Source organism: Nerophis ophidion, linkage group LG08, assembly GCF_033978795.1.
Source record: "Nerophis ophidion isolate RoL-2023_Sa linkage group LG08, RoL_Noph_v1.0, whole genome shotgun sequence".
NCBI classification, from domain to species: domain Eukaryota; kingdom Metazoa; phylum Chordata; class Actinopteri; order Syngnathiformes; family Syngnathidae; genus Nerophis; species Nerophis ophidion.
Window position 1 is genome coordinate 77,221,602 of NC_084618.1, and position 144,179 is coordinate 77,365,780.

The 144,179-nt window shown below is 41.1% G+C and overlaps 3 protein-coding genes and 1 long non-coding RNA gene across 6 annotated transcripts in view; 2 read left to right on the forward strand and 2 right to left on the reverse strand.

Annotated features, from left to right (window-relative positions):
• Positions 1–6,015: 6,015 nt before the first annotated feature.
• On the forward strand, positions 6,016–72,815 carry polr3a (polymerase (RNA) III (DNA directed) polypeptide A). Of its 2 annotated transcripts, XM_061909770.1 has the most exons (32): positions 6,016–6,230; positions 7,271–7,406; positions 10,233–10,370; positions 12,730–12,901; positions 12,969–13,123; positions 13,194–13,433; positions 13,499–13,661; positions 14,932–15,068; positions 15,146–15,249; positions 15,317–15,458; positions 17,085–17,225; positions 17,299–17,368; positions 17,431–17,558; positions 17,626–17,764; positions 17,828–17,992; positions 21,236–21,408; positions 31,550–31,661; positions 37,045–37,163; positions 37,295–37,432; positions 42,837–43,007; positions 43,402–43,515; positions 50,665–50,700; positions 50,950–51,036; positions 51,104–51,186; positions 55,090–55,260; positions 55,355–55,448; positions 55,537–55,629; positions 56,560–56,724; positions 59,538–59,702; positions 59,792–59,923; positions 59,998–60,130; positions 72,448–72,815. In XM_061909770.1, exons 1-32 carry the CDS (start codon positions 6,187–6,189, stop codon positions 72,594–72,596), a joined length of 4,209 nt encoding a protein of 1,402 aa, XP_061765754.1. In that variant the 5' UTR covers positions 6,016–6,186; the 3' UTR covers positions 72,597–72,815. The 2 variants fall into 2 exon arrangements, with proteins under 2 accessions (XP_061765754.1, XP_061765755.1); XM_061909771.1 differs by lacking the exon at positions 50,665–50,700.
• qrfprb (pyroglutamylated RFamide peptide receptor b) lies at positions 71,616–109,924 on the reverse strand. Its single transcript, XM_061909772.1, has 6 exons — positions 109,462–109,924; positions 97,899–98,057; positions 95,355–95,416; positions 94,966–95,201; positions 80,583–80,680; positions 71,616–73,480 (listed from the first exon to the last, which is right to left on the reverse strand). The coding sequence occupies exons 1-6, from the start codon at positions 109,811–109,813 to the stop codon at positions 73,068–73,070; spliced, it is 1,320 nt and encodes a 439-aa protein (XP_061765756.1). The 5' UTR covers positions 109,814–109,924; the 3' UTR covers positions 71,616–73,067.
• A 29,601-nt stretch (positions 109,925–139,525) lies between these two features.
• tbata (thymus, brain and testes associated) overlaps positions 139,526–144,179 on the forward strand; it is a 23,779-nt gene continuing 19,125 nt past the window's right edge. For both annotated transcript variants that reach the window (XM_061909774.1, XM_061909773.1), the window contains exons 1-2: positions 139,526–140,809; positions 140,884–140,972. In XM_061909774.1, coding sequence (XP_061765758.1) covers positions 140,437–140,809; positions 140,884–140,972 — 462 coding nt within the window. In that variant the 5' untranslated portion in view covers positions 139,526–140,436. The remainder of the gene's footprint in view (positions 140,810–140,883; positions 140,973–144,179) is intronic.
• Positions 140,499–144,179, reverse strand: part of LOC133558408 (uncharacterized) — a 48,054-nt gene continuing 44,373 nt past the window's right edge. The window contains exons 4-5 of the long non-coding RNA XR_009807946.1: positions 140,640–140,806; positions 140,499–140,551 (exon numbers count right to left, since the gene is read on the reverse strand). This is a non-coding gene — a long non-coding RNA (uncharacterized LOC133558408). The remainder of the gene's footprint in view (positions 140,552–140,639; positions 140,807–144,179) is intronic.

Genomic DNA, 144,179 nt, shown 5'->3' on the forward strand with positions numbered 1-144,179 from the left:
TAATTGTCGGTGTTAATAGATTGATGAGTTAACTCGTAATTAACGCATTAATTTGCCCACCCCTATTTATAATATATAATAATAATAATAATAAAATATTAATAACAATAATACTAATTTTTAACCAACAATAGTAACAATATTAATAACAATATAATAATCCATCCATCCATCCATTTGCTACCGCTTATTCCCTTTTGGGGTCGCGGGGGGCGCTGGCGCCTATCTCAGCTACAATCGGGCGGAAGGCAGGGTACACCCTGGACAAGTCGCCACCTCATCGCAGGGCCAACACAGATAGACAGACAACATTCACACACTAGGGCCAATTTAGTGTTGCCAATCAACCTATCCCCAGGTGCATGTCTTTGGAAGTGGGAGGAAGCCGGAGTACCCGGAGGGAACCCACGCAGTCACGGGGAGAACATGCAAACTCCACACAGAAAGATCCCGAGCCTGGATTTGAACCCAGGACTGCAGGAACTTCGTATTGTGAGGCAGACGCACTAACCCCTCTGGCACCGTGAAGCCCAACAATATAATAATAAAGCATACTAATAATAATAATACATATAATAATAGTATTCATAGTGATAATAATGATAATAAAAAATTATACTACTAATAATAACAATAATATTCATAAAAATAATTCTTATCATTATTATTAGTATGTATGTATGATCAACAGAAGTAAGTATCTGGTTCCCTAACAAAAAGTTTATTTTTATTTATTTATTTTTTGCTGGCAAGTTTGGATAAATACTGTAGAGGTATGTTGATATAAATAATTGTTAATATTATTTAAAAAGATATATGGTTTATCAATTGATGCTTTTACTGAATCGTTGAGGGAATTTTTTGTATAGTAATATAGTTACAAAATGAAATATGTAATTGAATTCTATATTTTATTTAATACAATTTAATACAATACAAGGTTTATCCTAAATATTAACGTAATTTTTACGTAATTATTACATTAAATATTAACGTTATCATTATTATTATTATTATTATTATTATTATGTATACATTATCTAATAAAGACTATGGTTCCGTAAAAAAGTACTCATCTCTGCGCTGCTGATCCGCCTCCGCTTGGGATGGTTTCCTGCTGGCTCCGCTGTGAACGGGACTCCCGCTGCTGTGTTGGATCCGCTTTGGACTGGACTCTCGCGACTGTGTTGGATCCATTATGGATTGAACTTTCACAGTATCATGTTAGACCCGCTCGACATCCATTGCTTTCCTCCTCTCCAAGGTTCTCATAGTCATCATTGTCACCGACGTCCCACTGGGTGTGAGTTTTCCTTGCCCTTATGTGGGCCTACCGAGGATGTCGTAGTGGTTTGTGCAGCCCTTTGAGACACTAGTGATTTAGGGCTATATAAGTAAACATTGATTGATTGATTGATTGAATTGTTTTTTTGGGGGTTTTTTTTGCTGGCAATTTTGGAGAAATGACTCAATGGTGGAAATAAATATTTATTAATATTATAAAACTATGGTTTATCAATCAATATCCTTACTGACTTGTTGAGGGCAAGCCCTAAAGTGTAGTTACCAAATGCAAGATGTAATTTAATTGTGTTTTCATTTGTGTCACATTTTGAAAATGACAGTAACTGACAATTTTAAGCATATCATTATAGTAGATATTGTTTCTTTAGTTGACTTGTCAAGGGACATTTCAGAGTGGGTTCCAGTGACCAAATATGGTTTCTTCTCCTTTCCCCCCATTATAAACAAAATTATTTTCACTACTACTACAATAAAAGATATTCAAATGGCGCTTCTGGAGGAAATGAGTTTAAAAAGTGGGTAATTACACGTGTACCCCCAGGCCGTGTGAATTAAATATAATTCCACACAATTCATCAGAGAATAAATCTAAAACAATATCACCAAATCTAGCAGCAATAGTCCTGAGAGAAAGACCCAGATTCCAAACTCTCCACAGGGAAATCCCTTTGTGTCTTTTCATGATTAAACTCTTCTTGCACTTGAAGTAGCTGCTGCAGCTAATGTGGACAAACATTGTCCCTCAAGTGTCTTTAATGCTTTCATTGCTATTTACAAATATGTGCAATACATCTGCGTATGCTTGACATGCTTGTTCCCACGAGGACACTTTTTGCAGCTATATGTGACTCTGGGGGGACACTAGGTAGCACCGCACACACCGATGACAAGTCCACTAAAAAGAAGAAAAAAAACATCTAAATATCAATTATTTAGAAGGCCAGTTTTCATTATTGGTGGCTGTAATTGCACACTAGAGTTTATCAGACGTCACAATAAGCCACTAGAGTGCATGATGCGTTGCAAGACGGGTCTTTGGCACCATCTTGTGGCACAATTGAATATGACAAGTGTCATTTTATTAAATAGGGTTGCCGTACATAGAAAATGGCATCTGTAAATATATCAAAATGTGTCGGAATTCAAATATTAAGCATGCTATAATTTAGATTCTAGGTAACCCGTAAGGACCAGATGAGTCGCCCGCTGGCCTGTTCTAAAAATAGCTCAAATAGCAGCACTTACCAGTGGGCTGCCTCCATTTTCAAAATTGTATTTATTTACTAGCAAGCAGGTCTCGCTTAGCTCGACATTTTTAATTCTAAGAGAGACAAAACTCAAAATGAATTTGAAAATCCAAGAAAATATTTTAAAGACTTGGTCTTCACTTGTTTAAATAAATTCATTTAATTGTTTAAATGAATTAATTTATTTCAGAAAGACAATTTTAGAGAGAAAATACAACCTTAAAAATGATTTTAGGATTTTTAAACACACATACATTTTTACCTTTTAAATTCCTTCCCTTTCTTTCCTGACAATTTAAATCAATATTCAAGTAAATTTCTTTTTTTTATTGTATCCATCCATCCATCCATCCATCCATTTTCTACCGCTTATTCCCTTTTGGGGTCGCGGGGGGCGCTGGCGCCTATCTCAGCTACAATCGGGCAGAAGGCGGGGTACACCCTGGACAAGTCGCCACTTCACCGCAGGGCCAACACATTTATTGTAAAGAATAATAAATACATTTTAATTTAATTCTTCATTTTAGCTTCCGTTTTTTCGACGAAGAATATTAGTGAAATATTCCTTCAAACTTATTATGATTAAAATTAAAAAAAATATATTCTGGCAAATCTAGAAAATCTGTAGAATCAAATTTAAATCTTATTTCAAAGTCTTTTGAATTTCTTTTGAAAAGGGCTTCACGGTGGAAGAGGGGTTAGTGCGTCTGCCTCACAATACGAAGTTCCTGCAGTCCTAGGTTCAAATCCAGGCTCAGGATCTTTCTGTGTGGAGTTTGCATGTTCTCCCCGTGACTGCGTGGGTTCCCTCCGGGTACTCCGGCTTCCTCCCACTTCCAAAGACATGCACCTGGGGATAGGTTGATTGGCAACACTAAATTGGCCCTAGTGTGTGAATGTTGTCTGTCTATATGTGTTGGCCCTGCGATGAGGTGGCGACTTGTCCAGGGTGTACCCCGCCTTCCGCCCGATTGTAGCTGAGATAGGCGCCAGCGCCCCCCGCGACCCCAAAAGGGAATAAGCGGTAGAAATGGATGGATGGATGGATGCTAGACCCGCTCAACATCCATTGCTTTCCTCCTCTCCAAGGTTCTCATAGTCATCATTGTCACCGATGTCCCACTGGGTGTGAGTTTTCCTTGCCCTTATGTGGGCCTACCGAGGATGTTGTGGTGGTTTGTACAGCCCTTTGAGACACTAGTGATTTAGGGCTATATAAGTAAACATTGATTGATTGATTGATTGAAAACAATAAGCAGATAAGGGATCTTCCAGAATTATCCTAGTAAATGTGTCTAATTACATCTCAAACGGTCCCACTGCCGCCGCCTGGAGCCGTCGCTTTTTTTTTTCTTTTTTTCTTTGTGCTTCACTCTAACTTTCCTTATCCACAAATCTTTCATCCTCGCTCAAATTAATGGAGAAATCGTCGCTTTCTCGGTCCGAATAGCTCTTGCTTCTGGAGGCTCACATTATAAACAATGTGAGGATGTAAGGAGCTGTCACGCCAAATTTCTTCCCCCCTACAAAAACTTACCCCCCCCCACCCATTTACTTCCGGGGTCATGAATAATACAGACGTTTTGTTAACGCTATATTATAAAAAATATAACGCTATATTATAAAAAATATAACGCTATATTATAAAATAAAGACGTTTTGTTAACGCTAAATCATAAAAAAAAAAAAAAATGTAAAAATCAATTTACAAACAAAAGCTATGAGGATGACGTAAGAGAAACCCTGAGGAAACGTGACCCCATAAGTAAATGCGTCATCCCATAGATTGTGTTTGTAAATTGTTTTTTTAATTATTTTTTTATTTTTTATAATATAGCATTAACAAAACGTCCCTATTTTTATAATATAGCATTATATTTTTATAATATAGCGTTACCAAAATGTCTGTATTAATCATGACCCCGGATGTAAATGGGGGGGGGGGAGGTTTTTGTGGGGGGGGAAGAAATTTGGCGTGACAGAGCCCTACAACCCGTGACGTCACGCGCACATCGTCTGCTACTTCCGATACAGGCAAGGCTTTTTTATAAGCAACCAAAAGTTGCGAACTTTATCGTGGATGTTCTCTACTAAATCCTTTCAGCAAAAATATGGCAATATCGCGAAATGACCAAGTATGACACATAGAATGGACCTGCTATCCCTGTTTGAATAAGAAAATCTCATTTCAGTAGGCCTTTAAATCAATCAATCAATCAATCAATCAATCAATGTTTACTTATATAGCCCTAAATCACTAGTGTCTCAAAGGGCTGCACAAACCACTACGACATCCTCGGTAGGCCCACATAAGGGCAAGGAAAACTCACACCCAGTGGGACGTCGGTGACAATGATGACTATGAGAACCTTGGAGAGGAGGAAAGCAATGGATGTCGAGCGGGTCTAACATGATACTGTGAAAGTTCAATCCATAATGGATCCAACACAGTCGCGAGAGTCCAGTCCAAAGCGGATCCAACACAGCAGCGAGAGTCCCGTTCACAGCGGAGCCAGCAGGAAACCATCCCAAGCGTAGGCGGACCAGCAGCGCAGAGATGTCCCCAGCCGATACACAGGCGAGCAGTACATGGCCACCGGATCGGACCGGACCCCCTCCACACGGGAGAGTGGGACATAGAAGAAAAAGAAAAGAAACGGCAGATCAACTGGTCTAAAAAGGGAGTCTAAAATAGGATTGCTGTACAAAATGTGACGGAATTCAATTATTAAGAATGCTATCATTTAAAATAATGTATTTTTTCAATGGTTTTGTTATATGCTTCCAATAACAAAGACAAAATAAAGTTAATTTTAAAAAATGGATAGTGCTGCATTCTTAACCATCAATAAAGTGGGATTTTTCCCGCTCATCTTTCATTTCACGGGTACAAGCGGCCGAAATGAGTTTCCTCCGCCGTGTGGCGGGGCTCTCCCTTAGAGATAGGGTGAGAAGCTCTGCCATCCGGGAGGAACTCAAAGTAAAGCCGCTGCTCCTTCACATCGAGAGGAGCCAGATGAGGTGGTTCGGGCATCTGGTCAGGATGCCACCCGAACGCCTCCCTAGGGAGGTGTTTAGGGCACGTCCAACCGGTAGGAGGCCACGGGGAAGACCCAGGACACGTTGGGAAGACTATGTCTCCCGGCTGGCCTGGGAACGCCTCGGGATCCCCCGGGAAGAGCTAGACGAAGTGGCTGGGGAGAGGGAAGTCTGGGTTTCCCTGCTTAGGCTGTTGCCCCCGCGACCCGACCTCGGATAAGCGGAAGATGATGGATGGATGGATGGATCTTTCATTTGCCTGTGTAGCGTTTCACAGCTGCTGTATGACTAGTGTCACTTTTTGTGGTGTTTTTGAATGTTGTCAACGCACAATAAATCCGTAATAGAATACATTTTTAAAAAAGAACAGCTCACATATATATTCCACTCTAAACGATTGCGTTTAGAAAACCCTGATTGACCCTGAACTCACCACGTCCCACGTGATCAACTCCTGCGTGCCCCACAACAACATGGACAAGTAAACCAGTCTGCCTTCGGTTCCACGTGTCGAGTCTAAGCTGGCTGGAACGCAAACAGACACAACTTTTTTTTATGTTCTTCGTTCATTTAAGGAGACAAACGCCGTTGAAAAATGGTGAAGGAGCAGTTCCGGGAGACGGATGTGGCGAAAAAGATGTGAGTAGCTTAGCCACATGAGCTAGCCGGCTAACGTCAGTTAGCTCCGTTGCTAATGCTAATGACAGATTATTTGAATATTTACTAATAAAGTGTGACATTAATTAATACTCAAGTTTGGTGCGTACTAGTTGCATGTTACGTGGTTGAACATGAGTACCTGACGTCGGGCCTCATTATGACTTATATGTACAATGGTCTGAAGGGACAAGCGGTAGAAAATGGATGAAGTGGATGGGTCTGTGTTGGCCTTGCGATGATGTGGCGACTTGTCCGGGGTGTACCCTGATTTCCCCTGCAAGTGCACCTCGGAGGGGCTCCAGCTAACCCCGCTACCCCAACAGGGACAAACTGTAGCAAATCAATCAATCAATGTTTATACAGCCCTAAATCACTAGTGTCTCAAAGAGCTGCACAAACCACAACAACATCCTCGGTAGAGCCCACATAAGGGCAAGGACAACTCATCCCAGTGGGACGTCGGTGACAGTGACTATGATGAGAAACCTTGGAGAGGACACTCAATTTTTTACTGCATGCCATTGGTAAGCGCAGGGGTGAGAAGAGGTCTTAAAATTATTAGCGCCTGCTTACTTTTACCGCATGCCTTTGGTAAGCGCAGGAGTGAGAAGAGGTTTTAAATTAATTAGCGCCCCGGCGGCTATTCAAGGAAATACGGTAATTGCAAAGGTGCAATAAACTTTTTAGGAGGACCAGAAAGCAGGGTGTTACAATAATCTGTGCAATTTGTAATAAAAGCATGCATTAACGTCTCCGTGTTGCCCTGAGAGAGAATTGGGCAAACTCTGGCTATATTGTTAAGATGATAAAAATCAATTTTTGATACATGGTATAAAACTAAGGTCAGAGTCAAAAACGACGGCCAGATTTTTCACTTGTACTGATGGAGTTAAATACAATGATTGTAGTTTGGATATGTGTTTATTTCTCCGGGTCTCAGGGCCGATGACTAAGACGTAAGTCTTGTCCTGGTTAACAGACTATTTGTTGAATTTCTCTCTTTCTTCCTAATCCTCCAGAAGCCACATCTGTTTTGGAATGAAATCGGCAGAACAAATGCGTCAACAGGCGCATATTCAGGTGGTCAGCAAGAACCTGTACAGCCAGGACACCAACCGCACTCCTCTGCCTTATGGAGTCCTGGACCACCGCATGGTAGATACACAGCACATAAGGGCTGGACAATTAATGACATTTCAATCACAATTTTGATTTTGGTTTCTCGTGATCATTAAAATATTACAGTCGATAAAAACGGGCCGCTCACTGCAGTTTTCCTGGCGTGAAACAAGTTGAGTGAGTGGGGGGAAAAATAAGGAGTATGCCAATGGTCAATATGACATGGCATCATTTTTATTTGTAATGATGTATATATATATATTTTTTAATAGGCTAAACAAATGTTTTATGTATATCTAAAAACAAATGTACCATATTTTTTGGACTATAAGGCACACTTAAAATCCTTTAATTTTTTCCAAAAATCGACAGTGCGCCCTATAAGCCGGTGCACCTAATGCACGGAATAATTCTGGTTGTGCTTTCCGACCTCGAAGCTTTTTTATTTGGTACTTTGTGAAATGATAAGTTTGACCAGGAGATGGTAGTCACACATCAATCAATCAATCAATGTTTACTTATATAGCCCTAAATCACTAGTGTCTCAAAGGGCTGCACAAACCACCACGACATCCTCGGTAGGCCCACATAAGGGCAAGGAAAACTCACACCCAGTGGGACGTCGGTGACAATGATGACTATGAGAACCTTGGAGAGGAGGAAAGCAATGGATGTCGAGCGGGTCTAACATGATACTGTGAAAGTTCAATCCACAATGGATCCAACACAGTCGCGAGAGTCCAGTCCAAAGCGGATCCAACACAGCAGCGAGAGTCCCGTTCACAGCGGAGCCAGCAGGAAACCATCCCAAGCGGAGGCGGATCAGCATCGCAGAGATGTCCCCAGCCGATACACAGGCGAGCAGTACATGGCCACCGGATCGGACCGGACCCCCTCCACAAGGGAGAGTGGGACATAGAAGAAAAAGAAAAGAAACGGCAGATCAACTGGTCTAAAAAGGGAGTCTATTTAAAGGCTAGAGTATACAAATGAGTTTTAAGGTGAGACTTAAATGCTTCTACTGAGGTGGCATCTCGAACTGTTACCGGGAGGGCATTCCAGAGTACTGGAGCCCGAACGGAAAACGCTCTATAGCCCGCAGACTTTTTTTGGGCTTTGGGAATCACTAACAAGCCGGAGTCCTTTGAACGCAGATTTCATGCCGGGACATATGGTACAATACAATCGGCAAGATAGGATGGAGCTAGACCGTGTAGTATTTTATACGTAAGTAGTAAAACCTTAAAGTCACATCTTAAGTGCACAGGAAGCCAGTGCAGGTGAGCCAGTACAGGTATATATGTATGTATATATGTATATAAAGGTATATACAGTATAGGTATATATGTATGTATATATGTATATAAAGGTATATACAGTATAGGTATATATGTATGTATATAAAGGTATATACAGTATAGGTATATATGTATGTATATATGTATATAAAGGTATATACAGTACAGGCGTAATATGATCAAACTTTCTTGTTCTTGTCAAAAGTCTAGCAGCCGCATTTTGTACCAACTGTAATCTTTTAATGCTAGACATAAGAGATACATGTATATTGCAACATGACGCCAGGAAACAACACCAAAACTTTAAATGTTCCGTTGAAAATTCACCATCTACCATCTAATATAAAGTAGTGTAAAGTTCTAACTTATATCTCGCTATGGAAGCATTAAAAAACTACCAGTCGTTTCTAAACTCGTCAAGCTCAAAGTAGCACACTTCCCCCACCCTTTCACAATAACCGCCGTGTGCAACATCCAGTCTGACTCCGCTACGAAAATAAAGGTTTTGCAAAGTGGCATACACAAGCATAATGTACTAAAGAATACATTTACAAAATGATTATTATGCTTTGACCTAAGATACTGGTAAATATTGTCCAAAGATGCGAATTTGAGGATTTTTGCATCTATTTTAACTAACATTTACTAAATAAATAAAAAAAATCACACTATCTGGTGGTAAAATAAGTGTTAAATAAATCAGAATTTAAACAACGGAATTTTATTTTTCCGTATTGCTGTTTTTAATTTATTGTTGTTACTATTATTATTCTACTTGTTTATTTGTTACTAATTTATACCCAGTTGTTCTTTAACATCTTATTTAAAGTTGAGTTTTGGTGGTGCTATAAATACTCATGTTTTCAATTCGATGAATAATTGTGTTATTCTTTTTGATTACAATATGAATCTAAATAGTGATGATTAGTTTTGCCGTATAAAAAATATTCTAAAAATAGCAACAATTCAAAAATCCTTTAGAAATATATTTATTGAATAATACTTCAACAAAAATATGAATGTAAGTTCATAAACTGTGAAAAGAAATGCAACAATGCAATATTCAGTGTTGACAGCTAGATTTTTTTGTGGACATGTTCCATAAATATTGATGTTAAAGATTTCTTTTTTTTGTGAAGAAATGTTTAGAATTAAGTTCATGAATCCAAATGGATCTCTATTACAATCCCCAAAGAGAGTACTTTAGGTTGATGATTATGTAGAACATTTTATTAATAATTGAATCACTTGTTTATTTTTCAACACGTTTTTAGTTATTTTTATATCTTTTTTTCCAAATAGTAAGACCACTACAAATGAGCAATATTTTGCACTGTTATACAATTTAATGAATCAGAAACTGATGACATAGTGCTGTATTTTACTTCTTTATCTCTTTTTTTCAACCAAAAATGCTTGTTCTGATTAGGGGGTACTTGAATTAAAAACATGTTCACTGAAAAAAGGTTGAGAACCACTGCCCTAGAGTATATGCTTCTGTTTGTGCTACATCAGCATGAACTCCCCTGTCATTTTAATAAATTGGACTATTCTTGTCACACAGGGCACCAGCGAGAAAGACAGACCATGTTTGACGTGCGGGAAGGTTTTGGCCGACTGTTTGGGACATTATGGCTATTTAGATCTGGAGCTGCCGTGTTTTCATGTTGGTTATTTTAAGGCAATCATTGGAATCTTGCAGGTAAATGCACTTTATATACATAAGTACAAAATAAACACATTTAATAACAATATCCAAATGATTATTTGATAATGTAGGCTGATATGGTTCGTGTTTAACATCAGTCATGCTTTTAAGGCCAAAGTAGCTGAAAATTTGGGGGGAAAAATCAGTTAAAATTAGAAAAAAAATAGTTGTTTTTAAAATAACAAAATTAATAAATATATATTTTTACAATGTTCACGGTGGCAGAGGGGTTAGTGCGTCTGCCTCACAATACGAAGGTCCTGCAGTCGTGGGTTCAAATTCAGGTTTGGGATCTGTCTGTGTGGAGTTTGCATGTTCTCCCCGTGAATGCGTGGGTTCCCTCCGTGAATGCGTGGGTTCCCTCCGGGTACTCCGGCTTCCTCCCACTTCCCAAAAAATGCACCTGGGGATAGGTTGATTGGCAACACTAAATTGGCCCTAGTGTGTGAATGTGAGTGTGAATGTTGTCTGTCTATCTGTGTTGGCCCTGCGATGAGGTGGCGACTTATCCAGGGTGTACCCCGCCTTCCCCCCAATTGTAGCTGAGATAGGCGCCAGCGCCCCCCGCGACCCCGAAAGGGAATAAGCGGTAGAAAATGGATGGATGGATGATACTTTTCATGTTTACTTTTTCTTTTAAATAATTAAAAACATGTTTTAAATTTTTCACCTTGCATTTTTATAATTGAACTGGAGTGCAGTGAGTACATTTTTCCTTTAGAGGGCGCTACAAAGTTTAATATGGAATTAAAGTTATGACGACATTTTTGACAAAGCAGGATTATTAATTTAGTTCATTTGATACAAAAAGGCAGTTCAATGTGCTGGAATGATTAAAAAAAACAGTCAACAAATGTAAAAATATACCAATCATTCAAAGTAAAAAGACAAAACTTTTTTTTTAATTTGTGAATATATTTTCAAAATGTTTAATACTTTTAATATTTTCTGTATACTTTCTTTTAATAATAACAATAAAAAATGTATAATTATATTTTCCATATGTATTGTATCAGAATTTATTGGAATTGAAATTGAAAAAAAAACTTTTTGGAAATTATGTTAGAACAATTGTATTACATTTTTTTGATGTAATGCAGCTTGTACATTTTTCCTTTAGAGAGCATTAGATGGTGTAAGGAAATACAATTTATGATGACATTTGTGAATAAACAAGGTTGTTAACTTAGTTCATTTAATACACAAAGGCAGTTCAACATGCTGGAATATAGAAATAAACAGCCAACTAAATAAAAGAATATACTTCTTATTAAAACAAAAACATCAATCAATCAATCAATGTTTATTTATATAGCCCCAAATCACAAATGTCTCAAAGGGCTGCACAAACCACTACGACTAAGATATCCTCGGAAGAACCCACATATGGGCAAGGAAAACTCACACCAACAAATATTAAAAAAAATATTTTTAGTGAACATATTTTTTAAATGTTTGATACTTTTCATATTTACTCTACACTTTGTTGTGGTTAACAATAAAAAAAAGTTATTATATTTTCCGTATCTATTCTACTTGTATTGGAGCTAAAACATTATATTTTTATTTTTAACAGTATATTTTTTTTAGTAAAAAGTGATTTGACGTAATGCAGCTTGTACGTTTTTATTTTAGAATGCGCTGGAGGTTGTAATAAAATACAATGTATACTGACGTGTGTGACTAAGCATTTATATATTTAATACACAAATTAAATATATAAAATATTGAAAAAAATAATATATCCATCCATCTACCGCTTATTCCCTTTAGGGGTAGCGGGGGGCGATGGCGCCTATCTCAGCTACAATCGGGCGGATAATAATATATTGTTTATAAAATAATTAAAATGAAAGGGCAATATTTTTAAACTTTTTTTGAAATCATTACACGGATCAAAACAAATGTTGGATTTAGCATTATTGAAGAAACAGGAAATTGCATAAAAATGTAAAGGTTCAGTCATAAATACCTAGATTTTGTAATGTTTTGTTTATTTACAATAATCTTGTTTAGTCTGGATTATTTGCTATATTAGTCAATCCTAATCAACTAATTTTAAAGTGGATGTTCAAATATCAATTAGATTAAACTGGTTGGTGTGTTGGCCCTGCGATGAGGTGGCGACTTGTCCAGGGTGTACCCCGCCTTCCGCCCGATTGTAGCTGAGATAGGCGCCAGCGCCCCCCCGCGACCCCAAAAGGGAATAAGCGGTAGAAAATGGATGGATGGATGGTTGGTAGGAGGCAGTCATTTGTTGACCTGTTGCGCTTTTTTACATTTTATTGGGACCAATTTGTCTATAGACCTTTTGACATTCTCTAACTTCTAATGTGTATTTTTTTGCCTCCAGATGATTTGTAAGACATGCTCAAGCATTATGCTAACCAAAGAAGACAAGCTTCAGTTCATGGACATGTTGAAACGTCCCAACCTGGCCTACCTCCAGAAACGAGGCCTCAAGAAGAAGATCTCTGACAAATGCCGCAAAAGAACAATTTGCCTTAATTGTGCTGCGTTCAATGGTGAATAACCTCTCAAAATAGTGGATTATATTAAAAAGGGAAAGCTGAGACTTGTTGTTATCCTCAGGAACTGTGAAGAAGTGCGGCCTGCTAAAGATCATCCACGAGAAGTACAAAACCAACAAGAAGGTGGTGGAGTCTTTTGTGTCCGAGTTCCTGCAGTCCTTTGACACGGCCCTTGAGCACAACAAACTGATGGAGCCTCTGCTGCCGAGAGCACAGGTGAAATCACTTACTTTGTTTGTTTTTATGTTACTTCTTGTAACTGATTTTGCTGCTATCTCCGCTGCAGGAGAACCTTAACCCTCTGGTGGTGCTCAACATCTTCAGAAGGATCCCCCAGGAGGACATCGCCCTCCTGCTGATGAACCCGGAGGCAGGCAAACCTGCTGACCTCATCCTCACCCGCCTCCTGGTGCCTCCGCTCTGCATTCGGCCCTCTGTGGTCAGCGACCTCAAGTCGGGCACCAACGAAGACGACCTCACCATGAAGCTGACGGAGATTATCTTCCTAAATGATGTCATCAAAAAGGTGCCTATAAAAATGTTTTGAGTCAGTCGCCCGCAGACTTCATTTACACCGCTCGTGTCGTCCAGCATCGCATGACGGGCGCCAAGACGCAGATGATCATGGAGGACTGGGACTTCCTCCAGCTGCAGTGTGCGCTCTACATCAACAGCGAGCTCTCTGGAATCCCCCTCAACATGGCGCCAAAGAAGTGGACGAGAGGCTTCGTGCAGAGACTCAAGGGGAAGCAAGGTAGGATGGCGTCTATACAGCTGACAACCCGGGATGCGCAATATGGCCTAAAATCTATAAAATATGAAAATAGAACCATTTCAAAATGGGTTACAAAGGATACTTATTTGGCTGCTGATTTCTGTGGTAACATTGCATCATTTGCAATTAGGGATGGGTACTGTTCATATTTCAAACGAGACTGGGCCCTGTAAATCGATACTGGTACTTAATACCAGTTTTTGGTACTTTTGTGTGTGTTGATAAAAAATAAAATATTTGGCTAATTGCAATATTTACAAATGAGCTGATTATAACTCTTGTTTAGTTGTTCAATTGTTTCATTATTATTTCATTATTATTATTAAGGGACGGCGTGGCGCAGTGGGAGAGTGGCCCTGGTTCAAATCCCACCAAGTACCAACCTCGTCACGTCCGTTGTGTCCTGAGCAAGACACTTCACCCTTGCTCCTGATGGGTGCTGGTTGGCGCCTTGCATGGCAGCTCCCTCCATCAGTGTGTGAATGTGTGTGTGAATGGGTAAATGTGGAAGTAGTGTCAAAGCGCTTTGAGTACCTTGAAGGTAGAAAAGCGCTATACAAGTACAACCCATTTATCATTTATCATTTATTATCACATTTCCATCCATCCATCCAATCCTACAGCTTATTCCCTGGAGCCTATCTCAGCTACAATCAGGCGGAAGGCAGTGTAAACCCTGGACAAGTTGCGACCTCATCCTTTATTTCTAAGCCTCAATTATTTGCAAGAATGACATTAAATTGCAGTTGCAAGTCCAAGACGTTAGATGGCAGTAGTGTGTATTTATTTATTTATTTTTGGTGGATTTTTGGTTGCGCCCCAAAAAGTGTTAATACTGTAAGTACTATACCTATTACGAAGCAGGTGTTTGATTGTAATTTACATCATAGTTGTGAAGTGTGTGAATTATAATTATATAGCGCTTTTTCTCTAGTGACTCAAAGCACTTTACATAGTGAAACCCAATATCTAAGATACATTTAAACCAGTGTGGGTGGCACTGGGAGCGAGTGGGTAAAGTGTCTTGCCCAAGGGCACAACGGCAGTGACTAGGATGGCGGAAGTGGGGATCGAACCTGCAACCCTCAAGTTGCTGGCACGGCCACTCTAACAACCGAACTATACCTGAACCCCACTTTAGGCATCCTCACAGAAAAGGAAGGTGGCTGGAGGAGCACGAGATGTCTGACATCCATCAGAAAAATCTTTGACAGTTTGTGTTAATTTCTACTCTTCTGTGATCGTTTAGGTCGATTCAGAGGCAACCTCTCAGGCAAGAGAGTGGACTTCTCGGGCAGAACCGTCATTTCCCCCGACCCCAACCTGAGAATCGACGAAGTAGCCGTGCCCGTACACGTGGCCAAAATCCTCACCTACCCAGAGAGGGTAAACCCCGCGTCTTGAGCTGCGATAGTTGCACCTTTTCTGTCTTGAATCCTGAGTTTGTCACGCTCTCTGAAAAGGTCAACAAAGCCAACATTGAGCTGATGAGGAAGCTTGTTCGCAACGGCCCTGATGTTCACCCCGGCGCCAACTTCCTCCAGGCGGTTAACAGCCAAATAAAGAGGTGCGCAGTACAGTCTTGCTACCTCGTCATGAGCCGTTCACCCCCAATATTGTTCACTTTCCGTCAGGTTCTTGAAATATGGAAACCGGGAGAAGATTTCCCAGGAGTTGCGCTTCGGCGACCTGGTGGAAAGGCACATGATCGACGGAGACATCGTCCTGTTCAATCGACAGCCCTCGCTGCACAAACTCAGCATCATGGCGCACATTGTAAGTTTTCACCTTGGGCTCTTATTAATGCTGGGTCAAATAGACTAGTGGCTGTAGGCAACATCCCTATTATATTCATACTATAATGCCTAGTTAGCATTGAACATTTCGACCTGCGCATGAGCTTTAAAATGTTGCTAAACCAAGTGAAAACTCATTACTTGTTTCAATTCACAGCATCGCTAATATCAATGCTGAAAGACCAGTTTTCCAACGTTAGTTTTGTTGCTGCTGCACTCATCCACTCCAAATCATTTGTTTTTAAACCAATCATTGCTTGCATCCGATCTAAATTGTGGTTTGAAAATTTATGACACACAATTAATATGGCACCAGTTAACATATTTTTACACTACTGACCATCCTGAATATGCCTGTGCTGTTAATAAAGTTTTTAAGGGGGACAGTTTTTACTCTGAAACAAGGGGCATCCCGATCCAATATTGATTTTGGTCCCATATCTGCGAAACAAATAAAAAAAAAAACAAGAATCAGGATGATATCTGCTTGCATCTGTAAAGCTCTGATATAAACACTTCGATACAAGCAATCCTGCAGCGGGTTTACTTGTGCAAAGCTCGACAGCCAACATCTAAATGTTTAGAAAGTTTGATCAGTCATTTCAAAAGTTAAACATGGTAGACTACAGGATAATATGAGCTAGCAGCTACACAACAGCTAAGCACACAAGCTAAAACTATGTAATGAGTGTTCTTAATTGAACAATATTGCCGTCTAAAACATATTAACCAATCCAATCCGCTTTATTTATATAGCACATTTAAACAACAAGAACGTTTCCAAAGTCCTGCACAGCCATGTTAAAAACAATATTAAAAAGCAATATTATGCTCCACCAATGACTGAATAAAAACAAAAAATAAATAAATATAAAAGCAATATAAAATAAATATGATTAAAAACAATTTTAAAGGGTAAAATCAATTAAAACAGTAAAATAGAAATCAAACTGTATAAAAAACAGAGCAGCACACTCACGTAGTGTTAAAAGCCAAAGAATAAAAGTGGGTCTTAAGGCGAGACTTAAAACACTCCACTGTGGAAGCAGTTTGAAGATGGAGTCAATATAAACAAGTTTATTATTTACACATAAGAAGTCTCCAGGGCAGAAGCGTACTAGAAAGTATCTAGTAAAAAACGATTCCGCATAATTCAACTTCCTGCATCATGCCCTTAATTTATTGAATGATTATGACCACTAGATGTCGCCAAAACACTAGTTATCAGTCCATTTCCAAAGCATCTGTCATAAGGTTAGTCCATCCATCCATTTTCTACCGCTTATTCCCTTTCGGGGTTGCGGGGGGCGCTGGCGCCTATCTCAGCTACAATCGGTGTTTTCACAAATTAGTGTTCTTGAAGTAATTTCACTTGATTAAACCTTTTCTAACATTTCACACAACAAAATAATTAAAGTATGTACCAATATTACTACTGCTATTGTTACTGATTAATATCAGTATTGCCCAACACTCAGGCTCCAATATCGGTATCGTATCGTATCGGAAGTGAAATTGTTACTATATCCGTAACAAAGGAATTACTATTTTCTATTGTTTCCACTTAAGATATAAAAAGCGCACTTTGTTTTCATCTTTCTGGCAGGCCAGAATCAAACCTCACAGGACGTTCCGCTTCAACGAGTGTGTTTGCACGCCGTACAACGCTGACTTCGACGGAGACGAAATGAATCTCCACCTGCCTCAGACGGAGGAGGCCAAAGCCGAAGCACTGGTCCTAATGGGGGTATGTCTGTATATGTTTCCCCATTGTGCTCGTCCTCAAGTCTTTTGTCCAATGCTGCACCATTATGTTCCAGACCAAAGCCAATCTGGTAACTCCAAGGAACGGCGAACCCCTGATTGCTGCTATTCAGGACTTTCTGACAGGTATTGATTATGTCCTGGAAGAAAACTGCAACAAACTTTAATGGCATGTTTCTACCTCCTAGCCGGCTACCTCTTGACTTTAAAGGACACTTTCTTTGACCGAGCCAAAACTTGCCAGATAGTCGCCTCAATCCTAGTGGGCAAAGACGAAAAAATAAAGATCTCTCTCCCCCGCCCGGCTATAGTGAAGGTACACGGCATATGTGTGCAGTTCAGGACTTGGGACTGTGAAGCTAATGCTCCATTGTGTCCTCCAGCCCATGTCTCTGTGGACCGGCAAGCAGATATTCAGCCTCATCCTGAAGCCGAGCAAGGATTGCCCCGTCAAGGCCAACCTGCGCACCAAGGGCAAGCAGTATTGCGGCAAGGGGGAGGACCTCTGCTACAACGACTCATGTGAGCATAAAATGTGTCCTACATTCACTCTCTTGTTGCGTTCTAACTGTCAATCATCTCCAGTCGTGGTCATCCACAACAGCGAGCTGATGTGCGGCAGCATGGACAAGAGCACCTTGGGCTCGGGCTCCAAGAACAACATCTTCTACATCCTGCTGAGAGACTGGGGTCAGCTGGAGGCCGCAGACGCCATGTCCCGCCTCGCAAGACTCGCCCCCGTCTATCTTTGTACGTCACATTTCCTTCCCTACAATGTTTGATGGGGAAATATGATGATTTTACTCGACATTTAAACAAAAAACTTTTAAGGGCGGTTACCGATTATTAGTAGTCAAGGAGTCTGATAACCGATATTTAGAGCCGATATTCATTTGCTAAACATGTCAGTCAGTAGGGCTGGACCAGGGTTTGGAAACCTTTTGCATTAAAAGAGCCATTCGGGCCCGTTTCTACCCGATCAAACCCTCTTGGAGCCACAAAATCTATTTGATCACACTAATAACATTAATGCTGCATATGCAGTTTCCTTTAAAGGCCTAATGAAACCCAGTACTACCGACCACGCAGTCTGATAGTTTATATATCAATGATGAAATATTAACATTGCAACACATGCCAATACGGCCTTTTTAGTTTACTAAATTGCAATTATAAATTTCCCGCAAGTTTCTTGTTGAAAACGTCGCGGAATGATGTCGCGTACGGGTGATGTCACGTGTTGGAGGGGACCTATCAGCGCAGCACTAAACACGGCTAAAAGTCGTCTCTGTTTATGGCGTAATTACACAGTATTTTGGACATCTGTGTTGCTGAATCTTTTGCAATTTGTTCAATTAATAATGGAGACTGTAAAGAAAAATGCTGTTGGTGGAAAGCGGTGGATTGCAGCTGTCTTTAGCACCGAGACACAGCCGGTGTTTCTTTGTTTTTTGTGAAGCAGAGCTGTCAAGCGAACATGTTTTCTCTACGTCAACCAGCATGTTTTTGGATGGGGAAATTGTGATATATATCTAATCGGAGACATCAGTGGATTATTCGTCGTCCTGCAGCAGCTGTCAAAAAAGGCAGCTGTGAGTTTGGCTCCTCGGCTTCTCTCTGAGACACTCTGCGTTTTCACCGCAGCCATCCGACCTCAAGGTATGCCTTTACAATCTTTAAAATCTCACTAAAACACTATTAAAACAATAAGCAGATAAGGGATCTTCCAGAATTATCCTAGTAAATGTGTCTAATTACATTTGAAATGCTCACACTGCAGCCGCCCGGAGCCGTCGCTTTTTTTTCTTCTTTCTAGTCCTTCACTATCAATATCCTAATTCACAAATCTTTCATCCTCGCTCAAATTAATGGGGAAATTCTCGCTTTCTCGGTCCGAATTGCTCTTACTGCTTGGTGGCTCCCATTATAAACAATGTGAATATGTGTGGAGCCCTGCAACTCGTGACGTCACGCGCACATACTTCCGGTAAAGGCAGGGCTTTTCTATAAGCGACCAAAAGTTGCGAACTTTATCGTCGATGTTCTCTACTAAATCCTTTCAGCAAAAATAAGGCAATATCGCGAAATGATCAAGTATGACACATAGAATGGACCTGCTATTCCCGTTTAAATAAGAAAATCTCATTTCAGTAGGCCTTTAAGGTATTGTCACGTTAGGTACTTATATTTTTCTCCCCACCACCTGACAATTAGTCAAATGAAAGTTGTTGTGGTATTTAATCATATCACAAAACATGAAACTCACCGCGCTCCTTTATTGAACCAATGCTCCGAGTGTTGCGGACAGACGCTTGTTGAACAGACGACATCGCTGCAGTCGTGAAAACAAACAAGACAGACGCCGGGGAAAAAAAGACAAAAAAATGGATTTCCCATCAAAGAATCTAGGTTTTAATAGGTGAACAGAGATAGGGTGAGAAGCTCTGCCATCCGGGAGAAGCTCAAAGTAAAGCCGCTGCTCCTCCCCATCGAGAGGAGCCAGATTAGTTGGTTCGGGCATCTGGTCTGGATGCCACCCGAACGCCTCCCTAGGGAGGTGTTTAGGGCACGTCCAACCGGTAGGAGGCCACGGGGAAGACCCAGGACACGTTGGGAAGACTGTCTCCCGGCTGGCCTGGGAACGCCTCGGGATCCCCCAGGAAGAGCTGGACGTGGCTGGGGAGAGGGAAGTCTGGGCTACCCTGCTTAGGCTGCTGCCCCCGCGACCCGACCTCGGATAAGCGGAAGAAGATGGATGGATGGATGGAAGGTGAGCAGAGTAGACGTACTGTATAAGTGACCAGCGCTGCAGTAGGGAGAATAAGGGGAGGTGGGTGGGCGTAGCTGCGTGAGAGCTACCGTAAATAAATAAAAAAGGGAACTTTTCTCATTCAGGGCATAAAGGATCGCGATGCAGCAGTGATTATTATCTACTTCACAAATATACATTGTTCTATATTAGATAATGGTATCATGTGTATATATCATATCTGCTGATGTAGTTCTGTTGTAGCTGGGGGAAAAAAGCAGATAATATCTGTTAAAATGGCAAATATCGTCAACAATAATCAGTCGTACTCTTATATAAACCACTTATTTGTGGTCCAGATAATATGTATTGGATATGCTTTTGAGTAAATTCTGCTCTACCGTCACTTTTATGACTCATTATCCGAGTTTATTTGCGCAATTCTGGAGGCATTCCAAGAATTGCAAATGAAACCACGGCCCACCCTCTCCAGTATCATAATTCATGTTATGAAAATGTACACTTTTTAAATATATATTGAAGTCGTCCATGCAATTTTTTGTCCCCAGACATGGTCGAAATTAAACTATATTAACATTAGATTTACCCGGTCACAACATTAGGTACACCTGCACACTTGCCGGTCGATTCAGACTCGACATTAAAATTGTTGTCTTTACCAGCATTTATGTCCATCCATCCATCCATCTTCTTCGCTTATCCGAGGTCGGGTCGTGGGGCAAACAACCTAAGCAGGGAAACCCAGACTTCCCTCTCCCCAGACTTCCCTCTCGATCCCGAGGCGTTCCCAGGCCAGCCGGGAGACATAGTCTTACCGTGTCCTGGGTCTTCCCCGTGGCCTCCTACCGGTTGGACGTGCCCTAAACACCTCCCTAGGGAGGCGTTCGGGTGGCATCCTGACCAGATGCCCGAATCACCCCATCTGGCATTTATGTCGCACTTTGTTATTATGCACAAGCCATGATTAGATAAAAATATTTAAAACATTTTTTTCTTTTTCCCTCCAAACAGACCAGAGTCCTCCAAAACTGCATGCAAGCTCATAGCCAAATGCATGAACTTTATGATTTGAGGCTTTGGCATTGTTTAACATGAGTATTTAACAATTAAACAACAATAATCAGGCAGAAAGACATTATTTATCATAGGTCTCTTTTAAGGAACATATATTCCCTGCAATTTTCCTTGGTCTTCATTTTCTTTTTTAAATCTCTGATTTCCAGCTAATCGTGGCTTTTCCATCGGTATTGGGGATGTGACACCTGGTCAGGGCCTGCTAAAGGCCAAGCAGGACCTCCTGGATGACGGCTATCACAAGTGTGATGAATACATCGAAGCACTGAAGACGGGCAAACTTCAGCAACAGCCGGGCTGTACAGCTGAGGAGACCTTGGAGGTAAATAAACATATTTGCATGCAACATTATTCATCATTCAGCTGTATGGAAGGTATTCTATAGCAAGTAGCAATGCATAGCAAATTGTCGCTTCTTTTCAAGGACTTCACAATAGGGCTGGGCGATATATATCGATATACGGGATATATCGCGGGTTTGTCTCTGTGCGATATAGAAAATGACTATCGTAATATTCGAGTAGACGTTCTCACGCAGTTGTTTTTAGCTGCGGGCATTACACTACAGGCTCTCCTCGCTCTTTCCTGTGTCTCCTTCTCACAGACAAGCAGGCGCACATTCTTACATACGTCACATACTGTCACGTCATACGTCACATACGTATACGCCCTCGCCCAGCAGAGAGGTAGCGGCGTGGCTAACGTTAGCTGTGATGCTAGCGGATTGTTGAGAGAGAAAGAAGGTGCGGATCTCGTAACAAATGAAGGAAGAATTCATTCCCAAGAAAAACAGCACGGGGTCCGTCGTCTGGCGGTGGTTCGGCTTCAAGCAGGAATATGTCGAATAGACAAGTTTAATTTGTCATGTGTGGGGCACAAGCATTGCTACCAAAAGTAACATTACTGCTAATATGTAGCATCATTTGAAAAGTCACCTGCTAATAACTTTAATAAATACAGTTTTGGTCAATTCAGGTATGGGAATTTTCCGCGGATCCGCGGAATTTTGCCGATTTTGGCGCCGCCAGGGTCATTTATATAATATAATGCCAATGTGTGAAGGCACCAGTTTGGCTACCTCTACTGTCAGCTGACGACATCAACCAATGACATTGCCCGTTATAGGCGTCTGCACCAATGACATTGCCCGTTATAGGCGTCTGCACCAATGACATTGCCCGTTATAGGCGTCTGCACCAATGACATTGCCCGTTATAGGCGCCAATGACATTGCCCGTTATAGGCGCCAATGACATTGCCCGTTATAGGCGTCTGCACCAATGACATTGCCCGTTATAGGCGTCTGCACCAATGACATTGCCCGTTATAGGCGCCAATGACATTGCCCGTTATAGGTGCCAATGACATTGCCCGTTATAGGCGTCTGCACCAATGACATTGCCCGTTATAGGCGTCTGCACCAATGACATTGCCCGTTATAGGCGCCAATGACATTGCCTGATATAGGCGCCAATGACATTGCCCGTTATAGGCGTCTGCACCAATGACATTGCCCGTTATAGGCGTCTGCACCAATGACCTTGCCCGTTATAGGCGTCTGCACCAATGACATTGCCCGTTATAGGCGTCTGCACCAATGACATTGCCCGTTATAGGCGCCAATGACATTGCCCGTTATAGGCGCCAATGACATTGCCCGTTATAGGCGTCTGCACCAATGACATTGCCCGTTATAGGCGTCTGCACCAATGACATTGCCCGTTATAGGCGTCTGCACCAATGACATTGCCCGTTATAGGCGCCAATGACATTGCCCGTTATAGGCGTCTGCACCAATGACATTGCCCGTTATAGGCGTCTGCACCAATGACATTGCCCGTTATAGGCGTCTGCACCAATGACATTGCCCGTTATAGGCGTCTGCACCAATGACATTGCCCGTTATAGGCGTCTGCACCAATGACATTGCCCGTTATAGGCATCTGCACCAATGACATTGCCCGTTATAGGCGCCAATGACATTGCTCGTTACAGGCGTCTGCACCAATGACATTGCCCGTTATAGGTGCCAATGACATTGCCCGTTATAGGCGTCTGCACCAATGACATTGCCCGTTATAGGCGCCAATGACATTGCCCGTTATAGGCGTCTGCACCAATGACATTGCCCGTTATAGGCGTCTGCACCAATGACATTGCCCGTTATAGGCGTCTGCACCAATGACATTGCCCGTTATAGGCGTCTGCACCAATGACATTGCCCGTTATAGGCGTCTGCACCAATGACCTTGCCCGTTATAGGCGTCTGCACCAATGACATTGCCCGTTATAGGCGTCTGCACCAATGACATTGCCCGTTATAGGCGCCAATGACATTGCCCGTTATAGGCGCCAATGACATTGCCCGTTATAGGCGTCTGCACCAATGACATTGCCCGTTATAGGCGTCTGCACCAATGACCTTGCCCGTTATAGGCGTCTGCACCAATGACGTTGCCCGTTATAGGCGTCTGCACCAATGACATTGCCCGTTATAGGCGTCTGCACCAATGACATTGCCCGTTATAGGCGTCTGCACCAATGACATTGCCCGTTATAGGCGTCTGCACCAATGACATTGCCCGTTATAGGCGTCTGCACCAATGACATTGCCCGTTATAGGCGTCTGCACCAATGACATTGCCCGTTATAGGCGTCTGCACCAATGACATTGCCCGTTATAGGCGTCTGCACCAATGACATTGCCCGTTATAGGCGTCTGCACCAATGACATTGCCCGTTATAGGCGTCTGCACCAATTACATTGCCCGTTATAGGCGTCTGCACCAATGACATTGCCCGTTATAGGCGCCAATGACATTGCCCGTTATAGGCGTCTGCACCAATGACATTGCCCGTTATAGGCGTCTGCACCAATGACCTTGCCCGTTATAGGCGTCTGCACCAATGACATTGCCCGTTATAGGCGTCTGCACCAATGACATTGCCCTTTATAGGCGTCTGCACCAATGACATTGCCCTTTATAGGCGTCTGCACCAATGACATTGCCCGTTATAGGCGTCTGCACCAATGACATTGCCCGTTATAGGCGTCTGCACCAATGACATTGCCCGTTATAGGCGTCTGCACCAATGACATTGCCCGTTATAGGCGTCTGCACCAATGACATTGCCCGTTATAGGCGTCTGCACCAATTACATTGCCCGTTATAGGCGCCAATGACATTGCCCGTTATAGGCGCCAATGACATTGCCCGTTATAGGCGTCTGCACCAATGACATTGCCCGTTATAGGCGTCTGCACCAATGACCTTGCCCGTTATAGGCGTCTGCACCAATGACCTTGCCCGTTATAGGCGTCTGCACCAATGACATTGCCCGTTATAGGCGTCTGCACCAATGACATTGCCCGTTATAGGCGTCTGCACCAATGACATTGCCCGTTATAGGCGTCTGCACCAATGACATTGCCCGTTATAGGCGTCTGCACCAATGACATTGCCCGTTATAGGCGTCTGCACCAATGACATTGCCCGTTATAGGCGTCTGCACCAATGACATTGCCCGTTATAGGCGTCTGCACCAATGACATTGCCCGTTATAGGCGTCTGCACCAATGACATTGCCCGATATAGGCGTCTGCACCAATGACATTGCCCGTTATAGGCGTCTGCACCAATGACATTGCCCGTTATAGGCGTCTGCACCAATGACATTGCCCGTTATAGGCGCCAATGACATTGCCCGTTATAGGCGCCAATGACATTGCCCGTTATAGGCGCCAATGACATTGCCCGTTATAGGCGTCTGCACCAATGACATTGCCCGTTATAGGCGTTTGCACGCGTCATTTGCCGACAATATCTAGTCCCTGATCCTCAATTATTGTGAGCGTTTCTGAACTCGTATTCTGTTTATATTGGTTGTGTTTATCGGCGACTAATCTGAAAAGAAAACACCGTAGCTCTCAATTAACACGTTTCTTTATTGACAAAACATTTGCAGACATGGTTAAGCTTATTCAAGATAGGAATGCTTCATTAGCGAAAGATATGGATAAGGGCGTGAGAAACAAGTGGAACTGGGCATGGCTCGATATATCTGTCAAACTGAAGGTGAAGATTAACAATAATATCGTAGAAGTAGACAAACTGATCAGCGATTTCATTGCAAAGTGCGATGAATCGGGACGTGCTCAGTGCTTATATTGCAAGGACATTGTTGTGAACTATGGATCTCGGGGAAAGGTGGCACTCTTTGACCACGCGAAATCGGCAAGGCATCTAAGTAAAGTGAGTTTACGGAGAAGTAATTTTTCACTGGGATCTGCCTTCAAGCTGAAGTCAAACATAGTCACAAATGCAGCCTCAAATCAACTATCAAAGCCCCCCACCTCCGACACGGCTCCTCTCATCACAATCGACGACAGACAAGTCCATTCAGAGGTACAATACACGATCTTAAGAATTTCAAAATTTTAATATTTTGAATTCTGGTTAATCCACTTGTAGGCCTATTTTTGTCTATAATCCAAAAGTGTGCAAGAATTTGATATATGTGTAAACTTGTATACATAAATTTCATTACGATACATTTTTCTAAAAATATTTGCTAATAAATGTGAAATTTTGGTCAGGAGAATATTGTTAGATTTTGACTCAAAGTAGCAGGAGATGCATCCTAAGCTAACATAGAATTAAAAATTTTTACTTGGGTCGCATACCCCCAGACTCCCCTAACAGGCGAGTGCACAACGTGCGGCCTTCCGCAAAGCGAGTTTTAGGATTGAAACATTTTCAGCTGATGTTGTAAATCTTCATTCCCATCCCTGTCGATTGACTTAGTTGTGATTTCCCTCTCTGCATGAAAAGTTTAAAAGTAGCATATATTAGTGCAGTATGAAGAAGAATGTTTTAATGTAGACACATAGAATCATCATACTGCTGTGATTATATGTATGCAGTGTTAATTCAAGGCTAAGGAGAAATACTGAGAAATATATCGTATATCGCGATATGGCCTAAAAATATCACGGTATTAAAAAAAGGCACTATCGCCCAGCCCTACTTCACAACATTAAAGACGTTTACTTGTCAGGTGCCTGCGGTTTTGGCACTGCTCACCACCTGCAAATCTTGATGCGGGTTTAGATCAGGGGATGTTGTGAGTTTGTGAAGCCCTTTCTGATTAAGGTTTATGTAATTAAACTTTGATAATTGAACCCGAGCAAATGTTCTTTTGTTTCTGGAGTACTACCAGAATGATTGCCTGAGTTACCGTGAATGAAAAATTTGCTTTTTGGGGCTCAGAGGGGTTTTAGCATTGAGAAGCCGGTTAGTGATGCTGGGACATTATCATCTTTAGGGTTAGGTACCCAATTTGTTTTTTGTTTTTTTTTATATAGTTACAGACAAAATTTTGTAGTTACGAATTTATGTAACATCAAAGGGTACCATATTTTCATAATTGTGTTTCTTGTTAAAGTTAAAGTACCAATGATCGTCACACACACACTAGGTGTAGCGAAATTATTCTCTGCATTTGACCCGTCACCCTTGATCACCACCTGGGAGGTGAGGTGAGGAGAGCAGTGAGCAGAAGCAGTGGCCGCACTCGGGAATAATTTTTGGTGATTTTAACCCCCAATTCCAACCTCTTTGCTGAGTGCAATGCAGGGAAGTAATGGGTCCCATTTTTATAGTCTTTGGTATGACTCGGCCGGGGTTTGAACTCATGACCTACCAATCTCAGGGCGGACACTCTAACCACTGGCCATTGTGACTCGGCACCGGCTCAAGCGCTTTGTGGGAAAACAGGTGTATTCATAGTGGAGTGCCTCGGTTCGGGGTGTTCAAACTTTTTCCACTTAGGGCCGCAGACTGAAAAATACAAGTGGGCCATTTTTCATATTTTTAATTTTCATATGATTGATTGATTGAGAAGTTTATTGACATCATAAAGAATTTAATCCATGTAATGCTTAAAAATGGCAAATGGATGGCACAAAAAGCCAAAAGGCTTGTTTCCATTGTGGTCCATTAAATATTCATCACATTTTGTACATTCAATTATAAAAGATATATAACCTGTAACATGTATATACAAACTTACATTAAAAAATGGATACATTTTGTACATATACACAGTATACATGTCAGGTGATTTGATAAACAATATATACAAAAAATGGGGTGGGGTATGTACACTATGTACATGACACTATGTACATGTCTATGCACATGGTGACTCCAAGAGTGTGCAAAACAGAATGAGAAAATATATATACACTATAACCACATATAAACTTGTGTGATGCTTCGAAGTGTTGCTGGTGATCAATTTTGGTTCAGATCAGGTAGAGGTTGAGCTGAGCCATGATTTTATAGCGGTTTTAAAATTTAGTAGGGAAGTTCGAATTTTAAGGTCTGCTGGTGGTGCATTCAAAACCTTTATATAAAAAAACAAAAACCATCCTGCATGTCAGCTTTGTGTTGCTAGCCTTAATACTTCAACTCTTTTTCAATACGTTACATCTGTTGTCTTTTTTTTTTTTTTTACCAATTTTCCATTCCAACAAAACAAACATGTCTGATATAAAGTGCTCAAAAGTAACGTTCAATTTAAAAGAAAAAAAATGCGCTAACTCAATGCTAATTTACTTCAGACCTACAGTACAGGCCAAAAGTTTGAGACTCTTTACCTTGTAGATTGTCACTGAAGGCATCAAAACTATGACACCTGTGAAGTGAACACCATTTCAAGTGACTACCTCTTGAAGCTCATCGAGAGAATGCCAAGAGTGTGCAAAGCAGTATTTAGACCAAAGGGTGGCTATTTTGAAGAAACTAGAATGTAAAATGTGTTTTCAGTTATTTCACGTTTTTTTGTTAAGTACATAACTCCACATGTGTTCATTCATAGTTTCAATGCCTTCAGTGACAATCTACAGTGTAAATAAAGAAAACACATTGAATGAGAAGGTGTGTCCAAACTTTTGGCCTGTACTGTACATGCCAATTTAGCAATAGCTATTTTACATGGAAATTTCAACACTAGCAAATTTTGTGACTTAGATTAGATTAGATTAGATTAGATAGTACTTTATTTATTCCGTCAGGAGAGTTCCTTCAGGAAAATTCAAATTTTCAGCACAATCCCATTCAAAATCAGACAAACATTACAGGGAGACAGAACAGGATCGCTGACGGGTCTGCCGGCTTCCAGCGCCCCTTACAAAAAAGGTGAGATACATGTAAACAAGGGTGGGGGGAATAGAAGATTGAAATAAAATAAAAAAATGGGTCTTAGCCTGTGCCCTGTAGAGGGGGTGCAGATTGAGGCCAAGGGAAAAAAACAACAACTCATAGCCATAGAACACATCCCTCTTACATGCTTGTCAATCCGTTGTGGAATATTGTATGTTTTTCTATGTGGGGAATTAGCACGCTGCCATGTTGTGTTGATTGCAGCAGTGTCTAAATGAGATGCCGCGCCCGCGGGACGGACTGTTAAGGGTGGTTGGGAAATGTCTAAAAAAAAATGTGTGGGCAGGGGGCCTTGCGTCAGAGTTATGTATAGAGTATGGACAATCCGGTTTTAAGTGATCTCCTTAACGATTGGTTAAAAAGCACTCGCGTGACTACAGGGCGCCATGTTACGTAACTGTTTTGAAGCCACTGCACTTCCCGGATTATATATTTGTTTTAATTGAAGAGTGTTTGACGAGTAAACATGTTTTGTTGTACGGCATGAGGATGCGCCACTTGCAAAAAATGCAGGACTTAATGGCATACTTTCCCCGCAACCCAGAAAAGAGGAAAAATAGGAGAAGTGAAGGTTCACCGGGAAAGCTTTAGAGCTAATAAAAACAGTTTCTTGTGCGAGGTTAGCTATCATACATACACATGGGAAACGTGGCATATCGCACTCTGTTATAGTGAATTAATACCCTTTCCCTGACAAAACATTGCTTTAAAATTGCACATTTTGTGCATGTTTCACCAATAATACAAACTAAACTAATTCATATTACAGTGAAAAGAAGCATTAGTTCAATATTCAATGATGATAATGAAATTTAGGAATCCAGCAAAACCTATGAAAAATATTTACAAAAGTAAAAGCATAGACATATATAGCACAGTGATTACACACAGTTTATTGGAGGTAGACACCACAGTTGGCATACTTTACACGAAAGTCATAATTTCTTATAATTGTTCGTCCAAAACTAATGAGGATTTTGGTGGCAGCATGAAAGAAAGCCGCTGGTCACGGACGCAAAATTGCCCTAAATTGTTATTTTATACGCTACTTTCACAAAATAAAAGCATGTTTTATTGTACAAACCCCGTCTCCATATGAGTTGGGAAATTGTGTTAGATGTAAATATAAACAGAATACAATGATTTGCAAATCATTTTCAACCCATATTCAGTTGAATATGCTACAAAGACAACATATTTGATGTTCAAACTGATAAATATTTTTTTTTTTGCAAATAATCATAAACTTTAGAATTTGATGCCAGCAACACGTGACAAACAAGTTGGAAAAGGTGGCAATAAATACTGATAAAGTTGAGGAATGCTCATCAAACACTTATTTTGGAACATCCCACACGGGGAACAGGTGGGTGCCATGATTGGCTATAAAAGCAGCTTCCACGAAATGCTAAGTCATTCACAAACAAGGATGGGGCGAGAGTCACCAATGTGTAAGCAAATTGTCGAACAGTTTTAAAACAACATTTCTCAGCGAGCTATTGCAAGGAATTTAGGGATTTTACCATCTACGGTCCGTAAAAATCTTCAAAAGGTTCAGAGAATCTGGAGAAATCGCACGTAAGCGATGATATTACGGACCTTTGACCCCTCAGGCGGTACTGCATCAGAAACCGACATCAGTGTGTAATGGATATCACCATATGGGCTCAGGAACACTTCGTAAAACCACTGTCAGTAACTACAGTTGGTCGCTACATCTGTAAGTGCTAGTTAAAACTCTATTATGCAAAGCGAAAGCCATTTATCAACAACACCCAGGAAAGTCGCCAGCTTCGCTGGGCCCGAGCTCATCTAAGATGGACTGATGCAAAGTGGAAAAGTGTTCTGTGGTCTGATGAGTCCACATTACAAATAATATTTGGAAACTGGACGTGGTGTCCTCCGGAACAAAGAGGAAAATAACCATCCAGATTGTTATAGGTGCAAAGTTCAAAAGCCAGCATCTGTGATGGTATGGGGGTGTATTAGTGCCCAAGGCATGGGTAACTTACACATATGTGAAGGCACCATTAATGCTGAATGGTCCATACAGGGTTTGGAACAACATATGTTGTCATCCAAGCAACGTTATCATGGACACCCCTGCTTATTTCAGCAAAACAATGCCGAGCCACGTGTTACGACAGCGTGGTTCGTAGTAAAAGAGTGCGGGTCCTTTGCTGGCCCGCCTGCAATCCAGACATGTCTCCCATCGAAAACGTGTGGCGCATTATGAAGCGTAAAATACGACAACAAGACCCCGGACTGTTGAACAACTTAAGCTCTACATAAAACAAGAATGGGAAATAATTCCACTTTCAAAGCTTCAACAATTAGTTTCCTCAGTTCCCAAAAGTTTATTAGTGTTGTTAAAAGAAAAGGTGATGTAACACAGTGGTGAACATGCCCTTTCCCAACTACTTTGGCACGTGTTGCAGCCATGAAATTCTAAGTTAATTATTATTTGCAAAAAAAAAAGTTTATGAGTTTGAACATCAAATATCTTGTCTTTGTAGTGCATTCAACTGAATATGGGTTCAAAAGGATTTGCAAGTCATTGTATTCCGTTTGTATTTACATCTAACACAATTTCCCAACTCTTATGGAAACGGGGTTTGTACGTTTGTAAGGTGGAGTTGTGTTTTTTTTCATCAGGAAAACTAACATCAGAACAACTCAATTTCAGCTTCCACACACGTCTTTGGTACCACACATGGCGCCTCTCGTTTAGTTGTCCATACTCTCTTTATACTCGACTCTGGCTCACACAGGGCGCCATTGAAGCAAGAACTGCAGTATTTTTCAGTCGCTGTTTACCAATAGTAAATCGTCATCTTAATGAACTGGGGAGAATGTCTTTGAATGTCAACGTTGTTGTTTTTTTATCAAGAGAATTGTCCCTGACATTCATGATTATTCAATAAAGCAGTGTTTTGTAATGTGGGCCACTTTAGGATGGAAGCACTGCATGACATAAACTATCTGGGAGGTTATCTAATGGGTGATTGTGTACTTTCTGACGTTCAGTAATCACACAGAAGCAGATATCCTTTTAATGTCAAGTTTATTCTGTTTATTTCGAGTAATTCCTTAATTAATCGCTGCTGACATGCATCCATTTTTAGTCCTGTTGAGGAAAACAAATGGGTGTGTAGTGGAGAAGAAAGCAATAAAGCATGACTATTATTATTTAACGTTTGCTTTTTCCTTGTTTTTTGTGGGGCTTCTTTTTTTTAGGCCCTCATCCTCAGAGAGCTGTCGGTCATCCGAGACCGAGCCGGCAGCGCCTGCCTGAGGGAGCTGGACAAGAGCAACAGTCCCCTGATCATGGCTTTGTGCGGCTCTAAAGGCAAGTCCGTCTGGTATACATCAAGTAGTATACATTGCATGTGCGAGTTTTTGTCATTTTTTATTGTCCCCAATGGTACCCACGTTTTCTACAAGATGCGAAATGACAGGAAAACATAGCCGCCACGTAACCGCACAGCCATCGCCATCCTGCAATCCCCACCCGCGTACTGTTGCGGCTCCATGCTGCAGAATAGCTCAGACTTTTACAAGATCTCGTGCATAATCACATGATCAAGAAAACACTGAAGTAAACACCTCGTAACGTCTCAGGCTTTGCCGTACAACAACACCCACCGGCGGACGTGTCTCTGACGCCATTGACTTACGAGTGGAAAGGACGACAGTTTTGCCTTGCAGACCGACAACTCTACTTTTTTGGAGCAAGCAACAGCATATCAGTAACATCATGCCCGACAAGCTTTGTATACACATTAGGGATGTAACGGGAAATGGTTTAATGATAAACTGCGGTAAAATTCCAGATGGTTAGCAATATGTTTTAAATTTGTGATTATTGAAAAACTGTTATTTATTCATGCATTTTAGGCAATACTGTTAATTTCCTGCAGCGCCGGCGAATGCTCACTAGCAAACATGGCGGAAAGGAAGTCCACGCCCTTACTCCGCAGATGTTCCCTCTGAGTAAAGGGAGCCGATCGCTATTTCTCTTGGTTCGCTTCCGTCGTGTTCCGTTTCGACATGCGTTTAGGAGCGCACTGCTGTTATTAGATGGTGTGGAGACAGGCACATTTGACCCACACTAAAAGCTTTTCCTCAATACAGCGTCCTTCGCTCAGCTGCTCTGACTGAGAGTTAAAGGCCCACTGGAATGAGATTTTCTTATTCAAATGGGGATAGCAGGTCCATTCTATGTGTCATACTTGATCATTTCGCGATATTGCCATATTTTTGCTGAAAGGATTTAGTAGAGAACATCGACGATAAAGTTCGCAACTTTAGTCGCTAATAAAAAAGCCTTGCCTTTACCGGAATTAGCAGACGATGTGCGCGTGACGTCACGGGTTGTAGGGCTCCTCACGTCCTCACATTGTTTATAATCATAGCCTCCAGCTGCAAGAGCTATTCGGACCGAGAAAGCGACGATTTCCCCATTAATTTGAGCGAGGATGAAAGATTTGTGGATGAGGAAAGTTAGAGTGAGGCACTTAAAAAAAGAAAAAAAAAAGCTCCGGGCAGTGGGAGCGTTTCAGATGTAATTAGACAGATTTACTAGCATAATTCTGGAAAATCCGTTATCTGCTTATTGTGTTAATAGTACTTTAGTGAGGTTATACTGTCATACCTCAAAGTCGGATGGCTGCGGTGAATGCCAGTGTCTCTGAGAGAAGCCGAGGAGCCAAGATCACAGCTGCCTTTTTGACAGCTACAGGAAGAGGTCCCATAATCCACTGAAGTCTCCGGTAAAAGCCGACTTAATATCACAATTTTCCCATCCAAAAACTTGCTGGTTGACGTAGAGAAACATGTTCGCTTGACCGCTCTGTGTTTAAGCTTCACAACAAACAAAGAAACACCGGCTGTGTTTCGGTGCTAAAGGCAGTTGCAATCCACAGCTTTCCACCAACAGCATTCTTCTTTGACGTCTCCATTATTAATTGAACAAATTGCAAAAGATTCAGCAACACAGATGTCCAAATTACTGTGTAATTATGCGATGAAAAGAGACAACTTTTAGCCATAAGTGGTGCTGGGCTAATATGTCCGCTACAACCCGAGACGTCACAAACACGCGTCATCATTCCGCGACGTTTTCAACAAGAAACTCCGCAGGAAATTTAAAATTGTAATTTAGTAAACTAAACCGGTCGTATTGGCATGTGTTGCAATGTTAATATTTCATCATTGATATATAAACTATCAGACTGCGTGGTCGGTAGTAGTGGGTTTCAGTAGGCCTTCAATGACGTGAAGAAACAAGCAGCGGGCATGTGGAGGGAACGTTGCTACAACTACTTTATTAAGTCTTGCCGTTTGTTTACTGGGATGGTCTTGGTCCCTAATCTGCTAACTTTGTCAGTGTTCCAATAACATCAATACTAGCTAAGATGTTTAGTCATCTCATTGAATTGAACGCAGGCTGTGAAGTGTCAACATAAAATATATAATTCACAACATGCCGAGATGTCAATGAGGCGCAAAGATTGTGTATTAAAGGTGTGGGGTGTCACTCCTATTTTTTGGGACAAACTGTTACACTGAACCACATGATGTTGGAAAACAAAGCTTGTTTATTAGACTTTATCTTCATTAACCAACTGCTTTGTGTTTTATATTGATATGATAATGTAAACACAATTTTTCTTAACATTTTCTGTGTTTTGTTTTTTTCATTTCACACAGTTATTACTTTAAAAACCATTCATGTGACATTTTGTTTATAACTGATGGTCTATAGTTAATTCCTAGGGAAAGGGGGTGGGTGGTTGTAAGAAACAGTGTAACTCGGCCTGTTGCCATCAAGTCTCCACTTCATTGCTGCCACCACAACCTGGGGGGGGCAATAGACTACACGCTCTGATTACATTGAACACATATATATAAAAAAATAACCAAATAAAATCTTATGATAAATATAATAAAAATATTTAGCATTTTTAAAATAACATCAGGTACAACAACACAAATATAGTATAACAACATACAGCAAAGGGTGCAAAAAAGACTTAGTCGCATGACGAGGCCTACAATTTTTGCTAAATGGCGACAGACGATATATATCTTGATATTTTTTCCGTAAAGTAAAAACAAAACACAAAATAGTTCTAGTCCTAAAATGCACATGTTCATTCTTGACTGCACTTAAATGTAGAATATATGTAGAATATATTTATATTATTCATACATATTATATATATAATAAATGTTGTATAATATTTATTATTATTATTTTCTATTATGAGCGAACTGTGGTGCTGAATTTCCCCTAGGGATCAATAAAGTAATTTCTATTCTATTCTAGTTACCTGAGATACTAAGTATGTAATGATTATGACTTAGTAAGTCAATATTTTGACTTATTAATTTACTAAGTCAAAATAATGACTCACTAAGTCAAATTAATGACTTGCTTTAAGTAAGCATTTGCATTAAGCGTTTGGAAAAAAGATTTAAAAGTGGGGCTACATGCTGACAAAGGCTCAACTCATCATGCTTAATTTATTACAGCATTTGGAAAGCCTGTAGTTGATTTTTATTATGTAAATGTTATATTTTTATCAAAATGTGATAGCAGGGACCCTGCCATTCAAAACTAGGCTGCAACATTACTAATGATTAATGAAACAATAGCTGAATAAAATAGTGCCATAGGAGAGACTATTCATCCGTGAACACCATGGAGTTCATATAGGCTTTATGATGCAGTTACATAAGTACTGTATATAATTTATCAGAGACAGCTTCAGGAAACTTTTCACCTACTACTTTGAAAATAAACCCACTGCCGGTTCTTGGTAAATGTTTCCATGGAGCTACAGTGGTATTAAAAGAATGTTGCAGCTTTCAGAAAAGACCATATTTATGCAGGGCACATACTTGCCAACCTTGAAACCTCTGATTTTGGGGAGTGGGGGGCTTGGTTGGGGGCAATGCGTGGTTAAGAGTCAAGTATTTCATATATTTTTTTTTTTATTATATATATATATATATATATATATATATATATATATATATATATATACACATACGGTATGTGTATATCTATATATACACATACCGTATTTCCTTGAATAGCCGCCGGGGTGCTAATTAATTTAAAACCCCTTCTCACTCCTGCGCTTATTCAAAGCATGCGGTAAAAGTAAGCAGGCGCTAATAATTTTAAAACATCTTTTCACCCCTGCGCTTACCAATGGCATGTAGTAAAAAATTGAGTGTGATTAAAAAAATAATAATAATAAAAAATGATTCTGCGCCCGGTGGTTGGGGACCACTACTCTACAGTATGTAATCGCGCCCACTTTTACAACATGCTGTCTGCGTGCCGGCCGGACACATGCATTTTGCTGCCTCTTGTACTAGATTGCAACGCATACATGGTCAACAGCCATACCTTTTACACTGATGGTTGTGATATAAACAACTTTAAAACTCTTAATAATATGCGCCACACTCTGTGAATCCACACCAAACACATTTCTGGAGAGCATTGGCTCTGTGGCACATTATAAACGCAGCATAGGGATTACCCATAATGCCGTGCATCCGTGACTCTTGGCTGTATTATACACGCGCCCCCCAACCCCGCCCACCTCAACCAACGCACGGTGTTCTCCAAAAATGTGTTTGGTGTGGGTTCACAGAGTGTGGCGCATATTATTAAGAGTGTTAAAGTTGTTTATATCACAACCATTAGTGTGATCTGTTTGGCTGTGGAACAAGACCCCTGGTTTACACACAGTAATAGCATAAAAAACTCCTCCGCCATTTTGAAAATGACGGCAGGGGAAGCGTCACTCGTGACGTCACGAATTTGACCCGGCGGTAAAAGTAAGCATGAACTTATTAATTTGGGGAGCCGGTTTTACCCGGCAATAATTAAAGGCAGGCGCATATTACATACCCGGCGGCTATTCAAGGAAATACGGTATACATACACATAACACTCATCTACTCATTGTTGAGTTACGGGTTGAATTGTCCATCCTTGTTTTATTCTCTGTCCCTATTTTTCTAATCATATGCATGTACAATAGATGGCAGTATTGTCTTGTTTAAGAGTGTCACAACATTGCTGTTTATGTCAGACGAACTGCTTTACGTTAGACGAAAACTCGACTCCTGTTGTTGTGTGTTGATACCGCGCTGGGAGGATGTTAATGAAACTGCCTTACAATAAACCCACATAAGAAACCAAGAACTTTCCCTCGATCATTCTGCAATTATAACGTCATTGGGCAGGCACGCTGTTTATATTGTGGGAAACCGGACGTGAAAACAGGCTGTCCTCACTCAGGTCCGCATGGAGCTGGAGGGGGCGTGGCCTCCAGCTCCGCCTGAATTTCGGGAGAAAATTTGTCCCGGGAGTTTTTCGGGAGAGGCGCTGAATTTCTAGAGTCTTCCAGAAAATCCGGGAGGGTTGGCAAGTACGGCAGGGCACCCCATCACACACAAAGTCATTCAATGCTTGGTTAGGCCATGCTGTTATGCAAAAGAAATGTGGAGCTACATTTTTGCTTTGGAAAGTTCAAAACAAAATGAATGTTTGAAATTGGATATTTTAATATTATTTGCGTTGTTTGTTTATGTTGGTCTTGTTGCAAAACACAGTAGAAGTATTTCATGTATCAAAAGGATGACTGTGTCCATTATTCAGTTTTTGTCATTACTTTTCTTCTGATGTCTCTCTCTTGTACATGCAGGATCTTTTATAAATATATCACAGATGATTGCATGTGTCGGACAGCAAGCCATAAGTGGCTCCCGAGTGCCTGATGGTTTTGAAAATCGCTCCCTGCCTCACTTTGAAAAGCATTCAAAAGTAAGAGTTCCTCCTAGCCCATTTTTATGATAATATTTCTTGCTTTTGTAAACAAAACAGTGCATCAATCAAAATCTTCCTGGTGTTGTATCTTTATTCCTGCCTGGTGACTCTTGTTTAAATTTCTGCAGTTGCCTGCGGCCAAAGGCTTTGTAGCTGACAGCTTCTACTCGGGCCTGACGCCCACAGAGTTTTTCTTCCACACTATGGCTGGCCGCGAGGGACTGGTGGACACTGCTGTGAAAACTGCAGAGACCGGATACATGCAGGTAGTTTAGTGTTCCACAACTTTTAGGAATCTCGAGCAACTTTTATTTCAAGGTTGCTAAACTAAAGATGATTAATTTGAGTAATAGGACAGAAAGTAACAGGAGTGAGTTTTTAGCATTGAATTAGCAACTACATGAGATATTGCCGGGCTTCACGGTGGGAAAGGGGTTAGTCCATCTGCCTCACAATACGAAAGTTCTGAGTAGTCAGGGTTCAATCACGGGCTGGGGATCTTTCTGTGTAGAGTTTGCATGTCCTCCCCTGTGAATGCGTGGGTTCCCTCCGCGTACCCTGGCTTCCTCCCACTTCCAAAGACATGCACCTGGGGATAGGTTGATTGGCAACACTAAATTGGCCCTAGTGTGTGAATGTGAGTGTGAATGTTGTCTGTCTATCTGTGTTGGCCCTGTGATGAGGTGGCGACTTGTCCAGGGTGTACACCGCCTTGTAGCTGAGATAGGCACCAGCGCCCCCCACAACCCCAATGGGAATAAGCGGTAGAAAATGGATGGATGGATGAGATATTGCCACATGGCTTTCATGCCAACACAATGTTCCATACATTCCACAGATTCAACAAAAAAATGTTATATTTAAAAAAATAGAATAAAATCAGAACAATAATCTAGGTAACATAACTGTGCTGAGATTGTCTCTCTTCACTCCAGTCTTAGTTATAATACCAAATAAAAATTTTTTTCCAGACCTAAGTTGTACTTAAAATCCTTTCCTCTTTTTCAAAAAGTGTACCTAACAACCTGGTGCGCCAAATAGAACTATTATTATTGGTTGTGTTTACCAATCTCAAAGTATCGTATTTTCCGGGTTATAGAGCACACCGGGATATGAACTGCACCCACTAAATATTAGAAAACAAAAATCTTTTTCCATATATTAGCCGCACCACACTATAAGCTACAGATATATACGTTGCGAAACTAGATATACAAAATGAATGCCGTTATAAGTTAGTACAAACTCCGTTTCCATATGAGTTGGGAAATTGTGTTAGATGTAAATATAAACGGAATACAATGATTTGCAAATCCTTTTCAACCCATATTCAATTGAATGTACTACAAAGACAATATATTGGATGTTGAAACTCATAAACGTGATTTTTTTTTTTTGCAAATAATTAACTTAGAATTTAATGGCTGCACCACTTGGCAAAGTAGTTGGGAAAGGGCATGTTCACCACTGTGTTACATCACCTTTTCGTTTAACAACACTCAATAAACATTTGGGAACTGAGGAAAGTGGAATTCTTTCCCATTCTTGCCACGCTGTTGTAAAACGTGCTGAATGTGGCTTGGCATTGTCTTGCTGAAATAATCAGGAGCATCCATGAAAAAGACGGCGCTTAAATGGCAGCATGTGTTGTTCCAAAACCTGTATGTACCTTTCAGCATTAATGGTGCCTTCACATATGTTTAAGTTACCCATGCCTTGGGCAGTAATGCACCCCCATACCATCACAGATGCTGGCTTTTGAACTTTGCATCAATAACAGTCTGGATGGTTCGCTTCCCCTTTGGTCCGGATGACACGATGTGGAATAGTTCCAAATACAATTTGAAATGTGCACTCGTCAGACCACAGAACACTTTTCCACTTTGCATCAGTCCATCTTAGATCAGTGGTTCTCAAATGGGGGTATACGTACCCCTGGGGGTACTTGAAGGTATGCCAAGGGGTATGTGAGATTTTTTTTAAATAATCTAAAAATAGCAACAATTCAAAAAAAAAAAAAATATATATATATATATATTGAATAATACTTCAACAAAATATGAATCTAAGTTTATAAACTGTGAAAAAAAAATACAACAATGCAATATTCAGTGTTGACAGTTAGATTTTTTGTGGACATGTTCCATAAATATTGATACAATCCCCAAAGAGGACACTTTAAGTTGATGATTACTTCTATGTGTAGAAATCTTTATTTATAATTGAATCACTTATTTATTTTTCAACAAGTTTTTAGTTATTTTTATATCTCTTTTCCAAATAGTTCAAGAAAGACCACTACAAATGAGCAATATTTTTAACTGTTATACAATTTAATAAATCAGAAACTGATGACATAGTGCTGTATTTTACTTTTTTATCTCTTTTGTTTTAACCAAAAATGCTTTGCTCTGATTAGGGGGTACTTGAATTAAAAAATGTTCACAGGGGGTACATCACTGAAAAAAGGTTAGGAACCACTGTCTTAGATGATCTCGGGCCCAGAGAAGCCGGCAGCACTTCTGGGTGTTGTTGGTGAATGGCTTTCGCTTTGCATAGTAGCGCTTTAACTTGGTACTTACAGGTGTAGCGACAAACCTTATTTAGTGACAGTGGTTTTCTGAAGTGTTCCTGAGCCCATGTGGTGATATCCTTTAGCGATTGATGTGGGTTTTTGTTACACTGCCGTCTGAGGGATGGAAGGTCACGGTCATTCAATGTTGGTTTCCGGCCATGCCGCTTACGTGGAGTGATTTCTCCAGATTCTCTGAACCTTTTGATGATATTATGGACCGTAGATGTTGAAATCCCTAAATTTCTTGCAATTGCACTTTGAGAAACGTTGTTTTTAAACTGTTTGACTATTTGCTCATGCAGTTGTGGACAAAGGGGTGTACCTCGCCCCATTTTTTCTTGTTAAAGACTGAGCATTTTTTGGGAAGCTGTTTTTATACCCAATCATGGCACCCACCTGTTCCCAATTATCCTGCACACCTCTGAGATGTTCCAAATAAGTGTTTGATAAGCATTCCTCAACTTTATCAGTATTTATTGCCACCTTTCCCAACTTCTTTGTCACGTGTTGCTGGCATCAAATTCTAAAGTTAATGATTATTTGTAAAAAAAAAAAAAAAAAAGTTTACCAGTTTGAACATCAAATATGTTGTCTTTGTAGCATATTCAACTGAATATGGGTTGAAAATGATTTGCAAATCATTGTATTCCGTTTATATTTACATCTAACACAATTTCCCAACTCATATGGAAACAGGGTTTGTAATACTAACACAAACGCTTGTAAATGTTTTACCAAATTAGCTAATGCTAACAACACAAGAGTCATTACATTACGATAGCAAGTAGAAATATGCAAGAAAACATTCCTACAGACATCATGCATGGGACAGTTTAGTATCAACAGTTTTGATTACACTGTCAAACTTTCATTGTGTTTGGAGTGATGAAGGAAGAATTCATACGAGTAGCAACCAAATGGACGATTAGAAGACGGAACGGCCCGCTACTTCCGGTTGTTGAAAGCACTAAATGGAAGGACATGCAGCACCTGCAGTGAGTGAATTCCTTAAAAAAGATGGCAACGCAGCACAAACAATAAAACACTCTCTTTGTGGTTCAGCTTGTTTTTTAAATTTTTAATTTTAATAATTTTTATCATGGCCATCATCAAAGACGAATTAGCTGCCCCTTCTTTTAAGCTGCAGGTAGTGTTGGAATTTGAAAGAAGTAGCGGCTTGTAGTCTGGAATTTACAGTAATGTTACTTGGTACATGGTGTAATAAGTGTGACCAGTAGATAAGTGTTGATTGCATGTAAGAAATTACGCTAGCAAGCAATCTCAAAACTTGGATGTTTTATTGAGAATGCTCAAAAGTCTGCCAAAATGTTTTATTATCTTTTTCCATTTGCGCATTACGGCTACCGTAGTCAAATATACTGTGCTTCTACATACTGGTACTGTTATGGAAGGACCCCAAAATGGCACCTATTAGGAGACATAATATCTGCCGTTTTTTGTTTTTTTTGCAAAATTATGCTCAACCAACTTTTCTTACTCTTTGGTACCTGCTGGTTCAAGTCAGTCAAACAAATGTGGTTTAAATAAGAACATATTTTGGAATTTCAGGCAAATTGATGCAATTTAAATATGTTGTGTTACTATACACGTTGTTAAAAAAGTTGTTTGTTGTAAGTTAATCTACATTTCAATGTTGTTTTATGTACCGTATTTTTCAAGGTATAAGTCGCACCTACCGAAAATGCATAACATAAAGAAAAAAAACATATAAGTCGCATTTTGGGGGGAAATTTATTTGGTAAAACCCAACACCAAGAATAGACATTTGAAAGGCAATTTAAAATTAAATAAAGAATAGTGAACAACAGGTTGAATAAGTGTACGTTATATGAGGCATAAATAACCAACTGAGAAGGTGCCTGCTATGTTAACGTAACATATTATGGTAAGAGTCATTCAAATAACTATAACATATAGAACATGCTATACCTTTACCAAACAATCTGTCACTCCTAATTGCTAAATACCATGAAATCTTATACGTCTAGTCTCTTACGTGAATGAGCTAAATAATATTATTTGATATTTTACGGTAATGTGTTAAAAATTTCACACGAGTCATTCCTGAGTATAAGTCGCACCCCTGGCCAAACTATGAAAAAAACTGCGACTTACAGTCCGAAAAATACGGTAAATATGATATAAATATGATGCAGTTTTATGCAGCGGTGTACTTATTAAAATTTATGGATAAATGATACTATTTATAGTTATGGCACCAAATGTTAAATATTTTCTTGGGGTTGGGGGCGCAACAGAAAAAATTAGATAAACACTGTGTTTGGCTAACAGGACAGAGTTAAAATCCAGAAACACGAGTAAAGTGGGATTTCTCACTAAACTAAACAACTATAACAATGCTATAAGATTAAAATTATTTCTAGAAACTTTATTGTCATACCAGCACACATGGGTTGGCATGAACTTGAGCACCCCCGGTCAGTGATTCTCAATTTGTGGTACACGGTCTCTATCTAGTGGTACGCCAAATAATCACTTTTTTAAAGTGCAGTGTTTTTTTTTTTCGATATTTAAGCACAGTGTTACTGATCAAACTATGTGTCACGTTACAGTGGCCAAAAATATTAAATACCGGTATATTTGTTTATTAAAACCTCTGCCTTGTTTTTAATGGATACTTGGGCCTACTATGCTACTGTGTTTTTATGTTGGCCATAATGGTGGTACATGGAGAGCCATATTTTTTTAAATTGGTAATTGGTGAAAAATGCAATAGGTCCCCTAATAAGCCCAGTGAGTACCACAAACCCGTTGGTATATTTAGTTTGATTATAAATTATAAATAGAACAATTAAATGGATTTTGATCTTGTAGTAAAAACAATGAAGCCAAATTAAAGCTCGGTTCAGCACAGTTGGGACACATTTATGGTAAAGTAAAATTTTTTGAAGCAATTAAAAGTTGACTTTGCCAGCTGTTTTAAATCGTACATTTAATTTCAAATTCAAAGAGAGGTGGCCCGCTAACTATTTCAAGCTGGCACTCTAGCAAAGGCCAATCAAAACTGAAGTGCAAGATTCCTTCATGAAATAATCCTATTCATTTGCTGACAGAGGCGTCTGGTGAAGTCGCTGGAGGACCTGTGCTCGCAGTACGACCTCACGGTTCGAAGCTCCACAGGCGACATCATCCAGTTCATTTATGGCGGCGACGGCCTGGACCCCGCCGCCATGGAAGGCAAGGACGAGCCGCTGGAGTTCAAGAGGGTCCTGGACAATATTCGGGTGAGGGACACTTGGATATAGTTTTCCCGTTAGAAGTAGTGCCGTGGTCGGGGATGACTCAACAGTCTGTCACCAGCGTACAAAGCCTCGCGTTCATTCTTTTGAGTGTGATAATTACGGCTTTGTCATACTCCATTAAAGACAAGATGGGATCTGCTTGTACACCATTACGTTTTGTAGAGCACAACTCCTTCACACTCACACATGAAGGAGCTTCTGATGGGAATTAAAGAAGGTAAGTTAAAGGTGAAATAGAGACAGGAGTCCATGAATGTGTCCACTAATGTTGTTGTGGATTGAAAGGCCTGTGTGAGCGCACAAGCACACACACACACACACACACATTCGCCACTAGTTTTCCATTAATTCCTTTGGATCTTTTCTATTCCCCCAGGCCGTTTTCACTTGCCCGAACGAGCCGGCGCTCAGCCAGAGCGAGCTGGTTCTCACGTCAGACGACATCATGAAGAAAGCCGACTTCATGTGTTGCAGAGACAGCTTCTTGGAGGTACATACATTTATGACATGCTATCCATTACTGATAACTAATATGACTATTACTCAATAAGAGTACTACTAACTCATGGGAAATAACATGTTAAGATTGCTCCACTTAGAGAGAAAAATATTTCTGCTTTACCTTTGACCTACTTTGTCTTGTTTGGACTATTTTGCTTGGAGGAAAACCGATATAAATACAGAAACTAGGGGGCAGACTTCTTTAAAGTTACATTTTACGCCTTTGATTTGCACTTTTCACCGACAAGTGTGACAGCTCTTGCAGTCAATCCTGGGAAATGAAGGAAAATGTCAAACGCTAATGCTTTTAAGTTTGTTCTGGACAAAATTTAATGGATTCTTTCTTTCCTGTATTTGAAGCCATAATAATGCACCTGGGGATAGGTTGATTGGCAACACTAAATTGGCCCTAGTGTGTGAATGTGAGTGTGAATGTTGTCTGTCTATCTGTGTTGGCCCTGCGATGAGGTGGCGACTTGTCCAGGGTGTACCCCGCCTTCCGCCTGATTGTAGCTGAGATAGGCGCCAGCGCCCCCCGCAACCCCGAAAGGGAATAAGCGGTAGAAAATGGATGGATGGATGGATAATGCTGGACGATTAATGGAAAAATGATCTAAACTGACATTTAGAGCTTTCAACTGACGGAAAACTGCCGTGTTGATGTATTTAGTTTTTTCCCGTTTTGTTCATGTCTTTCTCCTAATACACCATACATTATGTCCGAGGGACAGAAGAAATAAACACTTCAGTTCATAAAGTTGATTATTTTATTTACACTCCAGGTGGATGTCATTTAAACTATTGCTTAAAGGGGAACATTATCACAATTTCAAAAGGGTTAAAACCAATAAAAATCAGTTCTCAGTGGCTTATTTATTTGAAGTTTTTTTCAAAATTTTACCCGTCCCGGAATATCCTTAAAAAAAGCTTTAAAGTGCTTGATTTTCGCTCTCTCGAAGCCACTGTCTATTTTCCTAGTGTGACGTCATACAATGCTGCCATTGTAAACAAACAATGGCGAATAGCACAGCAAAATATAGCGACATTAGCTCGGATTCAGACTCGGATTTCAGCGGCTTAAGCGATTCAACAGATTACGCATGTATTGAAACGGATGGTTGGAGTACGGAGGCAGATAGCGAAAATGAAGTTGAAGAAGAAACTGAAGCTATTGAGCGAATAGCTATTGACGCTATTCAGACGTAGCATGGGTGTACCTAATGAAGTGGCCCATAGCATGGCCGAATAGCTGCGTTAGCATCGCCGGTAAAATGTGCGGACCAAACGATGAGGACTTTTGCATCTTGTGACACTGGAGCAACTTAAATCCGTCGATTGGTAAGTGTTTTTTTTGCATTAAATGTGAGTGGAAGGAAACAATATAGTTTCAAATGTACATATAGCTAGCCTAAATAGCATGTTAGCATCGATTAGCTGGCAGTCACGCCGCGACCAAATATGTCTGATTAGCACATAAGTCAACAACATCAACAAAACTTACCTTTGTGATTTCGTTGACTTTATCGTTGCAAATGCATCTGCAGGTTATCCATACATCTCTGTGCCATGTCTGTCATCGCCGGTAAAATGTGGAGACACTCGGGCACATTCAATGGGGGTCTGGCGGCGGCGATGACCAAGAAGAACGAGGAGTTGGAATAGAAATACAACACTTTATGTACATATTGATATACATATTTATATAATATTTACATATTTATATAATATGTAACTACAAGCTCCATTCACAGACAGAGTCCCATTGCTTTTATGAGCGGTTGAGCGAGTCAAAAGCCGAAATTTTTATTTTTTATTTGTGGCGGCCGTAATTCTTTCGTGACGGGCTGCCACAAATAAATTAATGTGTAGGAAACCCTGCAATGATGGCTTAGATCCTGTGTCTATTTGCATAGTCAATTACTGTCCTTCCAAGTGGACTTTGGTCCAAAAGCCATGTGAGGCTTGTCTTACAGTCAGGACATGTATAGTACTTACTTACTGCAGTAAACATGTCTTCTTCTGAAGTATAACTGCTGCTCTCCTTTGTACATTTTTAGTTCTGTTTTAGTTTGTATTGTGTTGTTTTTTCTATTGACAGTACTGGGCCCTTTTTTTTCTTTTTTTACTTTCGCACGCTCTCTCTACATGACCTCGTCGACCACATTTACAGCAATCCATATTTTTATCCAGCATGAAGAAGCCAGATGACCAGTTTTACCACAGCGAAAAGATGCCCCTTGAACATTTTGATTTTTGTTGCTACTTCTACACACGATGTGAAAATGCAATTGTTGGGCTTCTTTGGAGACCGTTACCATGGATACACTCAATGATAATGGCCATTTCAAGTGTCAAGTCTTTTGAGCTGCTTCATTTTCAAACCACACACAAGCCGGTCCCTTAACACATTACTGAGAGTGTTCCCACATTTACAATGTTCAGCCAGTGCGCGCAAAGCTGCGACAAGCATGGCAACAGATGTCTCCTCTTCTGGATGTCGCTTGTGAAATCAAAGTCTTTCAGAAACCACCAGTGGTTGGGAAGATTACTAATTTGTTAACACAGCACCTGTTTCTCAATATGTTATGTTTCCCAATCAGAGAGTCTTGGGGCTCAATAAACTCAGAAAAGCGGGCACAATCATCCTGGCTTGTATTTTGTTTGCTACAATAAAAAGGTCAAAACACTCTTTATAAGAGCGCCACTGGTCCTTGCCAACCTTTTTAAATGACCAATTTAACCAGTAATTCCAGACATTTTATCCTTAGCTTGTGGTTATGGCTTTGCTTTGTGGCAGATATGTTACAGAGGTTACTCACAGAGTCCATTTGCTCTTAGCTGTTGATACTGCTTTCCAGTCCTCAACAAGGACATGGACATGGGATAAAAATGCTATGATATGAAAAGGGGTCGGATTAAATAAGCTTTGCTTCTTCCTAGTCCAGGGGTCGGCAACCCGCGGCTTCGGAACCGCATGCGGCTCTTTGATCACTCTGATGTGGCTCAGCTGCATACTTGCCGACCCCCCCCCCATTTTTCCGGGAGGTTGCCGGATTTCAATGCCTCTCCTTGAAATCTCCCGAGGACAATATTCTCAGATTTCCATCCGGACAACAATATTGAGGGGGTGCGGTGATGACATTATCATTAACGCTCTCTAGAACATGCCGTCGCGTGCGTCCGCATACCATGCTAACAGAGTGCTGGCGGGTCACATGTAGTGTGCGGCTGCCGTTATCACGCTCAAATGACTGCAAGGCATACTTGTTCAACAGCCAAACAGGTTACACTGAGGGTTGTGATGTAAACAACTTTAACACGCTTACTAGAGATGCGCGGATAGGCAATTATATCATCCGCAACCGCATCACTAAAGTCTTCATCCACCCGAATCAACATTGTGTCAAAACCGCAACCGCCCGCCACCCGCCCGTTGTTATATATCAGGGGTCGGCAATATTTACCTCTCAAAGAGCTTTGTTGAACCGTTTCACAGAGTAACGAAGACAATGGGAGCCACAACCATTCTCGCTAATATTTGCTGGTACTCATCCAGATAACGAAAATAAGTGCGTGCTGTGGAGCTATTGTCTTTGACACCTCCTACAACATGCACAACCTGCTTGCCAATCCGGCAACATGTTGTATGCAACTTGGGCAGATAAACGTACAAGATTTGAAAGGCATACTGGGTGACACAGAGTACACTGAAGGTTATGATATAAACAACTTTAACACTTTAATATGGACCACACTGTGAAGCCACACCAAACAAAAATGACGAACACGTTTCTGGAGAACATCCTCACAGTAACACGACATAAACGCATCACAACAAATACCCAGAACCCTTTGCATCAATGACTCTTCCTGACTATATTTTACACCTCCTGCGCCCCCAACCCTGCCCACATTACGGACGCACTGGTGCAAGTGGGGTGTATAATATAGTCGGGATAGTCATGGATACAAAGGATTCTGGGTATTTGTTGTTTTGCGTTTATGTTGTGTTACTGTGAGGATGTTCTCCCGAAATGTGTTTGTCATTTTTGTTTGGTGGGGCTTCACAGTGTGGCGCATATTAGTAAGAGTATTACATTTGTTTATATCACAACCATCAGTGTACTCTGTGTCACCCAGTATGCCTTGCAGTCGTGTGCGTGTGTCTACGGAAGCCACATACAACATTTTGCTGGACTGGCAAGCAGTTTGTACATGATGTAGAAGGCCTTAAAGTCAAAGGCTTCATAGCACGCCCTCAACCTTGTAGTCTGGATGACCGCCAGCAGATATTTACGAGTATGTTTGCGGCTTCTATTGTTTTTTTTACTTTGAGACAAGGGTCAAAACGGCTCTTCGAGTGGTGAAGGTTGCCGATCCCTGAAAAATGTATATTAAATATTTCCAAATGGTTCAACCGCCACTTGCCCGAATCAATCTAAAATCAATTTTTTCGTCATGTCCCCCGCCCGACGCGCGGTTTATCCACGGACTCTGCGAATGAGACCGCAAACCGCGCATCTCTAACACTTACTAATATGCGCCACACTGTGAACCCACACAAAAGAAGAATGACAAACACATTTCGGGAGAACATCCGCACTGTATCACAACATAAACACAACAAAACAAATACTCAGAATCCCATGTATCCCTAACTCTTCCGGGCTACATTATACACTCCCCCTCCCCGTGTGCGTCGGTTGAGGTGGGCGATGTTGGGGGGAGCGGGGGTGTATAATGTAGCCCGGAAGAGTTAGGGATTTTATGCAGGTTTTCCGCAGGGCATGTAAAAGCATTAAAAGTAATTTTGTGGATTTTGCGAAAATTACGGCCTTAAAGCCCCACTTAAGAACTTCCAGTTTTGGTTGCTTTTTACGGACAAAGCACAAGTGTTTTGCCAGAAAAATACAATTTCCTATGAGGACTAGTGCATTTAGCGTCAAACTGACGTGATGTCCGCTGTAATATCGGCACAGATCTCCCGTCCAAAGGCAAAACCTAGTAACTCACTTCTAGCTGATCTTGAGAAAACAAAGGAAAACCAATCTATCTTGATGCTGTCTTACAAAGATTTGCAAAGTCATCAAACGTATAAATGTTTTCTTGAGCTTTCATTTTCTTGCCGATTGAGCCATGGATTGAATCTTCTCTCATGAACGTGTGCCCTTTCTCCAGATATTTTATCACATTCTGCGTTTGCACATTGGGCAAGAGCTGTGTACAGCGTCCAGTATTTATTTTGACCTCCACAGTTACACAGAACAATACATTTAATGAAGGTGCTTGCAACGTCCTGGGCCAATCTTCCAAATATCCCCTCGTGCCATAATATCACATAATCAGGTTCGTGCAAATGTCTCATTAAAGACAATAAGGCGACTGACAAAGAAGCTCCGATTGGTCCCTTGAGATACTGGGTTTTTCTGTTGTATCTACGCAGTTAATGTGGTAGTTGCTAGGTCCTGCCATGCGCGTAACAGCTTACTTACGGAACAAATTACAATATCGCATACACTAATGTAAAGCATATCACCTAGGAACTCCAAAATTATAATCAGCTCAGTTTTGACCAAAATTGAGTTACTGGGTTTTGCCTTTGGACGGGAGAGATTACAAATGTTATGTCCCTAATGGCTATGCTGATGTCTAATAACAGTCATTATCAATACATTATTTTCGATTGCGCTACAAACATGACCCTTCTGCGTGCGTGCGTGCGTGCGTGCGTGCGTGCGTGCGTGCGTGCGTGCGTGCGTGCGTGCGTGCGTGCGTGCGTGCGTGCGTGCGTGCGTGCGTGCGTGCGTGCGTGCGTGCGTGCGTGCGTGCGTGCGTGCGTGCGTGTTTTAGGGGTAGCAAAGCCCTGTCTGTCTGTCTGTCTGTTATTTCATTGAACTCCATTGTGTTTAGGGATGAATAGTCTCTCCTATTGCAATTGTACTATTTTCAGCTATAGTTACATGAATCATTAGTAATGTAGCAGCCTAGTTTTGAATAGCAGGGTCCCTGCTATCACATGTTGATAAAAATACAACATTTACATAAAAAAAGTAAACTACAGGCTTCCCAAATGCTGTAATAAATTAAGCATGATGAGTTGAGATTAAACAGTTTCAATGGAAACTGTTTAATGTTAAACTTTTTATATGTAGAAGAAAGATTTTTTCATTTTATTTAATCGAAGCAACAACTTGAGGCAGTTTAATGTGGATTAACGTGGGCAGAATTATTATAGTGTTCCCAATGTTAAAAGGATAACGCCATTGTTTACAAATTTGGTAAATAAATAACCCAAAAATTTCTATTTTGTTGATTTCTTACTGTACCGAAAATGAACAGTACCGTGACCTCTAATCCGAGGTACGTACCGAACCGAAATTTTTGTGTACCGTTACACCCCTTATGAAAACACTAGTCTAGGGTTATTTTCTTTCAATTGCATTTTTACAGAATTTTTATGTAGGACATGCATTCTAAACCATCTTAAAAATTGGAAAACCTCCTCACCTTCCGCGGCAGTGCCTGAACCCCCAAACGGGCCCTGATCCCCAGTTAATATTCCACTGGGATCCCTGATTCATAAAGGAAAATATAACATGACATGTTTTGTATTTGGAAATGAATATTGAGATATTTGATCAAAAAAAGTTGAAAAATATATGAATCTAAAAAAATGTTTAATATTCTTAACTCATGAGGACTTTTTTATTTTTTTGCTACTCTATTGCTGGAAATGATGTATGCCTCAGATGGTTATTAATAGTTTGTCGTAAGTCTGGCAGGCCACAGGTTGATGATTCACAAACGAGAGGGCTCAGAAGAAGCACTTAGACGAATCGACTTTCCAAGAACTCATGAGTTTAAAAGTAGCAAGCGGCTGAATAAAAATGTCAGCACGGTCTCACAGCAACATCTCTATTTGAGGAAACACAATCATTCAATTTGTGTGTGCGTTCCTGCTAGTTCTGTCTTATTCGCTTAATCGTAACAGTATAGGGGTAATTTAGTCCACAAAAGAAAGAGGGAACTTATTCAGACACTTTTTTTCAGGACCGACAAAGGCCGGCTAGATAGTACTATAATGTGATGACTTAGTTTTATACATTTGTATGGTAATTCCTGATGGTTCTTTGTGTAGGCACTAACTGACACGGGCTCAGAGAAGTACCTGGAGGTATAGTTGCTAAGCATGCTGGGACGTGGTTGGATATGATTAACGAGTTGAATGCAGTGACAAGATTATGGCTTGTTTGTTCAATTAACAATATCTTAAAGGAGTCAATAGTTTTGCTCCGTATCAACAAACCTTAGCGCTAAATTCCCAGCGCATGAATGGTTGGTTGTGTTTTCCTTAGCTGCATGCAGTTTACTCTCACGTTTAAGGCTTCGCGCTTGCTAACTCTTCATCTCTGGCCAACGACAGGAGATAAGGAAGTTCATCAGGAGCATCTCGGAGAGAATCAAGAAGACCAGAGACAAATACGGCATCAATGACAACGGCACTAGCGAGGTTAGACACGCCACACACACTTTCGTCACCAGCCTGCTTTGTCTGAAACTGATGTGACTCCCGGCAGCCTAAAGTCCTCTATCAGCTGGACCGCATTACACCCACCCAGCTGAAGAAGTTCCTGGAAACCTGCAGGGACAAGTACATGAGGTAGCAGACCAGCTCTAAAGTACTTTAATTTGTCTACGCACACTCGCTCGGCCAATCGCGCCGTTCTTGGGCCCACTGCTCACTTTAAGACTGGCACGTTTTGGCTTGGCTACATGCTTTGATTTATGTCCAGGTTATCAATTTTTTGGCCTGATTGAGAGAGGTGGGCCAGGGCAAGGCATCTTTGCATTGTCATAGAATGGCTAATGCCAGGTCCTAATGATAAACCACATTGGGCTTTAGCTATCGATTATTTTATTGATAAAATTATCAATTAGGTTGATCGAGTTATGAGATGAAACACACTTTATAGCCTAAATGCGTATTTTACGCAAAATAAATCAATTAAGCAATGTTTTTGCTGCTCATGATCTTCACTGTATTTTCTAAAAAATGCACAACATCGACATAAATAAATTAAAAATTAATAAATAAAATCTCTTAGTGTTGCCACCACACAGATCATGACACACAAATACCACCGCTCTTGTGCGCCCTATTGCAGCATCCATGCGGGAAAAATGTAACGATTACAGTATTTACCGGACTATAAGTCGCAGTTCTTTTCATAGTTTGGCCAGGGATGCGACTATTATTCAGGAGCGACTTATGTGTGAAATTATTAACACATTACTGTAAAATATCAAATAATATAATTTAGCTCATTCACGTAAGAGACTGGACGTCTAAGATTTCATGGGATTTATTGATTAGGAGTGACAGATTGTTTGGTAAACGTATAGCATGTTCTATATCAGTGGTCCCCAACCATCGGGCCAAGAAATAAAAAATATATATATATATTTTTTTTTTATATCAAATCAACATAAAAAACACAATATATACATTATATATCAATATAGATCAATACAGTCTGCAGGGATACAGTCTATAAGCACACATGATTGTATTTCTTTATGAAACCCCCCCCCCCCAAAACGTGCGTGCGTGTATAATATAAATGATAAATGGGTTGTACTTGTATAGCGCTTTTCTACCTTCAAGGTACTCAAAGCGCTTTGACACTTCTTCCACATTTACCCATTCACACACACATTCACACACTGATGGAGGGAGCTGCCATGCAAGGCGCCAACCAGCACCCATCAGGAGCAAGGGTGAAGTGTCTTGTTCAGGACACAACGGACGTGACGAGGTTGGTATTAGGTGGGATTTGAACCAGGGCACGCCGTCCCCATATGCAATATGTGTGTAATTAGTATGTATACAGTATATATGTGTAAATACAGTCATGGTCAAACATTCACATACACTTGTGAAGCACATAATGTCATGACTGTCATGAGTTTCCTATAATTTCTACAACTCTTATTTTTTTGTGATAGTGATTGGAGCACATACTTGTTGGTCACAAAAAACATTTTATGAATTTATCATGGGTCTACTGAAAATGTGACAATCTGTTGGGTCAAAAATATACATACAGCAACATAAATGATCAATTTTGGTGAAGTACAAAAGTTACAATCAAATCAAATTAGCTTCATGCTATGGCCTCTTAACTTCATGTGAGTGATTATGATTGACGATACCTTTTGACTTATCTGAGTCCATTTAAGTAGGGCTCATGTGATGCAGTCTTCAGACTCGGTTACAAACGTGACAATGGAAAAGTCAAAGGAACTCAGCACAGATCTGAAAAAACGGATTATTGACCTGAACAAGTCAGGAAAGTCACTTGGAGCCATTTTAAAGCCTCTTAAGGTCCCAAGAGCAACTGTGCAGACAATTGTTCGTAAGACTAAAGTGCATGGCACAGTTTTTTCACTGCCACAATCAGGAATAAAACACAAGCTTTCACCTGCTGCTGACAGAAAATTGGTCAGGATGATCAACAGTCAACCGAGAACCTCCAAAAAGCAGGTCTGCATTGAATTGGAAGCTGCTGGAGCACAGGTGTCAATGTCCATAGTCAAGCGTGTTTTGCATCGCCATGGACTGAGATACTACCATGCAAGAAGGAAGCTCTTGCTCCAGAAGTGACACCTTAAGGCTCATTTACAGTTTGATGCTGATCACATGGACAAAGATAAGACTTTCTGGAGGACAGTTCTGTGGTCAAATGAAACAAAACTTTAGCTGTTTGGCCATAATACCCAGCAATATGTTTGGAGGAAAAAAGGTGAGGCCTTTAATCCCAGGAACACCATACCTAAAGTAAATGGGACAGTGAAAAATGAGGAATTCCTCCAAATTTTCAGGACAACCTAAAATCATCAGCCCGAAGGTTGGGTCTTGGGCGCAGTTTGGTGATCCAGCAGGACAATGGCTCCAAACACACGTCCAAAGTGGTAAAGGAATGGCTAAGTCAGGCTAGAATTAAGGTTTTAAAATGGCCTTCCCAAAGTCCTGACTTAAACCCCATTGAGAACATGTGGACAGTGCCGAAGAAACTAGTCCATCTCAGAAACCCAACAAATTTAGCTCAACTGCACCAATTTTAGAGAGATGGATGGATGGATAGGTAGATAGATAGATAGATAGTACTTCGTTCAGGAGAGTTCCCTCAAGAAAATTAAAATTCCAGCAGCAGTGTACAGAATTGAGATCAAATTTAAAATGTAAATAATGGGGGTATAAATGGAAACAAAATAGAAAAATATTACAGTAAGAATAAAAATAAGCAGCAATGATAATACAAATATAACAGTACAATAATAATATAACAAGAGAAACTACGCAGTAGTGACCATGTTCTGAAAAAATATTGCACAGTTATTGTTTTCATCCTAGTAATAATTGTAGACCTGCACCAGACTGGGAAGAGTGAATCTACAATAGGCAAGCAGCTTGGTGTGAAAAAAATCAATTGTGGGAGCAATGATCAGAAAATGGAAGACATACAAGACCACTGATAATCTCCCTCGATCTGGGGCTCCACGCAAGATCTCATCTCGTGGGGTCAAAATGATTATGAGAACGGTGAGCAAAAATCCCAGAACCACACGGGGGGACCTGGTGAATGACCTGCAGAGAGCTGGGACCAAAGTAACAAAGGTTACCATCAGTAACACACTACGCCGACAGGGAATCAAATCCTGGAGTGCCAGTCGTGTCCCCCTGCTTAAGCCAGTGCATGTCCAGGCCCGTCTGAAGTTTGCCAGAGAACACATGGGAGAATGTCATGTGGTCAGATGAAACCAAAATAAAGCTTTTTGGTATAAACTGAACTTGTCGTGTTTGGAGGAAGAAGAATACCGAGTTGCATCCCAAAAACACCATACCTACTGTGAAGCATGGGGGTGGAAACATCATGCTTTGGTGCTGTTTTTCTGCTAAGGGGACAGGACGATTGATCCTTCTTAAGGAAAGAATGAATGGGGCCATGCATCGTGAGATTTTGAGCCAAAACCTCCTTCCATCAGTGAGAGCTTTGAATGGTTGACCAAATACTTATTTTCCACCATAATTTACAAATACATTCTTTAAAATTCCTACAATGTGAATTCCTGGATTTTTTTTCCACATTCTGTCTCTCACAGTTGAAGTGTACCTATGATGAAAATTACAAACCTCTGTCATCATTTTAAATGAGAGAACTTGCACAATCGGTGGCTGACTAAATACTTTTTTGCCCCACTGTATATATGTGTGTGTGTGTGTGTGTGTGTGTGTACACAAAAAGCTGTGACTGCATATGTGTGCATAATACAGTGATTTAATTTATGCGATTGCTCTTCTTGCAAGTATTTGCTACCACTTTGAACAATATAAATAATTACAAAAATTTGACACAAAGATTGGAAATAATCCACTAAATCGTTGGAATTGCACTTATATCCTGCTGTAAAAGTGATTCACAAGCAAAGGAGCTAAATCTTGAATGCTGAGTGCTGAGGCCCAAGGCTAGAGTGACTATGCCTCTGTTTGATGTTCACTCAGAGCTCAGATGGAGCCGGGGTCCGCAGTCGGGGCCTTATGTGCCCAGAGCATTGGAGAACCCGGCACTCAGATGACTTTGAAGACATTCCACTTTGCCGGTGTGGCATCCATGAACATCACTTTGGGCGTTCCTCGCATCAAGGAGATCATCAACGCCTCCAAGAACATCAGGTGTCAAATATTCCCAGTTGTCGTAATAATTGCATTCCTATTTTGGAATAGCACTTTGTTTGAAAGGCATATTAATGCTCTGTTTGTCGCTTAGCACCCCGATAATCACCGCACATTTGGATGTGGAAGACGACGCCGACTTTGGCCGCCTGGTGAAGGGGAGGATCGAGAAAACGCTCTTAGGCGAGGTGAGGTATCCCAATCTGCCAGTTGTCTTGGCTTTGTGTGTTTCAGGCTTATAAGGACACAAAGAAGTAATTGCTGTGCTCCCTGCAGATTTCTGAATACATTGAAGAAGTTTTTCTACCAGACGACTGTTTCATCCTCGTCAAATTGTCCCTGGAGAGAATAAGACTACTGCGACTTGAGGTGTGGCAAGTCACATACTTTGTGATGAATAAATATCATCAAAGTTGACAATCTTTAAATTAGCTTTATAATGGCAGTGCTACACAAAAAGTGACACATTGGTTCCTCCCGTCAAAAAATGTGTCCTTTAACACATTTTCGATCCCTCATTTATCTTAACATAAACTAATGCAATATTTTGTGTTTGTAATTTAGACACATTTCCATAAGTGGGACAATGAAGAATACTGTATTGTATTATAAAATGTGCCTTTTCCAACAGATGGCGTGACATTTTTACCATTATAAGATTGCAGCAAAATATCACTAACCTTTTATCTGCCAGTGTAAAAATCCTTAAAACAATACAGTAATCGATTATATTATAAGTGATGTTTTAAGCTTATTTTGTTAAAAAAAAAAACCCAGACTCATTTAAAATAAAAGTACATGTTTAAATATTTTCAACAGATTTTGGTCACTGAAGGGAAAATGCATGAAAAAATAGTTGCTGCCAATAAGTGACCCATCTCAGGGCATAGTAATATTTAATTAAAAATTTTTTTAAAAAGATGGTGGTAATTGTATGCTAATTATTTTCCACCAGTTTTTGTGGGATATTTAACATATATTTAAAGGGACGGCGAGGCGCAGTGGAAGAGTGGCCGTGCGCAACCCGAGGGTCCCTGGTTCAATCCCCACCTAGTACCAACCTCGTCACGTCCGTTGTGTCCTGAGCAAGACACTTCACCCTTGCTCCTGATGGGTGCCGGTTAGCGCCTTGAATGGCAGCTCCCTCCATCAGTGTGTGAATGTGTGTGTGAATGGGTAAATGTGGAAGTAGTGTCAAAGCGCTTTGAGTACCTTAAAGGTAGAAAAGCGCTATACCATTACAACCCATTTATTTATTTATAAAGGACCTCTGAAGAGTTCAATGTTTCCCTCTCCCAGGTGAATGCAGAGACTGTGCGCTACTCCATCTGCATGTCCAAACTGCGCGTGAAACCAGGTGACGTCGCGGTGCACGGCGAGGCCGTGGTGTGCGTGTCGCCGCGAGAAAACAACAAGAGCTCCATGTACTATGTGATGCAGTCGCTGAAGCAGGAACTACCGAAGGTGAGAACAAACTTTAGGACATTGATGAAGAGTCACCTTTTCAATATATAGATAGATAGATAGATAGTACTTTATTGATTCCTTCAGGAGAGTTCCTTCAGGAAAATTAAAATTCCAGCAGCAGTGTACAGAGTTGAGATCAATTTAAAGAAAAAAGTAAAAAGTAAATAATGGGGGTTTAAAAGGAAACAAAATAGAGAAATATTACAAAAAGAATAAAAACAATGGGAATAACAATATAACAGTAAAATAAGAATATAACAAGGTTCCATCCACAGTAATAAACTTATACAAAACAACAAAACCTAATACAGATCAATGCTCTAGTTTACAAATATTATTTTATTAAATTAAATTTAATGCAACAATATTCAATAATTTTTAGCCCACCATTTAACAATAATTACAACAATATTCAATCATATTTAGCCCACCATTTAACAATAATTACCTTTATGAAATATGTATATGTGAGAAAAGGTGTCAGAACTCTGGGTAGAGTAGTAAAAAAATCCTGGTAATTTTGGTCTAATTGCAAATTTTATGGCCTGATACAATTTCAAAATTAACTGTTCAATTATTTGAGGCTCGGAATGCTAACAATAGACAATAGAATGTTATTGTTTTTTTAAAAAGAAAATACTTGGAGCAAGAAATTCCTGGTAAATTTGGTGTAAAAACTTTCGTGGGATGTGGAAACTGCATATATCTGTAAAATTGTATTTACTATAGCAATGCTGACAATGGACAATTGAATGTTTTGGTTCCTTTAAACAACAAATTACCAGTACATAAAAGTTCCTGGTAAGTTTTGTTTCAATTAAATTTTTTTAAACGGCAACAAAGAGCTTAAAGTTCCTGGTATTTTTGTCTCACTGCAATTTTTTTTAAACAGCTGCAATGAGCTAAAAGTTCCTGGTAATTTTGGTCTAAATACAAATTTGGTGGCATGTTGAAACCTTAAAAGGGAACTGCACTTTTTTTGGAATTTTGTCTACCGTTCACAATCATTATGAGAGACATGACGACGGATGTTTTTTTTTTTTTTTGCATTTTTAATATTAAATAAATGTGATAAAAAGTCAGTTTACAATGGAGCCCTCTGGGAGCCGTTCATTTCTGCCTGTAGAGCCCCTAAAACATCCAAACACCTCCATTAAGGTTTTATTTTTATATATACGATGTAAGTATATATGTAAAATAGTAACCAGCACATTTATAATAACATTTAATATTTACATATTTTAATCATTTTAAGCATACACGGCTCATTAATTTCAAAATTGCATCACATTTGCATTTTTTCTTCATCAATGGTTATTACTCGCTGCAGACTTCATGAAAGCCAACAAACATAACAAAACATCGCTTATTGTACAATGTCTGCTGTCATTTGGATGCTGACATATATTCCCATTTAGATTAAAAATGTCTCATAATCCTTGCAAAGAAATAGGGTGGGGGTTAAGGGGAACAAGTTCTTTTTTGTGTCGTTCTTGCCATTTCCAGGTTCTGAATGGCGGTCAAAGTGTCTCAATTTGTCGGATTCAATTTTCAGCCATCTACTTTCCAGGTGAGAGGCATGAGTTATGATCTACAATAAACGTACAGAGAGCAGGGCAGCAAGGAAAAAGCGGACCACTCGATGATGTAAAACATAGGGAGACACGGAAGTGATCACGTCGCTGACATGAATTGTTTGTCTTTGTTAGCAATTATAACAATATCACTAATCCTTGGTTAATATTCAAGTCATGAAATGTAAATTGAGTGTTGTTGACGCTTTTTGAATGGTTATTTTTCTGATTTTACCGGTGGAATAGTTGAGCTCCCATTGGCTCAGTTGTAAGCAGACTTTAATTAAATGTATTTAATATTTTTTTTAAATCTATCCTTCATGTCTTTCATAATGATTGTGAATGATAGGCAAAAATAAAAAATGCAGTTCCCCATATGCATGTAACATTTGATGACGCTAGCAATGCTAACAATAGACAATTGAATTGTGTGGTTCCTTTAAACAACAAAATACCAGGACACAAAAGTCCGTGGTATTTTTTGGCTTCTAAATATACTTTTTCTGGAGCCTTAAAACCTTTTAAATGTCTGAAATTTGATGACGCTAAATAAACAATTGAATGTCTTCGATCATTATATTAACAAATTATCAGGACGTAAACTAATGTTCTTGGTAATTTTGGTCTAAACACAACTTTTGTGGGAAGTTGCACCCTTAAAAATATTGGTTTGATTAAATTAACAACTTGTATTTAAATTATTCCTGGTAATTTTGGTCTAAATGCAACTTTTGTAAAATGTTGAAACCTTAAAAAGTATTTAGAATTTTATGACACTAGCATTGCTAACAATAAACAGTATCATATTTTGGTTGATTTAGACATCAAAGTACCAGGAGATGAAGGTTCCAGGTAAAAAGTTTTCCAAATAAAATTTTTGTTGAGCGTTAAAAACTGTAAAATGTGTGATATTAGATGACGCTAACAATAAGCAATATGTTTTCATTAATAAACTACTTGGACATCAACTAAATGCCTTTGGTAATTTTAGTTTAAACACAACTTTATTGGGAAGTTTCAGCCTTAAAAATATTGGTTTGATTACATTTTGCTAGAAAAATTACCTAGAATTTGAGATTCCCGCTAAATTTGGGTCTAAATGCAATATTTTGGGGATGTTGAGCCTAAAAAATAATGTTTTGATTACATTTCACTTGGAAAAACAACAATTAGGAGTTAGTTAAGAGATTCCTGGTGTAAATCTTATCTTTTGTGGGACTTCACCTAAATTGAAAGGTGGTGGTTCAAGGAATCCCCGAGGTCGCCCGTGCCGTCATCCACATCGACGAGCAGAGCGGCACAAACCAGTACAAGCTGCTGGTGGAAGGAGACAACATGCGAGCCGTCATGGCCACCCACGGCGTCAACGGAAGCAGGACCACGTCCAACAACACATTCGAGGTGCGAGCGTATTCAACAAGCAGTCGCTCTACTAAAGGAGCGATGTTGTATGGTTTGTAAAAAAAACAAAAACAATACATCTCCTGCAGGTGGAGAAGACTCTTGGCATTGAAGCTGCCAGGTCTACCATCATTAATGAGATCCAGTACACTATGGTCAACCACGGCATGAGCATCGACCGGCGGCACGTCATGCTTTTAGCCGACCTAATGTCCTATAAGGTAGCGGGACACATCATTGATTCTCTTTGTTCTTCACTCATTAGGCATCTCACTTTCCTTATGTCCCCTCACAGGGGGAGATACTCGGAATTACCAGATTCGGCCTGGCCAAGATGAAGGAGAGCGTCCTCATGCTGGCGTCCTTTGAGAAAACAGCCGACCATCTCTTTGATGCCGCCTACTTCGGGCAGAAGGACTCTGTCTGCGGTAAATTTATGAACGCACAAAATTTAACTGGGAATCTTTGACTATGCGTGGGGGGCATTTTGACATTTTTAGAAAGTTAAGGATCAAAGGGCCAAGTGCCACACACTTATCCATATTTGGCACATTTTAGCTGCTTGATATTTCTTATCGATTACAAAACGTTAAGGAGGTCGTCACGGAAGGAAACAAGGTAGGAGGCAAACTTTCACAGTCTTAATATGCAATTATATTAATCATAAATCCATTACATTAATATTATACTTATACATATATATGTATAGGGTGTGTGTCTGTGTGTGTCTGTGTGTGTGTGTGTATGTGTGTGTGTGTGTGTGTGTGTATATATATATATATATATATATATACTGTATATATATTTGTGTGTTTGATCACTCTGATTTGGCTCAGCTTCATACTTTCCGACATCCCCGATTTTCCATAAGGTTTCCGAATTCCAGTGCCCCTTTCAGGAACCACACGGGACTAACAATCTCAGATTTCCAACCGGACAATAGAATTAAGGGCGTGCCGTGATGGCAATGTCTTAACGTCCTTATAAACATGTCGTCGCGTCTGCTATTACACCATGCTATCTGCGTTCCGGCTGGGCACATGTAGTATGCGGATATTGTTAAATCATGTCAGTGACTGCAAGGCATACCTGCTCAACAGCCATACCGGTTACACTGAGGGTTGTGATATAAACAACTTTAACACTCCTACTAATATGCGCCACACTGTGAATCCACATCAAACAAGAATGACAAACACATTTCGGGAGAACATCCGCACTTTAAGACAACATAAACACTACAGAACAAATACCCAGAATCCCATGCATCCCTAACTCGTCCGGGCTACATTATACAGCCCTGCAAGCACCAAACCCTGCCCACCTTGACCGACGCACGGAGGGGGGGGTATATATGTGTATGTATATATATATATATATATATATATATATATATATATATATATATATATATATATATATATATATATATGTATATATATATATATATGTATGTATATGTATATATATATATGTATGTATATGTATGTATATGTATATATATATATGTATGTATATGTATATATATATATATATATATATGTATATGTATATGTATATATATATATATATATATGTATATGTATATATATATATATATATATATATATATGTATATATATATATATATATATGTATATATGTATATATATGTATGTATGTATATGTAAATATATATATGTATATGTATGTATGTATATATATATGTGTATGTGTATGTGTGGGGAAAAATCACAAGACTACTATATATGTGTATATATATATATACATATATATATATATATATATATAAACACAATGGGGCAAAAAAGTATAGAGTCGGTCACCAATTATGCAAGTTCTCCCACTTAAAAAATGAGAGAGGCTTGTAATTTTCATCATAGGTATATTTAAACTATGAGAGACAAAATGAGGGAAAAAAATCCAGAGAATCACTATCTGATTTTTAAAGATGTTTTTGCAAATTATGGTGGAAAATAAATATTTGGTTAATAACAAAAGTTAATCTCAATACTTTGTTACATACACTTTGTTGGCAATGAGAAAAGTGAAACGTTTTCTCTAAGTCTTCACAAGGTTTTCACACACTGTTGCTGGTATTTTGGCCCATTCATCCATGCAGATGTCCTCTTGAGCAGTGATGTTTTGGTGCTGTCGCCTTGCAAAACGGACTTTCAACTTCCTCCAAAGATTTTTAATGGGGTTGAAATCTGGAGACTGGCTAGGCCACTTCAGGACCTTGAAATGTTTCTTACAAAGCCACTCCTTAGTTGCCCGGGCGGTGTGTTTGTGATCATTGTCATGCTGAAAAACCCAGCCACGTTTCATCTTCAATGGCCTTGCTGATGAAAGGAGATTTGCACTCAAAATCTCAAGATACATGGCCCCAATTATTCTTTCTTTAACACGGATCAGTGGGAGAAATTGCACAATCGGTGGCTGACTAAATACTTTTTGCCCCACTGTATATAATATATATATATATATATACACATGTATTTATGTATGTATGTATGTATTAGGGTTGTCCCAATCCGATATTTGGATTGGATCGGCCGCCGATATTTGCCAAAAAATGCGTATCGGCAAGGCATGGGAAAATGCCGATCCAGATCCAGTCCGTGTTTTCCAACGCACCAAAATAATACATTCCACTCTTCTGCTGCTCCCTATGCTCCGTTCCGCATTTTACAGCACACCTTCAACACATTCACATGTCTGTGTTCTTACCGTTAAGACGGCCATGTGAATTAAAAGTTACGGTAAAAATGTCAGCTGTGTGGGATTATTTTACTAGGGGTGTAACGGTACGTGTATTTGTATTGAACTGTTTCGGTACGGGGGTTTCGGTTCGGTACGAGGGTGCATCGAACGAGTTTGTAAAGTAAAGTCTTAACAAGCTGCTCTGCAGCTGCCTCTGTCTGAGCAGTGAGCACTCAGCATTGTCCCGCCCACACAACCATCTGATTGGTTTCATACAAAGCCAATCAACAGTGCGTATTCAGAGCGATGTAACAGCCAATCACCAGGGCGTATTCAGAGCGATGTAACAGCCAATCAGCAGAGCGCATGGAGTCAGTGCTCCGGCGTTGAGATGAGCAGATATGTGTTTAGCAGGTGAGCAGCTGACATCGTACACTCCCCAAATTTATATAAAACACTTCCCAGTCACAACTATTACAAACATCACTATGAGCCCGTTGACCTTCTAGAAAATTAAACTGCAGCTCAGCTCTCTCATAGTTCTGGGTTGAGGTGAAGGCTAATTAGGTTTTAGTGTTGCATTAGCTCATTTTGCTGTGTGTGTGTGTGTGTGTGTGTGTGTGTGTGTGTGTGTGTGTGTGTGTGTGTGTGTGTGCGTGTGTGCGTGTGTGCGTGCGTGCGTGCGTGCGTGCGTGCGTGCGTGCGTGCGTGCGTGCGTGCGTGCGTGCGTGCGTGCGTGCGTGCGTGCGTGCGTGCGTGCGTGCGTGCGTGCGTGCGTGCGTGCGTGCGTGCGTGCGTGCGTGCGTGCGTGCGTGCGTGCGTGCGTGCGTGCGTGCGTGCGTGCGTGCGTGCGTGCGTGCGTGCGTGCGTGCGTGCGTGCGTGCGTGCGTGCGTGCGTGCGTGCGTGCGTGCGTGCGTGCGTGCGTGCGTGCGTGCGTGCGTGCGTGCGTGCGTGCGTGCGTGCGTGCGTGCGTGCGTGCGTGCGTGCGTGCGTGCGTGCGTGCGTGCGTGCGTGCGTGCGTGCGTATAATAAAAGTCAACTACAGGCTTCCCAAATGCTGTAATAAATTAAACATGATGAGTTGACTTGAAACTGTTTAATGTTACACTTTTTCTACGTAGAAGAAAGGTTTTGTCATTTAATCAAAGCAACAACTTGAGGCAGTTTGATGTGGATTAACTTGGGGAGAATTATATATTTTGTTGTTTTCTTACTGTATTAAAAAATGAACCGAAGCGTGACCTCTAAACCGAGGTACGCACCGAACCGGAATTTTTGTGTACCGTTAAACCCCTATATTTTACCCTACAAAACGAAAAAGATGAAGAGGTGGAGTGCAAAACATGACACAATAAAGTCAAGCGTGGTGGTAAAGTTGTAAGACATTTTAATGACTCTTGCGAGTGAGAGGCTTTTTAGCACTCATCATAGATGAACGCAGGAGCAGGCTGACACCTGAGCATCTTGAAGTGCTCGTCTTTGTTAGAAAGAATCTTCCCCATTATGCTTGGACTTCAATTGTTTGCCACCTGATTCGGGCAAACAATTGAAAGGAGTGTGTAGATAGTTTTTATTTTCATTTTTTAAGTTTACACTTGTTCAAGAGCAAGTATTGATGCTGAGTTATAGACATTTTATCCCACTCAGGTTGTTTGTGTGTTTTGCTTTTTTAAATAATGTTTACAGCATTATTTGCACTTTATACTGTTCACTTTTTTTTACTGTTTAATGATGCCATTTCTGTTTGTCATATATAATTTTTTTTCTATTTTGTGTTTATCCTTGAATACCAACCATTTTGTATTATTCAAACTCACCTAATTCAGCTGGCTAGTTGTGATCAAGAGTACTAGAACCCTTTTCAACATGAATCTGACAACTAAGTAGGTTAAATAACTTTAAACTTTAATATATGCTCAGATAGGCCAGTATCGGATCGGAAGTGCAAAAACCTGGATCGGGACATCCCTAGTATGTATATATATATATATATATATATATATATATATATATATATATATATATATATATATATATATATACTTAATCGTGATTAAGTGGAGAAATACAGCGATTCTTTCTGATTAAAATTTTTAAATCATTGCCCACCCTTAATATATATATATATATATATATATATATATATATATATATATACAATCGCTCTATTTCTCCACTTAATCGCGATTAACTGCATTGTATTTCGCAAAACCCAATATTGAATTCAAAAGTAGTCTGTAGTGCACCTTTATTGGAATATTCTCATTTTAGAACAAAAGCGCCAAAACATTTGTTGTGCAAACACAATTTAAATCAGTACTTGTTAAACAGTAGCAGTTAAAGGCCTACTGAAATTAGATTTTCTTATTCAAACGGGGATAGCAGGTCCATTCTATGTGTCATACTTGATCATTTCGCGATATTGCCATATTTTTGCTGAAAGAATTTAGTAGAGAACATCGACGATAAAGTTCGCAACTTTTGGTCGCTAATAAAAAAGCCGTGCCTGTACCGGAAGTAGCAGACGATATGCGCGTGTTGTCACGGGTTGTAGGGCTCCTCACATCCTCACATTGTTTATAATCATAGCCTCCGGCAGCAAGAGCTATTCGGACCGAGAAAGCGATGATTTCCCCATTAATTTGAGCAAGGATGAAAGATTCGTGGATGAGGAAAGTTGGAGTGAAGCACTAGAAAAAAAAGAAAGGGCGACGGCTCCAGGCGGCGGCAGTGGGAGCGATCAGGTGTTATTAGACACATTTACTAGGATAATTCTGGAAAATCCCTTATCTGTTTACTGTTTTAGTGAGATTATTAAGTATACCTGAAAGTCGGAGGGCTGCGGTGAACGCCAGTATCTCTGAGAGAAGCCAATGGAGGAGCCAAGATCACAGCTGCCTTTTTGACAGCTGCAGGAGGAGGTCCCATAATCCGCTCAAATCTCCGGTAAGAGCCGACTTAATATCACTATTGGTTGACATGTGGTAGAGAAACATGTTCGCTTGACCGCTCTGTGTTAAAGCTCACAACAAGCAAAGAAACACCGGCTGTGTTTCGCTTGCTAAAGGTAGCTGCAACCCACCGCTTTCCACCAACAGCATTCTTCTTTGTAGTCTCCATTATTAATTGAACAAATTGCAAAACATTCACTAACACAGATGTCCAAAATACTGTGTAATTATGCGATGAAAAGAGACTACTTTTAGCCGTGAGTGGTGCTGGGCTGAAATGTCCGCTCCAACCAATAACGTCACAAGCAAGCGTCAACATAAGCGTCATCATTCTGCGACGTTTTCAACAGAATACCTAGCGGGAAATTTCAAATTGCGTTTTAGTAAACTTAACTGGCTGTATTGGCATGTGTTGCAATGTTAAGATTTCATCATTGATATATAAACTATCAGACTGCGTGGTCGGTAGTAGTGGGTTTCAGTAGGCCTTTAAATAGCATATTTTATGAAAATCAACTCAAAAAATGTAAATACAAACATTCAAGCTTATTGCCACTGCCAGGGTATTTAAGTTATCCTGTTTGTTATAGAAAATAAATATAATCTACATACAAATCCCTATGCCACAATCATAACATCCGAACAGGCAAATTCTGAGGTAACAGCAGAAACATTTTCTTTCATCAGGGAGAAAGAAAAGAAAGGGTGACGCACAAAACACTTCACTGCTGGGAATTCCTTTACAGGGGACTAGAATGTAAAGTCCATGTTAATAATGGAGTTCCTTCAGAGAATCTCACTCAACTCGGTGCAGTTTGTTAATTCCTAGAACTTGACGGCCATTCATTTTAAATGTACTGCACTATGAGTTAAAGTGCCATAACATTCTCTGTGCAAACACACTTTTAACACTGTATACCTTCAGTGAAGTGCCCCGCGCATATTTCAGCATAATGCCTCTCCTGTTTAAATTATAGACAGAACATGTGAATGCAGCACCCACTTTTCATCAATATAATGCACTGTAGCTCCGAGGTAATTATGGTTATCGATTGATGTCCAGTAGTCCCCACTGAGAGCAACTACAACTGCATGTTGTAAAGTTGTCACTTTTACAGTCCTCTCCTCGTGTATTCTTCGTGCGATGGTGCGTCTTGATGGCGGCTCATACGTGCTGTCACTTGTTGCGATTCGCACAATGTTTCTCAGGCCTACAGTCTGTAACTATCCACTTCGCTATGGCATTTGTTAGCTTCTCTCGCTTATCTATACTTCTCCCGCACGCTGCATTTAACCTAGTCTGCCGGAGCCTGGCTCCACTTTCTGCTCTGAATGGTTTGCTCGCATCAACAGTGTGCTTCGCATGAAGGTGATATTTTACACTGGAAGTACGCCTTTGATTAAGAAAATTCAGGTTGGCAGTGGCTACAAACGACTTTGCTTCTGTCAAATCCGCCGCCTGGGAGTACTTTATAATGAAAATGACCCTGTAAAAGTTATGTTGAGTTACCCTTCTCCTCTGAGTTACCCTTGCTTTGTTTTCTTCCTCGTTCTTCTTCCTTTTCCGTAGGAGTCAGCAATAGGCGTTAACAAAATAAAAGCATGTAAACAACATACACAAATGTGCGATAAAATAATTTTCGGCGTCAATAGATTGATGGGTTAACTCGAAATTAATGCATTAACTTGCCCAGCCCATATATATTTATATATATATATATATATATATATATATATGTTAGAGATGCGCGGTTTGCGGTCTCATCCGCAGAGTCCGCGGATAAACCGCGGGTCGGGCGGTTGACATGACGAAAAAATAGATTTTAATTAGATTCGGGCGGGTGGCGGTTGAACCATCCGGAAATATTCGATATGCATGGTTCTGTGATCGGTATCCTTTGCCATTCAAAGTGCCATTTAAGACCCGTGTCATAAAGCGAAGAAGACAATAAGAGACTCTATTAGTCTCTTGAATGACTGCCGGTAGTCACCTAGATAATAAGTATTAGGGCGTGCTGTGAAGCCATTGGCTTTTTCGCCTACTACAACATGTACGATCTGCTTGTCAGTCCAGCATCATGTTGTGTGTGGCTTCCGCGGCAACACGCACACGACTGCAAGGCATACTGGGTGACACAGAGTACACTAATGGTTGTGATATAAACAATTTTAACACTCTTAGTAATATGCACCACCCTTTGAAGCCACACCAATTAAGAACGACAAACACATTTCGGGACAAAGTCCTCACAGTAACACAACATAAACGTAACACAACAAATACCCATAATCCTTTGTATTCATGACACATCCTGACTAATTTATACACCCCGCTAGCAGGATGTGTCACGGATACAAAGGATTATAGGTATTTGTTGTGTTGCGTTTATGTTGTGTTACTGTGAGGATGTTCTCCCGAAATGTGTTTGTCAATCTTGTTGGGTGTGGCTTCACAGCAGGGCGCATATTAGTAACTGTTAATATTGTTTATATCACAACCATCAGTGTACTCCGTATCACCCAGTATACCTTTCAATCTTGAACGTGTAATTGCGGAAGCTGCACACAACATGTTGCCGGACCATCAATCGGTTCGTACATGTTGTTGAAGGTGTCTAAGGCAATGGCTTCACAGCAAGCCCATATTCTTGTCATCAGGATTAACGCTATTGGATAGTCGCGGGAACGTTAGCGGCTCCAATTGTCATCATTACTCCGTGTAACAGGTTTAAATAGCTCTGTGAGTGGTAAAGGCTGACAACCTCTGATGTATTTCAGCGGTCGGTTGGCGGGCAGGCACGGTCCTGATAAAATGTTGGTTCGGGTGGACGGCGGGTGGATGACAACTTTGGTGATGCGGATGCGGATGATGTAATTGCCTATCCGCGCATCTTTAATATATATATATATATATATATATATATATATATATATATATATATATATATATATGCGTGGGCATGTTGGTCAAAGGAAAGCAACAATAACGTGGACGAGAGGGGAAAAAAAGGGAAGCTGGCAAAGGTTTTGCGATACTTTATTTTTTTTGTTACAAAATAATTTTGGGATCTTTTATTTTTCACTTTACAAAGTCAGGGAGTAAATCTCTGGATACAGAAAGACATTGAGGGCCAACACCAAAATCTTGTAAGTAGGAGCCATTTGTAGTTTTTGCTATTGTTTAGTGATTGTGCATTAGCCACCTTTTTTTTTTTTTTTTTTAAACCTACAGTAGGAAAGGGATTTATATGGCCCCATTCCTGGGTGGATCTTGCGTGAGTGGGGTGGGTTAATCATTTTGCAATGCAGTCTTCTGAAAAGGATGGAAAGCGCCACTCTACATATACAACTGATGTTGTGGTCAACGTTGGAATTGACATGAAACACATTTTGGGGTGGTATAGCTCGGTTGGTAGAGTGGACATGCCAGCAACTTGAGGGTTCCAGGTTCGATCCCCGCGTCTGCCATCCTAGTCACTGCCGTTGTGTCCTAGGGCAAGACACTTTATCCACATGCTCCCAGTGCCACCCACACTGGTTAAATGTAACTTAGATATTGGGTTTCACTATGTAAAGCGCTTTGAGTCACTAGAGGAAAAGCGCTGTATAAATATAATTCACTTCACTCCACGTCACATTTTTAAAAAGTCCCACCCCACCCAAATTCGTCACGTTTCATGTGTCAGGTAAACCATGACGAATGGGGCCATATGAATCCCTGTAGTGTTAAAATCCCACAAATGTAAGACATTTCATTGTTAGCATAGCTAGCGTCGTGAAGTTTTAAACATTTTAAGGTTTCAACATCCCACAAAAGCTGCATTTAGACTAAATGACAAGGAATCTCTCGACTCGGTGATTCTTTAACCGTGGCACACAGGCTCCATCCAGTGTTATGTCAAAGAATCATATAAATATTAAAACTGTGTGCAATGTTACAGTGGCCACAAATTAAGTACACGGGTTAAATAAAACCTTTGCCTTGTTTTTACTGAATACTTAGGCCTACTATGGCAGTGTATTCTAATTGTACACTGCAAAAAGTCAGTGTTCAAAAACAAGAAAAAAAATACAAAAATTATGGGTTTTTTATTTGAACTAAGCAAAATTATCTGCCAATAGAACAATAACATTTAGCTTGTCAGGACTTTCCAAAACAAGTAAAATTAGCTAACCTCAATGAACCCAAAAATACCTTAAAATAACTATATTCTCACTAATAATAACCGTACTACTATATGAGTTCGTATTTTCTATTGTTTCATTGAAAATTAAACGGCAAAGTCCATTTGGCTGTCATCTGTTTTAATATGAGACACAATTGTGTCCAAGTAATATATATATATTTTTTTTTTTTACATGCTTGAAATAAGAATTTTTTACTTTACAAAAGTAGTTTTATACTTGTGAATGTTGATGACACAGATTTGCAACAGTTAATATTCCAGTTTCAAGCATGTTTTACTCAATATAGGTCATCAAATCTCAGCAACAAGCTGTAATATCTTACTGAGATCATTTAGGACCAAAACCCTTAAAACAAGTAAAACACTCTAACATAAAATCTGCTTGGTGAGAAGAATTGTCTTATCAAACAGAAAATAAGCAAACATCACCCTTGTTTGAGATATTTAATCTTACTTAGATTTCCGTTTTGGCAGTGTGGTCGTTATGGCGGTACTTGGTGCAGGCATGTGATTTGAAGTTAATGAAAAAGACTGAAATAGAAGCCCCTGGTTTTTCCGACACAGACGGTTCATTTAGTTATTTACATTATTTACACATTACTCAGGTTCATTCACTCATTACTTTGGCATTGTTGCTTTGAAGCCTCTGACATTAGCTCTCCTGGGCAATTTCTGAGCATCTTGCATTTTCCTATTTGTTTTTACCTCAGTAGAGTCTGCTTTGGCTTTTATAGCCAATTTCCAAAAGCATAAATCATAAATAGTACAGACAATGTTTATTCTGTTAGCTAACTTCCTTTATCTGAATAGCCATTTGTGATTTATAGAATGGAATAACAAATGACTTTTAGTCATTTTGTTTATGTTTCAAAATGATTCAACTATTCAATGTCACAATAATAAGCAGTAGAAATAATAAAATGTCATCTACTGTATTGTTGTAAAACACCATTGAAAAAGAAATGTAGCATTTAGACTAAACTATACTGTTGTAAAAGTCATCACATGTCTGCCATAATCATGTGTGTTCTTATATGTGTATTTAATGTCGAGAGCAGTTTTGATTTGGGTTTACATAGTAAACAACTAAAATGAATGTTTTTATCCAGATGCGTACATTTGTCCAAATGTGGCCAAGTAGACGCATTGCGGGTTTCCTGGACGTCGTCTACATCGCTGAGGAAAATAATCCCTTTGCCATCTTTCTCTATTTTTTTAATATATAAATCGCCCGCTGGAATATTCCTTCTTCTCTTGTCCGACTCTCTCGTCGTCATTTGGAATGTCTGTTGTGATTTCCCTTCTTGCCTCTGATTGGCCTGTCCATGATGTTTTGCCCTAATCTTAACCAATCGGGACTCATCATAGTAAACCAACCCATCATCATAGATTGTTACCGTATATTTTGTCCCCTGCCCGTGGAGTTGCTTCGCTCCGAAGCTTGGAGTTTTAAGTTTATAATTTTTTATGAAAAAGCGTAGTTTTTACCACTGGATTATTAAAAAAAACATACTCATTAGTAGAGAAGTCCGATAATATTGGACTTCTGATATTATTGGCCGATAAATGCTTTAAAATGTAATATGGGAAATTATCGGTATCTGTTTCAAAAAGTAAAATGTATGATTTTTTTAAATGGACGCTGTACGGAGTGGTACACGGACGTAGGGAGAAGTACAGAGCAGTTGTGTCTCCCAGTCATACTTGCCAACCCTCCCGATTTTCCCGGGAGACCCCTGAATTTCAGTGCCCCTCCCGAAAATCTACCGGGGCAAGAATTTCTCCCGATTTCCACCCAGACAACAATATTGGAGGCATGCCTTAAAGGCACTGCCATTGCGTGCCGGCCCAATCACATAATAAGTACGACTTTTCACACATACAAGTGAATGCAACGCATACTTGGTCAACAGCCATACAGGTCACACTGAGGGTGGCCATATAAACAACTTAAACACTGTTACAAATATGCGCCACACTGCGAACCCACACCAAACAACAATGACAAACACAATTCCGGAGAACATCCGCACCGTAACACAACATAAACACAACAGAACAAATAGCCAGAACCCCTTGCAGCACTAACTCGTCCGGAACGCTACAATATACACCCCCTTCACAACCCCACCCACCTCAACCTCCTCATTCTCTCTCAGGGAGAGCATGTCCCAAATTCCAAGCTGCTGTTTTAAGGCATGTTAAAAAAAATAATGCACATTGTGACTTCAATAATAAATATGTTGGCATTTTTTTCCATAACTTGAGTTGATTTATTTTGGAAAACCTTGTTACATTGTTTCATGCATGCAACAAAATTAGGCATCATAATGTGTTAATTCCACGACTGTATATATCAGTATCGGTTGATATCGGAATCGGTAATTAAAGAGTTGGATAATATCGGATATCGGCAAATAAGCCCTTTTCGGACATCTCTACTCATTACGGGAAAACCGTAGTTATTGGCAGGTATGGCAAAGAGATGGATCAAGATTTAAACAACACACGGTAGGTTGGAAAAACGAAGAAAAACTGAAAATCTATTTTTATATTTTTACAATGATAAAAAAGACGGATCCCCGACTATTGACGGAAAAATCACCTGCCTGTTGATGAAAAAAGTTTGAAAACCATTTTTTTTCTTGCAAAATGTTATTTTTGTTCATTTGTATTTAGCATTCAAAAAGACAGATTTATTAATACATTATCTGATTTACAACAATACTAGCAAATTCTGAATGAAGTAAGATTTGTTTTAAAAAAAATGTGCTATTGTGTTTACTTATGTTACTCGCTATAAAACATTTTCTGATCGGGACTCGAAACCGGATCAGATCTGATGCCCAAAAATGGGATCCAGACATCCCTGGTGCTTGTTTGTAATATTGTTTGTGTTGCAGGTGTGTCAGAGTGCATCATCATGGGCATCCCAATGAACATCGGCACAGGGCTCTTTAAACTCCTGCGCAAGGCCGACAGAGATCCTGCTCCGCTGAAAAGGCCGCTCCTCTTCGATCACGCCGACTTCCACATTCCTCTCGTCACGTAAACGGTGAGGAGAACACAACTTCACCTGGTATTTAAGTGCCTGAATATGTGTTCATATCAGAGAAGTGCTTTTGTTTGAAATTATTTATACCAAAGCAACATCTGTTTTTGTATTTATGTTGATAATGCATTTAAATCCCGTCAACGGATTTGCACTAAAATCATATCCTATTGGTGTTATTTTTATCATGGAATAAAAGCACGTGAACGTCTTTAAAAAGGTAAGGCTCAACAATTTGTACCCTGGAAAAGTTCCACTCTTTGACAAGAGACATCCGTACACATTTTAATGTGTTAAAAAAAAAAAAGCATCCGCGCACAAAAAACAGATCTGGACCTCCATGAGACAAAGCAGACACCATTATATTTATCACATAAAATTGGCAGCGAAGAAATTGGTATGTAATTATCCTCCTTTTGAAGTGCGCGTCCTTCAGCAGCAAATGTCCTTGGAAAGAGTGCAAAAAAAGCTTCATTTCTCCTGAGAGTTTGCCGCCAGCTCCGTCTGAATGGTGGAGATTTGTTCACCGACCAACGGCAAGGAGCTTTCGCCGCGCGATGAACTCGATTGACCTTTGTCGGACCTGGCCTGCTGCTGCTGCTGCTGCGCGCCTTCCTTGACCTCCAGGAATTCCTCTCGGGTTTGCAGCCTGATGAACTGCACGGCGGCTTTAGGCGGCGAAGGCGGAGGGGGGGGCGCGGCGGCCACGGCGCTGCTGTGCTTCCTCATGCACTGCGACAGCGTGGAGACGCAGCTCTTCTGGAAGTTCTCGTTCATGAAGGCGTACACGATGGGGTTGTTGAAGCTGTTGAAGAAGCCGATGGCCTGCACCACGGCGATGATCATGTTCACCGTCACGTCGTCGTATTTGTTCTCCAAGTTGTCTGTGGAACGGGAAATCCACTTGATTCATGTAGCACATTTCAAAAAACAATAGAAGTTTCACCGAGGACTGCACAGAATTTAAGACATACATACAAGAAGAGTCAGTAATATAAAGCATTTAAATATAAAATAATAAAGACATAAAATACATCAGAGAAAATAAAATAGACTAAAATCAAACAACTCTCATGCTGGTTTAAAAACCAAAAAGTAAAATACAGTCGTGGTCACATAATGTCATGGCTGTCTCGAGTTTCCAATCATTTCTACAACTCTTATTTTTTTGTGATAGAGTGATTGAAGCACATACTTGTTGGTCACAAAAAAGCATTCATGAAGTTTGGTTCTTTTATGAATTTATTATGGGTCTAACGAAAATGTGAGCAAGTCTGCTGGGTCAAAAGTTTACATACAGCAATGTTAATATTTGGTTACAAGTCCCTTGGCGAGTTTCACTGCAATAAGACGCTTCTGGTAGCCATCCACAAGCTTCTGGTTGAATTATTGACCACTCCTCTTGACAAACTTGGTGCAGTTCAGCTAAATTTGTTGGTTTTCTGACATGGACTTGTTTCTTCAGCAGTTGGGTGTTCCAAAAGGACAATGACCTCAAACACACGTCAAAAGTGGTAAATCAATTATCATGAATTGATAAGCGTGGACCCTGACTTAAACAAGTTGAAAAAGTTTTTTGTCTGTTACCATTTTATGGTCAATTGTACAGAATATGTACTGTGCTGTGCAATCTACTAATTAAAGTTTCAATCTATCAAAAAAAAGAAATGGCTAACTCAGGCTAGAATTAAAGTTTTAGAATGGCCTTCCCAAAGTCCTGACTTAAACGTGTGAACAATGCTGAAGAAACAAGTCCGTGTCAGGAAACCAACAAATTTCCGCTTGGGATGGTTTCCTGCTGGCTCTGTGTTGGACGGGACTTTCGCTGCTGTGTTGGATCCGCTTTGGACTGGACTCTCGCGGCAGTGTTGGATGCACTATGGATTGAACTTTCACAGTATCATGTTAGACCCGCTCGACATCCATTGCTTTCGGTCCCCTACAGCAGTGGTCCCCAACCACTGGGCCGCGTGAAGAATTTTTTATAAAAAAAAAAAATATATATATATATATATATTTTTTTTTTTATTAAATCAACATAAAAAACACAATATACACTTACAATTAGTGCACCAACCACAAAAAAGTCCCCTTTTCATGACAAAAAAACGTCCCTTTTTCATGACAAAGAAGAAAAAGAAAAAAAAAAAAGGACAAATTATTAAGCGTTGACCGGTCCGCGGATGAAAAAAGGTTGGGGACCACTGCCCTAGAGGGTGGGGGGGTTGCCCACATATGTGGTCCTCTCCAAGGTTCTCATAGTCATCATTGTCACCGACGTCCCACTGGGTGTGAGTTTTCCTTGCCCTTATGTGGGCCTACCGAGGATGTCGTGGTGGTTTGTGCAGCCCTTTGAGACACTAGTGATTTAGGGTTATGTAAATAATCATTGATTGATGATTGATGAATTTAGCTGAACTGCAACAATTTTGTCAATAGGAGTGGTCAAAAATTCAACCTGACATCTATACTGTGTATATGTACATAATGTATCCATTTTTTAACATATGTTTTAGGGATGCACTGAAATGAAAATTTGTGGCCGAAGCCGAATAAAATTTAAACGCTTGGCCGAAGGCCGAATACCGAATAATGAATGCAGTTTTTCACAATTTCTTTAATATTGCCTAGAATAAATATTTAGACATGTTTTTCAAATAAAGTAATTTTCTATTGAATATTGACATTTTTTTTAATATTCCAGTAGCCTTTGCTTTTCAAAAAATGCACAAAGTTTTTCATTTATATTAGGCCTTCAAACAAAACATGCATTCCAAAAAAAATAATAAAGTGCCTTAAAGTGGATAAACCCACAACAAATGAATTATTGTCCTTTTGGCAAAAGTCTGCTTAGCCACAGTAGATAAGCTAATAATGTAAACAGAAGGCTCAAGTAAATCTCAATTAAGTGTGTGCTTGTAACCTCATACACTTATACAGGTAGCCTACACAATAGGCTAATAATGTAAACAGAGGCCCCACTAAATGTCAATAAGTGTGTGCTTGTAACCTCATACACTTATACAGGTACACAACATATCCCGTCACCACGTCACTGCACGTTGGTTGATTGCGTCACCGCGTCAAAAAATTGCGTCACACGCCACTATTCGGCCTTGTTTTTAACTCATTCCACCGAAGGCCGAATGTGGCTTTTTTTGCCATACTCGGCCGAATATATTCGGTTACCGATTAATCAGTGCATCCCTAAAATTTTTAATAAACATGTTACAGGTTATATATATGTTGTTATTGAATGTATCAAATGTGATGACTATTTAATGGAGCACAACAGAAACCAGCCTTTTGGCTTTTGGTGCCATCCATTTTCCTTTTTTAAAAATTACATGGATTCATCCATCCATCCATCCATCCATTTTCTACCGCTTATTCCCTTTTGGGGTCGCGGGGGGCGCTGGCGCCTATCTCAGCTACCATCGGGCGGAAGGCGGGGTACATCTTTGACAAGTCGCCACCTCATCGCAGGGCCAACACAGATAGACAGATTCAATTATTTTTAAGATGTCAATAAATTTGTAATCAATCAAAAAAAAACAGAAGCTTGTGGATGGCTACCAAAAGCGTCTTATTGCAGTGAAACTTGCCAAGGGACATGTAACCAAATATTAACATTGCTGTATGTATACTTTTGGTCACATTTTCAGTAGTTCATAATAAATTCATAAAAGAACCAAACTTGATGAATGTTTTTTGTGACCAACAAGTTTGGTATGTGCTCCAATCACTCTATCACAATAAAAAGAGACTTGTAGAAATTATTGGAAACTCAAGACAGCCATGACATTATGTTTTTTACAAGTGTATGTAAACTTTTGACCACGACTGTATGCTTTAAGGAGTTATTTAAAACTCATTAAAGAGGGAGCCGTCCGAATAGCAAGAGAAATATTGTTCCAAACTTTTGGAGCCACAACAGAAAATACACAATCACCTCTGGATTTTAAACAGGTTTTTTGGGACGACAAGAAGAAGAAACTGATCAGCCGACCTCAGAAACCTTGTGTGGGTGTACATTTTGAAAGGTCTGACATATATTGTGGCGCTAATCTGTTAAGAGAATTAAAAACAATATTTTAAAATGAATTCTAAAATGAACTGGGAGCCAATGAAGGGTTGCTAAAATGGGGGTAATGTGTTCATGTCTTTTAGAGGCAGTTAAAAGTCGAGCAACAGCATGCACCCCTTCTACACATTTGTATTACATATAAGATGTTGGGGTCCACTGGACCTGGGGCAAATAGAAGTCTGGAAATTGATGTTTTGTGTACCACACACACAGCAAGCCTAGACAGGAGGAGTACATAGTGTAGGTATACAGAACATCAGAGGGTCAAATGTGCGAGAAAATAAGAGCAGACAGTGTTGACAAACAATGTTGCAACCTTGTGTGGGAACCGCAGGTGCAGAAACATAAAATAGGAATCAATGTGGGATCCAGAAACTGGCTGATAAATTTTCCGTGCAACGTTCATATTGTTGTTACTCAGCCAGTGTTTGTGGGTCTGATGGACCCGTTGCACTTTGTGGCTTTTAATGCCTCACAATCAAACATTTTTATGTTAAAATACGGAACATATGTTTATTGGGATAAGGTGTCAGGGTCAAATACCATGAGACATTATAAAGACTTTTTCTCGTACGAGGAGAGTGACTTGGAGCAAGTTGTCAGTTACAGGCTCCTAATTCACTCTGAAAACTTTTCTCCACTCTTCTCGCCTTCTAGTCAATACACACAGCTGCACCAAGGGAGGAGGGGGTAATTGCGGCTGTGTTGGAAACCTAACACCTGTGGTGAGAACTTACATATGCAAATACAGAGGATACAGTAACTTCCTGCGTTGCTCTTGTCTCATCTGCAAACTCCTCTTTGAAGTTGGTAGGTTTCAAAGACAGCCTTTTGTCTTCTTGTCAGGAACACAATGTAATACAAAGTTTTCTGTGATAATTAAGTAACAATTATTCGAACATAAGGTAAACATTTGTTCAGTATTTTAACATAAAAGTGTTTGATTGTGAGGCATTAAAAGTCACAAATACTGAACAGATGTTTGTTGGGATAAGGTTAACATCTGTTCAGTATTTCATAGGGGTGTAACGGTACGTGTATTTGTATTGAACCGTTTCGGTACGGGGATTCCGGTTCGGTGCGGAGGTGTACCGAACGAGTTCCACACGAACATATGCTAAAGTCTTAACAAGCTGCTCCGCTCCGTTCTGCCTCTGTGTCTCTACACAGCACCCTGCATTGTCCAGCCCACACAACCATCTGATTGGTTACATACAAAGCCAATCAGCAATACCTATTCAGAGCGATGTAGTCAGCACTTCAGTGTCGATATCGAGCAGATAGGTCTTTCGCAGGGGAGCAACGCACTCTCCCCAAATTTTATTCCAAGTCAGCTATTTTCTAAACATCACTATGAGCCCGTTGACCTTCTGGAAAGAAACTGCAGCTCAGCTCACTCGCAGTCCTGGCTTTAGGGGAAGGCTAGTTAGCTTTTAGCGTAACGTTAGCTCATTTTGCGGTGTGTGCGTGCGTGTGTATGTGTGTGTGTGTTACGGACAGTGTTGATTGAGGTGTTGAAGCAGCAAAAAAGGACATTATATTAAATGAAGAGTTTCTGTCTCTGATAGTTTATAACAGGGGTGCCCACACCTTTTCTGCAGGCGAGCTACTTTTCAATTGACTAACTCGAGGGGATCTACCTCATTTATATATATCATTTATATTTATTTATTTACGAAAGAGACATTTTTTTAAACAAGTTAAATGTGTTTGATGATAATACAAGCATGTGTAACACATATAGATGTCTTTCTTTCACGAAGACAAGAATATAAGTTAGTGTATTACCTGATTCTGATGACTTGCATTGATTGGAATCAGACAGTAATGATGATAACGCCCACATTTTCAAATGGAGGGGAAAAAAAGTTGTCCTTTCTGTACAATACCACATGAAAGTGGTTGGTTTTTGGCATCTAATTCATCCAGCTTCCATACACTTTACAAGAAAAACATTGGCGGCAAATTCCGTAGCTTGCTTGATTGACATTCACGGCACCCGAGGGTCTTGTGAGATGACGCTGGCTGCTGCCAGTTCATTATTATGAAAAAATGACAGAGAGGAAGGCGAGAAACACTTTTTATTTCAACAGACTTTCGCGCCGTCCCTTCCGTCAAAACTCTAAAGGCCGACTGCACATTTCCTATCTTCACAATAAAAGCCCTGCTTCATGCTGCCTGCGCTAACAAAATAAGAGTCTCGGAAAGCTGGCGTGCACAAGTGATGTGCACGCCAGCTTTCTGAGGGATCGCTTGTGCACGCCATTTTTCCGAGACTCTGTATTTAGTTAGCGCAGGCAGCATGAAGCAGGACTTTTATTGTGAAGATAGGAAATGTGCAGTCGGCCTTTAGAGTTTTGACGGAAGGTACGGCGCTAGAGTCTGTTGAAATAAAAAGTGTTTCTCGCCTTCCTCTCTGTCATTTTTTTCATAATAATGAACTGGCAGCAGCCAGCGTCATCTCACAAGACCCTCGGGTGCCGTGAATGTCAATCAAGCAAGCTACGGAATTTGCCGCCAATATTTTTCTTGTAAAGTGTATGGAAGCTGGATGAATTAGATGCCAAAAACCAACCACTTTCATGTGGTATTGTACAGAAAGGACAACTTTTTTTCTCCTCCATTTGAAAATGTGGGCGTTATCATCATTACTGTCTGATTCCAATCAATGCAAGTCATCAGAATCAGGTAATACACCAACTTATATTCTTGTCTTCGTGAAAGAAAGACATCTATATGTGTTACACATGCTTGTATTATCATTAAACACATTTAACTTGTTTACAAAAATGTCTCTTTCATAAATAAATAAATATAAATGATATATATAAATGAGGTAGATCCCCTCCAGTTGGTCAATTGAAAAGTAGCTCGCCTGCAGAAAAAGTGTGGGCACCACTGGCTTAAAACATAAATAATCAAAAGGTGAGTGCCCCTAAGAAAAGGCATTAAAGCTTAGGGAAGGCTATGCAGAGCAAAACTAAAAATTAACTGGCTACAAAGTAAACAAAAAAACAGAATGCTGGACGACAGCAAAGACTTACTGTGGAGCAAAGACATGTGGAACATGACATGACAATCGACAATGTCCCCACAAAGAAGGATAAAAACGACTGAAATATTCTTGATTGCTAAAACAAAGTAGATGCGGGAAGTAGCGCTCAAAGGAAGACATGAAACTGCTACAGGAAAATACCCAAAAAAAGAGAAAAAGCAACCAAAATAGGAGCACAAGACAAGAACTAAAACACTACACACAAGAAAACAGCAAACAACTCCAAATAAGTCAGGGCGTGATGTGACAGGTGGTGACAGTCCACCTACTTTGAGACAAGAGCTATACTGATGCATGCCTGGTTATGGTTTAAAGTTGTATCCAACAATTGTGACAACAACTTTTTACTGTCAACTGAGTTTTGTTTTTAATACATTTCTGCTGGTGGTGTGCCTCCGGATTTTTTAAACGCAAAAAGTTTGTCTTGGCTCAAAAAAGGTTGAAAAACACTGCGGTAGAAAACGGATGGAGGGATAAAAATGCATGAGAATTTTTCACATTTTTAACGTTATTTTTAACACTGATTACCAGTGGAATTATTCATAACTTATTGTGTTAAGCAATGTCAGATAAGATTAATCTGAGAGCCAGCTGCAGTCATCAAAAGAGCCACATCTGGCTCTAGAGCCATAGGTTCCCTACCCCTGACCTAAACCATTTCAAGGGTGTGCCTTTCAAACCCATTCACTGTTCTAAGCGACTACTGAGAGTTGTGTGATCCACTGCGTCAAATGCGGCAGGTAAATCTAGAAGAATCAAAATGGCAGAGTCGCCAGAATCAACGGCTATTTAAAGGTGGTTAAAAACACGACAGCGTCCGTCATGAGGCTCAAAGCGTACTTACAGTATTCAAAGAGCATGTGGACGGTGTGGAAAGGTGCCCAGCAGACGGTGAAGAGCAGGACGATGGTGATCATCATCTTGACGGCTCGCTTCTTTTTCCTGACAGGATGTTAAAAAAAAACAAGGACAGGAAGTTCTAAAATGTGACATGCCTGAAAGGAAACTCATCCAAAGACCTTTTTAATGACCAAAAAGACACTTGGCTTTAATAGACCTCAATTTTGTTGGATACAAGGGGTCTAGTGGCCTAGTGGTTAGAGTGTCCGCCCTGAGATAGGTAGGTTGTGAGTTCAAATCCAGGCCGAGTCATACCAAAGACTATAAAAATGGGACTCATTCCTTTCCTGCTTGGCACTCAGCATCAAAGGGTTAGAATTGGGGGTTCAATCACCAAAAATGAGTCCCGGGCGTGGCATCGCTGCTGCCCACTGCTCCCCTCACCTCCCAGGGGGTGGTTAACGGTGATGGGTCAAATGCAGACAATTAATTTCGCCACACCAAGAGTGTGTGTGACAGTCATTGGTACTTTAACGGTTTTGTAGATGCCGCGGTATTACGCTTTCAAAATCCTTGCAATAATGCCATGACGGCATCCAATAAAAACTAAGTGAGTGTATTTTGTATGTTTTTGGCTCTTTTGCTTTGCCGTGTTTGAACCTAAACTACATTTCCCAGAATCCTCTGTGCAGTGTAAAGCGAAAGAGCAGGAAGTGAAGTGAAAAGAGGATTTTTTTTTTTTTTCAAAATCTGTCAATAACTTTTTAAGTCATGTCGCTAACAAATAGACAAACAAACCCTGGCAGAGGTAATAATGCGCCACGTTGTTCCAAGCCAAAACAGACTCGCTCTGCCGGTACTTGATAAGCTACCATCACCCGGAAAAAATTAAGCTAGTGAAGTTAAACATCAGTTTGTGAGGCATTTACATGAATACAAGTTAAAATGTGAGTTAGCTTTTCTGAGGAGCTTTATTTTTTAACTGATTAAAAAATTGAGCATTATATTTGTGTTTGATTCCAATAAGTGTGTTTATCCTAAACATTCCTGCCTCTTCATTTTACACACTACGGTGTTTTAAAGTTGTTGTTTTTTAGACATATACCACATTTTATCTTACCGGAGCCTTAACCTCTAAAGACTTAGTGGCCACATGCGTGGACAGCCCTTTTTAGCTGTTATTTCCAAAATTGTGTACACCAGTGTTTTTCAACCACTAGATACAGTCTGGTGTGCCGTGGGAGATTGTCTAATTTCACCTATTTGGGTTAAAAATAGTTTTTGCAAACCAGTAATTATAGTCTGCAAATAATGTGTTGTTGTTGAGTGTCGGTGCTGTCTAGAGCTCTTCCATATCAGTAGGTGGCAGCCGGTAGCTAATTGCTTTGTAGAGGTCGGAAACAGCGGGAGGCAGCATGCAGGTAAAAAGGTTTCTAATGCTTAAACCAAAAATAAACAAAAGGTGGGTGGCCCCTAAGAAACGGCATTGAAGCTTAGGGAAGGCTATGCAGAACCAAACTAAAACTGAACTGGCTACAAAAGTAAACCAATACAGAATGCTGGACGACAGCAAAGACTTACTGTGGAGCAAAGACGGCATCCACAATATACATCCGAACATGACATGACAATCAACAATGTCCCCACTAAGAAGGATGAAAACAACTGAAATATTCTTGATTGCTAAAAAAAAGTAGATGCGGGAAATATCGCTTGAAGGAAGACATGAAACTGCTACAGTGAAATACCAACAAAAAAAGAGAAAAGGCCACCAAAATAAGAGTGCAAGACAAGAAGTAAAACACTACACACAGGAAAACAGCAAAAAAGGGAAAATAAGTCATGATGTGATATGACAGGTGGTGACAGTACACTTACTTTGAGACGAGCTATAGTGATGCATGCATGCTTGCTTATGCTTTAAGGTCATATCCAACAATTGCGATAACCACATTTTACTGTTAATTTCTGTTGGTGGTGTGCCTCCGCATTTTTTCAATGAAAAAATGTGCCTCGGCTCAAAAAAGGTTGAAAAACACTGGTGTACACTACTGAATTGGGGTCTTGTGGACACTTATGTGGACACTTATACTGCCATATGGTGGTGTCAGAAGAGTATAACATAGAATGGAATTTGGGGTAAAAAAAAAAGCGTAAAAATAATAATTGGCATGTCGCTAAATATGAAGCACACGTTTGTGTACTTATGGACTAAGTACATCATATCAAAAGATTCTTAGTTTTTATTCTGATTAGGGTCCAGGGAAGAGTGGATCGTGGGATCGACAGACGGATCGTTGCGGCGTCTTCAGTAATGCGGACGTTGTACCGATCCGTTGTGGTGAAGAAGGAGCTGAGCCGGAAGGCAAAGCTCTCAATTTACCGGTCGATCTACGTTCCCATCCTCACCTATGGTCATGAGGTTTGGGTCATGACCGAAAGGATAAGATCTCGGGTACAAGCGGCCAAAATGAGTTTCCTCCGCCGTGTGGCGGGTCTCTCCCTTAGAGATAGGGTGAGAAGCTCTGCCATCCGGGAGGAACTCAAAGTAAAGCCGCTGCTCCTCCACATGGAGAGGAGCCAGATGATGTGGTTCGGGCATCTGGTCAGGATGCCACCCGAACGCCTCCCTAGGGAGGTGTTTAGGGCACGTCCAACCGGTAGGAGGCCACGGGGAAGACCCAGGACCCGTTGGGAAGACTATGTCTCCTGGCTGGCCTGGGAACGACTCGGGATCCCCCGGGAAGAGCTAGACCAAGTGGCTGGGGAGAGGGAAGTCTGGGTTTCCCTGCTTAGGCTGTTGCCCCCGCGACCCGACCTCGGATAAGCGGAAGAAGATGGATGGATGGATGGGTCCAATAGGCCAATAGCAAAGAGAAATAAAAAAACAACTTTGGCCTTAAGAGGTTAAAGGGGAACATTATCACAATTTCAAAAGGTTTAAAAACAATAAAAATCAGTTCCCAATGGCTTGTTGTAATTTTTAAATTTTTTTTCAAAATTTTACCGGTCCCTGGATATCCCTAAAAAAAGCCTTAAAGGGCCTTTTTTTCGCTCTCTGCCAAGACACTGTTCATTTCCCTGTGACGTCACACAGTGCTGCCAATACAAACAAACAATGGCAAGTACCACAGCAAGATATAGCGACATTAGCTCGGATTCAGACTCGGATTTCAGCGATTCAACAGATTACGCATGTATTGAAACAGATGGTTGGAGTATGAAAGTATTGAAGAAGAAACTTAAACTATTGAGCGAATAGCTATTGACGCTATTCATAGCCATAGCATGGCCGAATAGCTGCGTTAGCATCGCCGGTAAAATGTGCGGACCAAACGATCAGGACTTTGGCATCTTGTGACACTGGAGCAACTTAAATCCGTCGATTGGTAAGTGTTTTTTTCGCTTTAAATGTGGGTGGAAGGAAACGTAAAATAGTTGCAAATGCATCTGCAGGTTATCCATACATCTCTGTGCCATGTCTGCTTTAGCACTGCCGGTAAATAGCATGTTAGCATCGATTAGCTGGCAGTCAACATCAACAAAACTCACCTTTGTGATTTCGTTGACTTTATAGTTGCAAATGCATCTGCAGGTTATCCATACATCTCTGTGCCATGTCTGCTTTAACACCCCCGGTAAATAGCATGTTAGCATCGATTAGCTGGCAGTCACGCCGCGACCAAATATGTCTGATTAGCACATAAGTCAACAAGATCAACAAAACTCACCTTTGTGATTTTGTTGACTTTATCGTTGCAAATGCATCTGCAGGTTATCCATACATCTCTGTGCCATGTCTGCTTTAACACCCCCGGTAAATAGCATGTTAGCATCGATTAGCTGGCAGTCACGCCGCGACCAAATATGTCTGATTAGCACATAAGTCAACAAGATCAACAAAACTCACCTTTGTGATTTCGTTGACTTAATGGTTGCAAATGCATCTGCAGGTTATCCATACATCTCTGTGCCATGTCTGCTTCTGCACCGTCGGTAAATAGCATGTTAGCATTGATTAGCTGGCAGTCAACATCAACAAAACTCACCTTTGTGATTTCGTTGACTTTATAGTTGCAAATGCATCGGCAGGTTATCCATACATCTCTGTGCCATGTCTGCTTTAACACCCCCGGTAAATAGCATGTTAGCATCGATTAGCTGGCAGTCACGCCGCGACCAAATATGTCTGATTAGCACATAAGTCAACAAGATCAACAAAACTCACCTTTGTGATTTCGTTGACTTTATAGTTGCAAATGCATCTGCAGGTTATCCATACATCTCTGTGCCATGTCTGTCATCGCCGGTAAAATGTGAGGACACTCTGGCACATTCAATGGGGGTCTGGCGGCAGATTTCTTGCCGGTGGTGCAACTTGAATCCCTCCCTGTTAGTGTTGTTACACCCTCCGACAACACACCGACGAGGCATGATGTCTCCAAGGTTCCAAAAAATAGTGGAAAATAACAGAGCTGAGACCCGGTGTTTGCAATGTGTTGAAAATGAAAATGGCGGCTGTATTACCTCGGTGACGTCACGTTCTGACGTCATCGCAAAAAGACCGATAAACAGAAAGGCGTTTAATTCGCCAAAATTCACCCATTTAGAGTTCGGAAATCGGTAAAAAAAATATGGTCTTTTTTCTGCAACATCAAGGTATATATTGACGCTTACATAGGTCTGGTGATAATGTTCCCCTTTAATACCGTGATATCGTATCGTGAGATTTTGATACCGTTGCATCCATAGTTGTGCTCTTCCATGGCCGTTACCACAACTTTACCAGTTTTGTCAACATCCTCGATTTCTCCATACTCACCGTGTCCTACACGTGACCACCTTTTCAGCACATTTTCTTACTAGTTTTTTTGTGTGAACTTCATGGGGAAAAAAAGATGGCAACAAAGTCTTTGGTGGTCACGATGAGCTATCGGCTTTCTTGGTATCCCTCATTTGTATCACGCGATTCCGATCCAGACGGCTTCTTCTTCAAGCGGCCGCCTTCCATGACACCCCCGAACTGTATCATGAAATATGAAATATTCCACGCAGGCCACAAGCCGTGGCGTGTGCACCACATGTGGCACCTAGTAGGGTCGATATAATGGGTAGGGAACTTCTTTTTTTTTTTTGATTGGGTTTTGTTTGTCTTGTGAATGGTGCACTCAGTAGAAAGAGTCAGTGATTAGGCGCCCGCTGGCTCCCCGTCTCGTGGGAGCGGGAGACGTGCACCTGCCTCCGCTCCGCCGCTGATCAGAAGAAGAAAAAGAAGCAGCAGCTTATCGATTGTTTCTGAGAAGCTGTGCATGTTTGACTTTGACGTTTAGTCCTCGACTTGACGTGAACTCAATTTTAAAACCTATAATGGTAAATGGAATAACCATTTATTGAATAACTTCAAACACAAGTATATAACCACAGTTCTTCTCAAATATTTGTTGTCATTCCCCGCCTTAGGGACCTAGAGAACCTATCCATCCATTTTCTACCGCTTATCCATTTTGGGGTCGCGGGAGGTGCTGGAGCCTGTCTCAGCTGCATTCGGGCGGAAGGCGGGGTACACCCTGGACAAGTCGCCACCTCATCACAGATAGACAGACAACATTCACACACTAACACCAATTTAGTGTTGCCAATCAACCTATCCCCAGGTGCACGTTTTTGGAGGTGGGAGGAAGCCGGAGTACCCGGAGGGAACCCACGCAGTCACGGGGAGAACATGCAAACTCCACACAGAAAGATCCCGATTGCAGGATCGAACCCAGGACTAATTGTGAGGCAGACACACTAACCCCTCTTCCACCGTGAATTCAGTATATAATATATACCATATGATTAGGGGTGGCTTCACGGTGGAAGAGGGGTTAGTGCGTCTGCCTCACAATACGAAGTTCCTGCAGTCCTGGGTTCAAATCCAGGCTTCGGGATCTTTCTGTGTGGAGTTTGCATGTTCTCCCCGTGAATGCGTGGGTTCCCTCCGGGTACTCCGGCTTCCTCCCACTTCCAAAGACATGCACCTGGGGATAGGTTGATTGGCAACACTAAATGGTCCCTAGTGTGTGAATGTGAGTGTGAATGTTGTCTGTCTATCTGTGTTGGCCCTGCGATGAGGTGGCGACTTGTCCAGGGTGTACCCTGCCTTCCGCCCGATTGTAGCTGAGATAGGCGCCGGCGCCCCCCGTGACCCCGGTAGAAAATGGATGGATGGATGATTAGGGGTGTAACGGTACATGTATTTGTATTGAATCGTTTCGGTACGGGGGTTTCGGTTCGGTTCGGAGGTGTACCGAACGAGTTTCCACACGGACGTATTAGGTAGCGCACCGCACGTTGCGTAAACAGTACAGAGCGAGGCACAACACACGGCAGGCTAGCAGCGACCGGGCTAGGACAACATGCAAAAGCCAGAGCTGGAAGACCCTCCCGCCTCGTTAACATCTCCCCCTTTGGGAACACATTGGCCGCGCGGTGCGATACAACAATGGAGGACGGAGGTTTGCCGACATTGTTCAGCAGCAGTAGGGTACGCTTCTGCCAACACCTCAAACATGTTAACTCCTTTGAAGCGACACCACCGCATTCAAGCAGCCTCTCCTCGGCGAGTCAGGCAGGGCTGAAGCAATAACAAATGTTTTTACAGCAGCAGATTTAAGACCATCCATCCATTTTTCTACCGCTTGTCGGGTTCGGGGCTGCAGGGGGTTGCTGTTTGCATTAAAAACTAGATTTTGACCCACTTCTATGGTGGAAGAACAATAAGCCCATTTATCCTCTTACTGCCAAGTTAGCCAGGCTGGGGGGGTGTTGATGATCGTGGACCCCGACTTAAACAAGTTGAAAAACTTATTGGGGTACGGAGTATGTACTGTACTGTGCAACATACTAATAAAAGTCTCAATCAATCAAAAAAAGCACTTTATATGTCGAAAGGTTTTGTTAAGAAACCATTCTGAGCCTTATCTTATTTAGTTTTTATTTTATATATGTTGACCACATCAACCCTGGCAATGGACCCTGTGTGTATATGTATGTTATTGTTTACAAAGTTGGTCAATAAATAACCCAAAAATGTACATTTTGTTGTTTTCTTACTGTGACCTCTAAACCGAGGTACGTACCGAATCGAAATGTTTGTGTACCGTTACACCCCTATATATGATATATCAGTATATATTATATACTGTATATTATGTAAATATTACATATGTTATATTTTATATTGCTGCTACGGTACATTTTTACCGTGCACTAACCCCTGTTCCACCACGCTGCCCGGTTAAGAACCTAATAATTATTTATTCACACAAACCACTTTGAGTGGCACCTACATGCCACCCAGTGTGTGTTGTTTCCTCACACCCATCCAACCATATAAGAAGTAATGGTGATTAAACGTTAAAGGGGAACGACACTTTTTTTTTATTTTCAGAATTTTACCTTTCATTCCCGATCCTTATGCAAGACAAGAACATTAGTTGTTTTTTTAAATGTTTTCTAAATAGTCAATAAATGCGATCAAAAGTCTTCATGCAATAGAGCCTATGGGAGCCAGGTGTCTTTTCATGTCATTCTCGCCTTTCCCGGGGTGTAATTTGGCTGTCAGCGTGTACCAACTTGTCGGCATGCATCCTCCTCCTCCTCCTCCTAGCAAGTTGAGAGGCTTTATTTACGGTCTAGAACAGGGATGTCAAACATGCGGGCCGCGAGATGAGTTTGCTGCCTTTTTAAATGAAATAAACTGCCGATCTAAATGTTTCCACTGGATGTCGCAATAGCAGTTGTTAGGCCAGCAAGAAGTACACGGTACAGCGGGGTCTGCGACTCCTCCCCCTCGACCCAAATCTACTCCTAAAGTTACTTGGCTGATGTGAAGTTGTAAATGTGCAGTTGGTTTAGGTTAGAAAACCAAATTGATAAATTACACCCAATGTTGATCAGCTCAGCTAAACCAGCCACGAGGCTAACAGGCCTTCAATTCTCCATACAAATTAAGCAGCGATGGACGGGACCGCTTTGGCTGCTGCCCCCGGTAGAAAAATGGATGGATGGATTATTGCACAGAGAAAAAATTATATACACGTTTTATACATCAGTCTTATAGTAATAACAGTTGTAAAGTGGCTTGGGCATTTTATAAGGACGCCTCAGTGCCGTCATTTTGAGAATAGAATGCAGCTGTTGTTTTGAAGTGGGAATAGCAAACTTCCTGTTGATTTTAGTTGGGGGTGGTCAGTGTATGAAATATAGGTCTCAGTGAGACCTATATAGAGGTTTTTGTTTCATGTGTGTATGACAGTCCTACATTGAGTTAGAAGCAGTTTTGTCTGAGCAGGAAGCCGCCATTTTGTGACAGCAGTACACAAAACAGCACCAGCCACCAGTTCTTTCCGGGCTCATGAAATCCAAACCGGGGTAGTAATTAAAACTCTTTCATCAACTTTTAATCAGAAGGGTTCAATCTCTCTTATCTTGCTTATTTGAAGCCGAAACGACAAACGGTCTCAGAGGACATAATGTTTGAAAAAAAGCAACATTTTTTTGCCAACTTTTGTATTGAAAGGGGAATTGCTAACTTCCTGTTGATTTGAGCTGGGAGGTATGAGTGTATGAAACATAGGTTTAACTGAGACCTACGTAGGCTTCACGGTGGCAGAGGGGTTAGTGCGTCTGCCTCACAATACGAAGGTCCTGCAGTCTTGGGTTCAATCCCAGGCTCGGGATCTTTCTGTGTGGAGTTTGCATGTTCTCCCCGTGAATGCGTGGATTCCCTCCGGGTACTCCGGCTTCCTCCCACTTCCAAAGACATGCACCTGGGGATAGGTTGATTGGCAACACTAAATTGGCCCTAGTGTGTGAATGTGAGTGTGAATGTTGTCTGTCTATCTGTGTTGGCCCCGCGATGAGGTGGCGACTTGTCCAGGGTGTACCCCGCCTTCTGCCCGATTGTAGCTGAGATAGGCGCCGGCGCCCCCCGCGACCCCAAAAGGGAATACGCGGTAGAAAATGGATGGATGGATGAGACCTACGTAATGGTTTTTGTTTCATGTTTCTATGTTTCTACTGGAAGTTAGAGACAGTTTTGTCTGTGTCTTATTCCTAGGGGGCGCTATAGCGCAATTTTGAGTTTTGGGGTTTGCTTTTTCGATTAGATCGCAATTTTCGCCAGTCCTGATGTGTGTCTCAAATTTGGTGAGTTTTGAAACATGTTAAGGGGGTCAAATTACAGCTCAAAGAGGCGGCGGAATAATAATAAAGAATAATAATAATAAAACCTTAGAAATTCAATAGGGTCCTCTGTCCCAAAGGGACATCGGTCCCTAACTAGAACCAGACCAATTCTTCAATGGCCTATAGGACATCTTTTTGCATACACACGATTGACAAAACCATACAGATGGAGATGGAACTTGCAACCCAACTTGTTTACGATACCTCGAATAATAAACTTCAATCAATCCATCAAAGTTAATCACAAGTGTCTCATAGGGCTTCCATGCTTTATAATGGTTTCTAGGAGAGATGTCCGATAATGGCTTTTTTGCCGATATTGTCCAACTCTTAATTACCGATTCCGATATCAACCGATACCGATATATACAGTCGTGGAATGAACACATTATTATGCCAAATTTTTTTGTGATGCATCAAACCAGGGGTGCCCATTACGTCGATTGCGTCGAGGATGTGTTAGTCGATCGCCAGCCTGGCGTTTAAAAAAAATAGATCCTAAAAATTTGCGATTATCAATCTTCACCAAGACGTCACTTGATTGACATTCACGACACCTGAGGGTCTTGTGAGATGACGCTGGCGGCTGGCAGCTCATTATTAAGAAAAATTGATAGACAGGAAGGCGAGAAACACTTTTTATTCCAACACATTCGCGCCGTACCTGCTGTCAAAAACTAAAGACCGACTGCACAGTTCCTGCCTTCACAATAAAAGCGCTGGTTCCTCTTGCCTGCGCTAACAAAATAAGAGTCTCGGAAAGCTGGCGTGCACAAGCTAGCAAGCTACGGAGCTAATGGATTTATTTTAAAATGTATAAAAACGATTATGCAAGTTGGACAAATAAGATGCCAAAAAACAACCACTTTCATGTGGTATTGGACAGAAAGGACAACTTTTTTTCTCCTCCATTTGAAAATGTGGGCGTTATCATCATTACTGTCTGATTCCAATCAATGCAAGTCATCAGAATCAGGTAATACTCCGACTTATATTCTTGTCTTCATGAAAGAGAGGACTCTATTTGTGTTAAAAATTATTGCATTATCATTAAAAACCTTTAATATGTGAACAAAAAGGTATGTTTCATAAATAAAAACATATAAACGATATATATGAATGAGGTAGATCCCCTCGACTTGGTCAATTGAAAAGTAGCTCGCCTGTAGAAGTGTGGACACCCCTGCATTAAGCAATATAACAAGGTTTTCCAAAATAAATCATGGCAGTGCCATATTTATTATTGAAGTCACAAAGTGCATTATTTTTTTTAACATGCCTCAAAACAGCAGCTTGGAATTTGGCACATGCTCTCCCTGAGAGAGCATGAGGAGGTTGAGGTGGGTGGGGTTTTTGGTAGGGGGTGTATATTGTAGCGTCCCGGAAGAGTTAGTGGGTATTTGTTCTGTTGTGTTTCTGTTGTATTACAGTGCGAATGTTCTCCCGACATGTGTTGTTTGGTGTGGGTTCACAGAGTGGAGCATATTTGTAACAGTGTTTAAGTTGTTTATACGGCCACCCTCAGTGTGACCTGTATGGCTGTTGACCAAGTATGCCTTGCATTCACTCGTGTGTGTTAAGCCGTAGATATTATGTGATTGGGCCGGCACGCAAAGGCAGTGCCTTTTAAGGTTTATTGGCGCTCTGAACTTCTCCCAACGTCCGTGTACCACTCCGTACAGCGGGGTTCTAAAAAGTCATGAATTTTACTTTTTCAAACCGATACCGATAATTTCCGATATAACATTTTAAAGCATTTATCGGCAGTCCGGTATTATCGGACACCTCTAGTTACTAGTTACAGATAGAATCTTCTATTGCACAGGTGTCAAACTCAAGGCCCGCCTAAAAAAATAATATGCGTTAATAAAGTACTTTATCTTTTCTTACTAAATGCATTTGTTCTTTCCATTTTGACATGGAAAAATATATGCACTGCAGGAAATGACATATCTTCATCCATCATCTTCCGCTTATCCGAGGTCGGGTCGCGGGGGCAACAGCCTAAGCAGGGAAACCCAGACTTCCCTCTCTCCAGCCACTTCGTCTAGCTCTTCCCGGGGGATCCCGAGGCGTTCCCAGGCCAGCCGGGAGACATAGTCTTCCCAACGTGTCCTGGGTCTTCCCCGTGGCCTCCTACCGGTTGGACGTGCCCTAAACACCTCCCTAGGGAGGCGTTCGGGTGGCATCCTGACCAGATGCCCGAACCACCTCATCTGGCTCCTCTCGATGTGGAGGAGCAGCGGCTTTACTTTGAGTTCCTCCCGGATGGCAGAGCTTCTCACCCTATCTCTAAGGGAGAGACCCAAACTCATTTGGGCCGCTTGTACCCGTGATCTTATCCTTTCGGTCATGACCCAAAGCTCATGACCATAGGTGAGGATGGGAACGTAGATCGACCGGTAAATTGAGAGCTTTGCCTTCCGGCTCAGCTCCTTCTTCACCACAACGGATCGATACAACGTCCGCATTACTGAAGACGCCGCACCGATCCGCCTGTCGATCTCACGATCCACTCTTCCCTCACTCGTGAACAAGACTCCTAGGTACTTGAACTCCTCCACTTGGGGCAGGGTCTCCTCCCCAACCCGGAGATGGCACTCCACCCTTGACATACCTGTTAAGCTTTAATATTATATAATGATGACGCGTGTTTGTCACGTCTCGGGTTGTAGCGGACATATTAGCCCAGCACCACTAACGGCTAAAAGTCGTCTCTTTTCATCGCATAATTACACAGTAATTTGGACATCTGTGTTGCTGAATCTTTTGAAATTTGTTCAATTAATATTGGAGACAATAAAGATTAATACTGTTGGTGGAAAGCGGTGGATTGCAGCTCCCTTTAGCACCAAAACACAGCCGGTGTTTCTTTGTTTGTTGTGAAGCTTTAACACAGAGCGGTCAAGCGAACATGTTTCTCTACGTCAGGGGTGCCCATTACGTCGATGGCGATCGACTGGTCGATCTCGGAGGGTGTGTCAGTCGATCTCAAGCCAGGCATTAAAAAATGTACATAAAAATGAGCAATCATCAATCATACCAAGACTTCACTTTCGTCAGTTGTTTGACATTCTCGGCACCCGAGGATCTTGTGAGATGACGCTGGCTGCTGCGAGCTCATATTTAAGAAAAAAATCACTAACAGGGCGGACGCAGAGAAACACATTTTATTTCTAGAGACTCCGTACCTACTGTCAAAACTCTAAAGACCGACAGCACAGTTCCTGTCTTCACCATAAAAGACCTGTTTCATCCTGCCTGTGCTAACAAAATAAGAGTCTCAGAAAGCTAACAAGCTACGGAGTTTGATGCCAATGTATTTCTCCCCCGCCCTCAGCGACCGCTTTCTCACTTGCTTGCCCACCCGCACACTCACTGACGTCACTCACCTGCTGCCAGACATTAAAGGGCCACACACATATGCTACTCTCATAACAAAGTGTTTAAAAACCAGTATGCAAGTTGGACAAATGAGATGCCAAATCCAACCACTTTCATGTGGTATTGGACAGAAAGGAGGACTTTTTTTTTCCTCCATTTGAAAATGCGGACGTTATCAGCACCACTGTCTAATTCCAATCAATGCAAGTCATCAGAATCAGGTAATACACCAACTTATATTCTCGTCTTCATGAAAGAAAGGAATCTATGTGTGTTAAACATGCTTGTATTATCATTAAACACCATTAACTTGTTAACAAAAATGTCTCTTTCATAAATAAATAAATACAAATTATAAATAGGAATGAGGTAGATCTCCTCGACTTGGTCAATTGAAAAGTAGCTTGCCTGCAGAAAAAGTGTGAGCGCCCCTGCTCTACGTCAACCAGCAAGTTTTTGGATGGGAAAATTGTGATATTAAGTCGGCTCTTACTGGAGACTTCAGTGATCTTGGCTCCTCGGTTTCTCTCAGAGACTCTGGCGTTCACCGCAGCGATCCGACTATGAGGTATGACTTTATAATCTCACTAAAATACTATTAACACAAGGGATAAGGGATTTTCCAGAATTATCCTAGTAAATGTGTGTAATTACATCTGAAACGCTCCCACTGCCGCCGCCCGGAGCCGTCACTTTTTTTTTTTTTTTTAGTTCTTCACTCTAACTTTCGTCATCCACGAATCTTTCATCCTCGCTCAAATTAATGGGGAAATCGTCGCTTTCTCGGTCCGAATAGCTCTTGCTGCTGGAGGCTATGTTTATAAACATTGTGAGGAGCCCTACAACCCGTGACATCACGCACACATCGTCTGCTACTTCCGGTAAAGGCAAGGCTTTTTTTATTAGCGACCAAAAGTTGCGAACTTTATCGTGGATGTTCTCTACTAAATCCTTTCAGCAAAAATATGGCAATATCGCGAAATGATCAAGTATGACACATAGAATGGACCTGCTATCCCCGTTTAAATAAGAAAATCTCGTGGGTTCCCTCCGGGTACTCCGGCTTCCTCCCACCTCCAAAGACATGCACCTGGGGATAGGCCCCTCCCACCTCCAAAGACATGCACCTGGGGATAGGCCCCTCCCACCTCCAAAGACATGTACCTGGGGATAGGTTGATTGGCAACACTAAATTGGCCCTAGTGTGTGAATGTGAGTGTGAATGTTGTCTGTCTATCTGTGTTGGCCCTGCCATGAGGTGGCGACTTGTCCAGGGTGTACCCCGCCTTCCGCCCGATTGTAGCTGAGATAGGCGCCAGCGCCCCCCGCTACCCCAAAAAAGGGAATAAGCGGTAGAAAATGGATGGATGGCATTTCAGTAGGCCTTTAAATCACCTAAATGATTCCCGAGCGCAACCACCGCTGCACACTTAGTGTATGTGTGACTATCAGTGGTACTGTAACTTTAACTTTTTAATATACTTGATGAGATTGTGAGTATTTACAGTGATATGTTTTTGAATCTTATCAATCATCCAACTGGACTGTCGTTCTGCACCACAAAAGAGCGAAACAATTCTCACTGGGGCAATGGTCTACCTTGGAAGATAAATACTTGGGATCCTGCACCATCCACTCAGACGAGCGCTGTCCCATCTAGTCCGATGCAGCCTGCTGGGACTACAGTAAAGTAGACCCAGGTCTTCATGGGACTTATTGCCCCGACATCCGCACTCCCTCGGACGAAACTGAACAAACCGTCTAAAACCCACCTGGAGATCTTGACCAGCTCGCGGTCGTTCATGGTGTTGAGCACGGACGAGTCGCCCACCCTCTTGCGGATCCACAGCTCAAAGGCGATGCGGGTGTAGAGGAAGAGCATGGCGGCCAGGGGCAGCAGGAACAGCGCCACCATGATGAAGGTGGTGTACGCCTGCCTGTGAGTCAGCGAGCGCCAGATCTCCTGGCAGCACACGTGGTGGTGGTCGTACACAAAGTCGTACTTCACCTGAAAGACACAGTCGGGTTTCTCTTTCATCGCAAGGTCGCTTTTTAAGACGACGTTCAACATTTTTAAATGGGCGTGTACGTGCATTTAAGTCTGGAAAGCCTTTGTGGCAAAATTCCAAAACAAGTGAAGTTTCTCTTTTAGGAATTTTACCTTCAGCTGTTGCACAAAAAGCATCGGAGAACCCACGACGACTGAGGCCATCCACACGAGCCCTGCAACAATACAGAAAGTTCACATAGTGGAGGCACTTGATGATGAAAGATGCTCTCACACTGGAGGACACTCTCTCACTCACTTTGCGAGGTGCCAAGGGCGTACTTTTTTCTACTCCATCCATCCATTTTCTAAGTAAAGTGAATTATATTTATATAGCGCTTTTCTCCAGTGACTCAAATCGCTTTTACATAGTGAAACCCAATATCTAAGTTACATTCAAACCAGTGTGGGTGGCACTGGGAGCAGGTGGGTAAAGGGTCTTGCCCAAGGACACAACGGCAGTGACTAGGATGGCGAAAGCGGGAATCGAACCTGGAACCTTCAAGTATGCCACCTCATTTTCTACCACTTCTCAGCTGCATTCGGGCGGAAGGCGTAGTACACCCTGGACAAGTCGCAGGGCCAACACAGTATGCAAGGCATACTTGGTCACCAGCCATACACGTCACACTGAGGGTGGCTGTATAAACACTGTTAGTGAAGTGAAGTGAATTATATTTATATAGCGCTTTTCTCTCGTGACTGAAAGCGCTTTACATAGTGAAACCCAATATCTAAGTTACATTTAAACCAGTGTGGGTGGCACTGGGAGCAGGTGGGTAAAGTGTCTTGCCCAAGGACACAACGGCAGTGACTAGGATGGCGGAAGCGGGAATCGAACCTGCAACCCTCAAGTTGCTGGCACGGCCACTCTACCAACCGAGCTATACCGTCCACACTGTGAACCCACACCAAACAAGAATGACAAACACATTCCGGGAGAACATCCGCACCGTAACACAACATAAACACAACAGAACAAATACCCAGAACCCCCTGCAGCACTAACTCTTCCGGGACACAACAATATGCAACCCCGCTACCAAGAAAACTGGAGTTTGCATGTCACTATAAAGTTATATAAGCCTTGCTTGTTCAATATTCAATGCAAAACTTGTTTGGGTCCCTATTAAAAGGTTAAGTTGTTCAACCTTGGCCCGCGGCTTTGTTCAGTTTTACATTTGTATTTGAGTTTGACACCCCTGATCTAGAAGAAATAATGATTTGTCCATCCATCCGTCCATTTTCTACCGCTTACTCCCTTCTGGGGTTCCAGGGGGCGCTGGCGCCTATCTCAGCTACAATCGGGCAGAAGGCGGGGTACACCCTGGACAAGTTGCCACCTCATCACAGGGCCAACACAGATAGACAGACAACATTCACACACTAGGGCCAATTTAGTGTTGCCAATCAACCTATCCCCAGGTGCATGTCTTTGGAAGTGGGAGGAAGCCGGAGTACCCCGAGGGAACTCACGCAGTCACAGGGAGAACATGACAACCCCACACAGAAAGCAGATCAAATCCGCATGAAAAAAATAGTCAACAACAAAAGTCCACAGGAACCTACCACATAGCGAAAGACATACACTATTTGATTTCCTATTATGCAGCTTATTTATATTTGACAGTTATTGAAATATCTTGTGTGACATCATGCACAAAAGTATTTGTTTTAAACTATTGTAGTGGCGTTCTGTACAAAAAGTGCACTTTAATTTAGTGTCGTTTTGATATGTCATCTTAGCATACTTGCCAACCCTCCCGGATTTTCCGGGAGCCTCCCGAAATTCAGCGCCTCTCCCGAAATTCAGGCGGAGCTGGAGGCCACGCCCCCTCCAGCTCCATGCGGACCTGAGTGAGGACAGCCTGTTTTCACGTCCGCTTTCCCACAATATAAACAGCGTGTCTGCCCAATGACGTTATAACTGCAGACTGATCGAGGGCGAGTTCTCAGTTTCTCATGTGGGTTTATTGTTAGGCAGTTTCATTAACGTCCTCCCAGCGCGGTAACAACACACAACAACAGCAGTCAGTCACGTTTTCGTCTGCCGTAAACAGCAATGTTGTGACACTCTTAAACAGGACAATACTGCCATCTACTGTACATGCACCACAACACCTCCAGGCAACTTCAACCCTTTACTAATACCCTCCTCCATTCACATCCCGTCTGCCCGGATTGTAAATAACCTAATGTAAATAATCGAATGTATTTCTAATGTATATACTTGTTCTTATGCTATCTGAACTCACTATGTTCTCTGCTGGCTGTACATATCCTACTAAGTAAGACCTACACGGTTTCAATGTCCATTTCTCTGTTGATACAATTGTTGATGATCAACCTGCTGTGATTATATGCATCAAGTGTTCATTCAAGGCTAAGGTAAAATATGGAGATATATTATCATGGCCTAAAGATATCGAGATATTAATAAAAGGCCATATCGCCCAGACCTACTTTGAAGAAAACAATTTGAGGAAAAACCCAAAATTTGTACGGATGAAAACAATCTGGTCTCAAACGAATGCTTTTGTAGACCTAGAAGGTGGGTTAATATCTCGAGATGACAAAAGAACCAAAGTCTTCAGTGGAACCAAACGGCCACGCCCCCAGTGAACCGACCACACTGAAAAAGGCGTCGACGTAAATTACCCAGCATCTTGTACGCCCTTTTGGGCGTGGACTGTCGCCTCATTCGTAGCGGGAACACGATGCCCTGGTATCTCTCGATGGCGATGCAGGTCATGGTGAGGATGCCCGTCACCACCGCCGTGGTCTGCACGAAGGGAACCGTCTTGCACACCAGAACGCCTGCAACAAACATTTGCTTGTCAGCAGGTGATCAAAGTCTTCTTGCAGGCAGAATCAATCAATCAATCAATCAATGTTTACTTATATAGCCCTAAATCACTAGTGTCTCAAAGGGCTGCACAAACCACTACGACATCCTCGGTAGGCCCACATAAGGGCAAGGAAAACTCACACCCAGTGGGACGTCGGTGACAATGATGACTATGAGAACCTTGGAGAGGAGGAAAGCAATGGATGTCGAGCGGGTCTAACATGATACTGTGAAAGTTCAATCCACAATGGATCCAACACAGTCGCGAGAGTCCAGTCCAAAGCGGATCCAACACAGCAGCGAGAGTCCCGTTCACAGCGGAACCAGCAGGAAACCATCCCAAGCGGAGGCGGATCAGCAGCGCAGAGATGTCCCCAGCCGATACACAGGCGAGCAGTACATGGACACCGGATTGGACCGGACCCCCTCCACAAGGGAGAGTGGGACATAGAAGTAAAAGAAAAGAAACGGCAGATCAACTGGTCTAAAAAGGGAGTCTATTTAAAGGCTAGAGTATACAAATGAGTTTTAAGGTGAGACTTAAATGCTTCTACTGAGGTGGCATCTCGAACTGTTACCGGGAGGGCATTCCAGAGTACTGGAGCCCGAACGGAAAACGCTCTATAGCCCGCAGACTTTTTTTGGGCTCTAGGGATCACTAATAAGCCGGAGTCCTTTGAACGCAGATTTCTTGCCGGGACATATGGTACAATACAATCGGCAAGATAGGATGGAGCTAGACCGTGTAGTATTTTATACGTAAGTAGTAAAACCTTAAAGTCACATCTTAAGTGCACAGGAAGCCAGTGCAGGTGAGCCAGTACAGGTATATATGTATGTATATATGTATATAAAGGTATATACAGTACAGGCGTAATGTGATCAAACTTTCTTGTTCTTGTCAAAAGTCTAGCAGCCGCATTTTGTACCAACTGTAATCTTTTAATGCTAGACATGGGGAGACCCGAAAATAATACGTTACAGTAATCGAGACGAGACGTAAGAAACGCATGGATAATGATCTCAGCGTCTTTAGTGGACAGAATGGAGAATGACAAACCGTATCAGATATGATACTCGTTGACTCTCGCTGCTGTGTTGGATCCGCTTTGGACTGGACTCTCGCGACTGTGTTGGATCCATTATGGATTGAACTTTCACAGTATCATGTTAGACCCGCTCGACATCCATTGCTTTCCTCCTCTCCAAGGTTCTCATAGTCATCATTGTCACCGACGTCCCACTGGGTGTGAGTTTTCCTTGCCCTTATGTGGGCCTACCGAGGATGTCGTAGTGGTTTGTGCAGCCCTTTGAGACACTAGTGATTTAGGGCTATATAAGTAAACATTGATTGATTGATTGACTTTGGCACACACACAGCTGAAGTCTTCTTCTGCTCAGATATCTTAGAATTTACAGCACATCCAACAATATTTGGCATTTCCTTTCCCGGATGCTGGCAAATGTATTTTCCTTGCTGTGAATATATTTATTTTATTGGTATCTTAAATAGAAAGCGGTTTGATGGCGCTATCTGCAGGATTTTCTCTCTGGCACTCATGGAGGGTGGCCGCTCCTCTTTCCTCTCCCTTATCTCTCCTGCTTGCTTCTTTGTTTTGTCTTGTCTTAACTTTCTCGTTGCTTCTTTTTGCACTGCTCTCCAAATCTAAACATTGGAACTATTTAACTGGCCTCAACAAAATTGACAAGATCTTGGGTTTTGGGGGAACCTGCTGTCAGGACGGAGCGGTTGTTGCTGGACACACCACGGACTCTTGGGAGAAGAAGGAGGGCCGCGTGACTGCCGACCTTTTTCTGTCGATGACGTGAAGATATCCACCTGGTCGGAATTATGACAACAGGACATCTGCTGATTGGAGTAAGCGTTGCTCTGGTTTGTCGACAAATTGGAAGTTGCTGGCAGTCTTCAAAGTACCCCAAAGCTGCCACAAATGACTGGAGGATGCGGGAAGAACTGTGGATTACATCGGAATGTTTTGAGGACCAGTCATAGACAATTTAGAGTGAAAAGCAAATTTTATTTTCACCCGCATACAAAACATTCTAACTTGGATTGTTTCCCTGGCTTCGAGACTCTCCCGATGGACGGGACAAACTCCCTTCTTGTCTCTAATGGACACACAGCTGTTGTTGTTAACTTTGGACTAGCGACAGCAATACATCAAGGCCGCGGAACAGAGACACACTACGGGCTTACACACACACATCCACAAAAATATACGCCACACTTACACACCCCATCCCCCCAACCCAACGCCCTCAGAGCAAACTCCATAGGGGTGATGAATGGATGGTCAGCGCCTGAGAGCTGCGGCCTACAATAATGACCCCGAAGTCCCTTCTATCTGTTGCTAGATATCTTGAGATGTATGTTGTAATATGTATATAGGCTGCTGATCCGCCTCCGCTTGGGATGGTTTCCTGCTGGCTCCGCTGTGAACGGGACTCTCGCTGCTGTGTTGGATCCGCTTTGGACTGGACTCTTGCGACTGTGTTGGATCCATTATGGATTGAACTTTCACAGTATCATGTTAGACCCGCTCGACATCCATTGCTTTCCTCCTCTCCAAGGTTCTCATAGTCATCATTGTCACCGACGTCCCACTGGGTGTGAGTTTTCCTTGCCCTTATGTGGGCCTACCGAGGGTGTCGTAGTGGTTTGTGCAGCCCTTTGAGACACTGGTGATTTGGGGCTATATAATCAAACATTGATTGATTGATTGATATGTGCTTTGCTATGGAAGTTTTTTCCCACTCCAGACTGGGCCCCCTTAGGAGCCCAGTCTAGATTGTATTTTTTTACTCATCCTTCCCCAGCGTTTACCTTTTTCCCATCTTTTACCCGCCTTATGGCGAGCCATCAGCGTTCTTGTTCTGTAACTCTGTACACTGTTTGTTTGTCTAATCTTGAACAGGTTTGTGCAGAAAACAAAGTTTTGTTGTACTTGTGCAATGAAAATAAAGACTTATCCTATCCTATCCTATCCTATCCTATTAAAAAGAGGAAATTCTGGGCTCCCCCACCCCACCTTCGCCGAGGTGGGCCCCATACACACGCACTTGGCATGTTTACGTGCAATAAAATACTCATTATTGCATGGATTTGGTTGATAATTGCTTTTTAAAACATATTTAAAAACATCAAATAAGACTTAGAAAAACTTTATTGATCCACAAGGGAAATTGTTCCACACAGTAGCTTAGTTACAAAGGACGGAAAGGGTGAGGATTAGGGGTGTAACGGTACGTCTATTTGATTTGTATTGAACCGGTTCGGTTCGGAGGTGTACCGAACGAGTTTCCACACGGACATATTAGGTAGCGCACCGCACGTTGTGTAAACAATGCGGAGCGAGGCACAACACATGACAGGCTAGGGTCCTTGAATGCACCACAACTATGTTTTGTGGAACTTGTGCATACGTATCTTGTTCCAAAATGTTGGTGCTGCTTGTTACTGCCTCTAGGTAAGGTTTGATGGCATTATGACGTCTGTGTCTGTTGCCATCCGGGTGGAACGAACCACTATTTTTGATAGGGGTGTATTTTATAGTCTTGGACATTCTTTTAAAATTGATCCGGTGGCCATGTACTGCTCGCCTGTGTATCGGCTGGGGACTTCTCTGCGCTGCTGATCAGCCTCCGCTTGGGATGGTTTCCTACTGGCTCCGCTGTGAACGGGACTCTCGCTGCTGTGTCGGATCCGCTTTGGACTGGACTCTCGCGACTGTGTTGGATCCATTATGGATTGATCTTTCACAGTATCATGTTCTCATATGTTCTCATAGTCATCAGTATCATCAGTATCACAGTATCATGTTCTCATAGTCATCATTGTCACCGACGTCCCACTGGGTGTGAGTTTTCCTTGCCCTTATGTGGGCCTACCGAGGATGTCGTGGTGGTTTGTGCAGCCCTTTGAGACACTAGTGATTTAGGGCTATATAAGTAAACATTGATTGATTGATTGATTGATTCAAGCAACTTTTTTTTAATAACCCATAATAATTGTATAAATGACATTAATGATGTAATTGTATTCATAGATGACATTTAAATGTTACCAGAGCCCCGGTTTGAGGCCCCTGGCTGCAGCTACGAATCCCAAGAGCGCGGTCTCGTTTTCAAGCAGGAAGACAGTATGCCAGTCGTCGCTTAAAAGTGGATTTAAAATGTGTGAAATAACAGAGAACGAATCGAAATAATGGTATTGGAAATGGTTAAAAAAAAAAAAAAAAAGCCATTATTTACTGCTGTTTATGAGTATGGTCTTTATGTTTCTTCCCCAATCACAAGAAGTGTTGGAACATAATCACCGGCAGTGGTTATGTCAACAACCCCCCCCCACCCCCCACCCCCCCCCCCCCCCCCGGTCCCCATAATTTCATTTAAAAGCTTCACTGAGTCATCCATCGCTTTTATCACCGTCTGTTTCATAAGGTCTAAAAAAAAAAAGATGTTTGAATGTAAGGTCAATGAGATTTTTTGTATTATTTTCTCCGATTCAAATATGAAATATCTTGTCTTTGCAGTCTATTCAATCCAATATAAGTTGAGAAGGATTTTGCAAATCATTGTATTCTGTTTTTATTTACCATTTACACAACGTGCCAACTTGGGCTTTATTAGTTAATTCAAATGATGCAAGTCATAAATAACCGGTGATTAATCATGATGAATTCCAATGTGTGTGATTAACACTTACATAGCTCGGTTGGTAGAGCATCTGTGCCAGCAACTTGAGGGTTGCAGGTTCGATTCCCGCTTCCGCCATCCTAGTTCCTGCCGTTGTGTCCTTGGGCAAGACACTTTACCCACCTGCTCCCAGTGCCACCCACACTGCTTTAAATGTAACTTAGATATTGGGTTTCACTATGTAAAGCGCTTTGAGTCACTAGAGAAAAGCGCTATATAAATATAATTCACTTCACAAAAAGGCCTGCACATTATACTAAAACTATTTTTGCAGAACATGTTATCAAATGCAACCATTTCAATATTTTCATCTAACATTATAAACGTACTATACAGGCAACTAAACTTTTGTTGTATTATTTAGATCAGTGATTCTCAAACTGTTGCAAAAAGTGCCACGCAGGCTCCATCTGGTGGTTAGCCGAATATTTGAACACAGTGTTACTGTTCAAACTGTGTGTGATGTATTTAGTCAGCCAGCGATTGTGCAAGTTCTCCCACTTCAAATGATGACAGAGGTCTGTAATTTTCATCATAGGTACACTTCAACTGTGAGAGACAGAATGTGAAAAAAAAATCCAGGAATTTTAAATGAGTTATTTGTAAATGATGGTGGAAAATAAGTATTTGGTCAACCATTCAAAGCTCTCACTGATGGAAGGAGGTTTTGGCTCCAAATCTCACGATACATGGCCCCATTCATTCTTTCCTTAACACGGATCAATCATCCTGTCCCCTTAGCAGAAAAACAGCCCCAAAGCATGATGTTTCCACCCCCATGCTTCACAGTAGGTGTGGTGTTCTTGGGATGCAACTCAGTATTCTTCTTCCTCCAAACACGACCAGTTGAGTTTATACCAAAATGGATACATGGATGATACAGCAGAGGATTGGGAGAATGTCATGTGGTCAGATGAAACCAAAATAGAACTTTTTTGATTTGATTAAATGATTACGAGATAAAAAGTCAAATTTTGGATAAAAAGTCACAATTATGACTTTTTATTTCAAAATTATGAATTATGTATATCATTCTGAATGTATTTCATAATTATGACTATGATAATAATTATGAGATTTTAAAAAATCTAAATTGGAGACAAGTCATAATTTTGGCTTTTTATCTGATAATAATGAAATATATATCATTTTGATTGTATCTCATAATTATGAATATGAGATAAAAATTCACATTTTGGATAAAAAGTCACAATTATGACTTTTTACCTCATAATTATGAATAAAATACATGATTTGGATTTTATCTCATAATCATGACATAGAAAGTCAAATTTTGCATATAAATTCACTATTCTGATTTTTTACCTCATAATTATGAATTATATATAACTTTGATTGTATCTCATAATTATGACAAATGATATTTATGACATTTAAAATTTTTTTTTTAAAATGAGTCATAATTTTGACTTTTTATCTCATTATTATTATGAATCATATATCATTTTGATTGTATCTCATAAATATGAGACATTTTGGATAAAAAGTCAGAATTATGACTTTTTATCTCATAATTATGAATAATATATATAATTTGGATTTTATCTCATAATCATGACATAAAAAGTCAAATTTTGCATAAAAATTCAAAATTCTGACTTTTTACCTTATAATTATGAATTATATACAACCTTGATTGTATCTCATAATTATGACAAATGATAATTATGAAATTAAAAAAAATCAACATTTCAGATAAAAAGTCCTAATTTTTACTTTTTACCTCATAATTAGGAATATATATCATTTTGATTTTATCCCATTATATATATATATATATATATATATATATAATTGTAATTGTCTCTTATAATTATGACTGTGATAATAATTATGAGATAAGTCACATTTTGCATGAAAAGTCACAATTCTGACTTTTTACCCCATTATTATGAATTATATACAACTTTGTATCTCATAATTGTGACAAATAATTATGAAATTAAAAAAAAAAATCAAAATTTGGGATAAAAACTCTGAATTTTGAATTTGTATCTCATAATAATGAAATATATCTCATTTTGACTGTCTCTCATAATTATGACTACGATAATAATTATCAGATAAGTCACATTTTGCATAAAAAGTCAGAATCCCCCGGGAAGAGCTAGACGAAGTGGCTGGAGATAGGGAAGTCTGGGCTTCCCTGCTTAGGCTGCTGCCCCCGCGACCCGACCTCGGATAAGCGGAAGATGATGGATGGATGGAATTCTGACTTTTTACCTCATAATTAGGAATTATATATCATTTTGATTTTATCTCATAATATATATATAATTGTAATTGTCTTTCATAATTATGACTATGATAATAATTATGAGATAAGTCACATTTTGCATGAAAAGTCACAATTCTGACTTTTTACCCCATAATTATGAATTATATATCATTTTGAATTTATCTCATTATATATATATATATATATATATATATATATATATATAATTGTGATTGTCTTTCATAATTATGACTATGATGATAATTATGAGATTAAAAGTCATCATTTTGACTTTTTATCTCATAATAAAGAAACATATATCATTTTGACTGTCTCTCATAATTATGACTATGATAATAAGTATGAGATAAGTCACATTTTGCATGAAAAGTCACAATTCTGACTTTTTACCCCATAATTATGAATTATATACAACTTTGTATCTCATAATTGTGACAAATAATTATGAAATCAAAAAAAATCTAAATTTGAGATAAAAACTCATAATTTTGACTTTGTATCTCAAATTATGAAATATCATTTTGACTGTCTCTCATAAGTATGACTATGATAATAATTATGAGATAAGTCACATTTTGCATGAAAAGTCACAATTCTGACTTTTTTACCTCATAATTAGGAAGTATATATCATTTTGATTTTATCTCATTATATATATATATATATATATATATATATAATTGTGATTGTCTTTCATAATTATGACTATGATGATAATTATGAGATTAAAAAAAAAAAAATTGGAGACAAGTCATCATTTTGACTTTTTATCTCATAATAAAGAAACATATATCATTTTGACTGTCTCTCATAATTATGACTATGATAATAATTATGAGATAAGTCACATTTTGCATGAAAAGTCACAATTCTGACTTTTTACCCCATAATTAGGAATTATATATCATTTTGATTTTATCTCATAATATATATATATGTATAATTGTAATTGTCTTTCATAATTATGACTATGATAATAATTATGAGATAAGTCACATTTTGTATGAAAAGTCACAATTCTGACTTTTTACCCCATAATAATGAATTATATACAACTTTGTATCTCATAATTGTGACAAATAATTATGAAATTAAAAAAAAAAATCAAAATTTGGGATAAAAACTCTGAATTTTGAATTTGTATCTCATAATAATGAAATATATCTCATTTTGACTGTCTCTCATAATTATGACTACGATAATAATTATGAGATAAGTCACATTTTGCATAAAAAGTCAGAATCCCCCGGGAAGAGCTAGACGAAGTGGCTGGAGATAGGGAAGTCTGGGCTTCCCTGCTTAGGCTGCTGCCCCCGCGACCCGACCTCGGATAAGCGGAAGATGATGGATGGATGGAATTCTGACTTTTTACCTCATAATTAGGAATTATATATCATTTTGATTTTATCTCATAATATATATATATATATATATATAATTGTAATTGTCTTTCATAATTATGACTATGATAATAATTATGAGATAAGTCACATTTTGCATAAAAAGTCACAATTCTGACTTTTTACCCTGTAATTATGAATTATATACAACTTTGTATCTCATAATTGTGACAAATAATTATGAAATTAAAAAAAATCTAAATTTGAGATAAAAACTCATCATTTTGACTTTGTATCTCATAATTATGAAATATCATTTTGACTGTCTCTCATAATCATGACAATGATAATAATTATGAGATAAGTCACATTCTGCATAAAAAGTCACAATTCTGACTTTTTTACCTCATAATTAGGAAGTATATATCATTTTGATTTTATCTCATTATATATATATATATATATATATATAATTGTGATTTTCTTTCATAATTATGACTATGATAATAATTATGAGATTAAAAAAAATCTAAATTGGAGACAAGTCATCATTTTGACTTTTTATCTCATAATAAAGAAACATATATCATTTTGACTGTCTCTCATAATTATGACTATGATAATAATTATGAGATAAGTCACATTTTGCATAAAAAGTCACAATTCTGACTTTTTACCCCATTATTATGAATTATATACACCTTTGTATCTCATAATTGTGACAAATAATTATGAAATTAAAAAAAAAATCTAAATTTGAGATAAAAACTCATAATTTTGACTTTGTATCTCATAATTATGAATTATATCTCATTTTGACTTTATCTCATAATTATGAGATAAAAAGTCAAATTTTGGATAAAAAGTCACAATTATGACTTTTTATCCCAAATTTATAATTATGACTATGATAATAATTATGAGATAAGTCACATTTTGCATAAAAAGTCACAATTCTGACTTTTTAACCTCATAATTAGGAAGTATATATCATTTTGATTTTATCTCATTATATATATATATATATAATTGTAATTGTCTTTCATAATTATGACTATGATAATAATTATGAGATAAGTCACATTTTGCATAAAAAGTCACAATTCTGACTTTTTACCCCATAATTATGAATTATATACAACTTTGTATCTCATAATTGTGACAAATAATTATGAAATTAAAAAAAAAAATCAAAATTTGGGATAAAAACTCAGAATTTTGACTTTGTATCTCATAATAATGAAATATATATCATTTCGACTGTCTCTCATAATTATGACTATGAGAGACTATGAATTATATATCATTTTGATTGTATCTCCTAATTGTGACAAATAATTATGAAATTAAAAAAAAAAAATCAAAATTTGAGATAAAAACTCAGAATTTTGACTTTGTATCTCATAATAATGAAATATATATCATTTTGACTGTCTCTCATAATTATGACTACGATAATAATTATCAGATAAGTCACATTTTGCATAAAAAGTCAGAATCCCCCGGGAAGAGCTAGACGAAGTGGCTGGAGATAGGGAAGTCTGGGCTTCCCTGCTTAGGCTGCTGCCCCCGCGACCCGACCTCGGATAAGCGGAAGATGATGGATGGATGGATGGAATTCTGACTTTTTACCTCATAATTAGGAATTATATATCATTTTGATTTTATCTCATAATATATATATATATATATAATTGTAATTGTCTTTCATAATTATGACTATGATAATAATTATGAGATAAGTCACATTTTGCATGAAGTCACAATTCTGACTTTTTACCCCATTATTATGAATTATATACAACTTTGTATCTCATAATTGTGACAAATAATTATGAAATTAAAAAAAAAATCAAAATTTGGGATAAAAACTCTGAATTTTGACTTTGTATCTCATAATAATGAAATATATATCATTTTGACTGTCCCTCATAATTATGACAATGATAATAATTATCAGATAAGTCACATTTTGCATAAAAAGTCAGAATCCCCCGGGAAGAGCTAGACGAAGTGGCTGGAGATAGGGAAGTCTGGGCTTCCCTGCTTAGGCTGTTGCCCCCGCGACCCGACCTCGGATAAGCGGAAGATGATGGATGGATGGATGGAATTCTGACTTTTTACCTCATAATTAGGAATTATATATCATTTTGATTTTATCTCATAATATATATATATATATATAATTGTAATTGTCTTTCATAATTATGACTATGATAATAATTATGAGATAAGTCACATTTTGCATGAAAAGTCACAATTCTGACTTTTTACCCCATAATTATGAATTATATATCATTTTGAATTTATCTCATTATATATATATATATATATATATATAATTGTGATTGTCTTTCATAATTATGACTATGATGATAATTATGAGATTAAAAGTCATCATTTTGACTTTGTATCTCATAATAATGAAATATATATCATTTTGACTGTCTTTCATAATTATGACTATGATAATAATTATGAGATAAATCACATTTTGCATGAAAAGTCACAATTCTGACTTTTTACCCCATAATTAGGAATTATATATCATTTTGTTTTATCTCATAATATATATATATAATTGTAATTGTCTTTCATAATTATGACTATGATAATAATTATGAGATAAGTCACATTTTGCATGAAGTCACAATTCTGACTTTTTACCCCATAATTATGAATTATATACAACTTTGTATCTAATAATTGTGACAAATAATTATGAAATAAAAAAAAAAAATCAAAATTTGAGATAAAAACTCATAATTTTGACTTTTTATCTCCTAATTATGAATTCAATATCATTTTTGATTTGATCTCATAATTACGACTATTTCATCATTTCGACTGATTTATCTCCTAATCATGGCTGTTTATTTCTTTTGACTTTCTTATCTCACCATCGTGACTTTTATCACATAATGCGGACTAACGACTTCCTGACGGCGACGCTCAGGCAGCGACTTTTGTTGGTAAAAAAAAAAAAAAAAGTTAATTTTTTTTTTTTTTTTTTTAAGTTAAAAAAAGTGTAAAAAAAAATGCGGAGCCCGAACTGACCTCCGAACCACTCCGAGGAGATGTTCTGCAGCAGGGTGAAGGGCACGCAGAAGAAGGTGATGAGCAGGTCGCTGACGGCCAGCGAGCAGATGAAGACGTCGGTGCTTGTGCGCACGGCCCTCTTCTTCACCACCACGCAGATGACCAGGCTGTTTCCGGCCAGCGCCAGCAGGAAGATGAGCGCGTACATCAGCACGAAGGCGGTCTTGGCGCCGCGGGGCAGCTCGGGCACGTACACCAGAGGCTGGATCTTGTAGGTGCTGATGAAGTCCTGCCGGCTCAGGTTGTAATACTGCAGCGTCTCCTGCAACATCTCCGGGGTGATCCTGCCGCTGGACGAGTCCGCCGCCATGGCCGCGTCTACCCGCCGTCCATCACCCGCCACCCGGACCACACTTTCCCGCCAGACGGCTGCGTGCCAGTGCGCTCCTCCTCCGCCTGGATGGAGAGACCTGCTGCTGCTGCTGCTGCTGCTGCTGCTGCTGCTTCCTGCCCAACCAATCAGGACCTCGCTGGCCACTACATTAGGTACACTCACCAGAGGTGGGCAGAGTAGCCGGAAACAGTACTCAAGTAAGAGTACTGTTACTTTAGAGATTTATTACTCAAGTAAAAGTAAGGAGTAGTCACCCAAATATTTGCTTGAGTAAAAGTATGTTATAGAGCGTTTGAAGTCTCACCTTAAAACTCATCTGTATACTCTAGCCTTTAAATAGACCTCCTTTTTAGACCAGTTGATCTGCCGCTTCTTTTCTTTCTCCTATGTCCCCCCCCCTCCCTTGTGGAGGGGGTCCGGTCCGATGACCATGGATGAAGTACTGGCTGTCCAGAGTCGAGACCCAGGATGGACCGCTCGCCTGTATCAGTTGGGGACATCTCTACGCTGCTGATCCGCTTGAGATGGTTTCCTGTGGACGGGACTCTCGCTGCTGTCTTGGATCCGCTTGAACTGAACTCTCGCGGCTGTGTTGGAGCCACTATGGATTGAACTTTCACAGTATCATGTTAGACCCGCTCGACATCCATTGCTTTCGGTCCCCTAGAGGGGGGGGGGTTGCCCACATCTGAGGTCCTCTCCAAGGTTTCTCATAGTCAGCATTGTCACTGGCGTCCCACTGGATGTGAATTCTCCCTGCCCACTGGGTGTGAGTTTTCCTTGCCCTTTTGTGGGTTCTTCCGAGGATGTTGTAGTCGTAATGATTTGTGCAGTCCTTTGAGACATTTGTGATTTGGGGCTATATAAATAAACATTGATTGATTGATGGTTTTCCATTCGGGCTCCAGTACTCTGGAATGCCCTCCCGGTAACAGTTCCAGATGCCACCACAGTAGAAGCATTTAAGTCTCACCTTAAAACTCATCTGTATACTCTAGCCTTTAAATAGACTCCCTTTTTAGACCAGTTGATCTGCCGTTTCTTTTCTTTTTCTTCTATGTCCCACTCTCCCTTGTGGAGGGGGTCCGGTCCGATCCGGTGGCCATGTACTGCTTGCCTGTGTATCGGCTGGGGACATCTCTGCGCTGCTGATCCGCCTCCGCTTGGGATGGTTTCCTGCTGGCTCCGCTATGAACGGGACTCTCGCTGCTGTGTTGGATCCGCTTTGGACTGGACTCTCGCGACTGTGTTGGATCCATTATGGATTGAACTTTCACAGTATCATGTTAGATCCGCTCGACATCCATTGCTTTCCTCCTCTCCAAGGTTCTCATAGTCATCATTGTCACCGACGTCCCACTGGGTGTGAGTTTTCCTTGCCCTTATGTGGGCCTACTGAGGATGTCGTGGTGGTTTGTGCAGCCCTTTGAGACACTAGTGATTTAGGGCTATATAAGTAAACATTGATTGATGATTGATTGATTGATGTTGTGAAAAAATTACTCAAGTACTGAGTAACTGATGAGTAACCTGATTACGGCAACAAATAACGCACAAAAACATAAAAATAGCAGGAATATCTCTTAAGCAACTAAAACAATAATATATATTAAATAATAGTATATTAAAATAAAATAAAAAATGGCACATTGAGCCACAATAACTTAACAGCACCATAGCCTCAGTAGGCATTCATTGATTTGATTGATTGATTGATTGAAACTTTTATTAGTAGATTGCACAGTACAGTACATATTCCGTACAATTGACCACTAAATGGTAACACCCCAATAAGTTCAACGTTTATCAATTACTTAATAAATGACCAAGTCAAGGTGCTCTACCTCATATATACATATATATACATATCATATATATACATATACATACATTTATATATATACTGTATATAATTTATATTTATTTATTTTGCCGTTTTTGTTGACATGTTAAAGGTGTTTTAATGAACATACATGCATGTTTAACATATAGATTCCTATCTTTCACGAAGACAAGAATATAAGTTGGTGTATTACCTGATTCTGATGACTTGCATTGATTGGAATCAGACAGTAAAGTGCTGATGACGTCTGTAGTGGCATAAAACACTGAAAGTGATTGTTCCTATAACCCCTTTGTTTCAAATGTTTGTTCCACTTGGGGCGCGCGGGCATCTTGTCTGACTCACACCTTTTACACAGCCTTCCTTGTCACGTATTCTTCCTTTTCCCGCTTTCCCTCCACTAATAATAGGGACGGCGTGGCGCAGTGGGAGAGTGGCCGTGCGCAACCCGAGGGTCCCTGGTTCAAATCCCACCTAGAACCAACCTCGTCACGTCCGTTGTGTCCTGAGCAAGACACTTCACCCTTGCTCCTGATGGGTGCTGGTTGGCGCCTTGCATGGCAGCTCCCTCCATCAGTGTGTGAATGTGTGTGTGAATGGGTAAATGTGGAAGTAGTGTCAAAGCGCTTTGAGTACCTTGAAGGTAGAAAAGCGCTATACAAGTACAACTTATATATATATTTATTATAATTCAAGCTGATCCAGCAGCGATATTGAAGATTGTTTTATTTACAATAATTAAGGAACAGAATACTCGGGAAACAAAATAAATGGTAGCTTATATAAAGCCGTGGTCTGCAGACAGGTGAGGTCTACAGACAGGTGAGGTCAAAGACGGTATGCTGGTGCCCGACTGCCAATCACGCGCCCAGCGCGCTCCTGCCCCTTATAGGCCTGTGTGGGAACTACACGCATGAATCACTCCAAAACAATAAAATAAACATAAATTCAAGTATGGCCCTCTATTTAGCTCCTACAACGTCCACGTTTTCAAATAGGGGAGAAAAAAAAGTTCCTATATTCTAATACCACATGAAAGTCGTTGGTTTTTGGCATCTTTTCTGTCCAGCTTCCATATTGGTTTTTATACACTTTACAAGAAATACATTGGCGGCAAACTCCGTAGCTTGCTAGCTTGTTTGCGCTGGCTTTCGGAGACTCTTATTTTGTTAGCGCAGGCGCGATGGAGCGGCGCTTTTATTGTGAAGACAGGAACTGTGCGATCAGTCTTTAGGCTTTTGACGGGAAGTACGGTCGACATAAAAAGTGTCTTTTTTCCTTTACACTTTTGATTGATTGATTGAAACTTTTATTAGTAGATTGCACAGTACAGTACATAATCCGTACAATTGACCACTAAATGGTAACACCCCAATACGTTTTTCAACTTGTTTAAGTCGGGTCATGTGACCGCCTGGCTCTGTTTGATTGGTCCAACGTCACCAGTGACTGCATGTGATTGGTGAAAAGCAGGCATGAGTAGATCCTACTTTGAAGCTCTGTCATAAACCAAAACAAACATTAATAGAGCGATAAAAAAAAGTAGCGAGTAGCGAGCTGAATGTAGATAAATGGAACGGAGTAAAAGTAGCGTTTCTTCTCTATAAATATACTCAAGTAAAAGTAAAAGTATGTTGCATGAAAACCACTCGTAGAAGTACAATTTATCCCAAAAGTTACTCAAGTAAATGTAACGGAGTAAATGTAGCGCGTTATATAAAGGGGGAGGCCAAATATATTTAGTTGACTGAACTTTTTTTTTATACAGTTGTGATCAAAATTATTCAACCCCCACACAATTTTGGTGTTTTAGTAAATTGAACATTTATTCCGTATATCAAATAAAGATGCATTAAATAAATCCTCCATCCATCCATCCATCATCTTCCGCTTATCCGAGGTCAGGTCACGGGGGCAACAGCCTAAGCAGGGAAACCCAGACTTCCCTCTCCCCAGCCACTTCGTCTAGCTCAGGGGCGCTCACACTTTTTCTGCAGGCGAGCTACTTTTCAATTGACCAAGTCGAGGAGATCTACCTCATTCCTATTTATAATTTATATTTATTTATTTATGAAAGATACATTTTTGTTAACAAGTTAATGGTGTTTAATGATAATACAAGCATGTTTAACACACATAGATTCCTTTCTTTCATGAAGACAAGAATATAAGTTGGTGTATTACCTGATTCTGATGACTTGCATTGATTGGAATTAGACAGTGGTGCTGATGTGAATTATATGTGAATTATATTTATATAGCGCTTTTCTCTAGTGACTCAAAGCGCTTTACATAGTGAAACACAATATTTAAGTTACATATAAACCAGTGTGGGTGGCACTGGGAGCAGGTGGGTAAAGTGTCTTGCCCAAGGACACAACGGCAGTGACTAGGATGGCAGAAGCAGGAATCGAACCTGCAACCCTCAAGTTGCTGGCACGGCCACTCTACCAACCGAGCTATACCGCCTGATAACGTCCTGATAACGTCCGCATTTTCAAATGGAGGAGAAAAAAAAGTCCTCCTTTCTGTCCAATACCACATGAAAGTGGTTGGATTTGGCATCTCATTTGTCCAACTTGCATACTGGTTTTTAAACACTTTGTTATGAGAGTAGCATATGTGTGTGGCCCTTTAATGTCTGGCAGCAGGTGAGTGACCTCAGTGAGTGTGCGGGTGGGCAAGCAAGTGAGAAAGCAGTCGCTGAGGGCAGAGGAGAAATACATTGGCATCAAACTCCGTAGCTTGTTAGCTTTCTGAGACTCTTATTTTGTTAGCACAGGCAGGATGAAACAGGTCTTTTATGGTGAAGACAGGAACTGTGCAGTCGGTCTTTAGAGTTTTGACAGTAGGTACGGAGTCTCTAGAAATAAAATGTGTTTCTCTGCGTCCGCCCTGTTAGTGATTTTTTTCTTAAATATGAGCTCGCAGCAGCCAGCGTCATCTCACAAGATCCTCGGGTGCCGAGAATGTCAAACAACTGACGAAAGTGAAGTCTTGGTATGATTGATGATTGCTCATTTTTATGTACATTTTTTAATGCCTGGCTTGAGATCGACTGACACACCCTCCGAGATCGACCAGTCGATCGCGATCGACGTAATGGGCACCCCTGGTCTAGCTCTTCCCGGGGGATCCCGAGGCGTTCCCAGGCCAGCCGGGAGACATAGTCTTCCCAACGTGTCCTGGGTCTTCCCCGTGGCCTCCTACCGGTTGGACGTGCCCTAAACACCTCCCTAGGGAGGCGTTCGGGTGGCATCCTGACCAGATGCCCGAACCACCTCATCTGGCTCCTCTCCATGTGGAGGAGCAGCGGCTTTACTTTGAGTTCCTCCCGGATGGCAGAGCTTCTCACCCTATCTCTAAGGGAGAGACCCAAACTCATTTGGGCCGCTTGTACCCGTGATCTTATCCTTTCGGTCATGACCCAAAGCTCATGACCATAGGTGAGGATGGGAACGTAGATCGACCGGTAAATTGAGAGCTTTGCCTTCCGGCTCAGCTCCTTCTTCACCACAACGGATCGATACAACGTCCGCATTACTGAAGACGCCGCACCGATCCACCTGTCGATCTCACGATCCACTCTTCCCTCACTCGTGAACAAGACTCCTAGGTACTTGAACTCCTCCACTTGGGGCAGGGTCTCCTCCCCAACCCGGAGATGGCATTCCACCCTTTTCCGGGCGAGAACCATGGACTCGGACTTGGATTTGCTGATTCTCATTCCGGTCGCTTCACACTCGGCTGCGAACCGATCCAGCGAGAGCTGAAGATCCCGGTCAGATGAAGCCATCAGGACCACATCATCTGCAAAAAGCAGAGACCTAATCCTGCGGTCACCAAACCGGAACCCCTCAACGCCTTGACTGCGCCTAGAAATTCTGTCCATAAAAGTTATGAACAGAATCGGTGACAAAGGACAGCCTTGGCGGAGTCCAACCCTCACTGGAAACGTGTCCGACTTACTGCCAGGAATGCGGACCAAGCTCTGGCACTGATCATACAGGGAGCGGACCGCCACAATAAGACAGTCCGATACCCCATACTCTCTGAGCACTCCCCACAGGACTTCCCGAGGGACACGGTCGAATGCCTTCTCCAAGTCCACAAAGCACATGTAGACTGGTTGGGCAAACTCCCATGCACCCTCAAGAACCCTGCCGAGAGTATAGAGCTGGTTCACAGTAAGATGACCAGTGGTTCTCAAATGGGGGTACGCGTACCCCTGGGGGTACTTGAAGGTATGCCAAGGGGTACGTGAGATTTTTTTTTTTTTAATATTCTAAAAAAATAGCATCAATTCAAAAATCCTTTATAAATATATTTATTGAATAATACAACAAAATATTAATGCAAGTTCATTAACTGTGGGGAAAAAAATGCAACAATGCAATATTCAGTGTTGACAGCTAGACTTTTTGTGGACATGTCCCATAAATATTGATGTTAAAGATTTCTTTTTTTGTGAAGAAATGTTTAGAATTAGGTTCATGATCTCTATTACAATCCCTAAAGAGGGCACTTTAAGTTGATGATTACTTCTATGTGTAGAAATCTTTATTTTTAATTGAATCACTTGTTTATTTTTCAACAAGTTTTTAATTATTTTGATATATATTTTTCCAAATAGTTCATGAAAGACCACTACAAGGATAGCTGAATGGTTAAAGCAGCTAGCTCCCAATCAAAGAGTGCAAGGATCAAATCCCTGCCAGGTTCTCTGGTAACTATGAAAACTCCAGCAGCAAGAGTAAATGTTTTATATCATAGCTCACTGAAACAGGATCGCAATTAAATATGTCATTGGGGCCCGAAATTTTGTCTAAAGAAGACCAGGGATAGCTGAATGGTTAAAGCTGCTAACTCACAATCAAAGGGCACTGGGATCAAAACCCAGGCAAGTTGATCGATAACTAGGAAAGCTATTGTTTTGTATCATAGTTTACTGAGACAGGTTATCAATTAAATATGTCATTGGGGCCCGAAATCTGTCCTTTAGAAGACCAAGAATAGTTGAATGGTTAAAGCAGCTAGCTCCCAATCAAAGAGTGCAAGGATCAAATCCCTGCCAGGTTCTCTGGTAGCTATGAAAACACCAGCAGCAAGAGTAAATGTTTTATATCATAGCTCACTGAAACAGTTTCGCAATTAAATATGTCTTTGGGGCCCGAAATCTTGTCTAAAGAAGACCAGGGATAGCTGAAAGGTTAAAGCTGCTAACTCACAATCAAAGGGCACTGGGTTCAAAACCCAAGCAAGTTGATCGATAACTAGGAAAGCTATTGTTTTGTATCATAGTTTACTAAGACAGGTTATCAATTAAATATGTCATTGGGGCCCGAAATATGTCCTTTAGAAGACTAAGAATAGTTGAATGGTTACAGTAGCTAGCTCCCAATCAAAGAGTGCAAGGATCAAATCCCTGCCAGGTTCTCTGGTAGCTATGAAAACTCCAGCAGCTAGAGTTAATGTTTTGTATCATAGCTCACTGAGACAGGTTCGCAATTAAATATGTCATTGGGGCCCGAAATCTTGTCTAAAGAAGACCAGGGATAGCTGAATGGTTAAAGCTGCTAACTCCAAATCAAAGGGCACTGGGATCAAAACCCAGGCAAGTTGATCGATAACTAGGAAAGCTATTGTTTTGTATCATAGTTTACTAAGATAGGTTATCAATTAAATATGTCATTGGGGCCCGAAATCTGTCCTTTAGAAGACCAAGAATAGTTGAATGGTTAAAGCAGCTAGCTCCCAATCAAAGAGTGCAAGGATCAAATCCCTGCCAGGTTCTCTGGTAGCTATGAAAACTCCAGCAGCAAGAGTAAATGTTTTATATCATAGCTCACTGAGACAGGTTCGCAATTAAATATGTCATTGGGGCCCGAAATCTTGTCTAAAGAAGACCAGGGATAGCTGAATGGTTAAAGCTGCTAACTCACAATCAAAGGGCAGTGGGTTCAAAACCCAGGCAAGTTGATCGATAACTAGGAAAGCTATTGTTTTGGATCATAGTTTACTGAGACAGGTTATCAATTAAATATGTCATTGGGGCCCAAAATCTGTCCTTTAGAAGAGCAAGAATAGTTGAATGGTTAAAGCAGCTAGCTCCCAATCAAAGAGTGCAAAGATCAAATCCCTGCCAGGTTCTCTGGTAACTATGAAAACTCCAGCAGCAAGAGTAAATGTTTTATATTATAGCTCACTGAGACAGGTTCGCAATTAAATATGTCATTGGGGCCCGAAATTTTGTCTAAAGAAGACAAATATGGGCTTTCTAAACATCAGATCTTTGTCTCCCAAAACGTTATTAGTCAATGAGGTCATTAGAGACAACAACCTTAACGTCATCGGTCTTAGCGAAACCTGGCTTAAACCAGACGACTTTTTTGCGATAAATGAGGCATCCCCTCCTAACTATACGAATGCGCATATTGCCCGTCACCTCAAAAGGGGAGGGGGTGTCGCACTAATATACAACGAAAACTTTAACTTTAGTCCTAACTTAAATAATAAATATAAATCGTTTGAGGTGCTTTCTATGAAGTCTGCCACACCTCTGCCTCTGTGCCTGGCCGTTATCTACCGCCCCCCAGGGCCCTATTCGGACTTTATTAGTGAATTCTCAGAGTTTGTTGCTGATCTAGTGACGCACGCCGATAATATAATTATAATGGGGGACTTTAATATCCATATGAATACCCCATTGGACCCACCGTGCGTGGCGCTCCAGACTATAATTGATAGCTGTGGTCTTACACAAATAATAAATGAACCGACGCATCGCAGCGGTAATACGATAGACCTAGTGCTTGTCAGAGGTATCACCGTCTCCAAAGTTATGATACTCCCGTATACTAAAGTAATGTCCGATCATTACCTTATAAAATTCGAAGTTCAGACTCATGTTCGGCAAGCTAATAATAATAATAACTGCTATAGCAGCCGCAACATTAATGCTGCCACAACGACGACTCTTGCGGACCTACTGCCCTCGGTAATGGCACCGTTCCCAAAGTATGTGGGCTCTATTGATAACCTCACTAACAACTTTAACAACGCCCTGCGCGAAACCATTGATAGTATAGCACCGCTGAAGTTAAAAAAGGCTCCAAAAAGGCGTACGCCATGGTTTACTGAAGAAACTAGAGCTCAGAAATTATTATGTAGAAAGCTGGAACGCAAATGGCGCACGACTAAACTTGAGGTGCACCATCAAGCATGGAGTGATGGTTTAATAACTTATAAACACATGCTTACCTTAGCTAAAACTAATTATTACTCAAATCTCATCCGCATTAATAAAAACGATCCAAAATTTTTGTTTAGTACAGTAGCATCGCTAACCCAACAAGGGACTCCTTCCAGTAGCTCCACCCATTCGGCAGATGACTTTATGAAGTTCTTTAATAAGAAAATTGAACTTATTAGAAAGGAGATTAAAGACAATGCGTCCCAGCTACAACGGGGTTATAGTAACACAGATACGATTGTATATACGGCGGATACTGCAAATATCCAAAATAGTTTCTCTCGTTTTGATGAAATAACATTAGAAGGATTGTTACAACGTGTAAATGGAATAAAACAAACAACATGTTTACTTGACCCACTTCCTGGGAAACTTATCAAGGAGCTTTTTGTATTATTAGGTCCATCAGTGCTAAATATTATAAACTTATCACTTTCCTCGGGCACTGTTCCCGTTGCATTCAAAAAAGCGGTTATTCATCCTCTCCTTAAAAGACCTAACCTCGATCCAGACCTCATGGTAAACTACCGACCGGTGTCTCACCTTCCCTTTATTTCGAAAATCCTCGAAAAAATTGTTGCAGAGCAGCTAAATGAGCACTTAGCGTTTAACAATCTATGTAAAACCTTTCAATCCGGTTTCAGGGCAAATCACTCGACTGAGACAGCCCTCGCAAAACTGACTAATGATCTATTGCTAACGATGGACTCTGATGCGTCATCTATGTTGCTGCTCCTCGATCTTAGCGCTGCTTTCGATACCGTCGATCATAATATTTTATTAGAGCGTATCAAAATACGAATTGGTATTTCAGACTCAGGCCTGTCATGGTTTAACTCTTATCTTACTGATAGGATGCAGTGCGTCTCCTATAACAGTGTGACCTCGGACTATGTTAAGGTAACGTGTGGAGTTCCCCAGGGTTCGGTCCTTGGCCCTGTACTCTTCAGCATCTACATGCTGCCGCTAGGTGACGTCATACGCAAATACGGTATTAGCTTTCACTGTTATGCTGATGACACCCAACTTTACATGCCCCTAAAGCTGACCAACACGCCGGACTGTAGTCAGTTGGAAGCGTGTCTTAATGAAATTAAACAATGGATGTCCGCTAACTTTTTGCAACTTAATGCCAAAAAAACGGAAATGCTGATTATCGGTCCTGCTAGACACCGACCTCTATTTAATAATACAACTTTAACATTTGACAACCAAATAATAAAACAAGGTGACTCTGTAAAAAATCTGGGTATTATCTTCGACCCAACTCTCTCCTTTGAGTCACACATTAAAAGCGTTACTAAAACGGCCTTCTTTCATCTCCGTAATATCGCTAAAATTCGCTCCATTTTGTCCACTAAAGACGCCGAGATCATTATCCATGCGTTTGTTACGTCTCGTCTCGATTACTGTAACGTATTATTTTCGGGTCTCCCCATGTCTAGCATTAAAAGATTACAGTTGGTACAAAATGCGGCTGCTAGACTTTTGACAAGAACAAGAAAGTTTGATCATATTACGCCTGTACTGGCTCACCTGCACTGGCTTCCTGTGCACTTAAGATGTGACTTTAAGGTTTTACTACTTACGTATAAAATACTACACGGTCTAGCTCCATCCTATCTTGCCGATTGTATTGTACCATATGTCCCGGCAAGAAATCTGCGTTCAAAAGACTCCGGCTTATTAGTGATTCCTAGAGCTCAAAAAAAGTCTGCGGGCTATAGAGCGTTTTCCGTTCGGGCTCCAGTACTCTGGAATGCCCTCCCGGTAACAGTTCGAGATGCTACCTCAGTAGAAGCATTTAAGTCTCATCTTAAAACTCATTTGTATACTCTAGCCTTTAAATAGACCTCCTTTTTAGACCAGTTGATCTGCCGCTTCTTTTCTTTCTCCTATGTCCCCCCCTCCCTTGTGGAGGGGGTCCGGTCCGATGACCATGGATGAAGTACTGACTGTCCAGAGTCGAGACCCAGGATGGACCGCTCGTCGGGACCCAGGATGGACCGCTCGCCTGTATCGGTTGGGGACATCTCTACGCTGCTGATCCGCTTGAGATGGTTTCCTCACTGCTGTCTTGGAGCCACTATGGATTGAACTTTCACAGTATCATGTTAGACCCGCTCGACATCCATTGCTTTCGGTCCCCTAGAGGGGGGGGTTGCCCACATCTGAGGTCCTCTCCAAGGTTTCTCATAGTCAGCATTGTCGCTGGCGTCCCACTGAATGTGAATTCTCCCTGCCCACTGGGTGTGAGTTTTCCTTGCCCTTTTGTGGGGATGTTGTAGTCGTAATGATTTGTGCAGTCCTTTGAGACATTTGTGATTTGGGGCTATATAAATAAACATTGATTGATTGATTGATTGACCAGGGATAGCTGAATGGTTAAAGCTGCTAACTCACAATCAAAGGGCACTGGGATCAAAACCCAGGCAAGTTGATCGATAACTAGGAAAGCTATTGTTTTGTATCATAGTTTACTAAGACAGGTTATCAATTAAATATGTCATTGGGGCCCGAAATATGTCCTTTAGAAGACCAAGAATAGTTGAATGGTTAAAGCAGCTAACTCACAATCAAAGGGCACTGGGTTCAAAACCCAGGCAAGTTGATCGATAACTAGGAAAGCTATTGTTTTGGATCATAGTTTACTGAGACTGGTTATCAATTGGATACGTCATTGGGGCCCGAAATCTGTCCATAAGAAGACCAAGAATAGCTGAATGGTTAAACAGCTAGCTCCCAATCAAAGGGTCCTGGGTTCAATCCCAGTCAGGTCGATCGGCTTGCCAAGCCAAAGAATGCAGGAGTGGGGAGTGTATCACCTCCCCCACACAAAGTAAATCTAAATGGTAGCTGGTTAATTAACTTATAGTTAAAAAGGTAAGTATGGGTAATAATAATAAATATTATATAGTCCAAAAGTCTAAGGGTAACTCCGGGGGTTAGCTCCTCCTGTGTGCTGAGGCTAAAGTTGGTAAATGTACCATCGGTAATTGATGGGTGGGCTGGGTGGGAATAGGAACATGAAGAATTAATCATTGTGAGTGTTGACCAATCAGCTCTCCTCGGTCTGACCAACAATTAGTCAATTAGTTAATTTAAAAAAAGAAATAAGTGAATACAACAAATTGGAATGATTGAAGAGAGAAAAAATTCTAATTGGATAATGAAAAACAAAAGAAAAATAAATGGGTGGACGAATCCTCCTCGGTCTGACTAATTGCTAATTGGATAATAAAAAATATAAATGATGAATAATTGGATGATGAAAAAAAAGATAAAGCATAATTTTAATAAATGATTTTCTTAATTGTGTTTTTATTAGTATCCATCCCTCTTTTTATTCATCCAATCTTTTTTTTTCTCTTTCATTATCCAATGGGAATTTTTTTCTCTCTTCAATCATTCCAATTCGTTGTACTTATTGGTACTTTTTTTTTTTAATTGACTAATTGACTAATTGTTGGTCAGACCGAGGAGAGCTGATTGGTCAACACTCACAATGATTAATTCTTCATGTTCCTATTCCCACCCATCCCAGCCAGGAATTACCGATGGTACATTTACCGACTTTAGCCTCAGCACACAGGAGGAGCTAACCCCCGAGGTTACCCTTAAACTTTTGGACTATAGACTATTTGTTATCATTATTGCCCATACTTACCTTTTTAACTAGAAGTTAATTAACCAGCTAGCTTTACTCGGTGTGGGGGAGGTGATACACTCCCCACTCTTGCATTCTTTGGCTTGGCAAGCCGGTCGACCTGACTGGGATTGAACCCAGGACCCTTTGATTGGGAGCTAGCTGTTTAACCATCCAGCTATTCTTGGTCTTCTTATGGACAGATTTCGGGCCCCAATGACGTATCCAATTGATAACCTGTCTCAGTAAACTATGATACAAAACAATAGCTTTCCTGGTTATCGATCAACTTGCCTGGGTTTTGAACCCAGTGCCCTTTAATTGGGAGTTAGCAGCTTTAACCATTGAGCTATCCTTGGTCTTCTTTAAACAAGATTTCGGGCCCCAATGACATATTTAATCGCGAACCTGTCTCAGTGAGCTATAATATAAAACATTAACTCTTGCTGCTGGAGTTTTCATAGCTACCAGAGAACCTGGCAGGGATTTGATCCTTGCACTCTTTGATTGGGAGCTAGCTATTTAACCATCCAGCTATTCTTGGTCTTCTTATGGACAGATTTCGGGCCCCAATGACGTATCCAATTGATAACCTGTCTCAGTAAACTATGATACAAAACAATAGCTTTCCTGGTTATCGATTAACTTGCCTGGGTTTTGAACCCAGTGCCCTTTAATTGGGAGTTAGCAGCTTTAACCATTGAGCTATCCTTGGTCTTCTTTAAACAAGATTTCGGGCCCCAATGACATATTTAATCGCGAACCTGTCTCAGTGAGCTATAATATAAAACATTAACTCTTGCTGCTGGAGTTTTCATAGCTACCAGAGAACCTGGCAGGGATTTGATCCTTGCACTCTTTGATTGGGAGCTAGCTATTTAACCATCCAGCTATTCTTGGTCTTCTTATGGACAGATTTCGGGCCCCAATGACGTATCCAATTGATAACCTGTCTCAGTAAACTATGATACAAAACAATAGCTTTCCTGGTTATCGATTAACTTGCCTGGGTTTTGAACCCAGTGCCCTTTGATTGGGAGTTAGCAGCTTTAACCATTGAGCTATCCTTAGTCTTCTTTAAACAAGATTTCGGGCCCCAATGACATATTTAATCGCGAACCTGTCTCAGTGAGCTATGATATAAAACATTAACTTTTGCTGCTGGAGTTTTCATAGTTACCAGAGAACCTGGCAGGGATTTGATCCTTGCACTCTTTGATTGGGAGCTAGCTATTTAACCATTCAGTTATTCTTGGTCTTCTTATGGGCAGATTTCGGGCCCCAATGACGTATCCAATTGATAACCTGTCTCAGTAAACTATGATACAAAACAATAGCTTTCCTGGTTATCGATCAACTTGCCTGGGTTTTGAACCCAGTGCCCTTTGATTGGGAGTTAGCAGCTTTAACCATTGAGCTATCCTTGGTCTTCTTTAAACAAGATTTCGGGCCCCAATGACATATTTAATCGCGAACCTGTCTCAGTGAGCTATGATATAAAACATTAACTTTTGCTGCTGGAGTTTTCATAGTTACCAGAGAACCTGGCAGGGATTTGATCCTTGCACTCTTTGATTGGGAGCTAGCTACTGTAACCACTCAGCTCTCCTTAGTCTTCTTAGAAGAAGATTTCGGGGCCCAATGACATATTTAATTGAGCACCTGTCTCACTACTGAAAAAGAAGCACTGAGTCCTTACTGAGATTTGAACACAATCCCCCTTGCTTGATGGTCAACAGTTTTAACCACTCAGCTGTCCTGGATCTTATTAAGCTGTGATTCGGGGCCCTAATGACAAATGTAATCGAGGACCTCTTTCTCTCTCATTTTACCAAAACTAATGGAGAGGAAGTACGAGCAGACATTCCATGCAGTGTAGACCGACATAAAACCCACCCAGAGTTAAATTGCTCTCACTACCGATGTTTGGACAAGTGTAGTCTACCTTGACAATACATGCCGTTACATTGGAGACGAATGGAACATGAAGTCAATCTGCCTTACCACCATGCCACTAGAGGAAAGACATTCAGCATCCAACATTGCAGAATAGTTGGAATAGGTAATAGCCAGGTTTGAAATTCCCCTAAGCAAAATTATTGCTATTGTGCGGGACAATGGTGCACTTTATAAAAAAAACTAAACATTTTTGTAACACTTGCCTTGTTTTATTTGGCAAGTCAAAAGGACATGGTGCCAGTATGCTGTTTTGGTAAATAAAGTATTGGAAATGTTAGAAATGTACTATGTCTCTTTTATCCGATTATTAGTCGATTAATCGAAGTAATAATCCACAGATTAATCGATTATCAAATTAATCGTTAGTTGCAGCTCCAATATATATATGTGTATATATATATATATAAACGTGTATACATATATATATGTATATATATATGTATGTGTGTGTGTGCGTATATATATGTATATTTATATTTATATATATTCATATTTATACTTACTTTATGGTGGTGTGCCCTACTCAGAAATGTGTCAAAGATGCTATGCCAGGGGTCGGGAACCTTTTAGGCTTTTGAACTTTGCACCTATAACAATCCGGATGGTTATTTTCCTCTTTGTTGCAGAGGACACCACGTCCACATTTTCCAAATACAATTTGAAATGTGGACTCGTCAGACCACAGAACACTTTCCCACTTTGCATCAGTCCATCTTAGATGAGCTCGGGCGCATCGAAGCCAGCGGCGTTCCTGGGTGTTGTTGATAAATGGGTTTTGCCTTGCATAGTAGAGTTTTAACTTGCACTTACAGATGTAGCGACCAACTGTAGTTACTGACAGTGGTTTTGTGAAGTGTTCCTGAGCCCATGTGGTGATATCCTTTACACACTGATGTCGGTTTTTGATGCAGTACCCCCTGAGGGATCAAAGGTCCGTAATATCATCGGTTACATGCAGATATTTTTCCAGATTCTCTGAACCTTTTGAAGTTTTTACGGACCGTAGATGGTAAAATCCCTAAATTCCTTGCAATAGCTCGTTGAGAAATGTTGTTCCAAAACTGTTCGACAATTTGCTTACAAAGTGGTGACCCTCGCCCCATCCTTGTTTGTGAATTACTTAGCATTTCATGGAAGCTGCTTTAATACCCAATCATGGCACCCACCTGTTCCCAATTAGCCTGCACACCTGTGGGATGTTCCAAATAAGTGTTTGATGAGCATTCCTCAACTTTATCAGTGTTTTTTGCCACCTTTCACAACTTATTTGTCAGGTATTGCTGGCATCAAATTCTAAAGTTACTTACAGGGGAACTGCATTTTATTTGGAATTTTGCTTCTCATTTTACAATCCTTACGTAAGATAAAAACACAAGTTTTATTCAATGTATTCCAACTACTAGATAAAGTCCAGCAAAAGTCAGCTAACAATGGAACCAATGTGAGTTGCTCTATTCCGCCTATAAAGCCCTCTAAAAAAATATGGGAGACTTAGTGAGAGATAAACGCGACTGCTTTGGGACAATTTATGATCCAGAACCTTATGTTTTTGAGCCTGAATACAAGGAGGATGAGGAGATCCCGCCTTAGTGAAACACTAAGCACCATGTAGCGGTATTGCTGAGTGCTAAATAAGAATTACACGGACATAATAAAACAATCACTTACTGTACAATGTCTGCTCTCACCGGGATGCCGACTGATGGGATGTTTATATCTTCCCGTTTCGATAAAGAATGAATCATAATCTTCACAAAGTGTTAAACGACGAGCGTCTTTTTCAAAGTTGACCAAACTTTTCTGTTTATGGCCACAACCTCCTACCATACAACATGTCAGGCATCAGAATGAACTTTTGCCAACTCAAAGGCGATGCAGCAGCTCACCGGCTCAATGCACTGCTAAAACTAGTTCGTCTGGATTACTGCCTAGAATGACAATATCGCTACTACTTGGTTAATATTAACAAGACCAAAATGAAGTATTGTTGGAGGCAGAATAAAGTACAAACCCTGTTTCCATATGAGTTCGGAAATTGTGTTAGATGTAAATATAAACGGAATACAATGATCTGCAAATCCTTTTCAACCCATATTCAGTTGAATGCACTACAAAGTTGATGAATACTCATCAAACACTTATTTGGAACATCCCACAGGTGTGCAGGCTAATTGGGAACAGGTGGGTTCCATGATTGGGTATAAAAACAGCTTCCCAAAAAAATGCTCAGTCTTTCACAAGAAAGGATGGGGCGAGGTACACCCCTTTGTCCACAAATAGTCAAACAGTTTAAGAACAACGTTTCTCAAAGTGCAAATGCAAGAAATTTAGGGATTCCAACATCTACGGTTCATAATATCATCAAAAGGTTCAGAGAATCTGGAGAAATCCCTCCACGTAAGCGGCTTGGCCGGAAACCAACATTGAATGACCGTGACCTTCTATCCCTCAGACGGCACTGTATCAAAAACCGACATCAATCTCTAAAGGATATCACCACATGGGCTCAGGAACACTTCAGAAAACCACTGTCACTAAATACAGTTGGTCGCTACATCTGTAAGTGCAAGTTAAAGCTCTACTATGCAAAGCGAAAGCCATTTATCAACAACATCCAGAAACGCCGCCGGCTTCTCTGGGCCTGAGATCATCTTAAATGGACTGGTGCAAAGTGGAAAAGTGTTCTGTGGTCTGACAAGACCACATTTCAGCTTGTTTTTGGAAATATTCGACATTGTGTCATCCGGACCAAAGGGGAAGCGAACCATCCAGACTGTTATCGACGCAAAGTTGAAAAGCCAGCATCTGTGATGGTATGGGGGTGCATTAGGGCCCAAGGCATGGGTAACTTACACATCTGTGAAGGCACATACAGGTTTTGGAACAACATATGCTGCCATCTAAGCTTTTTCATGGACGCCCCTGCTTATTTCATTCAGCAAGACAATGCCAAGCCACATTCAGCATGTGTTACAACAGCGTGGCTTCGTAAAAAAAATAGTGCGGGTAATTTCCTGGCCCGCCTGCAGTCCAGACCTGTCTCCCATCGAAAACGTGTGGCCAATTATGAAGCGTAAAATACGACAGCGTAGCCTAGATTGTTGAAGGACTGAAGCTCTACATAGAACAAGAATGGGAAAGAATCCCACTTTCAAAGCTTCAACAATTAGTTTCCTCAGTTCCCAAACGTTTATTGAGTGTTGTTAAAAGAAAAGGTGATGTAACACAGCGGTGAACATGCCCTTTCCCAACTACTTTGGCACGTGTTGCAGCCAAGAAATTCTAAATTGATTATTATTTGCAAAAAAAATAAATTAATTTTAGGAGTTTGAACATGAAATATGTTGTCTTTGTAGCATATTCAACTGAATATGGGTTGGAAATGATTTGCAAATCATTGTATTCCGTTTATATTTACATGTAACACAATTTCCCAACTCATATGGAAACGGGGTTTGTACTCCCATTAGCTGTATTGTTGGCCACCTCCTACTTGCCATACTTAATGACTTAGAATGCATTAAAAAAAAACATTTGTTCTTGTCTTACATACGGATTGTGTATGATGGGGAAAATTGGTGGTGAAGAAACAATACTTTTACTCCATTACTTTGGTTTCATTTCAATCGCTTCATTTATTTATATCCTAATTATTGATTACTACTTTTGGCTGTTTCATTAATGTAATGTTTGGTGTTTTTAGTGGCTTTAATTTTCCCGTTTTTTTTCCGTACAATTTCAGCATCCAGGTGTAATCTTGCTTTCGTTTTACATAGTCCTTCCTCTCGTAGCGCAACGTTTTGTTACGGAAACATGCTTAAAAGCATGCGGATCAAGTTGTAGAGGTCCTGATTTGAGATCTATCGTCGGAAATTCAATCTTTTTCTTTTCTGATTGATTGATTGAAACTTGTATTAGTAGATTGCACACTTCAGTACATATTCCGTACAATTGACCACTAAATGGTAACAACCCGAATAAGTTTTTCAACTTGTCTAAGTCGGGGTCCTCGTAAATCAATTCCTGGTCACTTGGTTTTATGTCCTCTTCATTTGTTCCATGAAAAATATGAGCTCATTAATTTCAGTTGGTTGCTGTGGTTACTGTGTGTTTCCGTTGTGTTGTTCCGTTCCTATTATCCTTTCCCTCGTTTCATTCTGAGAACAAGTCAACATATTCAATTTCCTTTGAAAACGAAAAAAAAAAGAAAATATTCATCTTCTTGCAACAATTATTCATGAGCATTCTTCATCATTCCCTTTTTTTTTTTATACCGTGAACTTTCTGCACTAATTTTGCAAGTTTTCAATTTGTATACACCAAAGCTTTGTACATTTTTTTTTGCTTTGTCTCTTTTTCCCAGACTGCATTTGTTTAAACTTTTCATTCAGTCTTTTTGAATACAAAACTATTCAAATAAATCCACAGTGCGTGATGAATACCTAATTTCACTTTCACAAAGAAAACATTATCATCCACTCCATTAAAATTCCAACGCCATTGCATATGAGAAACTAACTTGACTCAACTTTTTCCCTGTTTTAGTGTATTTGGGAGCCCCGTAAGTCCAAAAACCAAACCATGAAGGCATGGCGGAGATATTTGTGACATATTTTGCCTTAGTTACATCAGTGGATGTCTCCATATATGCTTTACCTGAAGAGTTTTGCACTAGTCCACCATTTGTATCCAGTTGTAGTCCAAAATTGTAGTCTAGGGGTGACCAAAACCCTGCCCACGGGCATTTTTAATCTGGCAGAAGTTAAATTTCAATAGGAAACCTGGTTATACAGTGGGGCAAAAAAGTATTTAGTCAGCCGCCGATTGTGCAAGTTCTCCCACTTAAAATGATGACAGAGGTCTGTAATTTTCATCATAGGTACACTTCAACTGTGAGAGACAGAATGTGAAAAAAAAAATCCAGGAATTCACTTGGTAGGAATTTTAAATTATTGTGGAAAATAAGTATTTGGTCAATTATTCAAAGCTCTCACTGATGAAAGGAGGTTTTGTCTCAAAATCTCACGATACATGGCCCCATTCATTCTTTCCTTAACACGGATCAATCGTCCTGTCCCCTTAGCAGAAAAACAGCCCCAAAGCATGATGTTTCCACCCCCATGCTTCACAGTAGGTATGGTGTTCTTGGGATGCAACTCAGTATTCTTCTTCCTCCAAACACGACGAGTTGAGTTATTAGTGATTCCTAGAGCTCAAAAAAAGTCTGCGGGCTATAGAGCGTTTTCCGTTCGGGCTCCAGTACTCTGGAATGCCCTCCCGGTAACAGTTCGAGATGCTACCTCAGTAGAAGCATTTAAGTCTCATCTTAAAACTCATCTGTATACTCTAGCCTTTAAATAGACCTCCTTTTTAGACCAGTTGATCTGCCGCTTCTTTTCTGTCTCCTATGTCCCCCCCTCCCTTGTGGAGGGGGTCCGGTCCGATGACCATGGATGAAGTACTGACTGTCCAGAGTCGAGACCCAGGATGGACCGCTCGCCTGTATCGGTTGGGGACATCTCTACGCTGCTGATCCGCTTGAGATGGTTTCCTGTGGACGGGACTCTCACTGCTGTCTTGGAGCCACTATGGATTGAACTTTCACAGTATCATGTTAGACCCGCTCGACATCCATTGCTTTCGGTCCCCTAGAGGGGGGGGGGTTGCCCACATCTGAGGTCCTCTCCAAGGTTTCTCATAGTCAGCATTGTCACTGGCGTCCCACTGGATGTGAATTCTCCCTGCCCACTGGGTGTGAGTTTTCCTTGCCCTTTTGTGGGTTCTTCCGAGGATGTTGTAGTCGTAATGATTTGTGCAGTCCTTTGAGACATTTGTGATTTGGGGCTATATAAATAAACATTGATTGATTGATTGATACCAAAAAAGTTCTATTTTGGTTTCATCTGACCACATGACATTCTCCCAATCCTCTGCTGTATCATCCATGTATCCATTTTGGTATAAACTCAACTGGTCGTGTTCGGAGGAAGAAGAATACTGAGTTGCATCCCAAGAACACCATATATATATATTTTCCTGACGACCTTGTTAAATCCTTGTAATCACTCAGAAATATCCAGTAGCTAGAAGTCAAACATGGATAGGTGGAGAGAGAGAGTGTTTTTGCATTTTACCATCATGCCTTGTAATGGATTTAAATTTGTGTAATTTCGGAAAAAAAATATGGAAATGAGACGTTTTTTTTATGATATCCACAAAGTCTAGTGAGCAGGTTGTGGTATGGGAGACCATGTGTGTGGACGAGTTTTTTTTTTTTTGATTGGGTCGTATAAGTAAATGTTGTGCTTGTGATGTCAAGAAAGTACACATTATGGTCACTGATCAGAGTTTTGTCAAATTGGACACAAGATGGGGTCAATTTGCAAACTGTCAGAGCCTTGGTTATTGATATTTAATATGAAATCAGTCCACACAGTGGGGCAAAAAAGTATTTAGTCAGTGTGTGTATATATGTATATATTTGATATATATGTATGTGTGGGAAAAATCACAAGACTACTTCATCTCTACAGAACTGTTTCATGAGGGGTTCCCTCAATCATCAGGAGATTTTTTATCTCCTTTTAAAAATCTTTAAAAATCTCCTGATGATTGAGGGAACCCCTCATGAAACAGTTCTGTAGAGATGAAGTAGTCTTGTGATTTTTCCCACACACATACATACATATATATATATATATATATATATATATATATATATATATATATATATATACATACATACATATATATATATATATATATATATATATATATATATATATATATATACATATATATATATATATATATATATATACATATATATATATATATATATATATATATACATATATATATATTTACATATACATATATATATATATACATATATATATATATATATATATATATATATATATATATATATACATATATATATATATATATATATATATATATATATATATATATATATATATATATATATATATATATATAGGCATCATCCTGATGAAGATTGAGGGAATTGAGGGAATTCACATTTTTATTTACTTAAAGTACATACAGTACCGATAGAGGACCTATGAATACCAGTATCGATATCAATAGAATCCTAACGATATACAGCCCTAATAATGTGCAAAATCGGCACAAGTTAAATGTTACTGCCAATAAAGTTGTAACATTGTAAAAACGTAACTGTTCCGAGCTAAAAAGTAATTTTGAAATAATGTTATCCATCCATCCATTTCCTATCGCTTGTCCCTTACGGGGTCGCGGGGGGCGCTGGTGCCTATCTCAGCTACAATCGGGCGGAAGGCGGGGTACACCCTGGACAAGTCGCCACCTCATCGCAGGGCCGACACAGATAGACAGACAACATTCACACTCAGAAATAATGTTATGTTTACCAATAAAAAATTGCAATGTTACAAGCAGTTAAGTTGTGATAAGGAATAAAATTGTATCGGGGGGGGGGGGTCAAAAAATCCCTTTTTCCAGTTGTGGGATTAAAAAGTGAGCCTCGACTATTTGTATGATACCTTGAGAGCACGCAGTCTGATAGTTTATATATCAATGATGAAATATTAACATTGCAACACATGCCAATACGGCCGCTTTAGTTGAATAAATTGCAATTTTAAATTCCGCGCCAAAGTATCCTGCTGAAATATCTCGGTATGATGACTATGAGTCATCTGTTTTCATCGCATAATTCCATAGTATTCTAGACATCTGTGTCGCTGAATCTTTTTGCAATTTCTTCAAAGAATAATGGAGACGTCAAAGAAGAAAGCTGTAGGTGGGAAGCGGCGTATTGCGGCCGCCTTTAGCAACACAAACACAGCCGGTGATTCATTGTTTACATTCCCGAAAGATGACGGTGAAGCTTTACTATGGAACAGAGCGGTCAAGCGAACGCGGTTGGATTGGACCACACACACAGAGTACAGTGTATTATGCAGCGATCATTTCGAAAGATCGTGTTTCGAAGAGGGTCCCTTGCGAAGGGCAGAGATGGGCATCGCCACCACCCGTCGACTGGTGCTGAAGAAAGGTGCGGGGTTGTACAGGTACGACCATATAATCTCACTAAAACACTAGTAACACAATAAGCAGAAAAGGTATTTTCCAGAATTATCCTAGTAAATTTGTCTAATAACATCTGAATCGGGGCTTCACGGTGGAAGAGGGGTTAGTGCGTCTGCCTCACAATACGAAGTTCCTGCAGTCCTGGGTTCAAATCCAGACTCGGGATCTTTCTGTGTGGAGTTTGCATGTTCTCCCCGTGAATGCGTGGGTTCCCTCCGGGTACTCCGGCTTCCTCCCACTACCAGAGACATCCACCTGGGGATAGGTTGATTGGCAACACTAAATTGGCCCTAGTGTGTGAGTGTGAGTGTGAATGTAGTCTGTCTATCTGTGTTGGCCCTGCGATGAGGTGGCGACTTGTCCAGGGTGTACCCCGCCTTCCGCCCGATTGTAGCTGAGATAGGCGCCAGCGACCCCAAAAGGGAATAAGCGGTAGGAAATGGATGGATGGAACATCTGAATCGTTCCCACTGTATAGTCTCTTTTTTTTTTTCTAGTCCTTCACTCTCACTTTCCTCATCCACAAATCTTTCATCTTCACTCAAATTAATGGAGAAATCGTCGCTTTCTCGGTCCGAATCGCTCTCGCTGCTGGTGGCCATGATTGTAAACAATGTGAGGATGTGAGGAGCTCCACAACCCGTGACGTCACACTCACATCTTCTGCTACTTCCGGTACAGGCAAGGCTTTTTTTTTATCAGCACCAAAAGTTGCGAACTTTATCGTGGATGTTCTCTACTAAATCCTTTCAGCAAAAATATGGCAATATCGCGAAATGATGAAGTATGACACATAGAATGGACCTGCTATCCCCGTTTAAATAAGAAAATCACATTTCAGTAGGCCTTTAAATACATCACATATCAGTCAATAAGCACATTAAAAATAGCAGATTGTCAGAAATAACATCATAAACAATCCATAAGGGTCTTGTGCAACATTCGTGTTTCAGACCTGTGTGACCAGTTACTGTTGAGGATTAGAGTATGCAAAGTGCAAACAAAGAACAATTTCTTCCCTTGTACAGTGTGTCATTAAAAACTGAACGCAACCCGATGCAATTGTTCCGTCTCTCCTGGCTCTGGTTACTTAGCAACGGCAATAACAACCCACAAAAACAACAAACTGGCAGGGGGGTTCTTAAAGCTAAAGACTATCAAGAAACTCGCCTTCCTTGCTGGACTTTTTAACAAAGTCATCTGACTTCTTAATGAAGCAGCTTCAGGAACGGCTTCGATTCCGATCCCAACAATGTCGCGAACCCGGCCGTCGGACTCCCGCGGGACAACGACAGAGAGGAGCGCTGGTCCGCCGAGTCACGTCTCGATGTCCCCCGAATGGAACAGGATGGCGACGAGAGGCACGCCAAGGTTCGGAGCTCTGAGCCATCACTCCTTTTTCTCCCGCCACAACCCTCACCCACACCGGGTGAGACATATTCAAGGTAAGAACTGAGAGTCCATCGTCTCCCGAGTGGACCAACTTTTGTACGCGACGCCGTAGTGAAATTCGTCAAAGATCACTTGAAACATTAATACAATAATACAAGATAGTGGAGGACATCCATTCACCCATTTTCCACCGCTTATTCCCTTTGGGGTCACAGGGGGCGATGGCGCCTATCTCAGCTACAATCGGGCGGAAGGCGGGGTACACCCTGGACAAGTCGCCACCTCATCGCAGGGCCAACACAGATAGACAGACAACATTTACACACTAGGGACCATTTAGTGTTGCCAATCAACCTATCCCAGGTGCATGTCTTTGGAGGTGGGAGGAAGCCGGAGTACCCGGAGGGGAACCCACGCAGTCACGGGGAGAACATGCAAACTCCACACAGAAAGATCCCGAGCCTGGATTTGAACCCAGGACTGCAGGAACTTCGTATTGTGAGGCAGACGCACTAACCCCTCTGCCACCGTGAAGCCCAGTTTGGAAATCCATCCATCCATCCATTTTCTACCGCTTATTCCCTTACGGGGTCGCGGGGGGCGCTGGCGCCTATCTCAGCTACAATCGAGCGGAAGGCGGTGTACACCCTGGACAAGTCGCCACCTCATCACAGGGCCAACACAGATAGACAGACAACATTCTCACTCACATTCACACACTAGGGACCATTTTAGTGTTGCCAATCAACCTATCCCCAGGTGCATGTCTTTGGAAGTGGGAGGAAGCCGGAGTACCCGGAGGGAACCCACGCATTCACGGGGAGAACATGCAAACTCCACACAGAAAGATCCCGAGCCTGGATTTGAACCCAGGACTGCAGGAACTTCGTATTGTGAGGCAGACGCACTAACCCCTCTGCCACCGTGAAGCCCAGTTTGGAAATCCATCCATCCATCCATTTTTTACCGCTTATTCCCTTTCGGGGTCACAGGGGGAGATGGTGCCTATCTCAGCTACGATCAGGCGGAAGGCGGGGTACACCCTGGACAAGTCGCCACCTCATCGCAGGGCCAACACAGATAGACAGACAACATTCACACTCACATTCACACACTAGGGACCATTTAGTGTTGCCAATCAACCTATCCCCAGGTGCATGTCTTTGGAGGTGGGAGGAAGCCGGAGTACCCGGAGGGAACCCACGCATTCACGGGGGAGAACATGCAAACTCCACACAGAAAGATCCCGAGCCTGGATTTGAACCCAGGACTGCAGGAACTTCGTATTGTGAGGCAGACGCACTAACCCCTCTTCCACCGTGAAGCCCGATAGTGGAGGCCCTTAGGGACTTAGGGATATTTTTGTTCACTTTTGTCTAAAAGCGCCAAATTTGGCACAGGTGTAGCTCAGGGCATACTTAAATGATTTAGCTAGGCGCCCACGCCGGTGACCTTTGGGGTCACCACAGCGGCCAATCAAATATGTGATAGCTGGTGTCTCTAACATTTGAAACAGATGAGCTACAAATGTAAACTTGGTGTCTAGTTCATGTGTTTGATGATTACAAATATGTTGGGATGCAATTTTTTATTTTTGGGTGTGTCTAGACCCCTATTTTGCATATTTTTCCAAGTGGCATTTTGCTATTTTGAAGACGTTGGACGTCACTTGGGCATTTTTACGTTGTCAAGGCGTGACTTTGGTGTGGTTTGTTTTCCCGAGGTGCAAAGCGACTGGATCGGACACGATGTGAAGGTAACGACATATTTTAATCCATCCATCCATCATCTTCCGCTTATCCGAGGTCGGGTCGCGGGGGCAGCAGCCTAAGCAGGGAAGCCCAGACTTCCCTCTCCCCAGCCACTTCGTCTAGCTCTTCCCGGGGATCCCGAGGCGTTCCCAGGCCAGCCGGGAGACATAGTCTTCCCAACGTGTCCTGGGTCTTCCCGTGGCCTCCTACCGGTTGGACGTGCCCTAAACACCTCCCTAGGGAGGCGTTCGGGTGGCATCCTGACCAGATGCCCGAACCACCTCATCTGGCTCCTCTCCATGTGAAGGAGCAGCGGCTTTACTTTGAGTTCCTCCCGGATGGCAGAGCTTCTCACCCTATCTCTAAGGGAGAGACCCAAACTCATTTCGGCCGCTTGTACCCGTGATCTTATCCTTTCGGTCATGACCCAAAGCTCATGACCATAGGTGAGGATGGGAACGTAGATCGACCGGTAAATTGAGAGCTTTGCCTTCCGGCTCAGCTCCTTCTTCACCACAACGGATCGATACAACGTTCGCATTACTGAAGACGCCGCACCGATCCGCCTGTCGATCTCACGATCCACTCTTCCCTCACTCGTGAACAAGACTCCTAGTACTTGAACTCCTCCACTTGGGGCAGGGTCTCCTCCCCAACCCGAGATATTTTAATCTCAACTCAAAAAAGGAGCAACGAAAAGCGCTCACAGAGGAGGTACAAAAACTTGGCTGTGAAACAAAACTATTACTACAACATAAACTATGGACATAAAACAAAACTTGCAAACTATGGCATGAATAACAAAACTTACGGGGAACGAGAAAAGAGCGTGGATTATCAGCATGGAGCGAGGGTGTGTAGAGGATGATGTCGCCAGGCTGACTGCCTGGCAACTACAGGCTTAAATAGTGTTACTCTCCAGTGTGGACGCCTCACCGGTGGCGTTTTCCTTCAATCCTCAGTGCCATGCCATGTTTTGTAATTGTCAATTGTGCTTAATAGACTCCCTTTTTAGACCAGTTGATCTGCCGTTTCTTTTCTTTTTCTTCTATGTCCCACTCTCCCCTGTGGAGGGGGTCCGGTCCGATCCGGTGGCCATTGTACTGCTTGCCTGTGTATCGGCTGGGGACATCTCTGCGCTGCTGATCCGCCTCCGCTTGGGATGGTTTCCTGCTGGCGCCGCTTGTGAACGGGACTCTCGCTGCTGTGTTGGATCCGCTTTGGACTGGACTCTCGCGACTGAGTTGGATCCATTATGGATTGAACTTTCACAGTATCATGTTAGACCCGCTCGACATCCATTGCTTTCCTCCTCTCCAAGGTTCTCATAGTCATCATTGTCACCGACGTCCCACTGGGTGTGAGTTTTCCTTGCCCTTATGTGGGCCTACCGAGGATGTCGTGGTGGTTTGTGCAGCCCTTGAGACACTTGTGATTTAGGGCTATAGATTGATTGATTGATTTCTTTTTCTTCTTTTTGGGGCGTAATCCACTTTGTGTTGCCACTTGCCTGTGCATGAAAAGGCTTGTATGAATAAAGTTGGATTGATTCAGGACGAAAAAAACAATTAACCTCTGCTCGAATGCAACCAAACGTGTGCCTACAATGTTCCAATGTGCCAAGAAATAGAATTTCCCCTCAGAGATGGACGGAACACAACAATAGAGATGAGGGTGTTCACCGCACCACAACTGTCACTTCCAACAGAAGTAATTAGCCTACAAAAATCCCAGCAAAATACGAGAAAAATACGAGAAAACATCGCATATCCACATTGAAGTCCAACTACAGTGGGGCAAAAAAGTATTTAGTCAGCCAGCGATTGTGCAAGTTCTCCCACTTAAAATGATGACAGAGGTCTGTAATTTTCATCATAGGTACACTTCAACTGTGAGAGACAGAATGTGAAAAAAAAATCCAGGAATTTTAAATGACTTATTTGTAAATGATGGTGGAAAATAAGTATTTGGTCAACCATTCAAAGCTCTCACTGATGGAAGGAAGTTTTGGCTCAAAATCTCAGGATACATGGCCCCATTCATTCTTTCCTTAACACGGATCAATCGTCCTGTCCCCTTAGCAGAAAAACAGCCCCAAAGCATGATGTTTCCACCCCCATGCTTCACAGTAGGTATGGTGTTCTTAGGATGCAACTCAGTATTCTTCTTCCTCCAAACATGACGAGTTGAGTTTATACCAAAAAGTTCTATTTTTGGTTTCACCTGACCACATGAGTACCTAGGAGTCTTGTTCACGAGTGAGGGAAGAGTGGATCGTGAGATCGACAGGCGGATCGGTGCGGCGTCTTCAGTAATGCGGACGTTGGATCGATCCGTTGTGGTGAAGAAGGAGCTGAGCCGGAAGGCAAAGCTCTCAATTTACCGGTCGATCTACATTCCCATCCTCACCTATGGTCATGAGCTTTGGGTCATGACCGAAAGGATAAGATCACGGGTACAAGCGGCCCAAATGAGTTTGGGTCTCTCCCTTAGAGATAGGGTGAGAAGCTCTGCCATCCGGGAGGAACTCAAAGTAAAGCCGCTGCTCCTTCACATCGAGAGGAGCCAGATGAGGTGGTTCGGGCATCTGGTCAGGATGCCTCCCTAGGGAGGTGTTTAGGGCACGTCCAACCGGTAGGAGGCCACGGGGAAGACCCAGGACACGTTGGGAAGACTATGTCTCCCGGCTGGCCTGGGAACGCCTCGGGATCCCCCGGGAAGAGCTAGACGAAGTGGCTGGAGAGAGGGAAGTCTGGGTTTCCCTGCTTAGGCTGCTGCCCCCGCGACCCAACCTCAGATGGATGGATGAATGGATGGATGGATCATTAAAGTGTGTCTAAGTCCAAGAGTTAAATTTTCGTTTCATCAGACCAGAGAATTGTGTTTCTCGTGGTCGGAGTCTTTTAGGTGCATTTTGCCAAACTTATTGTAAAAAATGGCTTCTGTCTGGCCTGAATGGTGGTTAGCGGTAGAGATTGTTGTCCTTCTGGAAGGTTCTCTCTTCACTCCACAGAGAGATAAGCGGAAGATGATGGCTGGAGGACGACATGACATTCTCCCAATCCTCTGCTGTATCATCCATGTATCCATTTTGCTATAAACTCAACTCTTCGTGTTTGGAGGAAGAAGAATACTGAGTTGCATCCCAAGAACACCACACCTACTGTGAAGCATGGGGGTGGAAACATCATGCTTTGGGGCTCTTTCTCTGCTAAGGGGAAGGGATGATTGATCCGTGTTAAGGAAAGAATGAACGATTTTGAGCCAAAACCTCCTTCCATCAGTGAGAGCTTTGAATGGTTGACCAAATACTTATTTTCCACCATCATTTACAAATAAATTCTTTAAAATTCCTACAATGTGAATTCCTGGAATTTTTTTTCCACATTCTGTCGCTCACAGTTGAAGTGTACCTATGATGAAAATTACAGACCTCTGTCATCATTTTAAGTGGGAGAACTTGCACAATCGGTGGCTGACTAAATACTTTTTTGCCCCACTGCATGTGTGCTGGAGCTAAGAAACCCACAGGCCATTGAGTGACAATCATTTCCTATCTTGCTGTATATATATTATCTAAATGTCAAGTTGGATATGAATCCCCTCATGATCAATCACACACATATTAGGTGAAGTGAAGTGAAGTGAATTATATTTATATAGCGCCCCTCTCCAGTGACTCAAAGCGCTTCACATTGTGAAACCCAACATCTAAGCTACATTTAAACCAGTGTGGGTGGCACCGGGAGCAGGTGGGCAAAGCGTCCCGCCCAAGGACACAACGGCAGCGACCAGGACGGCGGAGCGGGAATCGAACCTGCAACCCCCAAGCCGCCGGCACGGCCGCTCCACCAACCGAGCTAAGTCATCCCTTTTTGCAAAATTCAACATATTTCATTCAAAATCATTTAAATCAAGGGAACATTTAATTTTGTTTTATATATTTATATTTATCTGCCTCACAATACGAAGGTCCTGCAGTCCTGGGTTCAAATCCAGGCTCGGGATCTTTCTGTGTGGAGTTTGCATGTTCTCCCCGTGAATGCGTGGGTTCCCTCCGGGTACTCCGGCTTCCTCCCACTTCCAAAGACATGCACCTGGGGATAGGCCCCTCCCACCTCCAAAGACATGCACCTGGGAATAGGCCCCTCCCACTTCCAAAGACATGCACCTGGGGATAGGTTGATTGGCAACACTAAATTGGCCCTAGTGTGTGAATGTGAGTGTGAATGTTGTCTGTCTATCTGTGTTGGCCCTGCGATGAGGTGGCGACTTGTCCAGGGTGTACCCCGCCTTCCGCCCGATTGTAGCTGAGATAGGCGCCAGTGCCCCCCGCGACCCCGAAAGGGAATAAGCGGTAGAAAATGGATGGATGGATGGAACTTAGATTACTTGGAAGAAAAAAGGTACTATCTGGCAACAGATCCAGGCATATTTAAGAGGTAGAAGTCAAAAACTCTTAGAAAATAAAAAGTTGGTAAATATATCTCAGTCAAGGTGTGTTTTTTACCTCACTGTACACCTTCCCTTCCTCCTCTAAAAATTACTTTTTTTATGAAGCAAGCACCAGATATGATATCGAAAAAATAAACTTCAATTTCAACACATCAGTGACAATGACAGAGGTTTTGCTTTTTTCTGTGAAAAAACAACAACAAAATGACTAAAAAGGTTTGTGTGAAAGCAGGTGACACTATTCATTACCTGCTTGGCCTACACACTTTCTCAGAACTGAAGGAAAAGCCGCCCGGGTGCAGAACACAAAACATGCCACCTGAAACAAAAGGAAAGAGAAATGTCACCAAAAACTCTGCGTCGTCAAAACAATCGCAGCATCGCTTTGTATTTGTTTGTACTCCCACCTCAGGACTCAACGGGAGGCCCGTGTGCATGGTGAGGGACGACTGCTTCGTCTCCTCCTCGCTGTTTCCTCATCCGCTCCTTAAGAGTCACGTCCACAGACAGTCCAGCGTTCCCGCCTTGGCTTTTTTGCCGCATCGCAACATTTACGGGGTCAACGGCGGCAAATCTGGTAAAAAAAAACAACAAAAAACTCAAAAAGAAGCTGAATAAACTAAATAATCCAATCTGTTTCTTGTTGGGCAGCGATGTTTTCAGAAGCTTGGAGAGATGAACTCAAAGAGTTGGCGGCGAAGGTCAGTTTGCCTTCTCAGGCACACAAGGACAAGAGTGAGGTAAGTACGACAAAGTCCTTGGCCCTCAGGTATTAAAGGGGAACATCATCACAATTTCTGAAGGGTTAAAACCAATAAAAATCAGTTCCCAGTGGCTTGTTTTATTTTTCAAAGTTTTTCTCCAAATTTTACCCATCACGCAATATCCCGAAAAACGGCTTCGAAGTGCCTGATTTTAACCGACGTTATATCCACCCATTCTGTTCATAACTTTTATGGACAGAATTTCTAGGCGCAGTCAAGGCGTTGAGGGGTTCCGGTTTGGTGACCGCAGGATTAGGTCTCTGCTTTTTGTAGATGATGTGGTCCTGATGGCTTCATCTGACCGGGATCTTCAGCTCTCACTGGATCGGTTTGCAGCCGAGTGTGAAGCGACCGGAATGAGAATCAGCACCTCCAAGTCCGAGTCCATGGTTCTCGCCCGGAAAAGGGTGGAGTGCCATCTCCGGGTTGGGGAGGAGACCCTGCCCCAAGTGGAGGAGTTCAAGTACCTAGGAGTCTTGTTCACGAGTGAGGGAAGAGTAGATTGTGAGCTTGTCTTCAGTAATGCGGACGTTGTATCGATCTGTTGTGGTGAAGAAGGAGCTGAGCCGGAAGGAAAAGCTCTTAATTTACCGGTCGCCTATGGTCATAAGCTTTGGGTTTTGACCGAAAGGACAAGATCATGGGTACAAGCGGCCGAAATGAGTTTCCTCCGTTGGGTGGCGGGTCTCTCCCTTAGAGAGAGGGTGAGAAGCTCTGCCATCCGGGAGGAGCTCAAAATAAAGCCGCTGTTTTACCACATCGAGAGGAGCCAGATGAGGTGGTTCGGGCATCTGGTGGAGGGTGGAGTGCCATCTCCGGGTTGGGGAGGAGACCCTGCCCCAAGTGAAGGAGTTCAAGTACCTAGGAGTCTTGTTCACGAGTGAGGGAAGAGTGGATGGTGAGATCGACAGGCGGATCGGTGCGGCGTCTTCAGTAATGCGGACGTTGTATCGATCCGTTGTGGTGAAGAAGGAGCTGAGCCGGAAGGCAAAGCTCTCAATTTACCGGTCGATCTACGTTCCCATCCTCACCTATGGTCATGAGCTTTGGGTCATGACCGAAAGGATAAGATCACGGGTACAAGCGGCCCAAATGAGTTTGGGTCTCTCCCTTAGAGATAGGGTGAGAAGCTCTGCCATCCGGGAGGAACTCAAAGTAAAGCCGCTGCTCCTCCACATGGAGAGGAGCCAGATGAAGTGGTTCGGGCATCTGGTCAGGATGCCACCCGAACGCCTCCCTAGGGAGGTGTTTAGGGCACGTCCAACCGGTAGGAGGCCACGGAGAAGACCCAGGACACGTTGGGAAGACTATGTCTCCCGGCTGGCCTGGGAACGCCTCGGGATCCCCCGGGAAGAGCTAGACGAAGTGGCTGGAGATAGCGAAGTCTGGGCTTCCCTGCTTAGGCTGCTGCCCCCGCGACCCGACCTCGGATAAGCGGAAGATGATGGATGGATATATCCACCCGTCCATTATCCCGTGACGTAACAGCGTGACCACACAGAAACAAACATGGCGGACATCACAGAAAGGTATGGCGACATTAGCTCGGATTCAGACTCGGATTTCAGTGCCGTAAGCGATTCAACAGATTACGCATGTATTAAAACGGATGGTTGGAGTATGGAGGCAGGTAGCCAAAACGAAATTGAAGAAGAAACTGAAGCTAATGAGCCATATCACGACAGACAGCGGCACGGGAGGAAGCGAGGACGAATTCGGCGATCGCCTTCTAACCAACGATTGGTATGTGTTTGTTTGACATTAAATGTGGGTGGAGGGAAATGTTGGATGCAAATATAGCTACAAATGAGGCATAACGATGCAATATGTACATACAGCTAGCCTAAATAGCATGTTAGCATCGATTAGCTTGCAGTCATGCCATGACCAAATATGCCTGATTAGCACATAAGTCAATAACATCAACAAAACTCACCTTTGTGCATTCATGCACAACCTTAAAAGTTTGGTGGACAAAATGAAGTGGCATAAATCATATCCAGGGGGTTTACCTCGTACGTCTGCGGGAAGAGACTGTCGTCATCGCTTGCCGTGCTCCGTCGTCCCTGATTAGCTCGCACTGCGGCAGATTCAGTGGTGGTCTATTTTCCGATATTGCAGATTTCGTTGACTTTATTGTTGGAAATGCATCTGCTTTGAGTGTCGCAGGATATCCACACAATCCTGCCATCTCTGTCGTAGCATACAGTGGGGCAAAAAAGTATTTAGTCAGCCAGCGATTGTGCAAGTTCTCCCACTTAAAATGATGACAGAGGTCTGTAATTTTCATCATAGGTACACTTCAACTGTGAGAGACAGAATGTGAAAAAAAAATCCAGGAAATTTAATTGATTTATTTGTAAATGATGGTGGAAAATAAGTATTTGCTCAACCATTCAAAGCTCTCACTGATGGAAGGAGGTTTTGGCTCCAAATCTCACGATACATGGCCCCATTCATTCTTTCCTTAACACGGATCAATCGTCCTGTCCCCTTAGCAGAAAAACAGCCCCAAAGCATGATGTTTCCACCCCCATGCTTCACAGTAGGCATGGTGTTCTTGGGATGCAACTCAGTATTATTCTTTCTCAAAACATGACGAGTTGAGTTTTTACCAAAAAGTTCTATTTTGGTTTCATCTGACCTCATGACATTCTCCCAATCCTCTGCTGTATCATCCATGTATCCATTTTGGTATAAACTCAACTGGTCGTGTTTGGAGGAAGAAGAATACTGAGTTGCATCCCAAGAACACCATACCTACTGTGAAGCATGGGGGTGGAAACATCATGCTTTGGGGCTGTTTTTCTGCGAAGGGGACAGGACGATTGATCCGTGTTAAGGAAAGAATGAATGGGGCCATGTATCGTGAGATTTGGAGCCAAAACCTCCTTCCATCAGTGAGAGCTTTGAATGGTTGACCAAATACTTATTTTCCACCATCATTTACAAATAACTCATTTAAAATTCCTGGATTTTTTTCTCACATTCTGTCTCTCACAGTTGAAGTGTACCTATGATGAAAATTACAGACCTCTGTCATCATTTTAAGTGGGAGAACTTGCACAATCGGTGGCTGACTAAATACTTTTTTGCCCCACTGTAGCTGTCGTCGGTAAAGTGTGCGGAACAAACGAGGGACTTTCGCATCCTTTGACCAGTGGTGCAACTTGAATCCGTCCC

Bases quoted from the DNA above. Each gene is read 5' to 3' on its own strand.
- polr3a (XM_061909770.1), top strand. From the start codon at position 6,187: ATGGTGAAGGAGCAGTTCCGGGAGACGGATGTGGCGAAAAAGAT. The intron at 6,231-7,270 runs GTGAGTAGCTTA...CTAATCCTCCAG, and splicing joins ACGGATGTGGCGAAAAAGAT to AAGCCACATCTGTTTTGGAA. The intron at 17,226-17,298 runs GTATGTCTGTAT...ATTATGTTCCAG, and splicing joins AAGCACTGGTCCTAATGGGG to ACCAAAGCCAATCTGGTAAC.
- qrfprb (XM_061909772.1), bottom strand. From the start codon at position 109,813: ATGGCGGCGGACTCGTCCAGCGGCAGGATCACCCCGGAGATGTTGCAG. The intron at 98,058-109,461 runs GTCAGTTCGGGC...TGTTTGTTGCAG, and splicing joins CTCCTCGGAGTGGTTCGGAG to GCGTTCTGGTGTGCAAGACG. The intron at 95,417-97,898 runs GTAATTTACGTC...GTATTGTTGCAG, and splicing joins AAGGGCGTACAAGATGCTGG to GGCTCGTGTGGATGGCCTCA.